At 36.6% G+C, this 122,914-nt stretch overlaps 4 protein-coding genes and 1 long non-coding RNA gene across 9 annotated transcripts; 3 read left to right on the top strand and 2 right to left on the bottom strand.

Moving 5' to 3' along the window:
- Positions 1-6,821: 6,821 nt before the first annotated feature.
- LOC149773687 (uncharacterized) lies at positions 6,822-11,632 on the bottom strand. Its single transcript, XR_016417333.1, has 3 exons — positions 11,567-11,632; positions 8,259-8,483; positions 6,822-8,023 (listed from the first exon to the last, which is right to left on the bottom strand). It is a non-coding gene; the product is annotated as an uncharacterized LOC149773687 (long non-coding RNA).
- Positions 11,633-25,421: 13,789 nt separating this feature from the next.
- LOC149773686 (death-associated inhibitor of apoptosis 2-like) lies at positions 25,422-40,048 on the top strand. The gene is made up of 5 exons (XM_089946127.1): positions 25,422-26,810; positions 27,308-27,507; positions 33,437-33,593; positions 33,990-34,259; positions 34,858-40,048. The coding sequence occupies exons 1-5, from the start codon at positions 25,448-25,450 to the stop codon at positions 35,052-35,054; spliced, it is 2,187 nt and encodes a 728-aa protein (XP_089802253.1). The 5' UTR covers positions 25,422-25,447; the 3' UTR covers positions 35,055-40,048.
- Positions 40,049-47,037: 6,989 nt separating this feature from the next.
- LOC149773684 (uncharacterized) lies at positions 47,038-99,505 on the bottom strand. 2 transcript variants are annotated; one of them, XR_016417340.1, is made up of 5 exons: positions 99,413-99,505; positions 96,519-96,588; positions 82,332-82,565; positions 52,273-53,727; positions 47,038-51,762 (listed from the first exon to the last, which is right to left on the bottom strand). XR_016417340.1 is itself a non-coding variant. In XM_089946268.1 (4 exons), the coding sequence occupies exon 4, from the start codon at positions 50,884-50,886 to the stop codon at positions 50,431-50,433; it is 456 nt and encodes a 151-aa protein (XP_089802394.1). In that variant the 5' UTR covers positions 50,887-53,727; positions 82,332-82,565; positions 96,519-96,588; positions 99,413-99,505; the 3' UTR covers positions 47,038-50,430. The 2 variants fall into 2 exon arrangements, 1 of the variants encoding a protein (XP_089802394.1); XM_089946268.1 differs by having other exon boundaries at positions 47,038-53,727.
- LOC149773685 (baculoviral IAP repeat-containing protein 7-like) lies at positions 80,429-93,601 on the top strand. 2 transcript variants are annotated; one of them, XM_089946267.1, is made up of 6 exons: positions 80,429-80,550; positions 89,663-90,800; positions 91,182-91,405; positions 91,579-91,687; positions 92,350-92,412; positions 93,153-93,601. In XM_089946267.1, exons 2-6 carry the CDS (start codon positions 89,732-89,734, stop codon positions 93,350-93,352), a joined length of 1,665 nt encoding a protein of 554 aa, XP_089802393.1. In that variant the 5' UTR covers positions 80,429-80,550; positions 89,663-89,731; the 3' UTR covers positions 93,353-93,601. The 2 variants fall into 2 exon arrangements, with proteins under 2 accessions (XP_089802393.1, XP_089802392.1); XM_089946266.1 differs by having other exon boundaries at positions 92,350-92,589.
- Positions 99,506-100,776: 1,271 nt separating the features above from the next.
- On the top strand, positions 100,777-108,834 carry LOC149773683 (uncharacterized). Of its 3 annotated transcripts, none has more exons than XR_016417321.1 (4): positions 100,777-101,212; positions 104,885-105,084; positions 107,116-107,269; positions 107,661-108,834. XR_016417321.1 is itself a non-coding variant. In XM_089946132.1 (3 exons), exons 1-3 carry the CDS (start codon positions 104,083-104,085, stop codon positions 107,207-107,209), a joined length of 792 nt encoding a protein of 263 aa, XP_089802258.1. In that variant the 5' UTR covers positions 103,824-104,082; the 3' UTR covers positions 107,210-107,521. The 3 variants fall into 3 exon arrangements, 1 of the variants encoding a protein (XP_089802258.1); XR_016417320.1 differs by lacking the exon at positions 100,777-101,212 and adding an exon at positions 103,824-104,580; XM_089946132.1 differs by lacking the exons at positions 100,777-101,212; positions 107,661-108,834 and adding an exon at positions 103,824-104,580 and having other exon boundaries at positions 107,116-107,521.
- Positions 108,835-122,914: the final 14,080 nt, after the last annotated feature.

Genomic DNA, 122,914 nt, shown 5'->3' with positions numbered 1-122,914 from the left:
TACGGTTTATATATAGGATTGAAATTTTCAAGTGATGGCTATATAATTAAAAATACTTGGTGTTTAAAGCGAGAATCCCTATGCATCATTATCCATTATGTGACCGGCCAAGTCGATTGCTGCTATTCAATACCTACGAGCAATTTCTAATACCAGAAATTATCTAGGTCTCTTAAAGAGATCAATGAGTTCACCCAGATTAACTACATGTATAACAAACAATCTCAAAAAGATAAGTTTATCTGTCTGTAAACTGTGTCGGTACATGTAAGTGACCTATTATACTCACTTTTGTTTAAGACTCATAAGGTATGATTGTTAGAGGGTACGTACATTTTGATACAATTATTACACGTAAACAAAGCGTGTAATCTGATTCTTGATTTAACTGGTAAGCAGTGGATGCTACAGAGAGCAGCGAGGGGTGGGGGTGGAGTTGCCCAGTTATTCGAACTTTAAGGATAATCCGAGCAGCTGTGTTTTGAACTTTTTAAAGTTTCTGTGGTAGATACTTTAACAACGAAATATATAGCGGTGTACGATCTTTAGTATAAAGTCCAATGTGAACCCCTTAAATCTGAACCCCGTGTATACCGGAATCTCCTCAATATAGAAAGTTTTGTTGGTTTCCTAATCTTTTCCTTCTTTAATATCATCAATATTTTTCAAAAAAATTTACATTAAAAGGCCACACAAAACTGAAACTAACTTAAAACTTGGAAATTTGTTTTAGCTTCTAAATTCCGGATACACTCTGTACTGGATAATTTACGCTTGACAAAAACCGTAGTAGGTTTATCAGCGAGAAAATATCCCAAGGGCACGCGACCTTAAAGCAGTACTTAGAAGTGCGGAAACACAGTGAAGGGCCGACTAGGATAGTTTAAAGTCTTTACACCATATAAAATAGCCAGCTTGTTAAAAGCTAACTATTAATAACTAAAACTTTTTAAGTCCTTTACGATTATCTGCAGAATATACGTGATTCATGCTATTTGTTGTACACATAATTAATAGAACGTCTCTCTTGTTTTATTAAATAAATTTTAATTTATTAACCAGGAATGTAGCCTCACTTTTCGCCGGCGGAGACCGACATAACAGTATTCTAAAATTCAGATTGTCTGAACTGGTTTTCAAAGAAGAAATATCACTACAGATTTGTATTTTTAGTTGTCATGACTCATTTGAATTCACTCACATGCCAAGACATTTGAACAACCAGCTAATTAATGGCCGTGAGATATATATATATATATATATATATATATATATATATATATATATATATATATATATATATATATATATATATATATATATATATATATCACGTTTGCTCAGCCCCAGTTCGTAAGTCGTGTATCAAAGTATTATTACAAGCCATGGTTTGATGTCTGAACATTGCCGCAGGCTAGAGTTAATTTCTTGCGCAAGGTTACCGTGACCAGAGAGAAGATCCGGCATCTTGGATCGGCACCGGCGTTAGATCGAGCGACTTCCCACCTATGTGCTACAGGTTTGTCCTACGATCAGAGGAACCCGCGAAGAACGGGGCATGTTCTAAATCCGTCCCCACGTGGACAGACAGCGAGAAGGACATTGTACGCTAAGTTTGATTGGATCGGGTCAAAACGACACCCAATCGGAACTGAGATAGAGGGTGTGATAATAATTTCGATCCGAATTATAACTTCTTACTAGCAAGCGAAACTTTAGTCTCGCCTAGGATGATTGCTGAGCAATATAGGGTTACTCCTAGGAAGCCACTCGTAATTTGGCAATACAACTTAGAGAGGAGATTCTAAGGAAAGGCTAAGCTTCGTAAAGTTCAGTAAGTTATTTGCTCGATTTTTGCAGAATATATCGGCATTGTAATTGTAATTATGTGTAGTATGTATACTTATTTACTAGGATCGCTTAGTAATGTAGTAAATTTAGAGTATGTGCACTTGGTTGTAGTGCCCCGTTTTAAGCATTTCTTAGATTTGTGTGATTACTTGTTTGATTATTGGAATTCAGCGCCATGGAAATATTCCTGGCCCGAACTAATGAGCTAATTAATAGGAGCAAACGTCACGGAGTGAAGTGTTAGTGTGTTTCCATGATGTCCTGGTTCACTAGTAGTGAATTCCGACCAAAACCGAATGAATGTCCCTGGAGTAAAATAGTACATATTAAAATCTAGTAGTATACATTGGTAGCGTGACTGCAAGGACAGCACTTACGGTATTAAACCGGTAAATTACACAAGGCCATAAATAAAAAGGGACTTGGCAGAGACCGTTTATGTCGCCATGCGGGCGAATATGGTGCAGTTATATCGGCGAAATGTGCCTGGAAAGCGTACATTGACTGGCCTAAGGTGGCGGAGTTAAAATAGTTCCCATTGTTAGGGAGTACTCATATGTTCTAAGGCGTGAACGGTTGGTGGTACGGAAACATAATGAAGCCAAAACACGCAGATGTACGGTTGATAGATAGTTGGCAGTTTGGTTTATCTGTGGTCTTGCGTTAATTAGAGGAAAATTTAGGTATAGAATGGACACGTCGGGCTTTCTGATTTACAACTGAGGTTGTATGGAAGTCTTTGGAAAGTCGGGGAAACTTATGACTTCTAGCGAGAATCGCGCCAGGGTTTGACAACCGCTCGGTCAAGTAAATACCCGTGTGCGTGTAACAGTACGTAGAATTACCTTTGTAGTGTTTAATTTACTTGCGTATTTGAGAAAATAGTTTTATGTAGAGAATTATGTAGATTGTTAGCTTGTGGTCAGAATTAGTTTTGTCATTCGCTAATAGGTTACTTCGTAGTTAACTAGTGCATTTATTCATGTGATATGTTAGATTTTACACATGCTTGAATTGCGAATTTGGAACATGGTCGAAGTGTGTACGATTAGTTAATATGGATGTATGGATATATCAGAGCATGGATATTTGAATATTTGTGTACTTTGTATGAGTTGTAATGTAAAGAAATGCGTCTGATTGCGTGATATTGTTTAGTATAATGGGATTAGGAATATATACTGATGTGACGCAATTTATTGATGTGTGTATGAGAAGTAATTGATACCGTGCTTTTATTACGACGTTGTTTTACCATACAAGAATGTATGAGTATTTTGATGTGAATGAATGCGTGACCGAAGAAATTTAATAGCCGTTATCTGAAGACAGACTGGGTGTAGAACGAGATGAGAGGGCGAAGAAAAATATTGTACCCTCCTTGTGTTTTCACAGGAACATTTTTCGGGACGGAGCTTCCAGTTCAGTTAAGTCCCGAGTCTCTCAGAGGGAGACGAAAGTGAGACTAGCAGAGCAGTCGGAGGCGACAAATCTAGTCGGTGGTGAGAGTCGAAGAGGAGGAGGAGGAAAAGGAGTCGATGAGGAGAAAGTGTAGAAGGAGAGGAATATATAGAAGTCGAAGAGGAGAATTAATTAGGAGAAAGTCGGGAGGAAGAGGAGAAGGAATTGGAGGAATAGGAGAGAAGAATCCCCAGATGAGCAGAATACAAGGACAGGCGGAAATCTATCTCACACTACAAATCAGTTAATGCAATAGGCTGTCACAGGGTCGAGCGGAAGGAGAGTACTTGGGAAATTTCATCAGTGGACTATTGAATTGTCATTAAATTGTTATTCGTTGAATTTCCCCTATTTTTGTATATTCCATCATTTAACCGTCAGCATTGCTGACTGGGGGCTCGGAGCTTTACATCTATCTATCTATCTATCTATCTATCTATATATATATATATATATATATATATATATATATATATATATATATATATATATATATATATATATATATATATATATATATATATATATATATATATATATATATAGAGAGAGAGAGAGAGAGAGAGAGAGAGCTGGCGACTACGGACAATTTTCTACCGCGGCAAACATACTACGGTATTTCTGGGGGAAAAAAAGTGATAAATTGTGGTGTGTGTGTGTGTGAGAGAGAGAGAGAGAGAGAGAGAGAGAGAGAGAGAGGTACAAATACACTTTAAACACAGCCGATAGTATTATCCCAGGGTGTTATACGAGGATGTTTAATAATATAGAGTGAACGGATATATTGGAAAATAATATTATCACACAGGTTAGAGCGTTTGTAATCTTTTCCTATTGAAATTCGAACATGTGTCCACGAGTTACGCGAACAATCGCCTTGCCTGCAAGCACAAACCTCTATACCCCCTCCATATGCACACATCCCCAAAAGGATGGAACATAGTCGCTGGTACAAGTATTTCGTGCATAGCAGGCACACCCATATGACGATCCAGCAATTAACTCTCATCTAATGCACAGTCAATCCGGATTCCTATGACATTTATCAAGCATACTAATTAATATGGATTTTTCAAATATACAACGGATGGAGCAGAACGTGTAATCTCTGGATCCAACAAGAGGATACAGGGTAGCATCGAGTTAAATTATACATTGGGGAATAATATTATCATACAGGCGAGAGAATTTGCACTTGGTTCTCTACAGAGATTCGAACCCGGGTATACGAGTTACGGCAACGATCACACAAATAGTTCGGATTTTCGTTCCGCTTTTCCTTTACGTATTTACATTTTTTAATTTTGTTGACTGTTTTCTTTCTTTGAAAAGCTCTATTAGCTCCAAGCGTCGGAAAACGTAGATTTATTCTATTGTTGATATTTATATAGTTTAAAATTATGTTCTTTTTTATATTTATAAATTTACACTTGGTTTTATCGACCTGATGATATCTTCATGAGAGTTATTCTTCTCCATTTTATTCTCTAAACTTTCATTCACTTTCTTAGGATTTCTCTGTGGTAAATATATTCCTCACATATGATTATACCATCTGACTGGCATTAAGTTTTGGAAGGTAAAAAACAACAACTGGTAAACTTAAATTGCATTGGATCACACTTTCTAGGACTAACACAATTAAAACAACAACAGCAGCAGCAACAACAAGAGCAAACCAAAGAAACAAAGATTATTAAAGATTTGCTGTTTAATTTACAAATTTATTTACAGTACAAACAAATTTTGGACCACTATTTTATCTTTAATATATATCCCCCCAGCACTTGCCAAAATAACTAAAACACATTAAATTTAATCAAGAGGTGTATCGAGAGATGCGAGGTTAAATTGAGCCTGGGAAATAAATATGGAATTTTAATCATTACTAAATATATCCTAATTATACAAGCTAGTTATAGACATAGTCAGGTACAGTTAAATTCTAAATTTACTCAAACTGAGCTATAGTGGGTGAATTCTATGTTTCTAGTGTATTTTGGCCTCGTGTAATTTCAATCTGGTACGGACGCAACGTTTAATTCTTTCTTCTGTGATGAATTAGGTGTAATTGTTTTGGATTTTTTTTTCATTTTGATTTTATTTATTTATGTGCATGCTTGAAACATATGTTCGTTTTTATTCGGCACACTTTACATATGCGTACGTTATTCTCACTGCAAACCAATTTTGCTCCTTTTCGATAAGCACTAATTATCTTTTTATGTAACAAAACCAGGGTTTGAAAAACATAAATCGTTAAGTAATGTCAACTACATACAAGAGAGTAAAGTCTGGCCTTACAGAATAAAAACGATGTGTTCTTTGAAAATGGTGACAACATTCTTAAAGTCATGAATAATAGTGGTACATAACATAGCTACTTTAAAAATAAAAGTAGGTCATTGCAGCCATAACTGATTTTGTATTGGTGCTAACGTAAGTGACAAAATGAATGAACACATAACGTTTCAAGGTCATACGTGAAATATTGTCAGGAAACTGCTACACGAAAACAGAGAAAGCTAATTCCATGAAGCATGAAAATTAATAGTCCGAGTTTGCTCTGATGTTTCCCCACCCATATATCTGGACTGTCATGTAGAGACAATTCGATAGAACTTGTTGTCGGCCACTTGGAATTTCAAATATGCGATAGGATGCAGTCCGATATATCTCCTTAATAAACTGTATATAGGAAACAAACATGAATCAAGGTTTTCTAAAACGTATTCCCCAAGCTTCGATTGAATGTTATTTAAAACGTCTTACATTTGCAAACCATTTTCAATGTTAAAGAAAAGAGTTTAGGCAAGTCCAAAGTTGCCAGTATAAGAAATTTAGGCTGCTACTCAGTCTCTAGAAGATTTATTTTTATATATTATTATACTATTACAATATAAACCAGTAGGGTAAGCCAACATCTATCTATCTATCTATCTCTCTGAAAGGACAGGCAAAATATACATGTGTTCTGTTTTGATTTCTCTGTTTACAGTGACTGGTACATATCTATTTTTGAGGTGCATAAACCTGTTTGCTTGTTTAAATTTGTCTGTGGGTATATTGACAGCAGATGGTAGTATTAAATGCGAAATTGAAGGTGGATGCATCAAGGTGGTGGTACACACATAAAATTATTTGAAACTTAGCATATAGTAGTCTACGTCAACAAATATAGTAACCTAAACCTCTATTTTGTCTAACAAGACAGACATTTAACAAGTAAGAGGCGTTATTTTCGAAATATGACACAAATGTATAATGCCAGCACTTTTAATTATCATCCTGATTGCATAATGAGTCAACCATTGTATCAACTGAATGCTTGCAAGGTTTCAAAATAATTAGGTAATTGAAATCGAGCACCATATTTACAATCCCCATACCATGAAATCTGTTTTTAATATTACAAATTGTAAATCGATATCAAAATGTATCAAAATATTACATTAAGTGAGGTCTTACTATAGTTACATGCTCACAAGATATAGTCAGATATCATCACTTTATTAAAATCTTGCATTAACATTCCTTAGTAATGTCAAAAATACAAAAGATGCTTAATATGGGAAGTTTTAACACGAACAGGACACAAGTACAAGTCATATTATTTTGTTTATGATATGTGTGATCCTTCAATATGACATAAAGTGTTAACTATGATAAAATTTAAAAATAGAAATTTTGCATACAGTACAAATAAGACAGTTTATCATTCTGACATAATGATTTCATAAGCAAAAGAATATATGAAAGTATTTATGAAATGTGTGCCTTTCCAGTGCCCTTCGTCAACTGTTTGCATGCGGGACATTTTCTTAGTGCTGGGGCACATTCAGGGCAGGCCAAACTATTGCAACACGATAGAAACACGATGTAGGCATCACTGTACTTGCAAATCATGCAAATAATCTGGTTTCTAATGTCACCCTCTAGATTAAGAAGTGTTGAAAGATTGTCTCGAAGTGGAATAGTGTTATTATGTTCATATCCACAATTATCTTCTAGTCGGCGTGAGCTATTGCCACTATGTTCCTCGGTTAGTGCCATTGATATTGCCACTCTGTTCCTCTTGCTTAGTGCCATTGATATTGCCACTCTGGTCCTCTTGGTTAGTGCCATTGATATTGCCACTCTGTTCCTCTTGGTTAGTACTATTGATATTGCCTCTCTGTTCCCCTTGCTTAGTGCCAATGATATTGCCACTCTGTTCCTCTTGGTTAGTGCCATTAATATTGCCAGTCTTTTCCTCTTGGTTAGTGCCATTGATATTGCCACTATGTTCGTCTCGGTTGGTGCCATTGATAATGCCAGGACTAGAAGAATTATCAGCTGCAACGATGGGAAAATCTGGCTTTTTCTTCGCTTTTATTTCGGCATTTTCATTCTCGATTATTATATCCATAAGATCTGTAGCTGAGAAGTTGGAATGAACTGAAACAAAACATGTACAAGGCTTTAACCTGTACGGCTTCAGATATAGACGACGACGCACTGCCCGGTATCCCTCTATCAGGGTTTCGTTGTTCTGTATCCAATATCGTTTCTGACCTTAGCATTATTCCTCTCACATTAACCTCTCTTTCATTCAATTTAAGAAAATCACAGTAGGGGTACCAAAGGGTATGCTCCTTCCAAGGGTCATCTTCCTTCTCCCAACGTCTTAACAATCCTCCGCAGAAGAAACAACATACACAGTCGCATGAATCTTTAAAAAATAAAAAATAAATCCATTATAGTATTAACAGATTATACATTTAAATTACTGTATATCAGGTAACAACTATCTGGACTGTGTCAAAACCTTTCATCACGTCAGACTGATCACATAGGGGCCAACACAAAACCAAATGATTCACCCGTTAATAAATAAATAAATAAATAAATAAATACATAAATAAATAAAAAGTTTTGTAATGAAAGTAAATCAACGCAAGACTTACCGAGGTAGTAGAATCTTGCAGCAGATAAATCGGCAGGTCTTTGTTTTAGTTGTGGAGGCCATTCTTTGAAAGATTCCAATCCTTGTAGCGTCGATACTTCATTGTATTTGAACCACCTACTTGTTGGTCCTGACAGATAAACATGCACACTTCCCGCTTTGTCCTACTCAGTTTCCTTTCGAATGTTGAAGGCTTGGATTAGGTGTCTGGTTCCGTTACTCAATTCTAAAGAAAAGTGTTGGAAATAACAATATTCATTTTATTTCCAGGTCATTACAAATTATTTGCTAAAATTCTCATAAAACAATATTTAAGTTAAACAAGTTCAGACGAGGGTCTATATGTTCTAGATGATACGGATCTAAATTACAATACTGTAAAACAAAAATAATAATGACATTGGAAAAACGACGAAATTGCTGCTACCTAGGCATTTTAACAATCAACATATTCATATACTATCAATTAACTTCTGCCATGGAGCTGTAACATTTTTGAAAATCAGAAATCGAGATACCTTTCGTATATTAAATTAATAATATTAAAAATCAACATTCAACGGTTTATTTCACTTTTCCGGAGTTAAGCTCTGTCTAAATACGTTTTTCACGTGTTCATCAGCGATAACATTTTTATTTATAATCTGTCAGAAACACTTTTATTGCGACAGTGTGAAAAATGCCCCAAACTGCTACATTTTCTCAAAACATGTATTTGGAATAGGCGATCAGTGTGTACGTTTATCCATGCCATATACTCTCGTTAAACAAAAATTTAGACGTCTAGATTTTCAGGATAACAACTGCGGAAAAACTAACAAAACATGAAATTGCAGTTCGAGATTTTGATCTCTTGCTACTACTGCAACTTCTCTAACGTTATAAGAATCAGTATATCCAACTGGTACTACATGTACGTTGCGTCGTCGACCGGGTCAGATTATTCTGCTGTATATATTTAAATGTTAAGAAACGTCTTTAGGAGATGACATAATTAGGCATTTATCCATATAATTTCGTTTAACGTCTGTCATCGAGCTAAAACAATTGTAAAATTGGCAGTTCAAACTCATCTTTTTTCCGTTGTCTAAATTACTAAGTTTCAAAACAGAATATGACGCAAAGACTCGAGCAGCTCGTGTAAAATACAAAAGTATGTTTCAGTCCGTCTTCCTTTCTCAGAGGTCTGTCTACTTTATATACATATCTCATTCATCGGTCAAGGCCATTGGTGTTTTATAAAGGAAGTACTTGTGGGTAGTATGTGTACTGCTAATCTGTCAGGTATCAAGACCAGTCTCTAGGAATTTCTTACAGTGTGAGATATATACCTGGAAAAATAGGATCAAGAAGTAATTGACTGGTAACTTCCGCTGCATTCTGTTGTAGCTTAGAATAACAGAACAGAACTTTTATGAATAAAATTAAATCTCAGGCCACACATAGGTTGCATATAAGAATACCACGACCGCTACAATTTACGCTTCCTCAGATAGCAGAAACTTTATTTTGTTTTCATTATTACAGTAACAAACTTGACAAGATTTGGATAATTTTGCGATTTTTCGTGGCAAATAAGGTTGGTAACTTTCCAAAGGATGGGTTGCGGTAATAGAACGGTTTTAGAAACAAACCCCTTTCTTTGTGAAATTTGGGACATATAAACAAATAATGGCATTCGTCCCCGATGACAGTGATTACATTTTCTTTTTTCAAACGGCGTACTGTCCCAACGACTTCAGTAGTGAAGATGCAAAATCGATTTCAAAATATTTGCCTTGAATATTGATGAATAAAATGAAACTTCTTCATGAACTGGTTGAAATTAGCACAATGAAGTCATCTTTTGTCGCAAAATCATCGCATCTTTAAATGTACTTTTAAAAGTACTTTGAAATCAAAGGAAAAATAAACGAGTTGTTTTATATTATTTTTTTCTTCTACTATTCGAATGCTAACTACAATGACATCCAAATCACAAACTAAAATAAAAAGGCACACTTTATATATATATATATATATATATATATATATATATATATATATATATATATATATATATATATATATATATATATATATATATATATATATATATATATATTTAGAGAGAGAGATATTAAAACCATAAATTTGCATGTATTTGCGACAAAACGGGAGGGATTGCTAGTGGAGGTGAGAGAGGTGGATTCTATGTACTATACATACTGTAAAGGGGACCCTTGTCCAGTTCAACTATTCTTACCAAAACACAAAAAATGTAGGTAAGGCATGCTTTATCTCGATCGATTCTTCGAACATTTGTTTTCCTAACTCTGTCACAGGCTAATATCGAAATAATGTCTGCAAAGTACATGCCGGAAGTTCAAACAATCCTGCACTTAAGCTCCTCACACAGCCAATCAGATTGGTTGATTAAAGAGCTAAAATCACTTTGCCGTCTTTTTCTTTAAAAGTTGCTGAGGAAACAAATGTATTAATTTTTTTGGGTCAAACTTGTTCAAATCTCCGTCTTTCATTACTTCTTTTTGATATAGCAAAATGATGGTTATAACCATCTAATCAGATAGCTGTGAGAAAAGATTCAGTGCGGGCTTGGTGAAGCTTACGTTATGGCATATAAGGTTACAACTGGGCCACGAAAGTTACTTTATAGCATATAAAGTTACAACTGGGCCACGAAGCTTACGTTATGGCATATAGAGTTACAACTGGGCCACGAAAGTTACGTTATAGCATATAAAGATACAACTGGGCCACGAAGCTTACGTTATGGCATAAAGTTACAACTGGGCCACGAAGGTTACGTTATGGCATACAAAGTTACAACTGGGCCACGAAACTTACATTATGGCATATATGGTTACAACTGGGCCACGAAGCTTACGTTATGGCATAAAGTTACAACTGGGCCACGAAGGTAACGTTATGGCATACAAAGTTACAACTGGGCCACGAAACTTACATTATGGCATATATGGTTACAACTGGGCCACGAAGCTTACGTTATGGCATACAAAGTTACAACTGGGCCACGAAGCTTACATTATGGCATATATGGTTACAACTGGGCCACGAAGGTTACGTTATGGCATGTAAAGTTACAACTGGGCCACGAAGCTTACGTTATGGCATATAAAGTTACAACTGGGCCACGAAGCCTACATTATGGCATATAAAGTTACAACTGGGCCACGAAGGTTCAAAACAGATGGATCTGACGTGTGCCATAATGGAAGGAATTGGAAATAGAATGTAGGGTTTTGAGTATCTACGTGTTATACGGAATGTGACGAAGACCAAACTTACCGGGATGGAAGTCCGTACCCATTTCCAGTTCAAGCATCTTTACCAAAAAATTATAATAGAATCCAGACAGTCGACAAACATATATCTATATATCGTAGCCGCTCTCTAACATCGGACTCGTATTTATTTAAATTTAATTGTTGCAAGTTCACGACGAGTTGAAAATCCATTATGGTTGCAAGGTTTACCAACAATTAAATAAGTGTATACACTGTATACTATAATTAGCAATGTTTTTTAACCGAAACGATTCGATACTCAACCTTTTCTCCGATCTGCTGACTTATTTATGTTTAAACCGTTTACAATGTGCATGCTGCGCCCTGCTCAACTTGAGATTATTTTACTGCTGTACATTGTTTACCTTTCTTTGTTGAATATCTCTTTACAACTCGGGTAAACATCCTTAGAACAGTCTTTTTATTGTTGCTTACTGATACCTATATGTACATGATAACAAATCGATAATGCACCCGGAGGTACTGCCTTGACATGCGAAGTAGAACGCTTTTGTAGTATCTACAATGACAAAGGAACTGCAGTAGCTTACACACTTGAAATGGCGTTTCTTTAAACTAAAATCTTGGTAATCAAGGGTTCTATTAACGAGCATGTTGTTCAAAGTAAATTGCGTAGTTTTAAAATAAAAATTACAAATTGCCAAGAAGATCAGTAAATTATCCTATTGAATAATATTGTTGTAAATGCATTATTCTTGTCAAATTCGATGTGAGAATCACCAATACTTTCAAAAAATATTAACCGAAGAACACTGTTAAACATTTGTCTCATTAGATATGTGGAAATATATAATTTCACTTGAACAGGTAGTTCCTGCGACACTGACAGCCACATGCATGATGGAATACATGTTTACTGATATTGTAAACATTTACGCGCAGTATACTAAACTAAGCTATTATTGCCTTATTTCTTCTTGGACCTTTTCTTCGCTGATTCATTGAAAGTGGGTAATTTTTCTTTTCTGTTGATGAAGGGATACGCCGTTTTGATTGTTTTGAAAAGTTGTAGGCACGATAATATGTATGTGTCTATAGATTGATTAAATATAACTATTTTCAATTCCTGTGATTTATAAAAAGAAATTTCAATGGTTGTTGTTTCATCTCCTCGAGACATATTAATGTCACGTATCTTCAAAAGATAAGAAAACGTCCTCTTTTAAACGGTGACAAATACAGAGTTGATCAGACTAGGTTTCCTCCATTCTTCGAAAATAGCACGAAGAGAGAACAGCAGAAATATGTTTGCAAGTGGCCTGTACTCCCATCCTGTCTTCGTGTACAAATCTTTGGTTTGCTGGGACATCTTCCACACAACATTACTGAATTGCGCGTTTATGCTCTGCATGCACATTTCACAAATTCAAATTCAGCTAGTGAAGATAAGGGCAAGTATTACAAAGACTCATATTTATACTGATTCAAGTGAGCATCATTTATACTGATTCAAGTGAGTATCATTTATACTGATTCAAGTGAGTATCGTCTAATGTTTTTTTTTTAATGATGCCAAGTAAACAATTATTTTGTCGAAAGTAACTTTCACCAAACTGTTACTCTAATCTGTCCCTATCCAATCTTCACGTGTGACATTTGGTTTACGTTATGATATACAGAACTATGTCAAAGCAAGGTGAATGAAAAGTAATGATATCATCCGGATACATAGTGTGCAATGATCATAGTGTGTGTGTGTGTGTGTGTGTGTGTGTGTGTGAGAGAGAGAGAGAGAGAGAGAGAGAGAGAGAAAGAGAGTGTTTTATACCGCCCTTTAAAACGATTACTAAAGTGAGTCAGATCACTTATGACTTTGATATCAGATCAGTGAGACTGGGTAGCTAAACGTTCGATGGTAGATACTAATCTTTTAAAAATATTTGATGAATTTTAGAGATTAATCAAACCATTTTTTTATAGTTAATAAATGTAACAGCTAAATTGACTGCTAGAAAACTGTACCTCATGGTGTTAGAGAGGTCTAAACTATTTTAATGTTATTCAGAAATATAACAAATTTTAACTTTGTTCCAAAATTTAGGCACTTGTAAGTTTTTTAAGTTGAATAATTTCAAATAATAAAAAAAAACAAAATATAAATGATCAACAAATTTGCTTTGTCTTGTGTGTCAAGGTAGTTGAAAATAATAGAATAGTTTTAGAGGAAACGTGTAGCGGTGTTGTGGGTGGTGTGGTTGATTGGCGGATTGTACCGTCTTACAAGGTGTTTGGTTCTCGTTATCTAGGAGATGATCGCCCTTGGTGTTATTGCCAGGATCGAGTAAAAATTAATATAAAGTGTGAAACTTATAGATGGAATAAATAGATCTGAGCAGATATATAGAACAGAATGACACGAACCCCCGTACATGAAAATAAAAAACAACAACAAAAAAAAACAACAACAATTTAATCAATTACATGAACAACTGTGATAATACATTACATTAGGAAGATACACATCTTTTTGGAATAAATCTTTCACCGAATTTCAGACACAAATACATTTATATAAATAGCTGATCTGTTTTAAATGATATAATTGGTTCATCATAGAATCGAGTGAACAATCGAAGTCATTGCCTTGTACAACTTCATAACCTGCTTATTTCCGGTTCACTCCAACTTCACTGTGGCTGTTCTTCTAGGTCCTTTCGCTTTCTTTCCTTCATCGACATCCCTACTGTCTCGCCTCTTTTCGGCCCTCAAACTTTGTGTGGGTAGGTGGATACGTAAGTACGTAGATACACAGATACTTGGATCAGTAGATACGTGGATGTGTCAGTGGGTACTTCATTTGTTACGTCAGTGGAGCTACTTCCCCTTGTGATTTCAAGATTTGTTCGCTTCTACCACCAGAATTGTGTTCGTTGACTTTTCAGACATCCAGTCCTTTTGAGTAATATTTTGCGAGAGAATTTCTTCTAAATTCAATCTCGAAGTCCCTTATATTTTCACTCTTGCAGGAAAATTGCAGACTGATTAGATTTTTCGATGAGGACAATTTTAAAGCAAAGAAATTTCGCTTGGGAGACAAGCCTCTTATTTAGCGTAACCAATCAGGACTAAATATATCTACCGCCTTTTATAACTAGACACCAAAATTGCGGTCAACCTGACTTCAAGATTTCAAAACCTGATTCTGGAAAAACTCAAATGTGACAGTTCCGATATAAAATCGAAGTTAACCTTTCCTTTTCTAGTCGTCTAACGGTTAAATAAACGAAGGCTTAATTAAGAATCGCTTACTCTCCCGACACAGACATTATAAATCATTGCAGTATAGCGATTTAACAAGCACCTGTCCCCATGAACCTAATTAATTGTTTTCTGGTTCCTCATACAAAACCAGTCACTTCAGGCATTACTACTGATTTGGCACATACAAGATAAACATTCACACACGGTCATAACGCAGTGTGAGCACGCGCGAGTACTGGCGCTTAACGTTCGAACTGAGTATGTAATATTGTTCGTATTTGCCCTAGAATCGTAATGATACAAAAGCTGGGAGCCCTTGTATCATTCTGTACATCCATTTATACATATACTGACAATCCATACGTATATCCATTTGCTATCAAATATTTCCCATTCACAATTTCTGTATGCATCGTATTTTTTTTTTACATTAGACCTATGCTGTCAAACACCAAGAACCTACGGGAGAATCTACATTTGAAGGTGTCCAAACATATACCGTAACCATTATCATTAATTAAGTTATTAGCATGGCTGATACCTGTTGAAACCATGTTTTGATAAAAACATTTTCCTTTCATTTATATACTAGGATAAAACTTGACAGATGTTATCAAAGCTATGCAGATACATTATTGATATAATTCTTAGAAAGTGACAAGAATACTTATCCAAAAATGGATAAAGGTTCTTTAGTATAAACTGATCAAAATATATTCCCAAAAAAGAAATGATCAACATTTTGTACTGAAAGTTTTAACAAACATTTATGTTTAAAATTCAGAGAAACTTTAAAAATATCTATACAGTTGGAACTATTTATTATCTTCAAACCTCAGTCATTGTAGCCTTTTTTATATACAATATTTCTGTTTATGTTATATTTTACTCCATTCCATAGAAAAATGACAAAGGTGCGTATTTACTTAATTAAATATATGTTCTGATGGTTTGCAAAGATAATAAATGACGAGATATTCTTTAATTGCAAGGCGTGTTATCATTGCTATCTTTCCAAATAGCGTAATAACGCACCTGTTCCTTTTAAAGTAAATTTCTACTTTCTCTAATTTTGTTGGGAAAGATAAAAATTGGACCCTTTCTTCAAATGTATTTAACCATGCAGAATATTACCGAATATATATCTTATGTTTGTGAATTTATAGGAACTCAGTAGAGGAACTATTAGGACAGAATGTTTGAGTAAAAGTATTCAGATTGAAATTTTCTCTAAATTGTATTGAATGTAATTTTTCATTAAATTATTTTGAAAGTAATTTTCCACTAAAATATATTGTGATTAATTTGATCTATTTCTCTACTACAAGTATGTACTAATTTAATAAAGATTGCACTTTATGAGCAAGTGCAAAAACCCATAAAATACATTTCTCTTGTATACAAAGGTCAGCAGTTTAGCCTTTTCCGTGTGAAAGGACGATATCCTTGTTTTGATTCGAAATGAGCGGACACATGTACTGCGTATAAATGAGAGCAAGCTTTTGCAAAATTTAATTCGTTCATCGAGAATGAGAAGGCTCTGTTTTTACTTGCAGGTAAGAATCGTTTGTGTTCGTAAACTTCTTTAAAGTATAAGGAGTTTTTAATATTTGAGATTTAAACGGTAAAGGTCATATGTTTGCAACATTTTTCTGAGTTCTTTCCATTTTATATTATACAGCAATGTAATGTTTAATTGTTTCAAAGAATTTATATTATTTGTATTTATGGTATGCATTATTGGAAAAGACGAATTCACTACCAACTTCATGTTTAGATTTAATTTAGAAATTAAAGATTCTTTAAGTAATAAAGAATAATGTTTAGTAACCTATTCCGAATTAGTATTCTATTTGAAATTTAGTTAAATACATTTCTTTAAAATGATTGTCGCGTTAATCGCAACTATTGAATTTTATACTCTTTGGCTATCATGAAGTTAATTGAAATTTAAATATCTGTATTATATTCTAAAATGCAGAAATTATACAAATGTATGAAGTTGGTAAGCTCGTAGGAAAAGTGTAATTTTACATGTATTCCTGTATTTTAAATATAAAGTCTTTATATATATATATATATATATATATATATATATATATATATATATATATATATATATATATATATATATATATATATATATATATATATATATATATATATATATATATATAATGTAGTACTATGTATATCAATCATTTAAATAAAATTTGTTCATCAAGAATCAGAAGGCTCTGTCTTTATTTACAGTCGCTCTCGTTACCTCTCGTTCAGCCTCCCTAAGATTGTCGACTTATCTACACCGTTAGAAGTGACACCTTTTCTTAAGTTATGAGAAAAACATCTCCTCATAACAAGTACCACATTTTATAATAGAACTAATAAATATTTATAACTTTTTTCGTTGTCTATCTTTATTAAATTAAATGGCCATGAGGTGGGGTGTGTGTGTGTGTTCAAACTGACACATTTTCCTAAACGTAATTCATATCTGAATCACTTTCTTGGATTTTTTTAAACATAAAAGCATATGAAATAAACATATGGGTTCTAAATTCTTTTTTGGTAGGAATTTATCACCTTAGATGAATTTTTTTCCCCACTTTGTACACTACTGCATTTTATTTTCACTTCAAATTAGAGAATTTTAATCAAGAAGTTTACAGATTGATGGAAAGATTATGTCAGTTTGGCCTGATAGAGTAAAGAAAATATTGTGCTGGCGGTTAGTCTCGGAAAAAAACTGAGACACCGACCGATGATCGTTGTTTCGGCTAGGTTTGGAATTCCCAGTCTGCTTATTTTTAGCAACGAACAAGATAAGCACTGTGTGTCGTATTGGGGAGAATTATCCTTAGACATGCTATGTTCTGAATGAAAGTTTTCATTTGATTAGTGAATCGAAAGATAAAAAAGGAACACGTCATTTTATCGATATCTGCCAGATATCAGTTGTCAAAGATCTCGATTTTAATGAGATTGGTTCTTCGTTATGTTAAACCTAGACTGGCCAACTGTCATTGAAGAACGACAAAGATTAACATTCCCTGAGATGCGACATCATCACCTGCAAACTATGTAATCATTACTAACTTTTACCGTTTGTAGAAACGAGAAATATTCTACATTTAGAAAGATAAGAGGCGGACCTATTTTCAGACCCAATACAGTCGTTCATAGTAAAATGAAAGTGTGGAGTTCCCCGCAGAATAATCACGTACACTTTATTTTCATTATACTAATCCCCAGTTCTATATATTTGTGTAAAACCCCGTGTAACCCGTAATCAGGTGTTTTCATCCTATTTTGATAATAAAGAACAAGCCCGCCACACAAATTTTGCAATTGTGCAAGCTGGTACGCACACGTATGTCACATATTACTTGGGGGTGGGGGGTAGGGGATTAAATAATGCCAATTTAAAAAAAATTGACGATATATATATATATATAATCTCTCTCTGATTTATGGAGTTCGTTTTGGTATAATTTACCACAAAACTTAGAGCTAAGATGTCAAATTATTTCTAAATTAATGCTGTCTGATGCACTTTAGACCCTCGATACACAAAACAACTGTCATAGTGTAAATCCAGACTTAGTGGATTAAGTTTGTTGCTGAGAGAGAGAGAGAGAGAGAGAGAGAGAGAGAGAGAGAGGTGGAGGAGAGATTTAACTCAAACTAGGTTAACTGACTATCAGCCCTTCTGTTTTTTAACTTTCTATTAACTAAGCACATTTATTACATACATAATGACTGACTTTTCGTGAAACTGAAACATGGTTCTAGAGACATGACCATTTCTCGCATCACATTGTTTAATTGTACATGTATTCATCATTTTATTAGCCTTTATCTGATAAATATAGTCCTCAGAGATGATTATATCATTTGATTGACAGTATGTTTGTAACATGTCATAGCTGGTAAGCGTAAAATTTATTGGACCAAACATACTAGAATCTGAAGATTAAAACAGCAACCAAAACAACAAGAAGAGTATATGATTGAAGGATTGATTGATTGATTGATCACTTTTTTGAGCCTTGCCATATAGTCCCCCGCACTTTATAAATTAGCTAAATCGATAAAATTTATTCAAGAGATTTATAGATATATGAACGATTAATTTGTTCTTCAATGCGAGGAATGCTATTGCCTGAAGAATTCACACGTCCAGACGAGTTCACTTTGAAAGAGGATATGTTAATCAAAGTACTGTAAGTACTGTAATTCCTTGGTATTTTCAAATTTCCAGGATATGGTTAATTATATTTTTGTTTGTTTGGTTAATTAAACTGTTTTTATATGTTTTTATATGTATATTATTTATGCAAATTTATACAAATAATAAATGTTTTGTTTTCTTGCAGGAAGCATTTACCTAAGTTGATATAAAACAGACCCAGCAACATATTCGAAACTATTTTGACCTCGTTTCATTGTTCCAGACACAGCCCAAAAAGACGTTAAATTCATTCAGATATCAACGAGAATAGGCCAGTGTTACTAAATAATGTGCATTTCCTTTTTATTTAAGATTTCGTGTGTGTGTGTGTGTGCGAGAGAGAGAGAGAGAGAGAGAGAGAGAGATTTTCAAGGCATATGGCTAATCACAACTAATGACGTATCTTTAAGTTTAAAACAACAGAGTCTCTATATGTACAGAACCTTAACATGACGAGATACTGAACGCATTTCATTTTAGTGTGACTTTGATTTTAATTGAAACAAGTGAGTGCAAAACACGAGTCATTTCTGCTGTAGAAACCGACTTTTAATGTAGTATATTTATTTTAGATAGTTTCAAAAATAGGCTCAAGCATATGAATGCACACAAATATTTTTCTTCTGCACCGTAGATACAAAAAGCTACAATAAGTGTGAATCTCTAGTATATACGTTACTTTTCATCTTGTAGTATATACAGAGGTTATGATAATTATTTGAAGCGCTTATTGCCTCAACAGACAGATTTTGATGGTTTCCATCTTTCCCAGCTTTGTTTTGTACTTTTGTTGTACATTTATATTAGTTCGGTTTTTATACTTGCTAAATATGATTCGAATGGTGAAACCTTTCTATTAAAATCTGTTGAATTTGTTAAAGTTTTATTTGCAGCTTGTATTTGTTTTTTAAGAAGGTAAATGGAAAGGATATTCATAAGCTGTGATTACTGGCAACGTTATAATAATGTAAACAACTGCGTAAAGTAAAACTCACAGTGATGATTCTACGTTTTTGAAAATTTAATCTGTTATTAATAATCTATTTAAAAACGTATAAGATCACCTATTGCTTTCTGTTTAAGATCATTTTTTAAATTATTCTGAAAGGCGATGGGCCACTAAATGCCTGCTGCTTTGTTCATTCATCATATCGTAATCCTTTATGGGATAAATGACACTTCTGTTCATGAATCAGGCTAGTGGGGTGTTTTAGTCTAATTTATTTTTAAAAAGCGCTGATCATCGGCATGTGCACATTCACTCTGTGTGTTCTAGAACCCTAATAAAGACAACTCTCTTCCTTTGTCTCAAAATAATCACGGCAAGCTTTTGAGAAAATAGGCATTAATTTCTTGGAATCGGATACTTTTCTAATGTTGGTGGTGGTTGTTGTTGTTGTTGTTGTTGTTGTAGGATTTAACGCCATTTTTCAGCACACGATAGGCTATACATGGCGGCCGGTATTAATGGTGGAGGAAGAACCCGGGAAAACCCCGGAAAGAACCACCAACCCACAAGAAGCTACTGGCAAGCTTTCTCACTAATGTTGGTGGTAAATAATCTAATATTGGCACTTTTATATAGGAGAGCTATGTTTAGAGTAATGAATGCATGATAATACCACGACATCAGCTATGCTATGTATTCGCAAATGCGAACTAAACATGATAGGATAACTCAACAGTTTTTGTGTACGTCAGTGAGAGAAACAATGGTACAAAGATGAAAGATCGCATCCATGTTAACTGCAATGTATGTTCCGGTTGCACCGCACGATCTGTGACGCATTTTTGTTGGCCACATACTTTCACAACTAAGCAATCTAAAAATTCTTTCCTGAACAGGACGCCATTTTTGTGCTGCAATCAGTGGGAAGTCAATGCACACTCGAAGAATCTCACCGAATATCTTAATTATGGATACGATATCTTATATTGGTCATTATACTGGATAGACTAAAGTTTCAGTATTGCGAACTGGAATAATGGTTTTCTAAAAGAAAGGAATGGTGATCATATTATCTATCATATTATTATTGTTAATTTACAGACCAGACTAAAAGTGTACTAAAAAATTGTTTCCTTCCGTTGTCTGTCTGTCTGTACATACGTTTGCAGGTGCGTACACCAATGATGCCATCTTCGCGTATAGATCTGGCAAACATAAAGAGATCTTTTCAAAACTTTAATCTGGCTGTAACTTGGGACTCAAAGGAATGGTGATATATATATATATATATATATATATATATATATATATATATAGAGAGAGAGAGAGAGAGAGAGAGAGAGAGAGAGATTACATGACATGGAAATAGTGAAACCTTTTCTAAATCAGACAATGATTTTTCAGTACTGAAAAACATATTCAATGCTCAAAACACATCCAATACATTTCCATATTAGCAAAAAATAACACAGTATTTTTTTTAAAGGGAAATATCATTAATCATTTCCTTTTGTCAAAATATTAATTTCCATTAATTCATAATTTTGCTAGCATGCAAGCTCCATTATCATAATTTTTATTTATTATACCTGTGTAATATTGTAGACGCCATAATACTAATTTATGATATTTGATGTAATAAAATGTAAAATTTAAGAACAGCATACTATGCTCTTCTGGCAGTTTAATGTATTTAAATACGTTCTTTAAAAAAGTAGAAGAAGCCACTCTTTTCAATCTCCGGTTTCAAACGTTCAACGCTCTCCCCAATCGTCCAAGTGATAAAATCTCTCTCTCTCTCTGAGAGATACGGCAAGTTAACCAATGATTGTTTGTGGAATAGGAGCTCTGTTGCTCGTTTTGCCACGCTTCAATATACTGAACACAGGACAGTTCTGCCTCCTCTTTGCATAATCTAACAGATCCATCAGTTGTCATAATGGATCATTATAGTAGGGCACACAGACCCCCCCCCAACTAAATCCCCACCCCATGCAAAATAAAAAAAGAAAGCCCCCAGAACAGGACATAATCGCCTCCTCAGTCTAAGCATAGGTCTTTCTAAGCATTTTAAACCATCAGAATTATACGTCTTTGTGTGGTTCCATTTAGCATATAAAAGACATATATTGTACCATGCAGACTGAGTCGAACAGAAGGATGGATGGAGGAAGACGAGGAGTCCGACCGGGGACCAGAGGAGGTGGGGTTCTTGGGGTCTCCTTTTCTTGCAGGGGTTGGAAGGGTATCGGTCGGTTCCTTCCCATGGCCAGCTTTTGCGGCATGTATACCATGCGGATATTAGCACAAATTAATCAGTGCGCAAACGTACACAAATTTAAGAGTCGCATTTGCCGACAAGGCGATAAGCCATGTTAATCCCAAGTGGTAATAGGATCAGATATTATATCTTAACAGACAAGGTGATTAAGACGCCTAATACTTGTTTTGATTTAAAGACTACGCTTGTTCTTTGTCACCTGACTTTCATAAGTGCTGAGGTTACTGTATTTAAACATTATTGTTATATTTTGGTAAGTACTTAAAAAGCTGTGCCATAATTGTATTGGATAAACATGAACTTTCATAATTAAATTAAAATATGAGGTATATGGATGATGTCACGCCACACTTCTTATTTTCTCCCTGTCTTGCTTCAAAATAAGCCAGTATATTGGTGACGGTTTAAAAAGTTTAAAAATTTAGACTGGGGGAGGGGATGATATCCTTTCGATTTACTGGGAGGGGATTTTGCCCTCGAGGAATTGTGTCCGAGGGGGATATTATTCTATACACCATTACATTAGTGCCCCATTATATCAACAGATGGCGTTAATTAGAGTATTCCAGCTTGCATTATATCTTAGTTGTAAGTTTCACTGTGCTACATTGTAACTTAGACAACGTTGATTACTACGTAATCAAACAGTCAGAATGGAACGAAGAGACTTTAATATAATATAATGTAGAATGTTAACGAGCATAATTTTGAAAATATGTACATATAATTTCAAGATATGAAACGGCACTATTTCAATATCAATTTTGAAAGTACATCTTACACACACAGAAAATGGAAAAACAGAAAATTCAGAAAAGAATAAACAGCATATATTAATAAACAACACATGCGCATAATTATGGCGGTAGTCATTCTAAATCAGACCGATGCTAAGTATATCGATGCAGTATCTTTTTCGCTTTTGGCTAGTAAATTAGGACGATGACATATAACGTGAAACCTGTGAAGGACTGACAATACAAAATGAGTCTATTTATAGACGTACATAGTGTATCAGTCTATATATAGGTTCATGAAATTTCTAAATTGTTATGCTCCATTTACGTGAAATTTACACACGGTATGTATATATCAACATTTAGTAATAGGAAAGACGCATATAAATAATTGAAAGTGCCGTTTATTACATCTAATTGACGAGGAGGAGGTTAAAAGGCACCATAAGAATGCTTCTATTAATATTACGAATAGCGATAGGCCTAATAAGGGGACTGAATCATGAAAAGAAAAAAAACGAAACAGAAAGTAGAGAATCATCGAATCTTAAAATAGCAAGTTTTTGTTTCATATTTTAAAATCCTTGCTAACAAAAATACTATACTCCTTTCGTATAAAAGCAAAACATCTTCAAAAGATTAACGAATCTAATATGTTGCGACTGCGAAAATACACGTTATAGAAGAGATCTTTAGGTAAGTCTAATTGCAAAGACGTGCAAGTATAAATAGATTAATATAACGTCTCAATCAATAGGCTTATTTCTGTATTATAACTTACACAGCATATATGCAAAATTTAATAACCAATAGGTCAATAAACAGTTATTTAAGCATCTATGTATGTATGTATGTATGTATGTATCTACTATCTAGCTATTTCAAGTTGCACACAAAATATGCTCGTTGCTTTGCCTTTATTTCTCTGCCTGTAGTGAACGGTATCTATTATTAAAGTCCATAGATCTGTTTACATGTTGACATTAATAGTGGATGCATTCGCAGATTATGGTCATATATAATGGGTAATTTTCGATGGATCAATGAAAGTGGTGGTACATTGAGAAGATGTTTGCTACAATTGTAGCTATGTAACATCTGCTAAAATACTCATAACTCCAGATCCTAATGAAAAGTGGAGAATTTATTGCACACACACACACACACACACACACACACACACCTGTAAAGTTATGAGTAACATTTTCAGATCACTCTGTCACAACCCAAGAATACAAAACAAACTTTCGCCATATAAAAAACATGGGATTTTCTTTTCAGTGGAATGATAGATCGAATTTTTATTTGTATCGGAGACTGAAACCTGCCCGACAATGTTTATACTATGCACACTGTGTTTACTTGCTGCCCATCAGTCCTTTACCGAAGACATCAATATCTTCTATTTGTTGCCATTCATGGACGAAGCTGCGATTAGCTGCAGTTGTAATCGACTAGACATGGCCATATATTTGCTGAATGTACCGGTTTCTCTGATTCAGGGTAATTTATTGTTGGATCTATTTGGTCAGCATCGAGTGTGTGGGACTATATTGGATATTAAGTTAGTTATATTAAAATGGTACTGTGTGAAGCCTCTCCTAGGTGTTCATGTACATGGTGTATGCCAAATGAGAACAGTATATATGGAATGTAGTTGTTCTTATTTGAGACAGAGTGAAGAGGATTGTTGCAAGGATGAGTCTTCATATCAAATACATGGGAGGTTCTGCTTTGGAAACACAAACGAATTTCAGGAGGATTTTGGGATGGAGAAAATAATGTCATCTCAAACACAGCTACAGAGTGATGGAATAGAAGACACTTTTTGTCTGACGCTTATGTTTTCGGAGCGTAACAGGGGTGCAATTGACAATTTACATTCTGAGGTGAACAGAGGATCCTATGCCCGGGGAAAGAAAATAGTTTGCTACGTATTTCATTTCTTGCAGTCAGAAGGGGTACTTCAAAAATACTGGACATATGCAATCTTTGTAATAGACGAATATGGATATTCCTATGGATTTCGTCACGTAGAATTTCGCGATATGTCTGAGTGTTCAAGTGAGGAAAATCTGAAAACGTTTTCAGTTTCAGATGAAGCAAAATGTGCGTTCCTAATTGTTTTCTCAAGAGGTAAACTTAATTCCATTTACGAGTATACAGTTTACATGGATAATATGACGGTGACACTGAAAGTTTCAAATTCCAGTAGGTATTGCGAATGGTTTATCGTTAGAAAAGAAGAGTGTATGTGGAATATATGTGAATCCGACCTGTCCATCCTACAAGGAACGTGCACTATTTTTCAAGATGAAGAAACTATATTATCATTATATATGAATCTGTTAGTGAAACAACAACTAAACTTCAGCAATAAATCTAATTATACAATTTGTTTACTTAGGAAAAATTATAGAACTCTTTCTAATTGGCCTATTTCCCAAATTTATACTTATGAAATGATCTTGCTTTGGAGATATATTTTAGAGACAGTAATCGTTGATGCAGATAACTGGCAATCTAAATTCCGATGTGATCTAATGGACACAAAGCATCGAAACAATTTCTTTGACCTGCTTCAAGACAGTAGTTGTCACATGATGCAGGAAAAATGTACAAACTCTTTACAATTGGAAATCATCATCAAAAATACGAGTTTCCTGTTCGTAATGTTGCTGATGTTTTGTAAACTCTGTATTGATCAATGTGGAGACATTACACTCCAAATCGACAAATATATAGTGAATTTGGATACTGCGAAGTTTACATTTCTTAGAATACTGGGAAATCTTTTCAGTTATTGTAAAAACAGATTTAGTAATATTGTGTTGCAAGAAAAAGGCATAGATTTTTGCGGAGATGGACTGAAAATGAGAAAAGCGAGGAAATTTCACAGAGAAGTGCATCTAAATAACAATGATCCTTCTGTTGGTCTCTCTCTTTATGAAGATAATAAAATACATCAAAATGAATTCTTCCAAGGATATGTAGATCAATGGAAGATATCGAAAACCACCGAACACGAATACACAATTAAATCCATTCCTTGGTATCTGAGACTACGACCTCCATATAGTCAGCCATTTGCCACTGTTTTACCATTGTCTCTAAAAGAATACATTAATGAAAAAGTAAACACATCAAAGGAGCATGTATCACAACTGATGAAATATGAATGGGAAAGATATAAATCTTTCCAAAACTTTCCATCTTCTTCTCCAGTCCAGCCAGTTCGTCTCGCCCAAGCTGGTTTCTACTATTCAAATGTGGCAGATGAGGTCACGTGTTTCTCGTGCGGGATAAAATGTCGCAAGTGGCGATTTGGTGACCTACCAAACGAAATGCATGCGCAGATGTCCCCTGCTTGTTCTTTCATTTCCAGACTTAGTGTCAATATCCCGATTGAAAGGACACAAAATCAGGACAACCCACTACTATGCTCAAGTGACGCATTCACACATATCGTGGAGGAAGTTGATTCGTATTGCTCGGAAATTACACGGAACAGTTCCCCTGATTATTGCACCACTGCACCAAGTGATAGTTGGGATGAATTCGATGGACACAGCGACAAGCAATCTGGTTTACCATTTGAGTCCAGCCCTGGAAATTTCGTACTGCATCTCAAAAGCAAGGATAATGAAGGCATACAAAAATTCAGTGACGAGCATAGACGTCTCTGCGGCTTTGGACACAATGCAAATACACCCAGATATCCTCAATACAGTGTTCTGCGTGACCGTGTGGAATCCTTCACAGGCTGGCCTATTTGTGCTCAACAAGAACCGAAAATACTGGCAGAAGCGGGGTTGTTTTACACAGGTAAATTTGATTGCTTCTCATTGATAAACAAAAGAAGGAATGGTAGAGTTTCAACATAAGACTCTAGAATCATATGTTTCAGTCATATAAAATTGGACCATATGGCCTGGTCTGCATTGTAGTAAATCTAGAAGCAGCTTATTCGTTTTAGATCCATAATATGAAAACCGCGGAAGGAATTTACTCGTGAAGTTCATAAAAATCCGATGGCAGTAAAAAATAACAGATCAACCGTACACTATTCTGTAAAAAAAATGTATGCTGAGAAAAGATTGAAGGGTGTAGATCTTCAATACACGCGGAATGAAAAGTAGAAGACATTTTGATATTAATACGAAAGCACTGTATAAAAGTCCTACTCACACTCCGAAGGTTAAATTATTCGTTTATAAAAACAACTCTCTCTCTCTCTCTCTCTCTCTCTCTCTCTCTCTCTCTCTCTCTCTCTATATATATATATATATATATATATATATATATATATATATATCTTCCAGGTTCAAGAGATTGTGTACGATGTTTTCAATGTGGTGGTGGCTTACGAGACTGGCAACAAAATGATGTACCTTCGGATGAGCATGCACGTTGGTACCCTGACTGTTCGTTTGTACTTCGTTGCAGAGGAATACAATTCATGGAGAAACATCTGTGCGAACAGGAGGGACTCACCGTTTCGGATGCAACACAATGTAGTCAGGTCAGCTCTTAACATATATCACACACACACACACACACACACACACACTCTCTCTCTCTCTCTCTCTCACACACACACACACACACACACAGTATTTCTTCCACTCACAAAACTGTATCATACTGCCTGGATGTGAATCACCTAATCAAATGGTTAACATACGTTTGTTACGCAAATGGTCAGATAAAAACACTTGCCTTTTCATAAATTGTAAAATCGATCTACCTTCAGAATTAGTCGCACGTTGCAGCAGCTGCCAACAGGTGAATTTAATCCAAATATGGATCGTACCTTCATACAAATTAGTAGCGTTTATTGCATTAGCCAGAATGTAATTAACGATTACATAGTTCACCTCCCACTAAGAAGCATTTATAGTCTCCCGTTCTGTGTAATTTTATATCTTTACAGTTTGAAAACAGCCGAACCCTCACAGCAAAAGAATGCGCGCCACTGGCATCATTCATATGGTCGTGTACATGTGCCGTAAATCGTTAACCAATTCACGATAATCTATGTTCTCATGAGCTATTGACCTGTAAACAGCTCATTTCAAACGAGGCACCGAAGCTTGAAATAGTGGTCACAAACACATTTTTTGCAATAAAGATGTACTTATTAAGTTGCATCCTCTAATTAAGATTCATGATTCTATCTATAGGATATAATTCTTAATTGCATGCCGAAACTGGAGTGTTTCTGTGGAAAATGCAGAATCCACAACTAAAATCAGTGTAAAATGAAATATAGGTCGCGGTGGATTGTCTGGCTGTAAGGGTGTAGTTCTAATAGACTTGCATTTCATCATCAGTTTCACACTTACAACATGAACAGTGCCTGAGAAATGAACATAAAAAAACTTAAAGTCGGTGATGGGTAACAAATGGTTATCATGTCCTATTCCTGAAGTGGAGGACTAGTGATTATCCAAATATATCCAATCGCAAAGGTTAATGAATCTAGATGGGATAGAATAACAGTCTTATGTGGTCATTGTTTGAGCGGTAAAAATTTGCGTAAGCCAGAAAACTCTGAAATGTAGGTCACAATGATCATTATGTTATGAGTATAGTACTAATCAAGTTGTATATAATCAACTACTTAATTCCCGAAGGATGACCAGTTGAAGCAAATTTGAACCGAAATCAGTGAAGCTTGAAACATGCGCCAATTTGGCTGCTTCTGTAATGATTATTATCAGCCAAATGCCCCCCCCCCCCGGTTTCACGAGTCCAGGTATAACAGTTTTTATATTGGATGTAAAAGAAAAACACACTCTGTGGTCATGAACTAACACAAATAATTTACATATGTAGCAAAATGTGAAATGTGCTCCACAGTTTGCTGTGAGTATATTGTACTATGCATACATCCATTTCGTGCGACGATTTCAGCAGTGTTCGAAACTGAACCCAATGTCGTGACTCACTTTTGTGATGAGGGTAAAGTAATCTTCATGATGAGTCCTCTCACTAAATGTTATGAATGTGAGTGTAACAGGTTGAATACAGGGTGCAAAAGGTTATGTGGTCATTAGTTAGGAGCAAAACTTTAACCTAAGAAGGTATAGTGTGAAATATAGGCCACAGTGACTTTTCTTTGCTGTAAGGATGTGGTGATGCAAATAATCCTCTAGTTTGATGATTCAAGCATGAACAGAGATTGACAAATAATTTTCAAATACAAAATTTAACCAGTCTTTGAAATTTGAAGTATGGGTCACTGTGACAACTACTTTCCTAATGTTGATATAATACTCTTCAAGACTGGGGGAAGGTGCGCTATTGGCCGAGTGGTCTAAAGTTCTCACCGTTACGGATCACTACCATCTCACCTCTGTCTGCATGGGTTCGAGTCTTGGGTTCGGCCAGTGTGGATATGTGAGAAAGCTTGCCAGTAGCTTCTACTTGGGATGATGGTTCTTTCCGAGGCTTCCCGGGTTCTTCCTCCTCCATTTATACTGGCCGCCATGTGTTAGTACAGGTATGACAACATGTATACAGTGTGCTGTTGTAGCGACTGCAACAACTATCGGGGCATCTCCCTCCTCAGCATCGTAGGAAAGGCTTTCGCCTGTGTTGCCTTGGCACGCTTGCAGATCCTAGCCTCCCGCGTCTACCCAGAGTCCCAGTGTGGATTTAGAGCCGGCAGGCCAACTGTAGACATGATCTTCTCACTACGTCAGCTGCAGGAGAAGTGTCGCGAGCAGCAGATGCCCCTCTACATTGCCTTCATAGACCTGATGAAGGCGTTTGACCTGATTAGTCGGAGTGGACTCTTCAGACTCCTGCAGAAGATTGGCTGCCCCCCACGTCTGCTTGCTGTCATTATGTCGTCCCAGGAGAACATGCACAGCACAATGTGCTTCAATGGCGCAACATCTGAAGGATTCCCAGTCATCAGCGGAGTCAAACAAGGCTGTGTCCTTGCGCCGACGCTCTTTGCCATCTTCTTCTCCATGCTTCTCCAGTACGCAGTCAAGGACTGCAGCGAGGGAGTGTACATCCATACCAGGGTTGACGGCAAGCTGTTCAACATCGCCCGTCTCCGTGCTAAGGCTAAAGTCACAGAGGTACTCATCCGTGAATTGCTCTTCGCCGACGATGCAGCCTTGACATCACACACAGAAGATGGACTTCAGCAGCTGGTATGCCGCCTCTCCCATGCTTGTAAGGAATTTGGACTGACCATCAGTTTAAAGAAAACGAACGTCATGGCGCAGGACGCAGACTCCCCTCCCTCTGTCACCATCGATGGATACAACTTGGAAGTTGTCGAGAACTTCACATACCTCGGGTCTAACATCTCCAGCTCACTCTCCATTGATTCTGAGGTGAACGGCAGGATTGCCAAGGCAGCAGCAGTGATGGCCAGACTTAACCAGAGGGTCTGCAACAACCCCAACCTCACAGACAAGACCAAACTACGTGTCTACCAAGCCTGCGTGCTCAGCTCACTTCTCTACAGCAGCGAAACATGGACCACCTATGCAAGACACGAGAGGAAACTCAACAGCTTCCACCTGAGATGTCTGCGGCGCATTCTGCACATCCAGTGGCAGGACAAAGTACCCAACACAGAGGCTCTAGAACGCGCCAACATGAACAGCATGTTCTCCATTCTCAGCGAGAGGCGCCTTCACTGGCTTGGTCATGTCAAGAGAATATACCCAGGCCGTATTCCCAACAACCTATTATATGGGGAGTTAGCAGAAGGTGCACGACCAACTGGACGACCACATCTGCGCTACAAAGATGTCTGCAAGAAGGATATGAAGACGGCAAACATCAATGTCAACGACTGGGAGAGCTGTGCAAACAACCGTCCCAGCTGGCGTCTAGCTGTCAGGCAGGGAGTTCAAAACGCAGAGGAAGAGAGAAAAATAAAACAAGCTGAAAAGAGAGCTAGAAAGAAGGATAAACAAAAGCTTACTTTCGAGCTACGCCATCGTCTCCCGTAGACGGACGGATGCCAAGATACAGTGTGCATCAATCTTAACTAAACGCAACATTTAAGCAAGAATGAACAACTAATGCACAGTTATGTGCAACACTAACCTTATTAACCTCCTCCCCATGGATATGTGTTATGAAACCGACTCCAAACCAGGGGCTTCTGCAGAATGTTTTTCGGGGAGGTGGCAAACATGTAGTGGGCAGCTATTATGTTTTACGGATGTAAGCCAAAACATGTTTAGAGGTGAAATTCAAGGTGGGTGGGGTTGGGTGGGGGAGTGCCGCCCGCCCATATGTGCGGTTGCCCATGTTGCAGACTGTTACCTAGGACCTAGAAATAAAGAATGTACATATGAATAAGCTTTTACAAGTGTGGACTACACGCTGACGCCTGTGTTAGTGCAATAGATCTCGCCTATTTTGTGGCGGTGAACTGAGAATGAAACATAGAACGTTTTCGTTTTGCTCTATTCCCTGCCATGACTAGGTTCCCAAACATAGTTTCTATTTTTAGGAACTGCAGTAAGCATGGAGTCCCGTTATTAATTCGATGTCTATTTATCGGTTTTGGAGACCGAAGTGTTATGTTTGTTTTGAACACAAATAATAGACAAATAGTTATGAAGTGATTGGAAAAAACCCCACATGCTTTTATTTTGGCTACATTGCATCCTATTGTTCTGAAATGAAGGTCACTCAGGGTTAGAACTTATTTTTTCAAAGTCAGAACATGAATTGAATGCATTAAATGTGTAAACGTATTTATTTTATTCGAATGAGCTTAATTCAATATTATCGGAAGGATTTCTATTGAATATAGGGCGTCCGTGCGTTTTGGTTGATGAAGCGATTGACCCCAACAGGACTGCATATTAGTATAACTTAATAGAATAAATAAATGTTAAGTGATGCAAAGTATCAAGGGATCTAAAAAGGATGTTTGTTGACATAGACTGTGCCTGTCTGAACTTTGGCTTGAGTTACTCGTTTTAAATAACGGTACATCAAATGTATTTTTAACCGGGTATCCGGGAAACAAGTTCAGGGACAATTCTTTGTTTTGTATTTGTACTCCTTTTTGGCAAAATGCGGCAATGTAAGAATATGACGTTATCGCAATTTGTTACCCGAGACTCTTGTTTTCTCTAAGCGTTGTATTGAAAGATGTAAACTTGAACATGCTTATAAACCCTTTTAAATATAAAAGTTACGTACGCTGTGTGCCTTTCAAGGCTTTCATAATACGTGCATTATGTAAATTAAACATATATCACAGGAAATTGATCTGCAGGTAGTGCACACGTATAACTAGCTACTTCAACGTGTTTGTGCCAGCTGTAAAAAGAATTGCTCATATAAGTCAAACTTTACTGAGACGTGTACCGCTAATTCTACAAATAAATATTCGAAAAGAATAATACAGCTTGGTATAGCCATTGCATTCTGTCAACCCGGACTTGATTTGGAATCAAGATTGAAAAAAAAGTAAACGAACAAACCCAATGTTGTTTTAAGATAATTAGCTTCAAGACATGATTACACCGTAGTGAAGGATTTGCGAGATTTTATATTTGCAGAGTACGTTATAATGAAGAAAATTGCATATTAAATAAATTCAACGAAAAGAAATAATTATATTCCCAAATTTTGGAAGCTTCATGAATTCATGTCAAGGGGAATCTGCCCACCGACTACACTTTGCTGCCTCTGTAATCTTATCTTCTAAAAAGAAACTTCATTACAGTGTTCAACGTGATCTAAACTTTGAAGACAACATGCAACGTTTACCTAGAATTATAAATTGACCACCGATAATGTTTATGACTTATGGCTTTCTATTGTACTTTCGTTTCTACACAAACATATGGACAGAAATAAAACCTGAAAAATAGTGCAATCCTCTCTGAAATTCAAATGTCAGTATAAATGGTGCTTGCTTAATTTGCTTTAAAAAATGCTGAAATGTTTCTTTACAATCGCGTTGTAATATGTGTCTAATATCAACATAAAGAGCAGGCTATGTACAGATGCAACATCAAAAGTAACAAGAACAATGAAAAGAGTTTATATGTTTGACAACAAGTGTAAGTTCGTTATCTTATGATTTCTAATTAGGTTTACATTTGTGAAGTGTAAGAGGTCTTCGTTAGCGATTACATACAAGTAATTGTTGTTTCTGACATCACCAATCTCTATAACGTGATTAATAGGGTTCTTAAAGTTCTTACATATGCGCAGTAATTTGCAAAATATATAATTGATCATTTGATTTATCTTGCTTTTTAATCAATACATTCGATTCACTAGTTCGAACAGCGTAGCAATACTCATTGGAACAAATCATAGCTCATGTTTCACATGAACATTATCATCCAACTCTTGGATTGACTAAACGTATTACTTTAAAATAATTTTTATTTGCCTTGACAATTTTGCGGATGTTATGATTCTAAATCTTAATTTTAATATATTAGGTTTTATGCCAAAATGACTATGGTGCATCATCGTCAGCATCCGCAAACACAATCAAAGAGAATGTTGTACACGCGGAGCCCGTGCGGACTGTGCTAGACATGGGGTTTCCTGTTGATATCGTGCAAACGGCTGTGAAGTCGTTGCAAGAGAGACAAAGTAAGTAATGTCTAAATAATAAACGAGACTGCACTATTACGTGAAATTGAATTGTCTCATTTCGCAAAATCACTCAAAGCATCACATAAATATATTTTCTATGCTTTTTCGGGCTGACTTCCATACTATGTCAACACATAATCTAATTTTTCATGGTCAATTTAAACGTGCCTGAGATGATAGCCTACCAATAGCTTTTTATTCAGAGTGTATGTACTTAATGAAAATGAGATGTATTTGTCAATCTTTCTGTCTCTCTGTACACATATTATGTGATTTCTTCCTAACTTTTTAATCTCGATTTTAGTATTTGTTGAGTATCTATTTCGTGAACTTATTTTGTCCATCATATAATTCGATATTCATTGGAAGGTCTTCTTCTTCGAATATTTCTAGGAAACAGAAACATCTCGGCAACCGATTTGCTGGATGTTCTCTTGCTTGAACATAGCACAGAAAATGATATTGGAAGTGCTTCCTCAAAGCCAGTACCCATGGTTATAAACTTTGTTAGAAACATCACCGAGGAATCAGAGGAAACGCCAGATCGGAAGGTGAATGAAACCATATCATATACAAAAGAGGTTCGTGAGAGCCGTAGGAAGGATGCAGCCACAGTAACAGATGGAAAAGACAGTGAAACCTCGGCAGCACGATTGTCACAAAGTATATTTTCTTTCTTGAGTTGTAAGCGAATACTTTTTTTTTAAACGCTGAAAGAAAACAGGTCAAAATAATTGCCAGCATAGAAGGAATTTACACCAGGAACTCAAATCTACCTACCATGTAAAATATGATTTAGTTATGACACGAGCGCCTTCGGGTCGTTCACTAATATGTATGGTGCTTCCTCGCTGGTTTGCGTAACGAGAATAAGGGCCTTTTACCTGAAAATATTTTTTTTAAAAATTACAAGTTTTGAAAGATGTGAGAATAACCAACTGATGATATGAGAAGGCATTGAAGGGAACTTGCGAGGGAAGTTTGAATGATGTTTATATATCCAGTCCATACTGTTAGATCTATCACCTTTCATCTACAGTCACATGTCTCAGCCGACCTGCGTCTGATTTTCAAACTGCCAGTTTGTCAGTTTCCAAATACAATACCTCACTTAGCTACCTCCCTAAAAAATACACACATTTTTAACCATTAGATGGTTGTATAGAGCGATTAAGTGCAATGTATCTACTTGCCTACCAATGTATCAATCCAGCGACCCACATACTTTTCTATCCACATATTTCCCAACCTACTTTTTCAGAAGACTACGAATCTCTCATGGAAGAGAACAGATCGCTGAAGGACCAGATGACCTGCAAGATCTGTATGGATGCCGAGGCGTGTATCGTGTTTCTCCCGTGCAGTCACATGATGACCTGTTCCCAGTGTGCCCCTGCCTTCCGGAAGTGTCCCATGTGTAGACAATTAATTAAGGGCACAGTCAGAGCACATTTGTAGAAAGTTTATACATACGGAACCTTGCGGACGATGAATAACTTCAAACGAGCATCCAACACAACGACAGGAAGTTTAACAACATTTATTGTGCGCATCGAGTCAGATAGTCCGAGTTTCCTCTTACCCTTGCCACCCCATTTTTGATATTTGGAGGTTTATGTTGGGGTGTAGGGTCAGAGTCTATTGCCTATCGAAAAATTGGAATTCGCCGACACCAGATGGAGAATCCGCTTATTAGCCGGCCCAGCAAACTTGAACGACCTTTCATTGAGATATACCTGCATGAAATCGATAAGAATCTGATTTATTTTCTCAGATATTGCGAGTATGTGGTAGGCACGTGATACCAACAATATACATCGCTGACACCAGCCAAGTACTTGATGAATCTGGTTTTCTCCATCTTGCTGCGATGCCGACAGGTATTACGTGACTTTTACTTAATATTTTCTAATTCTATGCACAACAACAATCGAAATGGTTTAGTGTTGGTATCACGTGACTATTGGATCTTGACATGTAGGTTACGAGATTTGTTTAGTCATGTGACTGGATGCGAATGGCGGGTTTCAGGTCAAATTTCGTCAATGCTTTAGTGTACATCTCGTCTGTCAGCGGATTAAAGATATAACTAATGCTATATTCGCTATTTCTGAGAAAATAAATCATATTCCTATCGATTTCATGCAGGTATATCTCGATGAAAGGTTGTTATAGTTTGCTAGGCTGGTTAGTTAGTCTAATGGCTTACTACGAAGTTGAATAATGCCAAATACAAATATAAAATGGTGTCGGCGAATTCCAACTTTTCGATAGGCAAGTGGACTCTGACCCTACACCCCAACATAAATGTCCAAATATCAAAAAAGGGGTGGCAAGGGTCAGAGGAAACTCGGTGTGGAGTCAGACAAAGGTGATGCACAGTATTTTTTTAGAGGACGCTAGAACGTCACCTTTTTATTACTTTTGTTTTTATGGTATCTGGGTGTTTTGAGTCTGTTTTTATTTCTTCAAGAGAAGACTACTTACTTGTTGGGTAGTCTTTTTAAGTTATACATAAAAAGGTATGTTGTAATGACGGATTACTGTTTGCCGTTGTACAACCTGTAAATTGAATAGAGTAGCGTACATATATAAATGGTTAATCTCCCAGGGTCTGAAATAACCGGAATACCTTCAGTTTTCTTCGTTGAATGCGAACTGTTGTACATGAGCAGCACTGCATCTAGCGGATACAAATATTTCCTTTATATCAGTCAGGTTTCTATTAAAACCCATTCGCTATTCGAGGTCAGTCCCACGGACCATATCTCGAATGTATGTTGATAGATGCTATTCAAACCGCTTCGTACGTTTAAGGAATGACCGATATATTAGGTTTCAGGTCAGTTTTACAGTCAATCCAGTCGTATAAATAGTCGAATTAGTCGGAATAGATTGGGTTTCTTTCTTGCGCAGAAATCTCCCACGACTTTTCTGTAAAGTACTTCGTCGATGTACATCCGTGGCACATTTTTGCCGACTAAGTTCCAAATGCTTCAAACCATATGGAAAGTTTTTATTTCAGAACTGAGTACACTGCCATAACCCATGTTTCCGTTTATGCAAGGAATTGGCACAAAAAATTTAGACGGCCAATTTACTAGTGCGTTTGATATATCTGCATCCTTAGATATTATTTATTCGAGAACATTAACAGTGTAAGTGAACGGTATTTCTACGTTCTGTGAGTCACATGTTTGTAACTCTTGTATACACGCAGCTGCAATACTACTGATCAGCATAATTTCATGGTTTAAGAGGACTTCGAAATCATCATATAACAGTTCTTGAAATATTTACAAATACTTTGAACATTGTAAAATAATATCCATGTCATTTCCTGATGACGGTTTTATAGCTGCAAACTTTGCCCGTAGCCGCATTTGAAGCCGTATTTAGCTGGACGCACAACCTGACACTGAATCACATACTTGCAGAGAATACTTTATATTTATAAAATGTAATCGAAATGTTAATGTTAATTACTACAGGAAATTGACAGGTCTATTTCTATTCTTGTGATGCTGGTAGTGTGCTATTGACAGTTATACTTGCTGCCTGGATATTTCATTTACAAGAATTTGGTTCCAGTAATGTAAAGAAATATTCTTTTTTAAAGAGTCTTCTTTTGCAAATAGCAGAATGGTGTACTAGTCACGTCTGATGAAGACAGAACACTTATCCGATAATACTGGTCTTGTGCACACTTGTAGTCCCGTATCTTATGAAGTAAAGAAGTTGAGGTATATACATCATAAATATATATTTAATGATGATATCGCTTCCTTTTTCCGCTTTCTGTGCATGCGTAGAGGGGAGGGCATATGCGATTGGAGGAAACATAGAAAGCAGAAGTTTTTAAAGCAGAATGCATGCCTTCAAACAATACTACAATAATTCGCGTACAACAGATTGATATTATTTGCTCTATGGACATACTTCTTTAGTGAGACACGTATTTTATTATGTCCACGCAAATACACCAGTCACTTAGAAGGTCGGCTAAAAATAATGTCAGCAGCTAAAGTTATGGGCAACACTTTAGGGCACTGTTTTATAAATTTTCATAAATTTTACTTTAAATTGTTTTGTTACAATCCGATTCAAATGTCGAAAATTCACGAAATCCCAAAATACTGAGCTGAAAAAAGGTCATGTTTGGACGCATGTATCTTTGCTTCCTTCGAAAAGAGATCATGACTACGAATAACATAGTCATATGGTGCCAACATAAAATGTGTAGTCTGGGACGCGAATAGCTGGTATACCTCAAGATGTTTTCACGTTTTTTTCTTTGGTAATATAAAACTATTTACTGCTGTTGCTCATGGGATGACATCGTTTTGAATAAACTTAATGTATCTTCTTAAGAATTAAGCAGTGTTAATCCGCAGTATTTAAAGCAATATATATTTACGCTCTAACATTTACTCTCTCATATTGCAATAATATCATGCTTGCTTTGGCAAAGGCTGGCAACAAACTCTGTGCGGTCATGCAATTTTGTGTATGAATTCATATTTGTCACGTATGTTAACAGAAATAAAATTATACTGAACTTATAATAACCCACGTTTCTTGCTAAACTGGTCATGCTAAATGTTTCGATTATGGGTTATATATTAGCAATGCAGGTAAAAGATCAAGATAATTTCCTGTTGGTTCGCTAATTTCAAAGATCATCAAATTTGTATCGAATTATAAGCATGAAAGAAGAGAACAAAATGTTTTATTTGGTTTGAATTTAATTTTCATACAATATTTCACCAGGTTCCTCTTTGCTACTTTTAAAAAAGTACAAATTCTGTTCTTGTACTCAGTATTTCTTGACCGTAAAAAAAAAACAACAACAGTATTTCGATAAGCAAGCGAAATCAGCTTGATTAAGAAGGTGGAAGTTTTGCAAGTTAATATAACACTTTAATAATGTATGAATTAATATTTATTGTAGTATCAAAGTTTGCATTATCGTTATTTAATTTAATAGTAAAATATCCTTTTTAACCATAGTATTAATCTCCAGGTACGCTCAACTGCCCACAATATTTCCCCTTATCCATAAAGCAGTGTAATACTCGGTTATACACAAGTCGTAAAATAAACATCATAAAATAGCATATGCTTAAGCCTGTGAAAACGCCAACTGATCATACATTAACATTATTATAATATTTCAGATGTGAACGTCACACAAGTCGTTAAATTTTCACCATAACAGCATCATACGGCATATGCGCCAAAAGACATGTTCAAACTTCAGATGCAACCATTGTCATGGATGGTTTCCGTTAGATTACTGTACATCGTTGGTGGACTACTTTTATATTTCTTTTACAGTTGCAATACATTTTTGAAGGATGGTTAGTTAATAAAGCTACGAATAGTATCGGAATATGTGATCTTCAGCGAGTTCAAAATGGCATGTATATGTGATTAACAAACCAATGAAAAGATGCAGAGCATGCATGATGCTTTATGGATCGTAGATTTATGATTTGTTACAGTTTTTAAAATTTATTTCTTACTAGATCATTTGTACATTATTTTATTGCAGGAGTACATTCGCATAGTACTTTTAAATTTGTTACACTTTTTCATGATTTTTGCAATATTTTGATTTTGTCTACGAAAAATGCATAACTGATGAATTTGCGTTAGGTTGTTTGGGATTATCACAATCTCCCTGGTGTTAACCAGTAAGGCAGTTTGGCAGCAGAAAGATCGCACGAGTGTGCGTTCTTGTGTGTTTCAAACACAATTTCTTCAGTGAGAAACGAAAAGAAGAAATGATTCTTAAAGTTGTCATTGTTTCTTGACTTTTTATGAATGCCCCTTAGTCATTTTTCGACGAATGTATATTTCTTGGCGGGTGATAATTTTATCTGTGCAGCCAGGATTTGTTGATGATCAGTATTTCAGTGAATGAAGGCTAAAGCTGGAATGTGCTAATGTTTATTGCGTTTAAAGATAGAGTTATCAAGAAATTAAAACGCACAGGCTGTACGGGGAACATAAATATCTTAAAATTTGTTTTTGTTTAATGTTTCGGACATAGCAAATGTACAATAATGGAAGCTTGGTGAAATTACCTTTCTACACGGATCGATGACCCTAGAGACAAAAAGAGCTGTAAGAGGGTATGTGTAAAACATACCAAAACATGTCTCGTGCTTTTACATTTTTTAGTATTATATTTTACAAATGGTCATTTTTTTTCAAGATTATATATTTTTGAGCAAATACATGTAGCTTAAATTTACCATATTTTCTTTGTGTAGTTTTTGCATGGTATTTTTAAAAAAATAGTTACCACTATAAGGCATTTATGCAACTGTACTCACTATGACTATACAGTTGTTTATTATTTACAATTAACTGATTTTAACATATCATTCGTGTGTTTTGTATTTATGCATTTAAGATATCTCTTAGAAATAAACATGTAAACAGTGTACGTATTTGATCTTGTTAATACATTATGTAGTTTGCATGTTTGATTCAGATAAAAAGTTACTGATAATTATTTGAGGTTTAAATGGAGTTAAAACTATATAAAGCTCTCGGAGTGTAAATGTTGGAACAACTATCGAAGAAGTTTCATGTAACTAATACATAAGTCTTGACAGAGATTGTGTCTGTAATTGCCATGATCAAAACACAAAAGACATTCATATTCTCGTAAATGGTAGCTTTCTTCTCCACATTTACTTTAAAAAACGTACAGGTAAATCCCTAGCTAGGTAGACGAAAATTAGCTTTCCGAACAAATCGATATTTATTGAAAAGTCTTATACATTTTCACGAAAGACTATGCACACATGTACTTTCATAAATCAGAACGTTCTTATTAAAAGTTCATCATTTACTTCACAACTTTCAAAATAAAATTCAGAGTTAGTTTGACTTTAAGCAGTTTCCGAACATGATGATATTCACTAGAAGGTTTTAAATATTTTCACTGAGGTAAAGATTCAAAAGGTTACGTTATGTCGAAGTACCTAAAACAGTTTATAAAGTTAAACAAAACTCACTACACATGATGTATGTAATTGATGATTCAAGGATGCCGTGTGACGAAAGGAATGAATCTGAGGTTGTCAGATGAGGAAGGGACGGTACCTGTTGCACAATTGCCTTAATATAAAGTCGTCACAAACCCTCACGAAACTTTAAACATAACCGGGTGTTCAATCCTCTACTACCAGTACATAACCTCTGTAAGTACATATTCCAGAAATTCCTTCTCTCAGCAACAATTGACTTAGTCCTTGCGGTCCGAGACTAAACTACAGAAGTTGGAGGAGCTTGGTTCCCAGAGACGCGATGTGCAGAACCACCTGAGCGCCATGGCATCCGTCCACCAAGCATCAACTATTTGTCAAGCAGTACCTATTGCATTATGGGTTAACTCGGGAGAGCCAGATGCTAAAGGAGCCCACCCTGACAGAAAATCTGGAGAGGAGCCTCATTAAGCGGCTGGTGTATCCTCTATCGGCAACTACTGCAACCAAGCTGAGTCCCTACGTGTCAGTACCTGCCCTTTTGTTTGGAGGTCGAGATGAGACTCAGATTCTGGTTAAGTTTAAGCCTCCATACATTTGTCCAGGCGATGACGTCTGGAACGCACCGAGCTTAGTTATCTACGAATCTACTAGCATCACCTTTGGGAAAATCATGACTCATTGCAAACACTTGTTCGAGATCCACGTAGAAAAATTGGTTCCAGTGATAGTGGCAAGGAATGTTGCTTACTTAGAACATATCCTAGATAAAATATAAACAACACGTCATGCTTTCAGGTCAACAAAGAGTATATTGCAGAAGACAGCCATTCACTGCACAAATCAGTACTGGACCTATCTATGCCAGAAATACAGACCGAATCGGACACAGCATGCATCCACGTTATATATGACTGGATCAAGAACGGCCTTAGCCCCACTAAAACGAAGTTGCACACTTGAAGGCACTGACTGCAAGGTGATCACCAACAGGGGCAACAAGACGTCTCACTTGATGGAGCACTACGTAGAGCTGTACTCCCACGATAGGTTCAGATCCCAGCTAGGGGTTGACGACTGCCAGATTTAACTGTCATGGAATAGCTATGTGAGGTGCTGACAGTGCTTGAGCTCAACGGAGAGCAACATAAACCACTCTACTATGTCTTTGTCGACTACACGAATGCATTCGACACGGTCAGTAGGGCAAGACTCTTTAAGATATCTTTAAGATACTCAGAAAAAATTGCTGCCCCTCAAAACTCTTCAGCCTGATCCGTTCATGTCATGATAACAAGCAATGCATGGTACAGTTTGACGGCTGTACGTCCGACAGCATCGCTATAAAATGTAGAGCGAAACGGCTGCGTTTAGGAATTAACACTCTTTGGTTTAGGAACTAGTAACACTGTTGCTTCTCGCCAAGATGGCAAAAAGTCATTTTCCCAACTTTTTTGACCTTGTTTAAAAGCATACTGAGAGCAGTTTCAGGTAAGTGTTTCGAAAGTTGATGGTGGATATCCTCTGGTCCAGCTGAAGCATTATGTGATAGATTAAGAGAGTCTTATAGTTCTCTGAGAGCGTAAAGTTTATTGTAATCTTTATCATTAGCAAATCTGAAATAAAGAGGAGCATTTTCTTTAAAAATTTTGACACGATCAAAATTTCTAATGAATAATTTTCTTGCAAATAGATCTTTTAAAATATATTTCGAACAAGGTCATGACCTTTTCGCCAGATTTCTTTAAGTGCTCAATACAACAGCTTTTTGTTAATTACTGTTCGTTCCCTATTTGAAACTGATTTTAAAGCACAGCGAGAGTTCAAATTATAATCGTAAGATTTCCATGTTTTCTTCTTTGTTTCCATAAGGTTACGACGAGCTTTTAGTTCGATATATACGACATTTTTCAGATTTTCATTTGATGGATGGCATTCCAAGGAGTCCTTGGCTCAATGTCTTTAAGTACAAGATTTATTTTATTTGCCTTTTAACCTAGACAACTCCATTGTATTATGGTGTCAAACATATCTTTGGAAGCGATGAGCATACATGACTTCTGAAAGTATTCCATGGCGTGGCATCTGGAAGGTCTTTAGTGTCCATACTCTCGAGATTTCCAAACCTTGGAGCTTGATAGAATTGTCGGTGACCCGACAAAAGCGCGCATGACAGTTTTTCTAGTAAAGAAACGTACACCAACGGATATGCAGAGTTGTGCATTTATTGTAAGCACTTGACAGAAGATCGTTGGTGCAGCTTTGAATGTGCCATCGTGCTGTTGAAGACGATTCAAATTCGATGCTGTTTCTAACATAAAAATTCGTCTTTCGTATTCTTCACCGGAATCCCACAGCACGAAATCTTCGTTTCTTGTTGTCTGTTGAAGTGTATTTGGAATGACGATATCGGCAACAGAATTCACCGGACCGTGATGAACTGCACGTCACTTTCGTTGTCGTTGAATTGCTCTCTGAGATGCTGTATATTCAGGAAGATGACTGGCTACTTCCGAGGAAACTCCAGCTGTGCTTTGTTCGATGACTTGTCAAGGTTTCTCCACGGTGTTTACTGCGCGTTGACGAATTTTGGCCATAACTTTATTTGCTTCATTTTGATCTGGATATGACGCATGATTATGTTCTGACACAAAAACCGCATCATCTGTTCGACTAACCTTGATACACCATGAACAATCTCGCCTTGAACATCTCCATGATGTACTTCCGTCAGCCAGAACTCTGTCTTTACGAAGTCTGTATCCATCATATAAAGGATGATCCCTTTGCTTCTGCAGTAGCGTTTTCTCCATGATAGTAAATTTGTTTTAGATTAAATAAATTTAGGCACACGTATCTATAGCATTTTCGAACAGGCCACATGCATTGTCAATTAACACGCTACAATGGTCAATTATTGCCAATCGATGGAGGGTTACGTTTATTTATAATTGACCGAAACAAGAATGAATGGAAAACGTTGAGCAGACACATTAAAGCTCAATCTTACGGTCTTCTTTTTTTCTCTTTTTTTTTACAGACCATTCGGGCCGACCCCCTCCCTATTATAACAAATACCCGAACGCTTATATTGTATTGCATTACCCCAGGCTTATGTGTATGTTGAAATGCTATATACACATTTAGTGTGTTTTTTCTTTTTATCTATTCATGGGCATTTGTATGCTATGTGATTATATGATTGTATATATTTATATATTTGTTTAATTGTATTGATTCGTTTGAATTTTTTGTTTGATTTTTTGTTGTTGATTTTTTGAATTTCAGATTACAATTTGCGATTTAGTATCTCTATTGCATATTCAGTTGTGTCGAGTTCTTCATTAAATGTCAGTTTATATTCGTCTCTAATTTTCTTTTCCTTTCACTTTCCTCCGAGGTAGATAGCGATAAATCACTTTGTGCATCATAATGTGAGGATCTCCTTATTTTCTTCTTTTTCTTTTTCTTTGTGTTCCATCTGTTTCTGAACTTGTTGTTCTGCCATTAGAGACTGTCCAATTTTCTATTCTTTAAGTTTGTTCCTTAATTCTTGTTGTTTCTGCTTTTTTTTCTTGTTCTTGTTTTTGTTGTTGTTCCTTTCGTTGTTTCTCGTTAAGTTCTTGGAGTATTGTTTGGTTGTTTGACTGATCTTGTTGGATTGTTGGTTCGTTTCTTTGTTGGTTTTGTCTGTCTTCCCTTTACTTTGTGTCGGTGATTGTTTACCCTTTCATTTTTTCAGTGGTTTAGGGACTGGTACCACCTCTTGCTGTGTGTTCTTCCGCTGTCTGTTAGTTGTAGGTACCCCTTCTATGTTTTGTGTTACTAGACATTTCCGAGGGGTATGCCCTCCTTTCCCACAGCTTTTACATTCTCTGTGATATATACATCCTTTGTATCATGTTCTTACTGGGAATCCATGAACAAAAAATACTTTCTTTATTGTCCTAAGTTTGTCTTTGTCGATTTCTAGGATTCTTACTCCGATTTTGATGGCGTATCCTGAGTAAGTGTCCATTCTTGCATTTGTCACTTTGATTGAAAGCTTTCTCTCAAATGTTCCACTGTAGCTCCGAGTGGTATCTCGAGTGGAATATCAGATATATGGAGTTCTGTTGTTCGTTTATTTATCTTTTTTAGGAAGGGTGTTTGTTTCCTACATTTAGAGTAATATCTCAGCACTATATTTTCCCGTATGTAATACAGGTGTATTCCCTTTTGGTCTTAATATGTGGGCTTCTACGGTCTTCTTTACACTGTAACTGTGTGGATCAATTAACTTAAACGGTTGAGAAGACTAGTAAGTTGGCATTGCTTAGAATTAATGTACTACGAGAAAAAGTTAGTTGATCCACACAGATAAATTGTAAAGAAGACCGTACAATTTACTTGTGCGTATTGTTTTCTCAGTTAACATTTTTGTAATGTCTTCTCAATTAACCTTTTTATTGTCTTTTCAACCGTATCTTTTTGTATACATGCGCGCTTTTGTCTTGCGTGTATTTGTTGGGTTGTTTATCATTGCGCGCAGTTGTCGACGCGCTTTTGCCGGCGAGCTTTTGTCTTGCGCACTTTTGTTACGGAGTCAATCCGAACCTGAAAATCGAACTTAACACATTTTTCAGTCGTAAAATCCAAGTGATCAATATATATAACAGATTGTACAAACGAATAGCCTGATATTCACGAATATACATGTAACAAGAACAAAATCAAGAACATCAAATTTCATCACTTGATTGCAATGTTAGAAATATAGAATTTGACAATACAACTGGTTTTAAAAAATTGTCCATAATAAATATGTAGATTTGATTCTTAGAGAGAGAGAGAGAGAGAGAGAGAGAGTCGTACGTTACTTGTTAATAAAATTTTCTTTTGGAAATGGGTTTACTTCATCATATCTTTTGACTAAAATATCAGACCTATCTGCAAAGGTCAGTTCATTTTTTTCTGCCTATACCGCCCTCCTCCTAGTAGAAAAAAAAAACAAGCTGGCTGACTCTCTCTTTTTGGAGCAGTTTCCGAATCTCCTGGACTATGGAAATTCGATAGGTGGAAACCTGGTTATTCTTGGAGATTTCAACTTTCACTTCGACTCAAATACATCAAAACTCATAGATTTGATGGTCACATTTTAGACTGGATTCTTCATCGACCTGATGATAACATTCTATAGTCCTCCCTGGTATCCCATGACCTTGCATCATATCACCTCTGCATTAAATGCCATCTTGACGTATCAGTCCCTAACCCTCCACCTTTATGTGCTACTACGAGAAACCATCGTATGATAAATAGAACCAAACTAATGCATGATATCCAAGCTAACCTAACAACTTGCTTACCTCCTACCACAGAACAACTCAATAACTGTCTGCGTTCATTGCTTGACAAACATGCCCCAGCTACCAAGTGCAGAGTATCAATTCAGAAGTGTTCTTCATGGTATAGCAGTGTTAGGGACCAGCTTCGCACTGCTAAAAGAGACCGCCGTAAAGCTGAGAGGCTCTGGCTTTCCACCAGACTCACTATTCATAAGCAAATATATGAAGTCACTAATAAGAATGTCACAAATATAGTCCATGCAGCGAAATCAGCCCACTACACTACTAAGATCAAAGTTTCAGCTACAAAGAGCTCTTCGAGATTACTAACAAGCCAATGTCAAGGAACAAATCAACACCACTTCCAACTACCTTCTCCCCAGTCGACCTTCCGGACATATTTGCAAATTTCTTCCGTGACAAATTACAGACCATTAGAGATAAGCCTGCCACCACAATTTCAATTGACTCGTCACCATACAGTTGGAATACAGAATTTGAGCGCCAACCATTAGCAGCATTTGAATCTGTCTCTATGGATTTCGTACAATCATGATGAAGAGTGCACCAAAGTCATGTGAACTTGATCCAATTCCAACATCACTGTTGCTTGAGTGTTTAGATCCAGTATTGCCCTCACTAACTGATGTTATTAATACCTCTCTCTCATCCGGGGAATTCCCATCATATTTCAAAACTGCCATTGTAAATCCTCCGCTGAAGAAACCAACACTAGACCATAACGATTTAAACAACTATCGCCCAGTTTCTAATCTCCCATTCATATAAAAAATCTTAGAAAAGATTGTTCTTTCCCAGGTTGTATCTCATCTAAATTCAAACAGTCTTTTTAGCAATGTACAATCTGCATATCGCCCTTGCCACAGTACTGAAACTACTCTTCTAAAGTAGTTAATGACATTCTCTCTGCATTGGTGTGACGTTTGCACGCATTGGGGTGGGGTTCTTCCAATATAATTTAATTAAATATGATGAAAGTTCCACCCTGGCTCGTGAGGTTAGAAAGTTAAATTAGTGACGAGGTAGATTTACAGCTCTGAGCTCCCAGTCAGCAATGCCGACGGTTAAATTATAGAGAACACGAAGATGAAATTCAATCAATAACAATTTAATAAATTCGATAAATTAAAACGATAACTTCCAATCACTCGTCTTTCCCTCGACCAAGTGACAGCCTAATTCATCCCGTGATTTACAGTGTGAGTTCGATTTTCTCCCTGTCCTTGCATCTACTCATCTCTTTCTTTCCCGCTAATTCCTTCCTTCTTTCCGTTTCTCTAACTCCTCCTTCGTCTCCGTTTCCCTATCTACTATCTCCTCCTCCATTTTCGCTCCCAGACTTCAACTTCTCCTGACTTCTCTCCTTTCTTCTCTTTTCCTCCGTCTCTCTATCTGAAACTACGGAACCAAACTGTAACTGGTCTGTGCCTCAAAGCTTCCTGTGAAAAACCACAAGGCGTTAACATATGTTTTATCGAATCTCACCTCACACTATATCGACAATTAATCATCAGATAAGCTATCACGGTTTCGTCACGCATGCGTACACATCGAAATTCCCACACACTTCTTGCAGGGTAAACAATAGCGTAATAACACGGTATCAGCGAATTGTAATACAGACATCAATACATTGCGTCACATCAGTATATACACATAAATATTTAATCTCATGGCACTACAATCTGACAACAATCAGACACATGTCTGTACATTACAAATATTCAACAATGGCAAAATCTGTAATCATATGAACACATGTGTTAGTCTACTATAAAATACCCACATAGCGAATTACAATATTAACTCTACGACGGCTAGCAAGCTATATAATTCTTTACAAATATAAACTCATTTCTTCAAAATATGCAAACATATTAACAAAACAAAGTAATTCTTCGTACTACGATTCTAGTAATAATAAGGTATACACACGACCTACAATTAAAATGCAGTCGCATTCCACAAAGACCGAACAAATATCCCACTGACCTTATATGAAGCACTCTGTACTTAGAATTTCCTGCTCTAAGATTTTCCCGCCGATAACGAATGGCTATTCGGAGTTACGCTAACCTCTCCTCTGGGTAATTTCTCTCAGCGAACTAATTCTTGCCGGAAGACGCGGAGATATCATTCTACCCAAATCAGGGTCTCTCCCCTATCTCGATTCTGATTGGGTGGCGCTGTGACCCTGTCCAATCGTCTTAGCGGCCAGTTCAACCTGTCTGTCTGTTTGCAGGGAAAAGAAGTTAAGACACTCCCACTTCTTTAGGCAACTTCTTTTGATCTTGGACAAATATTTCCACAACTAGGTGATAATTGGTTATCTGTGGCTTCGCAACTCCGAGGTCCGCTCTCCACTTCTAACTACGGCAATGTTTAACATCAAACAATGGCTTGTCAGAATTACCTTGATTATACATGTTTCAAACTGGGGATACTCTGGGTCGGGGTAAACATGACACCCCCCACGCTTGAGAATAAAATCGGGATTTTATTCCCTCAAAATTGCTTCAAATCAAAGGCATTAATACACGAAATAAAGAACAAAATTATCGCGACACTACACACTGAGTGCGGACATGAATATATATATACACAGCGATCTATACCATTTCAGCGCTCCTGCTCATGAAATCGGCGCCTACGTTCTCAGTTCCTTTCACGTACCTGATCTGCATCTGGTACTGCTGTAAGAACAGCGACCATAGCATCAATCGCCCATTCGACAATTTCGCCTGCGCGAGATACGCGAGGGGGTGGTGGTCGGTCTCCAATATGGTCTTCCGCCCGTATAAGTACCGCTCGGACCGTGATATCCCGAACACGATTCCGAGACATTCTCTCTCCGACACGGAGTAGTTCTTCTCGGCAGCTGACAACTTCCGACTGCCGTACGCGACATATAACGATTTCCGTGCGACGACGCGGGTTTTATCGGTCAGACTAAGTTCATCGCGACGCATCGAAATGGTTCATCGATAACGGGTTTACTCCCCAAGGGGACGGGTCGATGAGCCGTTTCCGGTGCCATTCTCTGACACTTGTCACAGGAGAGACAGAACCGCTTAGCGTCTCCCTGGACCCCTGGCCAGTAGAATTCTTTGACAAGACGGTCACGCGTCTTGGCAATTCCCATGTGTCCACTCATGAGACTTTCGTACGCGAGTTTTAACACTTCGCCTCGCTTCTCTTTTGGCACGACGACTTGCTTAAAGTGTTTGCGTCCTTTCCTGGCGTGACGATACAAGATCCCTTTCTTGTACTCAAACTTCACCACGCCATTCGGAGTTTCTTTCTCCGTTCCTGCTGCAGCGTGTTTGTGCAACTGTGCCAGAGTTGCGTCTTCCTGTTGCAGCTTCCTCAGCTCGGCCGGAAGCACGTTACTTACCGGTGTCGATGTAACTTCCATCGGCTTCGCTTTCGTCTGTTGACTCTTGGACCTGGTTTCCACAGCACTCACCGGCATCGGTGTGCAGGTTTCGGGATTCGGTTGTGGCAACATATAACAACATCCCAGTATGACGTCAAATGATAAACCATCCAAGCACGCATCCTCAATTTTCGCCTTCACGTACGGTGAATCGAGGTCAATGACAGCCACTGGCAATGAGTCACGCTCGCTGTTCGCGTACTGAACTTCGATTACCTCCCCTGTGTAATCTTCGGGCTTCACGTATTTCTTGTCGACAAGGACTGGAACGCTACACCAAGTGTCATACAAGATGGTGGCACCTTCTCCGTTGGCAGTAGCAGACGCGAGGTTGGCTGCGTTACAGCTTGCCTCCGGCTCGCGCTCCTTCCTAGCGACGGCATTCACCTGGGTCTGCCTGCCCTTGGGACAGTCCCTGGCAATATGCCCCGGGAGCTTGCAGTTGTAACACGTCGGCGGCCATCGCCGACCTGCAAAAATCCCGATTTCGTGGGTGAGGCCTGTCCAGGTCTATGGTTGGCATCCTTACTTGTAGATCCCCCTCCGACCCTGCCGTCGCTCTGACGGTTACGGACAGCCGGCTCTACCTCAACCACACGGCGCGACTCAGTGGGTCGGGGTTGGTTCGCAACCCCGGAACCTCCACTTTTCGAGTGTGCCTGCTCGTATCGCTCCACCATGCTAGCGATCTCTTCGAGCGTCCTGTGCTCTCTCTCTGCTAGGAAGACTGTCAACTCGAGACGGTAAGTACTCAGGACATGTTCCTTGAGTATAACCTCGTGTAGCCCGTCGTACGATCGTTCGACTTCGGCCATCTTTATCCACTTCTCAAATAACCCTCGAACACGGGTGTGGAATTGAGAGTGGGTCTCCGTTGCCTTTTTCGTCGAGTCCCGAAAAAGTTTGCGGTATGTTTCGACGGTCAGCCGATAATGGCAAAGAAGGGCCTTTTTGAGCGCATTATAGTCGTCAGCATCGTCTGCAGCTAAGCCGTGGTAGACTTCACGAGCTGCACATTGCAAAAAAGCTGAGACATTAATCGCCCAATGTTACTCAGGAATTTTATGAGCGTGAGCGAGTTTCTCAAACTGCACAAGAAAATCGTCGATAGATTCCTCCTTATCGCTGAACCGCGGCATACTTATCTGGACCATTCGGTGGTCGATGAAAGGTCGTCCGGTCCCTCTAGAACTGGTGCTGGCGTCGTCCCGATCGGTGTCCCTAGCCGCTAACTTGACCTTCTCCATTTCGAGAGTGTGAGCGAGCTCGCGTTCTTTTGTGGCCGCTGATATCCTGGCCAGCTCCAGCTCTTTCTGGGTTTCTCTGTCCGCTGCTATCTTGGCCAGCTCCAGCTCTCTGTCCGCTGCTATCTTGGCCCGTTCTTGCTCTCGGTCCGCTGATTTGTCTGCCTTCCATTCCTTGATTCTTTCTTCAATAAGTGCTGCCAGGCGATCTCCCTCGTATCCAAGATCTTCAGAACTCATGGCACGGTACTCCTTTATCATTTGCCTTTCTGTAGCTATATTGTTATACTAATAGGAAGTGATACCTTGTCTCGACCTTACTAACAATGGACAGATATTACAAGTTCCCAGCCAAATACTTACCTGTCGACAGCAACTAATTTCGTTCAGGGAAGATGTTTGCTCGATATTTGCTTCACAATTACTGCAAGTAATTAAAGATCTACCAACCATGCAATATCAAATATAACAAACACAAGATGAGAAAAATCATAAAAATTCAAAATACACAGGATGGAAAATATCTCACACTGTTCACTAATACTTCCTAACAAATATACTTTAGGTCGTAAAATAATATTTATGTCTAATTCAAATCCCGGACGAAGCGCCCACTGTGACGTCTGCACGCATTGGGATGGGGTTCTTCCAATATAATTTAATTAAATATGATGAAAGTTCCACCCTGGCTCGTGAGGTTAGAAAGTTAAATTAGTGACGAGGTAGATTTACAGCTCTGAGCCCCCAGTCAGCAATGCCGACGGTTAAATTATAGAGAACCCGAAGATGAAATTCAATCAATAACAATTTAATAAATTCGATAAATTAAAACGATAACTTCCAATCACTCGTCTTTCCCTCGACCAAGTGACAGCCTAAATCATCCTTTGATTTACAGTGTGAGTTCGATTTTCTCCCTGTCCTTGCATCTACTCATCTTTCTTTCCCGCTAATTCCTTCCTTCTTTCCGTTTCTCTAACTCCTCCTTCGTCTCCGTTTCCCTCTCTACTATCTCCTCCTCCAATTTCGCTCCCAGACTTCAACTTCTCCTGACTTCTCTCCTTTCTTCTCCTTTGCTCCGTCTCTCTATCTGAAACTACGGAACCAAACTGTAACTGGTCTGTGCCTCAAAGCTTCCTGTGAAAAACCACAAGGCGTTAACATATGTTTTATCGAATCTCACCTCACACTATATCGACAATTAATCATCAGATAAGCTATCACGGTTTAGGGTAAACAATAGCGTAATAACACGGTATCAGCGAATTGTCATACAGACATCAATACATTGCGTCACATCAGTATATACACATATATATTTAATCTCATGGTACTACAATCTGACAACAATCAGACGCATGTCTGTACATTACAAATATTCAACAATGGCAAAATCTGTAATCATATGAACACATGTGTTAGTCTACTATAAAATACCCACATAGCGAATTACAATATTAACTCTACGACGGCTAGCAAGCTATATAATTCTTTACAAATATAAACTCATTTCTTCAAAATATGCAAACATATTAACAAAACAAAGTAATTCTTCGTACTACGATTCTAGTAATAATAAGGTATACACACGACCTACAATTAAAATGCAGTCGCATTCCACAAAGACCGAACAAATATCCCACTGACCTTATATGAAGCACTCTGTACTTAGAATTTCCTGCTCTAAGATTTTCCCGCCGATAACGAATGGCTATTCGGAGTTACGCTAACCTCTCCTCTGGGTAATTTCTCTCAGCGAACTAATTCTTGCCGGAAGACACGGAGATATCATTCTACCCAAATCAGGGTCTCTCCCCTATCTCGATTCTGATTGGGTGGCGCTGTGACCCTGTCCAATCGTCTTAGCGGCCAGTTCAACCTGTCTGTCTGTTTGCAGGGAAAAGAAGTTAAAACACTCCCACTTCTTCAGGCAACTTCTTTTGATCTTGGACAAACATTTCCACACCTAGGTGATAATTAGCTATCTGTGGGTTCGCAACTCCGAGGTCCGCTCTCCACTTCTAACCACGGCAATCTTACGTAATGGATTAGTGCTAGCCTTCGGCAATGTTTAACATCAAACAATGGCTTGTCAGAATTACCTTGATTATACATGTTTCAAACTGGGGCTACTCTGGGTCGGGGTAAATATGACAATTGGATAGCGGAAATATTACAGTCCTCACCCTCAGTGATTTGTCTGCAGCATTTGACACAATAGACCATGATATATTACTTCACCGTCTGCAGCATGTAATTGGCATTCATGATACAGTCTTACTGTAGTTCAAATCCTACTTGGTCAACATGACACAAATTGTATCTGTAAATGGAATACACTCCAGCCCAGTTGATCTATGTTGTGGTGTTCCACAGGGGTCTGTTCTTGGACCTGTTCCCTTCATTCTGTACACTCAGTCGCTCTCAAGTGTCATAGAACATCATCCAGTGTCTCAACAGTTGTACGCTGATGAGACCCAAATATACAAATCTAGCCACCCAACAAGCTGATGCTACCATCCAAGGTGTAGAGAGGTGCATTTCTGATGTGAAATCATGGATGACATGTAACAACCTACAGATGAATATTGATAGAACTGAGGCCATTGGGATCACAAGACAAAGACTTTCTCATTCACATCCTTTACCTCAAACAATAAATATCAGCAACGCCAACATTAAATTCACACAATCACTACGAAACCTAGGTGTTACTCTGGACAGTACTCACACATTGCACCAACATGTCATGAACATATGCAAGGCTGTATATCTTGAGCTGAGACGCACCAGCCCAATTCACAAAGATCTTTTAACTCAATTCTGTCTAGTTCATCTCAGTATCTACTCCAGAAACTTCAAAAAGTTCAAAACACAGCTGCTCGGATCATACTTAGAGTACCACGATCAGAGCACACCTCCCCGCTGCTCTGTACCCTATACTGGCTATCCATTCGATCCAGAATCAAACACAAAATTTGTTCTCTGTGCTACGTTTCACTGTCGGACTCTAGTGCAACATACTATCTGACTTCACCCATGTGTACACACCAGCAAGATACGTATGCTCCTCTTCTGATAATCGTATACTCATTATTCCAACTGTGAAAAGAAAGTCATATGGACAGCGTTCTTTTGCATACCAGGGTCCAGCAACGTGGAATGAATTGCCCACTGAACTTAGACACAAAAACACAGTGATCACATTCAAAAGGGCTCTCAAAACTCACTTATTTCGACTGCAAGAACAAACTTAAAGACCTAATAATGTTTCCTACCTGAAATATTCTCAGCATGTTTTTTATTTTTTAATGTTTTTCTAATTTCATGGTGTTTGTTTTTGTAATAATATTATATATATATATATATATATATATATATATATATATATATATATATATATATATATATATATATATATATATATATATATATATATATATATATATATATATATATATATATATATATATATATATATATATATATCTTATAGATATTGTCTAATGTAAAGCGCTTAGAGTTTCTAAAGATTAGGCGCTACTATACAAAGTCCTCATTATTATTAGTAGTAGTAGTAACATCTATTTATTAAAAATAAAATACTTATTCCGTACACTATTAAAATTAAACACCATTTCTTTTTCTCACGACCTTTGAAATCAATTACAGTACGCAAAGAAAGAGTATAAAAGTGTGTGTGTGTGTGTGTTTGTGTGTGTGTGTGTGTGTGTGTGTGTGAGAGAGAGAGAGAGAGAGAGAGAGAGATTCTTTACTGTATGACAATAGACGGGTCAATTATCATCAGTGTAAACCATCATGGATCATACCCAATACCTTACAGCAGCTTTTTCGACCATGATCTTAACAAGTATATTATTATCAATTATTTTAATTACAAGTACATTAATACAAAATTTAAAAACTTGTATGGATTATAGGCATTACAATATTTCTTCTTGCTCTATGCACCGTTTGCAGAATTGTCTACTATAATTTCCTTATTGTATGCTGCATAGGTGTTTTCTCCCCTTCTCCAATCACCCCACCCCACCATCCTTTCCCACTCCGCTCTATAATGCAATATCTAGCTAAACTAATTATTTTTTAACGGTAAAAATGGTTTAACCGAAAGAACAAAAAGGCAATTAATTTTGTTTAAATAAAATATGCGAAAGGTATTTAGTTTTATGTCCTATTATTATCAATACAAAATAAGTTCATTTGACCAATTTTCTCTGCATACTGTATAGAATGGCTCAAGTAATGGGAAGACAACTCGCCACCAGAAATGGAATAAACCTTTATCATACCGCGAGACATTATTTGATACACGTATGTCTTGGTACATGCAAACACATATTTCATCTTACATACATACATAAATACGTAAGAACATACATTTTTGTTTGCTGCTTGCTGTTTATCTTTCCATGTCATTCATAAATAACTGAATCATTTAATAAATAATAGTCTTACCTAATCAAAGAGTCTTTTTATAACAGCTTTCGTTTGTAAGAAGATTCGAAAAAGACATTTATAAACGCAAAAACATTTCTAATAAAAACTTCATTTTTTCTATCTTTTCAAATGTGACATATTTGTTAAATCTTATAAAATTTGTGTCTATAAATATATTGCTTCATTTGTGAAATGAATAAACTGATATCATCTGCTTCTTCTGTGTTTCTTATTCCATGTAACATTTTTCTTTGTAAGATAATATTTTTTTGATATAAAGGACGACTCTATATCGAGTGCAGAAAAGCATGTATAAAAGTGCTTCCTTTAGAACAATTCCAGAAAATTTTGTCACATTTTATACAAAGAGTTAATAAATTACGTGCACTGTTTCTTATTTTATTATAAGTTTATTTCTTACCAAACATATATGCAGAACCATACACATTGTTCGTACAGCTCTGAGAAGTTTTTCTTCTTCAAGAACTTTCCCTGGAGTTTTCCAAGACTTCCCTGTGTTTTCAGGAGTATTTTGTATTACAGAAATGGAACATTCTCCATATTTCTTTGTTAACTGTGTCGTGTGTCATTTATCCACCAAATTTTATTCCATGCTATTTATTTATTAAATATGTTTTTGATAAAACACAAAAAACCAAATTCGAAATGAAGGAAATGATGTGATGCATATTACATTACTTTTTAGCATTATGTTTTCCCTCGTGTAAATTCGTGAAGTCTGACGTAATATTGAAGTTTATACCCTCTTATATATATATATATATATATATATATATATATATATATATATATATATATATATATATATATATATATATATATATATATATATATATATATATATATATATATATATATATATATATATATATATACCCACACATATATGAAGCCTTTGGTGAAAGTAAGCCGATACGCTCATGTAAGATATTTGTACTGGAAAGAAGGGGTTGGGAGTGGTAAGTGTTAAAATCAAATTGTACCACTGCTTGAAGCTATTAGGAGTTTGTGAATATTGTTACGCCATAAAATCGTTACTCCGTAATTCTGGGGAGATAATTCACGCACCCCTATCCGCAGCGACGTGGTATTGTGTTTATCTTCCATTCGCTTTGATAAAGGTAATCAACGTAGTGGGTAATAAATTTCGAACCAAATTGTTAAAATCAAAAGTCACAGATGTCATTATTGACACAGATCTTAAGATATTAATGTCTAATGCATTTAACTCACATGACGCAGTGAAAAGTTCAAGCCTGAAGTAGTCTCTAATTTTCATTAAATTCCAAAACGGATTCTTTCAGAGTATATTAATTTATGTTCCATGGGAAAGTTAGAGTACATTCTGAAGAGCAGCAGAGAGGGCGATCAGACCACTATAGGGAATGGTCACCCCTTGTTTTTAGACCAAAAAAATAGCGACCCTTCATAGAGGTCAATACCACGTCTACGATTATTGTTTGTCCCAAACAGAATTGTAGACGAGCCCTCTCTGCTGCTATGTTATTCAGAATAATCCTGGGAATCTTCATCTGAATCCTGGGAATTTGTATCAAAATCCTGAAAATTTGTTCTATGTTTCAAGTAATATTCAAGTTCTGATGGTGGTTTTTCTATTTTTGGATTTATGTTCTTTCTTTTTCTGTAATATATCATTAAACTTCTGTATCGATCTCCACCGCAATTTTTGCAAATCTGATATAATCCTCTAACGCCGTTGTTACAACCAACACAACTTCGTGGACCAGCATGAGGGGTTTTTCTTTATAAGATAATCATGTTTTTTACACTATTCTCCACGACATTTTTTATCACATTTGTTAGTGGTTCCTTGACGCAGCCACGCACAGTTGTTCATTATATTAATGATATCTGTTTAATTAAATTTATTAATTTATCCAAATATTTTATCAAGACCCACACGATATCTTGTTCTAGGATCATGTAACTTCATTGTTATAAATCCATGCGGAGTAGCTTGCGCTCGTGAAAAGAAATTTCTGAATTTAATTATATCCATGTCACCGCTGCACCAAGTTTGATGAATATTTCGCAGCGTGTGTGTGTCTACGCCATTAAACACAACTAAAATATTACCGTTATCCCTGATTACTTTTTGTATTTGTGTATATCGTTGAGTAACATAGATCACATCTGTATTTTTATGTCTGCCACGAGAAAATATTCTAGCTGGATTTGTTTGTTTATCTAGCATCACATCGTCGTATACAACTAAATTATTAATAAATCCGTCTAAAACATCAACGGACGGTGCTTCATCAATATCGGTTATAACATCATTATCTTCGTCCAGTAATCTTGCGTTTTCATTGAAATCTTTAAGTACATCATAACACCTCTGATCATCAACGGATGGTGCTACCAAATATAATTTATCCCATTTTAACCATCTCATTATCAAATTAAGTAATAATTGCGTCTTACCCGATCCAGATGGTCCCATGATAATCATTCTGATGGAATTTGGTAACGCAGGGTGGTGTTTAACTGGCTCTCGTTGCCGAGTTGCTGAGAAATCAATTATATCCATATATATTATAACATGAATCTATATTGTTTACGTTGTAGATCTAAAACTCCAACTACTGATTTAGCTACGGTTACAATAAAAAAAAAAATAGCGTATGGTGGAAAATGTACTGTGTGCGCTAGAAAGAAATTTTCGTTTTTACCTAATAAGCGCGGTGGTGATATTGCTAAAATGATGTCAAAGTTTCCAGGTGCTCAATGGGCTAAATACCCAGGAGAAAAACATCTACCAGAATATAATTATTGCGGTCCTGGTACCAGACTTGATATCAGACTTGATAATCAAGATCAACCAAAACCAGGCGAGGAACCAGTAAACGCTATTGATCGAACTTGTCACGCTCATGATGTAGCTTATAAAAGTGAAAATCCACAAGACAGGCATATTGCAGATGTGAAATTAATTCATGCATTAAATTCTATAAAAAATAAAAATGTCAAAGAAAAATTAGCTAATTGGTTAGTAAGATCCGAAGAGCGACTGATCCTATTTGGAGTGTTACCACACACAAAATATCCACCGTGACAAGATCCTCAGGTAGACCTGCAATCTACAGATTAGATTCGGCTGCTCCTCAACATGGATATACACGTGAACAACTACAAATAATTCCCGAGGATACACAACTACCACCACGATCACTTAACTAGCACCCAAGGCGCTGGCACCTCTACGTCGATTACACTGGAGACAGGTCAACATCACATTTTCTCGTGCATGACCGCGACTATTATCTTTTCTGTCTACGGTAAATTGTCTTGAATCATTACTCGAATACCTCCACAGCATTATACAATTGCAACTTGCGCAATGATTATTCTGCTGCTGTTTTAACTCAATAATAAATTCAACATCAAGATCAAAGTCGCGTTTATTTTTTTTATCAGATTGTTTGTATCCGATTAATTTTTTTCTTATTATATCATCATCGATGATGTTAAATTTATTAACGATTTCAGGAATTATAATTCTACGTAATTGAGATATTTTTCTGACCCTCGATACCGCTAAATAGACTAAATTTGACCACTCGATGCGATCGTCTACAATCCAAACTCGTGTATCAGAAACAGTTAATCCCTGAGACGAGTGGATCGTCATAGCGTATCCCAACACCCACGGAGATTTGTCAGCGTGTAATGCATCTTCGACTACACTGATATCAACGGCGACAATATCATTTAATACGAGATTCTGTTTTTCAGTCTGTCCTGGAATATCAACATTAATATTCTGTTTTCGTGTATCTAATGGTCTATAACACAACGGTACGGGTAATTCTGAATATTTTTCTTTATGCAGTTGAAATAACTGCTGTTGTAAAGCGTCTCTGATTATTTTTCTGCTTGCTACTATCAAATCGTTGGGTCTCCATAAATTTAAAAAATCGTTCATTGAGGTCTCTGAGATCACTCCACGTATTATTTCACACTGAATTTTGTTTGATTGTAATCTGATTAATTTTTTTAACTCCTTTAAATCTGCATCGAGAGCTCTATGATCATCATCTATTTCTTCGTAATAATCAACGAAATTTTTTAACCAATCATGTGGAGATGGTCCAACAAAAGGCGGCGGCTGACCATAATCGCCACACATTATTATAGCGGTATTTTTCGTCAACAACCAATCAAGAAACGTTTTTAATGTATTCAATGACACCGTGCATATCTCGTCCCAAATAATTATCTTAGGTATATATTTTTCTCCCATTCGTTCAGGAGTCCATGTATCCCCGCGCCACCGAAAGAAACTATGATACGTGCACGATTGTACTTGCCGTTGTTTCATCTCTCGTGCAAGTCTATGTGTGGGTGTCAGCATGATCATATCTGAATTTATAAAAACATTAATTGCTCGAGTCGTTTTGCCGCATCCACCAGTTCCATTGAGATATATTGTCTTATATCTAGTCATTGGATCACTTACCGGCGGCGCTTTCGATATTTCTGATATTTTATTACCATTACGATAAAATTCTCTCATCGGAACATCTGCTGATTCTGTATAATTGTGTAATATTTCCTTTTTTATTCTCCACGAACTCCATCGTTCTTCATTACTTATAAATTCCATAACAGACTCTAAATATTTACTTGAAATATAAAACGAATCTGTTGCGACTCTGACTGCGGTCTGAGGAAATCTATTAATCATCGATAATAAATTTATAGAAACATAAGCTAACATAGAAGATCTTAGATGAGTATACTGTGGGGAGACATCATTTATGTAACTAACGATCGTACCCAATTTTGTTCCGTCGGATAAATAAACACTTTCTCGATTTACAAGTATATTTCTCGCTGTTGTATCAGCAGTTATAAAATCGTATTCGGCATCATCTAGAATTAATCGTGCGTGATGTCTTTTATGATCATATGCACCACCTTGAGTAAATTTACCTATAATTTTTCTACCGAGATCTTTTGCGGTTTTAAGTTTAATCTCGAGAATTTTAGGAGCTTCTTTGATAATATCATCTTCGGAAATATCAGGACATTTTTCCTTAAATTCCTTAATAACTTCATCAAAACTGATAGAATCTGGCATGGGCAACCAAACTTCGGTCTGTGCGTGATATATAATTGCCTCACTGACAACCAACGATGTCAGTATCGCACAATCTAGCATATATCGTAATAAACTATAGGCACCCAACGTTTTTCACAAAAATGTCTGCCAAACCAAACATAACAAATCTTGTGAAGATTTTCGTTAAACTCGAATGATTCAACACAAGCAAATCCAGTCAGATCAAAATCAGGTAATGGTCCATTAATTGCCACTCGCGTCATCTCGTTTGTAGGGTGACCAAATCTTTTAAAGTACACAGAACAATCTCCGTATCCTAGAAAACTTCCCGGATAACATGCAACCATATCAACTGAAATGACATCATTGTAATTATACTTGGTATTCCACAATCCGCCGTGTCCGTATTCGATGCAACTTGCTCGTACGTCCTCGAGTAAATCAAATCGTATTGGTTTCCATGAATTTTTTTCTCTGGCAAAATGAGCCGCAACAGATGGAACGGTAAAGCAATTGGTTAGTAATTTGTCAGTATTTTCCGCGTGTTTGCACTCTAAAAACTTCTCCGCGAGATGTTTCATCTCGTCATGGAGAGATTCTGTTCGATATATTTCACCATTTGGTCTAACAAACTGATCAAATCCACCGTCCTCATTACTTTTAAATAATCATAACGATACAGGATCGTTTTTACTTATTTCGTTGATAAAATCAAACATGCCTCCCCCAGAATTATCTGTGGGGTAAAATCTAATAGTTCGATCACGTGGAAATATTGTTACTGCGCTGGTCCATGCGTGCGAGTTATGATCAATAATATTTATTGGAGCTCCTTTCGATTTATATTTTGATTCGTACAGTATTTCTCCCGTTATTGTTGATACTTTTATTGGAAATTTCAATATTTTTCCGAACTCAGCAACATCTTTTATTGTAGCACCGGTATCCTTAACTGAATCAGCCCGCGAGTTTATTATTTCACGTCTTAAATCAGTTAATCCGTTTCCACGCATCGCGTTTGTAAAGTGTTCTATTACTCGTTCGGCTACACAATTTATTTTTGAAAATTTCACGGGTGTCAGTTTATCAACGTTGGTTTTTTTATTTATCTCATAGATTCCATAAATAACTGCTGTTACAGGATACGCTCGCTCGTAATACGGTTTGTCAATACCCGTCAATAGACCCGGTCTTGAATTTTTGCTTAATATGGCAATTTTATTATTACCAAAGACAGGATCATATTTGTCACGGATAATCCAACTACCTGTTTCTGTTAATGCAATAAATTTTACTCTGAAGAAATATTTTTGATTACCCTCGTATTCAGTGATGTAGTTAATGATAGTTGCCGCTCGCTTGTCATTCATTGTGGCGTCCTTGACAGTATTGCGTATAATCTTGAACGTTGACCATACATGAGATGCATCATCTGTGTAAAATTCTTTCTTGGCGTCGTGAATTTTACTGATCAAAATTCTATTTTTCGGATCAACCAAATCTCGTACTGGTAAGTTAGGAGATAATCTGTCGAGATTAAATTTATATTTAGAAGGCCTAGTTTGGGATAATATCTCGAATTCGTTCATATAATTAAAACAAATATTTAAATAAAAAATATTATATATACAATGTCTCAATGCAGATGGCTCATGATCGGTTCAGTAAATCGATGCAACAAATCCTGCAGAAAGGAATTTTGTTGGATGCACTTACAAAATATACGGCGAGGAATTCTAGGACCAATACCATGTCTGCGATGTGGTATTGGGGTGCGAGGAAAAACAGAATTATGTGGAAAGTGCGGTGGAAAACGGTTCAGAGAACTTAAAAGATATAATGACAAAAAAAATTAATAATAGTGAAAACGCTATAAAATCCGCGGAGGATTATATATCAAGATTTCAGACAAACAATGATTTAAACAAATAATATTATTGTATAAATGGAGCAAAATAAATTTGTCCCACATCCTGTCATCAAGAATTACGAATCAGATCGTAATGGCATGATTAGAAATTGCAGGTTGAAGAGACCGGTTGGTACTGTTGATAATACTGGCTATCTTAGATTTACTGTTGGGAAGAAAATATATCTCTGTCATCGATTTACGTATGGGTGTTTCTTCGGAGTGATCAAAGATGATCTTGTTATTGATCACGTTGACGGGGATCCTCAAAATAATAGTTTATCCAACCTTCGAGTTGTCACACAAAGCGTGAACTCTGCATGTGGTAATACTGGAAGATGTAAGACAGTTTCTGGAAGGGTGATCAAGGCCACAAACACAGAAACTGGTGAAGAAATTATATTTCGTTTGATATGTTCTGCTGCGAAATACTTTGATATTCACCCGTATTCAGTACAAAAAGTAGCAGAAAATATATATAAAACTGCTTTCTCAAAACAATATAAACAGAAAATCACCTTCCAATATCAATAATTATCATCAATACATCGAATTCTATTTATTGAATATTTGGGTCTATAGTATACGAGCAAACTACTTATTTGAAAAAGGGGGATAACTCCGTTGAACATACTCATGTAATTGAGTTACTTCCCTTTGACCGTGTTCACGATCGTAAGCGGAAGTTTGCTGTAATACATCTATTTCAAATTTGCGATGTATTTTTAACCACCTAACGTCGTAATTAATACTCGTAGAAAGATATTTATGGTTTCTAACTTACAAACAGAAAAAAATAACTGCAGTTACATTGTATAATAGTAGATCCGTTGCAAAGATACATTTATCATTTTGATGATGTGGAAAAACCCAAGAAAAATCACCCAATTATGGGTTTTTCCGGGTTCCTCCACTATATATACTGGCCTTATATGTTATGTTTTTGCCTCTAAACTTGCTAGTGTACGGTGGCAGACTAGGAGTTATGGGGCCTCCTCTAAACTTGCTAGTGTGCGGTGGCAGACTAGGAGTTATTGGGTTTAATGTTGTGTTTTGCTTCTAAACTTGCTAGGCTGCGGTGGCAATCTAGGAGTTATGGGGTTTATATGTATCCTCTTGTGCCCGTTGAACTTTGCTAGTGTGCGGTGGCAAGCTACGAGTTCTGGGTTGTTCTGTCCTTAATTAAGATTATATGTTCCGTGTGTCCTCTAAACTTAGTAGAATGCGGTGGCAATCTGCGAGTTTAATGAGGATTGTCTTTACCCTCTTGGACCTCTAGACCGTTGTTTGACGGGTTAGAGGCTCTCATAGAGGGTAGTGTTCTGTGTATCCTCTGAACTTAGTAGAATGCGGTGGCAATCTGCGAGTTTAATGAGGCTGTAAATATGTAAATACTACGTGTTGTGCCGTCCTTGAAACATCCCGACGAACTCGCTAAACACTCGATAGGGAATTAAAAAAAATTATTATAAAGATTTATATATTATATAATGAACCATGAAAATATCAAAGATATTATTTCTGCTATCAAAAAACTAGAAGAAAACAGAATTAATATTTCTGATGAACTAAATCCTGAAAAAATAATATCTGATTTTGAAACATTAGAAGAACTTAAAAATGAAAATAAGTATGTTCTATCATCTCAATATAAGTTCATAAAGCGGATTCAGGCAGCTATGTTTCAGTCACTAGCTATGGTGAACGATGATCAAGTAAACGAATTTATTCCTCTTTCTGTCGCAAATGAAAAGGTCAGATCGGGATTATCCGGCGAGTACGAAACGAAAAAAACAATCAGTACCCGCATAAGATACTTAAGAAAAATTATGCCAACAAGTAACCACCAAAGCGACCCTATCTGAAATATTTTATTTCTGAAATATTATATTTTTTCTGAATTATTATTTATTTATTCTGAATTATTTTATTCCTGAAATATTATATTTTTTCTGAAATATTATATTTTATTTCTGAAATATTATATTTGTTCTGAATTATTATTTATTTATTCTGAATTATTTTATTTCTGAAATATTATTTTTTTCTGAAATATTATATTTATTCTGAAATATGATATATTTATTCTGAAATATTATATATTTATTCTGATATTGATGGGCTAGTTGGTACTCAGAATGATGCAAATCAATCAATTTTGTAATTTTGATAGGTTAGTTGGTACTCAGAATCATGTAAATCAATCAATTTTGTAATTTTGATGGGCTAGTTGATAATCAGAATCATGCAGACCAATCAAATTCATAATTTTGATGGGCTAGTTGGTACTCAGAATTATTCTGAATTATTATTTATTTATTCTGAATTATTATATGTATTCTGAATTATTATTTTTTTCTGAAATTGATGGGTTAGTTGGTACTCAGAATCATACAGACCAATCAAATTTATAACTCTGATGGGTTAGTTGGTACTCAGAATCATACAAACCAATCAAATTTATAACTCTGATGGGTTAGTTGGTACTCAGAATTATGTAAAATGATCAAATTTGTAATTTTGATGGGTTAGTTGGTACTCAGATTTATGTAAAATGATCAAGTTCTTAATTTTGATGGGTTAGTTGGTACTCAGTATTATTATTTATTTTATTTTTTCTGAATTATTATTATTTATTCTGAATTATTATTATTTATTCTGAATTATTATTATTTTCTTCTGAATTATTATTTATTTATTCTGAATTTGATGTGTTAGTTGATACTCAGAATCATGCAAACCAATCAAATTTATAACTCTGATGGGTTAGATGGTACTCAGATTTATGTAAAATGGTCAATTTCGTAATTTTGATGGGTTAGTTGGTACTCAGATTTATTCTGAATTATTATATTGTTTCTGAATTATTATATTTATTCTGAATTATTATTTATTTCTGAAATTGATGGGTTAGTTGGTACTCATATTTATATAAAATGATCAAATTTATAACTGATGGGTTAGTTGGTACTCAGATTTATGTAAAATGATCAAATTTATAACTCTGATGGGTTAGTTGATACTCAGATTTCTTCTGAATTATTTATTTTTTCTGAATTATTATTATTTATTCTGAATATTATTTATTTTTTCTGAATTATTATTTATTTATTCTGAATTTGATGGGTTAGTTGGTACTCAGATTTATTATTTCTTTTATTTATTCTGAATATTTTATTTAATTTTCTGAATTTCAGTGAATTGCCTATTAGATCGTCGGGTAAAGTTGCCTGATTCTCAAATTGATTTTAATTGAATAAAATATCAAAATCAATAAATATCGGTAAAAATTACAAAAAATCAGTAAAATTAGCTCAAATATCAGTAAAATTAGCTCAAAAATATGCAATTTTTTACTGATTTACTGGTTTTTACTGGTTTTTGTGTTTTTATTCAATTAAAATCAATTAGAGAATCAGGCAACTTTACCCGACGATCTAATAGACAAAATCACCCAAGATGGGTAAAATACCCCTCAAAAACACGAAATTTGTTGATTTTTCACTGAAATTCAGAAATAAAATAAAATATTTCTGATAAAATAAAATATTTCTGATAAAAGAAAATAAAATATTTCTGATCCACCCGTTGTTTTATTTATTCTGAAATATTATTTTATTAAGTTGATCGAGTTTAATACAGGAATGCACATAATTTAGAATCTGATCTCTGGTACAAATGATCTCGATAATATGTTTTTGACGGAGCTCATCTAACTGTTCTTGTGTTAATAAGAAATCCTCACTTCCGTATTCATCAATAACTAAATTAACGCTAAATTGTTCTGTGTTTTGTGAAAACGCTGTTCTGATGGCGTTTTCAAATACTTCTTTGTCATGTATAAAAACCCTCACGTGCTGGTACATTATATAATATTTACTTGATTAATTAAGATTTCACATACAGATTTATTACAAACTCTTCTCCACGTATGTCAATTAAGCGATTAAGGTGGTCTGTGAGCTTAAAATTTATTCGTGTTAACATATTATTGTGACACCGAAAATACACAGGATTAGTTGGTTCTTGCACGATTAAACTTCCAGGGGAAACTTGTGGTGTAAATGTATATAAAATATATCCTTGTTGAGCCTGATTTGATTTTCCGAGATCTATTTGATAGCTGCCATCGACTACGTCACAAACCAGATTGACCACGATCGTGCTGGTTATATTAACGATTCCCGGAGATACGTGCCTGCCGCCGCCGTGTGGATGATTATTATGTCTGAGAACAGTTGCTAGTGGTGCCAGTTTTCTCCATGCATCGAGTATTTTAGGAAAATATTCATCATTAACATCATTGACAGATTTTCTTAATTTATCCGGATTATAATCAGGAAACTTAAACGTTGCAATATCAGCTTCGGGTATTTTGTATTTAGTTGCGAAAAATCATCTATGATCGCCTGATGATTCAAAAACCAGGTTTATGATTCTATTATGAAAATATTCAATAGTATCAGTTATATGATTTAAAATTTCTACTCGTTTAATAATTTCTTCTCGCGTAGATGTCAAATCGGACAAATATTCATTAAAAAGAGTACGTAAATTAACCAGTTGTTCCTCGTGATCTGAATTTATGATACTAATGATATTATTGATATTTATATCGTAAAATGAATTATACAGGTTATTACCGTCATCAGCGTTGTGTAAGAGCCAATAGTACTCACCAGTTCGCTCCACACGAAATTGATCCCCTTTATCCCATACTCGTTTTTCTATGTTCCACCAGAAACTTGTATAATTCATTTTAATATTATGATGAAAACTTTTCGATGATGTAAAATCATCCCGAGATGGTTCTGGTGGTACTTCATACACTGGGGGAACATCCGGCCAACCTAGTACGGATCTTATCGTGGATTGATAAATATCAACGATATAATCAGGAGAATGTATCTCAACCGTCGAGGACAGCGTCGGTTCATGAACATTAATTGATATTTTTGCTTCTTTTCCGGTTATTGATTTTATTCTACGTTGAAATTCCTCATTGATCTCTTCAATCTCATAACTACCAGTGGGTATTCCAATACCTATCCAGTCAGGAGTACCATCTGGTTTGTTCTTGTTAGCAAATACAAGCGAATTACTTGCTGGTGTACCATTAAATGATTTTGATCTGATATTTGGCCAGCTGTAATATACTCGTAATTGCGCTAGTGCTATTTCCTTTACTGGAATTGCAGTAGGAAAGTTAATACTTAATTCAGGATTAGTTGAACTTACCGAGATCATCGTTATCTTTGGCGGAGTTGTATTAGTCACGATCTGCTGGAGTCATTATCATCATCATCATCATCATCATCATCATTGGCGACTCGGTCTCGAAAGACCATGCGAATAGCGCCCTTGGGGTGTTGTCTGTCTCTGTTGGCATCGTCTGCTGTGGCTGTGCAGGCCTATACGTGAGTGACAGTCTCTACTGCAGTTGGTGCAGACATACTGGGAAGTCTGCGTTACTGTGGTTGCTGCTGCGTTCTTCTTTCTTTTACGTTTCTCTGCCGCCAACTGACCTCTCCTCGCATCAGCGACTGATATGCCATTGTTTACCATCAGTCTCCAGGTGCCTCGGTCCTCGGCCAGCTCTTCCCAGCCATCGGGTGAAATGTTGCATGCCTTCATGTCCCTCTTGCACACATCTTTGAAACGGAGTGAGGGGCGTCCGACTATTCTCATGCCAGTGGCCAGCTGTCCATATAAGATGTCCTTTGGCAGCCTTCCATCCTCCATGCGTCGGACGTGACCCAGCCATCGAAGGCGGCGTTTAATTAGCAGGGAGTACATGCTGGGGGTACTTGCACGCTGCAGGATCTCGCTGTGTGGAACACGGTCTTGCCAGCTGATTTTCAGGATGCGTTTTAGGCACCGTATATGGAAGGAGTTGAGCCGGCGTTCTTGCCTCATGTAGGTACTCCATGTCTGACTTCCATATAGAAGGGTGCTGAGAACGCAGGCCTGGTAGACTCGGACCTTGGTGTGCTCTGTCAGCGCGTTGTTTTCACACACCATCTTCGTTAATCGAGCCATGATGGTATTTGCCTTTCCAAGCCTTCTGTCCAGCTCCATATCAATCGAGAGAGTGTTGCTGATGGTTGACCCTAGGTAGGTAAAGTTGTTGACTGCTTCCAGGGTGACACCGTTGATTTTGATTGAAGGGCAATGGTGGTATCTTGCACGCTGACATTTGTTTTTTCCAAGCTGATGGTGAGACCAAACTGCGTGCAGGCAACAGCAAAACGGTCTCCCAGTCTCTGGAGGGCTTCCTCGGTGTGGGCCATAAGAGCTGCGTCATCTGCAAAAAGCATCTCCCTGATGAGCACAGCTCTCACTTTTGTCTTTGAGCGCAGTCGTGCCAGGTTGAACAGCCTCCCGTCGGACCTGGTGTGTAGATATATGCCATCCGTGGACGTGTCGAAGGCGTAGGACAGGAGCAGGGAGAAGAAGATCCCAAAAAGTGTTGGTGCCAGCACGCAGCCCTGCTTCACACCACTGTTAATTGGGAAGGAGGTTGAGGAGGATCCATCATACAGGATTGTTCCCTTCATATCTGCATGGAAAGAGATTATCATGCTGAGAGTTTTTTTTTGGGGGGGGGGGGCAACCGATCTTACTCAGAAGTTCAAAAAGGCTCTTCCTGCTGACCAAGTCAAAGGCCTTGGTGAGGTCGATGAACATCATGTAGAGTGGTTGACCTTGCTCTCTGCTCTTCTCTTGGAGTTGTCGTAGGGAGAAGATCATGTCTGTCGTCGACCTGCCTGCTCTGAAGCCGCACTGTGATTCCGGGTACACACGGTCTGCCAGCAACTGCAGCCTGTTGAGTATGATGCGGGCGTACACTTTACCAACATTACTCAAGAGCGAGATCCCTCTGTAATTATTACAGTCACTGCGGTCGCCCTTGTTTTTGTAAAGGGTCACAATTGTGGCATCACGCATGCCTTGGGGGACTACTCCTTCCTCCCAGCAGCGGCAAAGTAGCTCGTGCAGTGGTTTAATCAATGCTGGTTTTCCACATTTGATAGCTTCGGGCGGGATGCTGTCACTACCTGGTGCTTTGTCGTTTGGAAGGCAGTCGATTGCTTTGCTGAGCTCCTCTAAGGTTGGCACTTTGTCGAGCTCTTCCATGGTGGGCAGATTCTTTATGCTGCTGAGGGCTGCATCAGTGACTGACGTTTCTCGGGAGTATAGTTCTGAGTAGTGCTCCACCCATCTGGTCATCTGTTGCCCACGGTCTGTGATCTTCTCTCCCGTCAGGGATTTCAGGGGAGCGACCCCTTTCACTGTAGGGCCTAGAGCCTTCTTGATGCCACTGTACATACCTTGGATGTGTCCGGACTCGGCACTGCGCTGGATCCCTTCACACAGTTGTTGCAGTACTCGTTCGCACACTGTCTAGCAATGCGTTGGGTGTTACTTCGGGCACTTCTGAGAGCAGCAAGCGTCCGTTCATTAGGGCATTTTTTGTAAGCTATGAAGGCTTTTCGTTTCTCCTCGATTTGTGGTTCCATCCTTGATAGGTGTGCATTGAACCAGTCCTGGCTGGGTCGTTCCTTCTTGCTAAACGTTGACATAGCTGTACTGTATATGGCATCCTTCATGGCGTTCCACTTGGCTGTAGCGTCGTACTCAGGCAGGTCCTGGAGAGCCTTGTTCAGGACAGACACATACTCCTCCACCTTGGCAGGGACTGACATCTGCGCAGTGTTTATGCGAGGACGTCCTTTTGGTTTTGAGCGGTGTAGCGTGTGTGGCTGTAGTCGCACTCTGCTGCTCACAAGGGCATGGTCGGAGTCACAGTCTGCACTGTGGTAGGTTCTGGTGGAGAGGACGCTGTTAAGGGCAGAGCGCCTGGTGATGACCAAGTCGAGTTGGTGCCAGTGATGAGATCTGGGGTGTTTCCATGACACTTTGTGTTGTGGCTTACGCTTGAAGAAGGTGTTTGTGATGCACAGGCCATGGTAGGTGCATAGCTCCAGCAGTCTCTGGCCGTTTTCGTTGGTCTTTCCAGTGCCATGATATCCGAGGCAGGTAGGCCATGACTCGTGGTCCGCACCTACTCTGGCATTAAAGTCGCCGAGGAGTAATAGTGGTTCATTTTTGGGGCATCCTTTGATCTGTTCGTCCAGCTGCCCATAGAACTGATCCTTCACGACTTCTGATGACGTGAGGGATGGGGCGTAGACACTGATGATGTTGACAGGACCTGAAGCAGTGGTGAGGCGGATGGACAAGAGACGCTCAGTGCCCCCTGTGGGAGGTTCAACCGAGGCCAGGAGATTGTTTTTGATGGCAAAGCCCACTCCGTGCTGATGGGGCTCCTCAGGTTCTCGACCCTTCCAGAAGAAGGTGTAGTTTTCCTCTCTGAGGGAGCCACTAGAGGCGAGCCTGGTTTCCTGGAGGGCAGCTATGCTGATATTTAGTCTGGTGAGTTCTCTATCGATGATGGCCGTCTTTCTGGTGTCGTCTACTTCTCTGAGGTCGTCGGAGAAGCCTGTACACATGGTGCGCACATTCCAGCTTGCAAATCGAAGAGCTGGAGTCTTCTTTATTGGTTTCTTGTTTCTTTTGTCTGGTGTGGAATTACCGTCTGCTTGTCATGCTGAACAACACACTGAGCTCCAGACACCCACTGGAGCAGGCAGACGATGGCGGGTCAACACCTTATTGACCGGAGGCTGCCCGGCTTGAGGCGGGCGATAGTTGACCAGTGGGACACGATGATCCCTCCCACCGTCAAAGCTGACCCGTGGCGCCCCTTCGCTACGCCAATCGGGTGGGACTTATAACCCATAAACTGTCAGCTTCCGTGTTGTTTCCTCACTCAGTAGCGAGACTGGAGTGTCCTCTCCAGGGCGCAAGCCTGGGCGTGGAGTATGGAGATCCTGGGCTGCCCAGACGTCAGGATCCCCCTCTCGTCCTTGCTGGTGGGGTCCAAAGGAATGCTGAGCATGACATTTGGCACCAGTTTGGATGCAGGAGCTGCCGGAAGGAGGCCGTAGTCGAACCTCAGCCGCCTTAGGGGCTCCACTCCTGATTTTCTGTCTGGGTTTACTCCCGTAGCCTTTCCTTCTCCCGAAGATATCCACAAGGCAGTGGAGCCATAATCCAATGGATGGGACTTGGTTGGTTTTGAATCAGAGTTTCCTTCTCCTAGATGAACTGCCTGACAAGGCTAACGAGATTCATCTGCCCGGGTTTGGGGTCAGAGTTTCCCTTCTCTTAGACTGGTTGCCTGCCAAGGCTAATGAGCCCAGTCTGCCCACCCAGTTATACCGCCGGGTACTCGGTCGCGCCACACAGCAGGCTCTGTTAAAACAGGGGGTACCGAATGAAGGTGCTGCTGTGGACACAATAGTGTAGGAGAGGCCATATGCAAGTAACCTCCTGCCCCGCAGAGCGAGACAGTGGTCCTGCGGCGATCACTACACCTGGGAAGGAGAGGCTATGAGAGACGCTTCACTTTCCTTTGGCAAGCGGGACGTCAGGCCCAGGCCACGCACCCCCCAATTCTGGAGTAATTCTGTCATTATTAATATTTGTATCTTTAATACCGATACCTTCATGATATATTTTAGTCATCATTGAAAACTCAAAATCAGATATAATTCCATCACTGAGACTTGCTGATAACAACGAGGATAATTTCGAGTATGTTACCGTCGTTGTGTGTAATTTTATTATGTAATCGGATAATTTTTCATTCGTGCAGGTACATATTTTTTTGTGATGATATTAAGCACACCTGCAATCATTGTTGCTGCTGAAATACAAATAGTTACAGCTACTGGTGCCATCATTGTCACCGCTGATAATATAACACCCGTTCCAGCAACAACAGCGGATACTGAATAAACGATCACGTCCACGATAACTAATCGTCGTCGATATTTCTTTACTTTTACTGTATATTGTTCGACTCGATCTTTTAATGCTGCCTGCCATTCACGCGCTTGATTGTACCTGTATTGTGCAGCATCCATATATTTTTATGCAGTAAATAATTGAGGTGTTTCAGCTACAAATTCCAAACACCACCAGTAAGATGTTGCAGTTAATTTCTTATCAGCTGCTTCCAGAATAAATATTTCTTCGGTTCCGCTATTTAATATAACAGATACAACCCCGGAAAACCTATCAGTTGAATGACGCCATGGAAACGTTGTAAATATTTCAAATTTTGCAGCACTAAACACAGACAGCCTGTACACGCCAGTGACTGTTGCGGTATAGTTGATAGTTTTATTTTGCTGCGACCATGTTGCGAATCCAGATGATACAGTATATACGATGTTTGTGATATGTCCGGGAGTTATTCCGGCTGGAATTTTAATCAGGCTGGTTTTGTTAACGATATCAGGAATCCCCCCTACGATGTTTTGCTGTGTTTGTTCTATCGTGTCAATGTTGGTCTTGATATCAGAAAGTTTCATGCCAATGACGGGAGGAGTTCCAAAGAACTCATCTACAGATTCATCGGTTTTTTGAAAGTTTCTTCGAAGTCTTGCAAAAGCGCTTACGTGAACATCATACTCGGACCGCAACGTGGATAGTTTACCATCTACGATGTCAACGTACTTTTTTGTTGCTGCGTCTTCGTCGGATGTTGGATCTCTTAAAACTACTATTTTATTTCCGTTCATGCTGAGTTCACCCGTCATTGTGTCGCCGGTGTTTTTCACGCTATTAGCAACACTTTTTGTAATTTCATCTCTGATGGTTTTAAATGATATACTTGAATCCCTGATTTTGCCGCTGTCAGTAAACACAGGAATATTATCCGTAACTGCACCGAACACTCGTCGAACTATATCATTCCATCTGATGTTGCTCTTTTTTAGTTTACCATATCGATCCTGAAAAATAACAACCTCATCTGGGTCAACTCCAGCCAGGTTCATGATACAGCGAGTTCATCTTTAGGTGCGTACTTCGACAGATCAACGTCGGATTTTGTTTTCTTGCTGGTAGAAGAAGATCTTCCGTAAATATCAACCATTATAACAAGATCTGCTGTCTAAAACGCTTTACGCGCAACGAATCGGTTACTTGTATAATCATGCACAACTTTATGTGGCGGTTTGGATGATTTTGATATAGCGTTAAGTACATTAATTACTTCACTGCCGCATATTGGCGGATCTGTCATTGTTTGTGTGGGTAGCGTTGAATACCAAACTTTGGAACCAGAGGTTCCTGCGTGAAGTGGTGCAACATACTTGATAAATTCAACGGGTGGAGCTAACCCGTACGAATCAAAATAAACAATTCCACGTGGATCAACCGCGTATGATGCCCAATGAGTACCGGGTCCTGAATTCGAGTCTAGATTAATAATACCTGTTTCGAGTTTGTTTGGTCGGTCTGGCAATTGATCTCGCATAAAAACACCTCTAAAGTTTTTTATTTTTAATTTTTTAGCAACATCAATTAAATCAACATTTGATGCTGGAAATATCTAACGTGGAAGCCTCAGACCTCTTCCCCAGCGTGATCCCGGTAATCTTAGACCGCGTCCCTTTTTTTGTATCCACTTCCTGTTGCTTTCTTTAGAGCCATTCCAGCAGCTGTTCCAACAGCACCTAGCGCGGCTGCTTTTGCTACGGCTGGAGCAGTATCAGCTATTAACGCTGGAATAGCCGCAAGAAGTGGAAATATACCACCCGTTTTAACCATGTCTTTTATAGCACTCGGAGAAAGATGAAATTGAACTCCGGTTTTTGATTCTAGGGCTTTATTGAAATGTTTAATCTGATTATTTGTCAAAGATAATTTGTTCGGACCACCACCAATCTGATCTCGTTTTAGTGATATTTTAGTTCCGCATTTGTTGGCGTTTTTTGATTGAAGCTTTTTTACCTGACCAGGAGTCAGAGTAACATTAACATGACCATACGACATTTTTATATAAATAATATTTTTCTAAATAACATGATTAAATATTTTCCACTGTTGCATCAACGACTCTCATTCGACCACTACCACCTTCAAGTTACATGGCTTTATCGCTGAGTATGACCGCGACTGCTCTATAATCAACACCACCTGTATTTAACGCTGCTTTAAGATGTATATGAACGACAGATTGTTTTGATAGATCAAGATGCTCCATGAAAAATAATAAATCGGATATAAAGTTATAAAATCATGTTGTGATATTTGCAACCCAGTATCAACATTTTGATCACGTCCCATGAATGACATTAAACGATGATATACACGTCCAATACTATTTTGATTATAATTTAGTTGTATATTCTCTGTTGGTTCTTGTTGTCCGTTTATCCGTAAAGAAATATCTGCAATACCTAGTTGGTCAAATATCATATGAGAGCGAACTTGTGAGCCTAATCGACCATGGCGCTGAAAAGCAATAAAAATATGCCGTGGTGCAGAAACACCCTGTTGTGATGCTATATGCCATGTAAACTGACCGTTAACGTCAGTTTGTATACTATCCGTGCTTGCTGTTAACCATGACAGCAAGGATTTACCACCAGTGTCCATGAAAGAAATCAACTTTTGTTCTTCTGCAATCGTTGGAGTCATTAGCGGCATCCACAGTGAAAGTTTCGATAATACTACTTTACCAGCATCACCAAGAGGTCTCCACAGATCATCGTTATCATCACTTTATTCTTACAAGAACAACCGTGTGTCTAACACCAAAAATAACCTTTCTAACATTTCTACAAAATCCAAAAATATGCGATAGTGGAATTGTACATGAAAATCTTCTATTGTCTCCTAGCAGCATTGTTCTACGCGCTGCAAATCCCAAGTTGAAATTATCATTAGAACCATGAACCACCGGCCACACAGCAGCATCAGCGGTATTAGTATCGTTTCTTGGTCGTCTTATATTATACTGATCGCTTTCAGGGTAATCAGAATTGTCTTTCACAAACATCATTGTGGGACCTGCTGATCTTGTATAATCATCAGAATATCTTGCTAGACCAATTATTGTTGTAGCAACGTCGACATCATTCTGAATTGATTCAATATTTTTTCCATCGATCATATATATGGCGCTATTAATTAATGCCATGATCCCGTTGTTGACAAAACCAATTTTCACTTCATCTGCGTAATTAGTATCATCCGTTTTTTACAATTGTACCTTCTACCTCAATAAACGCCTCAGCGGGTAAAAAGTATCTACTCGTGTCATGAACTTGTAGTTCAATTCTTCGTCCACGTTGATCTGGTGTTCGTGCTTCATAAGAATAAAACTGATAATCACGCACAGATTTATCTTTAAGCACAGGTGCTTACATGTCAAATGCTGTGTCTGATATACGCTTGAACATTTATTATAATTATTTTCGTCTAACACGAAGATTACCGGGTTTGGAAACTCTACTTCCTGATATCATGCTTGAAATATTATTCCCTGATTCACCTGCTAACGCCGCTAGTTTTTGATTTGCAGCCTGATTTATTATTCTACTGACATCTGCTGACATAATTTCAGTACTTGGTTATTTTACTGGTGGTTGTGATTTTCGTCGCAATAATCGTGCTAGTCTTTCTTTGATTGCCGAGAAAGCCCTACCAGCAACATTAACAATTGCACCTGGAGCTTTTTCACGAACAACATCAATAGCCTTCATCGATAATTGTTTTGCAACAGGCGCTACTTTTGGGGCTAACCGTCTAAACAACCCCTGAATAACATCACCAAGTCCATCTCCGTAAATTGCTCTATAGGTTGGTAATCGCGAGTTTACCACTCTGACCGATACGGATTTACGATGATTATTGTGTGCTATCATCTTATTTTATTTACTATTTATCTAACAACTATCATCAACAAGTTCATCGATAAGTTCTCGGTAAACGCCGATATCCATGATACCACCTTGAAATATTCGCCGACAAATATCAGATGCTTCATTAATTATTTCTGGTGAATTATTTCCAGCTGGTTTTCCTCCTGCGAGAACTTCTAACCGTGACACATCATTAATGATATTGTCAGGACAAACATTGTTTTTTCCCGATGTAGTCAGAAAACCACTTCCAGTAGCTCCTTCTTCTGCTGTTTTCTTAAATAGTCTTAAGGGTGATCTTTCTTCTGCTGATTTTTTAAGTAGCTCTTCAGACCTTTTAAGTTCCAGCTTCAACCTTTGCTGTGGCGAAGAAGATTGTTGTTGTTCTATTTGTTGCAGAGGTGGAGAAAGTTGATACTGGGAGAGTTCTTCTTGTTTTTGTTGTCTTATTCTCTCTCTATGAAGTATTTCTACTTCTTCACGAAGAGCGCTGTATTTCAAATCATTATTTCTAGCCTGTTTTTTGTTTGCATATATGCGATATATCCATTTAATAAATTTTTCATTATTTGTTTTTTCATAAGGGGGGTTTAAAACACCAGATTTGACAGATATATAATCTAATATTTTTTCGGGTAATTTTTTTCTTTCAGTATTTCTAATTTCTTCAACAACCCCTTCTTTGAAATTTGTAATTAATTTTATATTTTCTTTTATTGGCCAGGGTTCAGGTGTATGTTCTTTCTTTATGCCGGTGACTTCAGTACGAAGTTTTCCAATACTTTCAAGTATTTCCTCATCAACAGGTGGAGGTTGAGCCGCAGCTATATCAGCTGGAAGATCTCGTAAAATCTTCTTCGTCTGTTTAGTTCTTCTTGCTATTTTTTCAGTTTGTTCTGCTGTTTGTTTTGATACCGGAAGAAGATCTTCTTTGATGACTGTTGTAACTTTCTCCGTAGCTGCAGTGACGGGCTTAAACAGTCTTTTAGTGTCTTCTTCGTACTCAACTTGTGCTTCTTGCTGCGCTTGTAGATTTTTTCTAAATGAATCTCGCACGGGAAGAAATTTTTTAATTGCTTCTAGTCTCTCTCGTGCTAGACCGCTCCGGTGGCCTAGTGGTTAGAGCGTCCACCTCGGATGCGGGAGATCGTGGGTTCGATCCCCGGCCGAGTCATACCAGAGACTTAAAAAATGGTACTAACAGATGCCTCGCTTGGCGTTCAGCATTAAGAGGTTAGTGTTAGGACTGGTCGGCCCGGTGTCAGTATAATGTGACTGGGTGGGACATCATGCTACATGTCTGCGGCATGATGCCCCAGTGCTAAACATCACTAAAAACTGCCACATTGCAGACATCGTAGCGATATGACTGAAAAATTGTTAAAGCTACGTTAAAAATAAAAATCACATCACCTCACTCTCTCGTGCTATTCTTGCAGTATGAGAATCTGGATGTACCATTATTTTGATATAACAATTTTTTAATTAATAGCACCAGAAGGGGTGATGATAAAATTAAATTGATATCATTAATATAATGAACAACTGTGCGTGGCTGCGTCAAGGAACCACTAACAAATGTGATAAAAAATGTCGTGGAGAATATTGTAAAAAACATAATTATCTTATAAAGAAAAACCCTCATTTGGTTGTAACATAGGCGTTAGAGGATTATATCAGATTTGCAAAAATTGCCGTGGAGATCGATACGGAAGTTTAATGATATATTACAGAAAAAGAAAGAACATAAATCCAAAAATAGAAAAACCACCATCAGAACTTGAATATTACTTGAAACATAGAACAAATTTTCAGGATTTAGATACAAATTCCCAGGATTCAGATGAAGATTCCCAGGATTATTCTGAATAACATAGCAGCAGAGAGGGCTCGTCTACAATTCTGTTTGGGACAAACAATAATCGTAGACGTGGTATTGACCTCTATGAAGGGTCACTATTTTTTTTTGTCTAAAAACAAGGGGTGACCATTCCCTATAGTGGTCTGATCGCCCTCTCTGCTGCTTGAAGAGATGTAATATATTAATAATTATTGAAGCTAAAATAACGAACTCTGCTTCTTTTTCTAATCTGAGAAAATGCTTACAATTTAAAGTGCTGTATAACAATAGGAACACATTTCTGATAGTTTTCTCTCTTTCTTAAATAAATGTACTATTACATACTTTGTACAAGTTGGAGACTTTATCGAAGTTCCCATGTAAAAGTAAAAGAAACAGAATTTTTTTTAAATCGACGAAAAATACTTAGATGACAAAGAGTGTGCTTTAATCTTTTCTGGAAGTTAAATATAATGAGATACTATTTACAGTAATGCATATATATCTTGTGTCTTTTCTTTTGGTACACAACTGTATATTACAATGAGTTATTAATAGGCGTTTACAAGCTTTAATATCATTCTTAATAATGAACTTGTTTACAAGTTTGGGGTAATTTTCCAATGGATGATTAAGATAAGACAGGTAGGTTCTGTTGCGACGTGGGATTTGTTGTGAAATATGTCACGTGCGAAGTATTGTGAAAGATCTAGTAGGAAAATATTGCTACGTAGATCCGTATGGTATATATAAGGAAGAAGTGGACAGTTATTTAATTCCTGTTTCCTTTTTTCTTATTTTAAAATCAGTTTGCAGATGTATTTAATGTTGTGTTTATATGTAATTTGAGAGGACCTATTTATTTGGATTTATCACTGGAATTACAAAGTGGTCATATGATTGGACTATAGAAACATTTAAAGATTATTGTGAATTCATTCAAAGGAGTCTTGGAAATGTCATTATGATTTGTCAAGACTGCTGGTGTTTCAGCATATTCAAGGATACTGGAACATCAGAGTATTTGAGACATGGAATTCATTCAGAACAGTCTATTCTCTTGGACTTGTGATATAACATATTAGAATCATTTTGGATTTAATCCACAGTAATAAGTTCCTTTTAAATTTGCATTTTATAACTTTGAGAATTAAATTCTTTAATTTTAACAAAACTTTATTTTTTTTTTCTTCTTTATGTTACATAGTTTAAGACCATAGAGTCGTAACACTTGCCAAGAAAGGGAAAGCCAGGAAGTGCAGAATTTTATCATACGCACATATACCTACACACACGCTCGTACGCACGCACACACAGAGACACGGACAGACAGACACACAGTTTCTAGCTTTTCCATTCATGATGACCACGCACATATTCAAAATAGAAGCGATTGCGAGAATACCGTGCTTCGTTGATCTATGTTCAACGCAACCACACCATATTTATCTATCACACTGGAGAGAGAGAGAGAGAGAGAGAGAGAGAGAGAGAGAGAGAGAGAGAGAGAGAGGGGATGGATCTGATACAAGGAAGATAGCCGGGCTGAAATCATACATTCAACTGATTTTTTGGACCAAAAACTAAATTATTCCCCTTATGAACACCATACACTCATATACAGACAATTTTGATAAAACTAATTATTTCACATCTTTTTAAGGTGATCAATTTTTATTTTTATTTAGATATCTATATACCAGACAGATATTAGTTGCAGATATTATTTGTTTTTAAGACTAGAGGATATCTATGAATATAAATTGTCTTTTCTTCCAATGGTTGCAATTAGCCACTCAGTAATTAACAAGAACCAAGTCCCTGAACCTTAAACCTCTTCAAGTGAACGATCGTGCCGTAAAACTTACATTCTGCTAATCTGGCATTCAGTCATGTTGTAATAAAGCTGTGCTCTTCGCTCTGATGGTACATTTCATGTCTGCATTGCTGGTATACAATTCTATTTTTATTGGCTACAAATGTTTAATTCATTATCTTTATTTTACATTTGATAAGAACATTCAAGAAATTACGTGGTTGTTGTCCCTATTAATTTTCATACGAACACACTGTCTCGACCTGTAAATGCACTGCTTAACACGTTGGCAATTCGTATTGAATATTTTCGTTTAATTATTCGTTACATATTTTTTAGTCTTCAAACATGTAATTAATATGGATGTGCCATTCATCCATGTTGTAGTAAAGATGTGATATTTTTTTCTGATGAAAATTAGACTTGTTTTCATGTCTATATTGCAGACAAATCATACAGTAAATTTGCAGACAAGTCATAGAGTTAAATTGCAGACCAAGTCATACAGTAAAATTGCAGACCAAGTCATACAGTAAAATTTCAGTCTTGTGATTTAATTTCGTCGAACCATGTGAACAAGGAAGAGAACAAAAAAAACAAAACAAAAAAAACCCCTACCAAATCACATGTGCTACAACGACACGAGTCACGCCTTTGATATACAATATGAGTTATTTAAATGCGGAAGATTAGCGTGTATTTACATCACACGTCATGGGACAATCTATTCTCGTGGTTTTGCCTCAAGAGTTCGGCTAAAAATGGGTTGGTGAGAAAACTTACTTTGGGTCGGGGGTTCTTCCTTCACCAGATGGTACATGTAGAGTCTATCATGTGCTAAGAGAATGACGTTAAATCTACGAAAACATACGTTTGCACGTCTAAAGTAAAAACACCGAAAAATTGTCCATTGTGACCATTTAGATATATTTAACACGATGCATTAGAAAGAATTAAAACTCACACCGAATCATTCTCAGTGTCGAAGTCTTCCTTTCTGGAGAAAAGGTAATTATGAAACTTATCTCTGCCACTGTAAGCTTTGTACTAAGTCGAAGACAAATGAAATATTTTGCTTATGTGTCCGTCACCATGCTATAAGAGAATTTAACACCAATATAATATATCAAGCTTAAACATTTATTAAATAGTAAATCATCAGAATTACTTAATACATTGTCAAAATTTGTTTGTAGGAAGAAACAGAAATAATAAATTATGTTAACAAATGTTGTTTTTTTATACACAAAATTGCAACTGATAGGTAACTTTAAAAGTTTCTTAAATAGGTAAACATATTTTGTTTGAAACGTGTATTTCAATGGCTATTTTCAATGAACACGTACTGTATCATTGCTTTGGTTTGGCGAGACACGAACCCCGATTTATGCCAATAAAGGGATTGAACTTAAACTGAAAAAGTTAGTTTGATGGATAAAACAGTACGTTTAAAATGTGAATCGAAGAGATAAATACTATAATTTATACTTTATTAAATTTATAAAACCTATTCGACTCATTTGGATCATACGTACCATTTTCGGGCATTTTAAACGGATAACGTAATCCACTCTGTTTAAAAAAAATAAAAATACAATAACAAGGATTTTAAAAAAGGGTTGGGGATATTCTCAATATGGCGACCCGTTTGTCCACCTGTTGCTATATACCTTCCTTAATCACTGGTTGTAAATTCATAAAACTTTGAAGCTACTGTATGTTATAGTTGAAATGACTCACTGTCAAAGGGGGGTATGGTCATCAGTTCCCTCCTCTGGAGCTCATGTCAGGTGATCAAAGGACATATGTATCCATCTTTTAAACTAAATTGACTTTTCAAATATTTCTTTAACAAAATATCATCATTTGCAATTGAAGCAGGAAGGCATGTGATACATGTGTCAGACTTCACATGCTGCTAGCTACGTCGCCCTTGTGCTAAAGCTACGCTGTCAGATTGTCAGCTTCACATAAACCAAACTGGCTAACGTGCTATATAGAATAAACGTCGATATTAAAAATCAAATGTATTCATCTGGTCAGTCATAGCCTTACTATAAAAAATACACACTTATAATTATTTCTTAAAGCCATTTAAATACGCACAACAATGAACTTACTACTCCTGTATAAATATTAAACAGTAAACAGAACATTCTTCATAACCCATATTCGATATAATTTACCAAAAGTACAAATATAAAAAAATAAAAACCGAAATAGTACACCCATATGAGGCCTTCGAAGTGTGAATACAATTATAAATATAACTTAACTCCCCCCTATGGCTACTGTAAACTGTCTGTAAAATAGACACTAACTGACATGATCTCGGAATCACTTTATCCACATACAGCCTATGCGTCCTATAAATACTAGAAAAAAGCACATGCAATATCCACTGGTATCGTACATAACGAAATATAGGTATCTCGCTGTGATTGATCTACAACTGGCTGCATTTATTACTCATTTACTGTTAATCAGAGTGAGAAAGGAAAAAGAAATCTTCATTTCAGACGAGGATATGGCCTAATGCGTTAGAGAGCCGGTGCATGAGCTACGCAATAGGTGGAGTTACTCGCGTCAATGAACACTTGGAATGAATTATGGACCTATAACCTGTTTGATTACATTCAATTCGTTCTGTAATTTCTTTCCTGTCTGGTGTATGCAGATGTCAGTATAATTATAACTTCATGTATATACCTTGAATTTATAAACAAAAACCCAGTGGGTTAAATTCCATTTTTCTAATGAAGGAATTCATGTGCATTTATAATTCTTACCTTAGATTTTGTCCGACCCTAGTGTGTGGTCCAGGAGCGCATTTCTGTGTTTGGTATACAGAGGTACCCCTCTATATATGATGTGTGGTTCAGGAGCGCATTTCTGTGTTTGGTATACAGAGTCAAACGAAATGAATTCTAATTCAATAGGTTCCATTGCTGAAGAAGTGACATTGGGTCCATAATTGATATGCCCTGGTCCCCTTCCGATGGATGTCCGATATCTTCGACTATCTGAAACAGATCTGAGTAGGTCTCTTATCAAACATTCGACTGAATAGGTGATGAAACTAACTACCACTGAATTGCATTATGTTGTACATACACGTCGTGTATCTAAGTATCAACTACGACTGGATACAACTGAATTGCATTATGTTGTACATACATGTCGTGTATCTAAGTATCAACTACGACTGAATTGCATTATGTTGTACATACACGTCCTGTGTCTAAGTATCAACTACGACTGAACTGTATTATGTTGTACATACACGTCCAGTATCAACTACGACTGAATTGCATTATGTTGTACATACACGTCCTGTATCTAAGTATCAGCTACGACTGAATTGTATTATGTTGTACATACACGTCCTGTGTCTAAGTATCAACTACGACTGAATTGCATTATGTTGTACATACACGTCCTGTATCTAAGTATCAACTACGACTGAATTGCATTATGTTGGACATACACGTCCTGTGTCTAAGTATCAACTACGACTGAATTGCATTATGTTGTACATACACGTCCTGTATCTAAGTATCAACTACGACTGAATTGCATTATGTTGGACATAAACGTCCTGTATCTAAGTATCAACTACGACTGAATTGCATTATGTTGGACATACACGTCCTGTATCTAAGTATCAACTACGACTGGATTGCATTATGTTGGACATACACGTCCTGTGTCTAAGTATCAACTACGACTGAATTGCATTATGTTGGACATACACGTCCTGTATCTAAGTATCAACTACGACTGAATTGCATTATGTTGTACATACACGTCCTGTGTCTAAGTATCAACTACGACTGAATTGCATTATGTTATACATACACGTCCTGTGTCTAAGTATCAACTACGACTGAATTGCATTATGTTGTACATACACGTCCTGTATCTAAGTATCAACTACAACTGAACTGCATTATGTTGTACATACACGTCCTGTATCTAAGTATCAACTACGACTGAATTGCATTATGTTATACATACACGTCCTGTATCTAAGTATCAACTACGACTGAATTGCATTATGTTGTACATACACGTCCTGTGTCTAAGTATCAACTACAACTGAATTGCATTATGTTGTACATACACGTCCTGTGTCTAAGTATCAACTACGACTGAATTGCATTATGTTGTACATACACATCCTGTATCTAAGTATCAACTACGACTGAATTGCATTATGTTGTACATACACGTCCTGTGTCTAAGTATCAAACCAATAATGTGGGAAGGTTTTGACGACTTGACATTTAAACATGTGACTTTATCATTTTACGGGATTTTGTATTAATTGACCAATAACATTCAAATCACACCATCCCTTATAAAATCATGAAGACATAATTTCATCATTAAATATACGATACAACAAATTGCATAACCATTTATTTAAGAGGCCCTGGTTAAAATAAAACATATATACCATATACATTTTGAAATAGACATTTGTTTCTATTTAGTTGTAAAAATACTTGCAAATTCTAAAGTTTTTTTACTTTAATTGCTTCAGCAGAAATAATTAACGTATCCCAGTCAATTACATACATGTTGCTAACATTCCTTTTCTCATTCATGGATGTGCACAAGTGCTGACTTGAAAATTGTATACAGTTGATACAATTTTGGAATTTATTAATAACATAAATGTTTATTAGGTGTCTATCAAATTATGTCGTAGTCTTTTATATATACCAAACTTAAGACCGGATTATTTCCGAATAAAGTAACTGACTATCAACGAGAGATTTAAAGTATATTCTAAAATTCATAAAAGGTCACCAAATGATAATATTTATCATAGCTAATACAGCTGCCCCCAACCAGAGCACACTCACACGCTTACTTTAATTCGTGTTCTAATCGGAGACTTTAAACAAAACATAACTCAGTAATAATATCACAAAACCAGAAATCACAGGTCATATATGCCACCCACTTCCTTTCTGTTGAGTGAGTGGTGTAAGTATAAATTTGGCAGTATGTATGTATGTATGTATATGTACATTACTAAGCAAAAAGTTAACGTGTATCGCGCATCTAGAATTTCAACATTTTAAATACTTAAAACTCAGTCTTCGTTTAAAAAATAGGAAGAATTTTGTAATTGAAAGGATGGATATACAATAGCGGTAGTGGGTATTAATAACACCACTCAAATAAGAACAAGGATGTGAAAATTAGAAGTTAGATAATATTAAAACCTACCTGTAAAACTTTTATAGTCCAGTACAACAAACTGTTGCCTCAAAAATGATATCAAAAGTATTTGTTATCTTTACAAAATATTTTGTGAAAAAGGTATTTAATGATGTATGTTTGCACTCCGTCTCCAGTATGTCCATGTAAGATATAAAATACACGAACATTTACTTACAAGATATTCTTATTATTTGGTTTTATTTTGAAATTACTATAATGCAAACTTTCAACTGCTCTCGTATCTGTTTCTGCCCACTACAAAAACACCAGTAAGTATAATAATAATAATAATAACTACTCAGTCTCTGTCACTACTTGCTGCTGCTGTAATATGTTGTGTTTCTTCTATTTTTAGAGAAGCTAGTTCTGCTACTAGTTCTATTGTAAGTCTGCAGTAAGATGTGAGATTTAGACCAATCATTTGCGACCATTTCGTTACAATGCGAATGGTATGCAGAATCTGTTAATGTTTGCTGGAGGACAGTATACCGTGTCAAGCGATAAACAGACTAACACGGAAGACATAGTTTCAACTGAAGAGACTGGCACGGTCGTTTTCATAAGGACGGTATACCGTGTCAAGCGATAAACAGACTGACACTGTAGACATAGTTTCTACTGAAGTGACAGGCTCCATTCATACGAGGTGATATATGAATATGAAATAGACATAAGAACATGAACTAATAAGATAACTCAAATTTTAATTCTAAATAAAAACTGTTTAGAACGATAACGTACTCCTTTTGAATTTACAAATCATTACTGCTCTCTTAAAGAATCGGCTCACCTCAACACCATTCTGTGAGCTGTATGAAAAACAAACACTGTGAGCTGTATGAAAAACAAACAAAGAAGAAAAAAAAACATGGGGAAAGAAATTTGTGTAATGTATTAAAACAAAGAAGTTAACAAAGGATTAAATTTGTACTGACAACAAAGATGATGATAGACGATATACAGAGTTCTGATTCGTGAGGCTTGTCAATCAGTTAATTGTGTGTCAGTTTAAATTCAATACTTTATTATTATAAGAATTTGGATGGTTATGGAGTACATAGTGCAAATATTACAGTTATTGCGTGGCTATCAAATTGCTATGTTTATTTCCAACAAAAACACAAAACAGTAATCATTAAGACCTGGAAAAGTGAGGATGTACAAATCTTCTTAATCTTTGTAATAAATTACTCTAGAAATAATAATCCATTTGAGATGCTTCATAAAAACTTGAGCTAGTGAGTATGCTATTTTTTTTATTACTAGAAGATAACCGTTTTGATGTGCTTGTGCATGGATGGTTTATTCCAGAAGTAATTGGAATTACGTCTACATGCACGTTAGTATACAAAGGACGTACTAAAAGAAAATTATGTTCATCTTCAATATCATAGAGCATACAACATCTTTCACTTCTTTGTATCTTATTGCTTCCATATATCCCAGTATCAATTCTCAAACACTGGGAAGACACACGGAAGTTTTGTCGAGGCTGATCCACATTCATGGTTACACAAAATTTTGAAATAATCTTCGATATATGTTTATATAGAAACAGTGTCGTCCAAGTTTGCAATTTATTATTCTAGTCTGATAGAAAAGAATGCGTAACTCTTTGTTTAAAAATTGGGATGATATTGGAGCAATTTAAAAAGCGGGAAACATCCGCACTTCACCAACACTTACTCTGTTTAAGGTATCTATTAAGAGTGTAGCGTCATTAATTGATATCTCCCGTAGATTGTAATGCTATTTCCAGAGCTTCAACAAGCAAGGAAAATAGTACTGGTGATAACACTTCACCTTGTATCAAACCTACTCCATAACCTCAAATAAAATAATTTATTTCCTCATTTGAAAATGATAAGTTTTTGTCTGTGTGCCAAGTGCAAAAAAATTGGAAAAATTCAGCAGGTGCCAAATTTGCAGCAGAACTAAAAAAAATTGTTTTCTTAAAGAAATTCCCAACTTTCCTAGGATTAGAAGTTTTCGTGCTACATAACTCATTTGATACTTTCTTTTTACATTGGCAATTTGACTTCCTTAGACATTTCCTGTAAAAAAAAATGCTTTAAACATACATAATATATCAGTTTCTCTTAAAGTTTACCGACAGATTGTGTTATGACTCTAAGGATATAAACTAGGTTACAGAAAGAAGCAAAGCCAATAAGTTTTGTAAACCTTAACAAATAATTTAATTATTAAAGTTATACAATGATAACTTAAGAGGAACATAGAGTATTATGAATTGAATAACAAACTCCTGGAAAAGTTCTATTAAAGTCCAAACAAGAACGAATCTACTGGTCCGCAAACACTCCTGACATTTCAAAATGGCGTAGTCCACAACTGCTTGAAATAATTCAGAACAATCCATAAATAGAATTATAGTCCAATGAGCACTTTCAGTTTTCACTGAATAATCCAAACAATTATTTCCTCTCAAATAATTTATTAATACAGCATAAAAATACGCCTGTAGACTTGATTTTACAAGAACACAAGAAGTAAGAATGAGAAAATTATCCAACAACAGGTATTTATATTCAGGCGATAAAGGTAAAAGACGCACATCGTAAAACAACTCACATGATCTAACTCATCCAATGGGAAATAATTTATTTATTATAATAACTCACCTGAACCCACCTGAAAGAGTTCGAAAATTGGTAACATTTGTTCCTAGCTGTAAACGCGTACATAAGTATCTATAGATCTTATGGAATTTTACGTTCTTAATGTCTTCAGTAGGACCAATGCACGCACGATTTCAACATAAGATAATCACTTTAGTTTCCAGTCATGCGTAGGATTTACAGATATTATAGTTATTAGTAACATAACGATTATAACTACTCCTACATTCGCTACTAAACCATACTTTATTTAATTTCGCCCTATAATCGGTGAAGTAAAACAGTCAACATTCTCACTGTATGACGTCTTATGGTACGCTTTTCTAAGGCCATTTAAGATTATTCATAAACTCTCTCGCAGCTTTATCTGTACTATCAGGGTCACTAACAGCAATTTATAATATGATTACATAAATATTATTATTATTATTATTATTATTATTATTATTATTATACTATGCAGCTGTCAAAATGATCATGGTTCCTTTCCAAATGTTGATAAAATGCAAAAACTTGTTGCGGATCCCATTTGTAATTAATTTTAATATATTTATCCCATTTGTAACTACTTTTAAAAAATATATTTTGCATTTACGTAATGAAAAATAAATGCGCTAGATTTTAAAACAAAATCTGATGGTGATTAATCAGAACTGGTTGTAATATAAAATACATAAAAATCGGAAAGTAATGAATATATTCTATATATTCATGTATCAAATGTCATTTATGTGTGTGAATCATACCGGCTCTGCGTGCACAGGTCTGCATACCTACTAAGAACAATTTCATCTAGATAAATTAGTATATATATATATAGTTGTCAGTTGATATAACTTCAATGTTATTTTGAAAATGTCAGTTTGTTTCATTTGAAATCTTGAGGCTCTTCAGCAAACACTAGCTAAGAACATAAATGGATCCTTTTGAAAAATTGAGAAGGATGAAACTATTAATTGGCATATCTCTTAAGTTTACAAAAGAAAATATTTCTTATGAAAAATAAACCCAAACCAACATATATAAAATGGAAATAAAAATAAAAAGATGCCGCGGTCTTAGAATGATATACTTAAAATTACTAGCAAGCTTCAATGGTTATCTCTTATAAATGTTGTCACGTTTACCTGCCCGCGATTACGTAAGTCAGGAACAAAGGAATGGGTTAGCGCAATGAGTATGTCGGCCCTGCCTGTTATGGCAATTTTGTTTGTACAAGAACCCTCCGTTAGGTGTTAAGACTAGCATATAGATGTTAGAAGCTTTGTTCTAAGAACAAAGGACCCTCAACGCTATTGTAAATCTCCCCGCTTTGACAGATGGCCTGAGGCTCGTCTGTTAATGTAGACCGACTGGGGGTAGAATTGATATCCAATCAGAACTGAGGAAGGGTGGGGCCATCAATTCGAACCAGAACTTAACAGTCATTTGAACTGATAACGAATTAGTGATTTGTAAGCCGTCGTACTGGTAAAGCAGAATATACTCACTCCGAAGGAGCCACTCGTGATTTGGCGGGAAAACTCTTAGTACATTCTAAGGACAGAAAACTTCGTAAAGAAAGCTTTTGGGGACAGAGTAGTCAAGTCCCGAGTCTCAGAGCGACAGGATAGAAGTAGGCGGAGAACAAGCTTCGTTGAAGGAGAAAGAGAGAATAGAAGTAGGCGGGGAACAAGCCTCATTGAAGGAGAAAGAGAGAAAGAAAAGGAGGAGGAGAAAAGAGGACAAAAGGGGAAGAGGAAAGGAAGATTCGGAGAACGCCGGAAGGAGGAAAGCAATTGGCTTAGTAAACACAGATGAGTAGAAACCAAGTATAGGGGAAAGCCATCTCACACTAAAATCACGTGATGAAATAGGTTGTCACAGGGTCTAGAGGAAGTAGATTGGTTGAGAAATTAATATCGTTCAATTTGTATTAAATTGTTATTCTTTTGGATTTCACCTTTGTGTTCTTAATAATTTAATTGTCGGTATTGCTGACTGGGGGCTCGGAGCTTTACCTCTCTCTGTCACTAATTTCACTTCCTACAAAAACGAGCCAGGGTGGGAATTCCACAGTAATTCAAATAAATTTGGGAGTACCCCACCCCAACGCATAACAGTGAGTCACATAGAACTTCACAAATGTAATTTCTTAAGCATGGGGATTAGTAATTTCTATCATATAATAAATTTGTCCTAAAGAAAACTCTCATCAAATTAAATTGATTTCAACTAGATTAAAATGAGATCGTTTAAATTTTTAGATATGATCAACTGGCTTGAGGAATGATTCTGTAGTTGATACTCGAAACGTTGCAAAGTAAACAAACAAGATGCGGAGCTTACCAAATATGGACAGTACATTGCTAGAAGGTCGCCCAGCAACGATTAACTATTCCAGCGTACTAAGAAAAGAAGATGAAACCCACCGTATAGATCTCTTGGTAATTGTACTGTGGATCTTGATGATTATATGCGAAATGAAGAGGTCGTTTCAATCAGTTTTGACAGAATTGGAATATGCAATTTTGAATGAGCGCTTGAAAAACAGAATGTGCACAATTAGATACAAAGTTTTGCCGTCAAAATCATCTTTTGTCAAAATGAACATGCTGCAGTACATCAACGTCAGTCTTGGTGTAGGAAAATGGAATCTTTTGGCGTTAAGAAGACAAACATGTATCAAAAGCATCGTACTTGAGGAAGTGTCTCATATCGTAGAAAGCTATGACCACTTTCGGCCTCAACAAGTAAGTATACTTGCTTATCCTACTTCAATAAGAACCTATGTAGAAGATGCCATTAGGACACCAAATTCTTCGCAGGTAGATCTTATGAGACATGAGTGGGCGCGTTACCAGACATACAGCACATTTCCAAAGACATCCAAAGTTCAACCAATCATACTATCTAGGGCCGGGTTCTACTACACAGGCAATCAGGACGAAACTGTCTGCTTCTTGTGCGGGCTTAAGTATAAAAACTGGAAACCCAAAGACATACCAGCGGAGATCCATCGGCAGATGTCTCCGAACTGTGCCTTTCTGAACGGATCAGACAACAGAAACGTAGCTATTGAAAGGGATGAGAACGACTCGGAAGGACACCACGAAAACAAAAAGAGTGACTGTAGAAACAATGGTGAGAGCGTGCAGGTAAATAATGGAGCCAGTGGTTGTGCAAACGAAACCTTGCCTGCAACACACTATCACTATGCATCCGGCAATTTTGCGACTTCACCGGGAAATTGTGAAAAGAGGAGACCACCCGATATTTGCAACGATCGTGCAAAACATCCACAATATGCAATTTTGTCTAACAGATTGGCATCCTTCGCTGGATGGTCTAGTCGCACAAATCACGAGCCACGTGACCTGGCATCTGCAGGCTTTTATTATGTAGGTGAGTCCAAGTCATTTTGTAGTGGCTGATATTTTAAACTACTCGATACAAAAATGTAATAGAAACATTGCGTCTGCAAATATCGAAGTATCAAAGACAATTATCAGGCATCATTGTAATCATATATAATCACACGAATGTCATCTTGAAAAAGTAAAGACAAATAGATCGACAAACGTCAAGAGGGATGCTTGAGTTTATGTTAATAAATATTAACCATTTGATATATAAACGAGTATATCCATTGGAAATGGAACCTTACCTTTTCCCATAAAATTTCTCATGGTAAGAATAGCAGTCAAGTACAGTCATTCTTAATGCAAGTGACAAAAAAGACACGTCCGCTTTTTCAATCTCTAAATTACTTTTTCCATTTTATAGGTACGGGAGACTGTGTACGATGCTACTTCTGTGGAGGAGGGTTGAGAAGTTGGCAAAATGGAGATGACCCATATGTTGAGCATGCGCGATGGTACCCTGATTGTGACTATATACAGATTTGTCGAGGGGATGGCTTCTTACGGCAACAACACAACGATAACAACCGTTCGTCAGAAACGTGTGACGGGCAGTCAAAAAGAAATGATCAAGGTTATATACAAAAGGTATGGGACACATAGACAGGTCATATAATATAGATGATTGTTAATCCTTTGTTTGATAATACACTGTTTTACGATTGTTTCTCTTCGTTATACTGTGTGTGTGTGTAATTAATTCTAGTTGATACTATAATGTGTATCTATCTGAAAAGAGTACAAAGTTATATGTCTTTTAGGAACTTGAGCTAGACGCAATGAAGTCATCCGCAGCTCAGAGCATTATATCGATGGGATACTCTATTCATAAGGTAACACAGGCAATGGAGACATTTAGGATGCACGAAGGTACAGTTGAAACACATGAATAAAAATGCATGTTCACACACGTACACAGAGTAATGCATGCAATATCAAATTTACTGTTTCTTATCTCAAAAATATCTGAATTTTCAAGCTCGCTAATTTCGAAAAGGAACTTCTCAGCACACACGCACCTTCCAGTGAACGCAACACTGCATTATCAGATATTGTTCATTGACATATCGTAGTTTTAAAGCAATTTACGTCATGCTTTTTATTGTCTTTTTGATATAGCATATTTGTTGGTAAAAGTGCCCATGTCAAATTACTGATTTTGAGTTATTAACCAAATGAAAGCAATTAATAATAAAAATTTTACCGACAGACAGTAACATTCTGACTTTTTTCATCGGCACTTTAGGATTTATACATCTCTCTCACTGGATAGTACCGAAATGATTGATGACGTTTAACAAAATAATGTTCATCATGCAGTTTGTCCTAACCACTTGCTGTGGGTGTACACTTGTTTCACCGATTGTCTAAGGCATCGGTCACTTGATGAATTTGAAAACCCTTACTACAACGATCAAGAATAATCAAGTACAATATGAACAAACAGTACCGTGGCCTATGTTCAGCATCATTAAATTTTACAAATAAACTTTTGAAATCTTTTTCCATTTTCTCCTATTTTGTTTGGTTAGCTAGCACAGATTTCACGGCAGAACAGTTACTGGAGCTAATTCTAGACACAGAAGAGAATCAAGGTAATGGAGCTTCGATCGGCAACAGCGACCAAAACCCATCGGATAACCAGAGACCCACTAATCACTTTCAAAGGGAACTTGACGTGGCATCATTATCAGACCTTAATATCAACAGTAACAGAAATAAGCCATGTAACGCGAGATTAGATAGACAAAATTCCTCTAAAGAAATTGCAGGTAGCATTAAGCGCTTTTTCTTTTAGTAACCATAATCTTTTGGATCACTGGCCACATTTTTAGTAATGTATTAACTAGTTTGAATAGACTTTATCCGAGTTTAGCGTCATTTCGTGCTTAGAAGCTGCAACTAAGAGATTAACTGACATTTCAGCTTATAACTGATGTTTTTTTTTAATGTAAGGGCATAATAAATCGGATGCCACATTAAGACACAACATTTAGAAAAGGCAATACAGTAGGAAGTTATAAATGGCCCTTGAATTACGTTCATTTGGCATGAAATTTGGAGTACTCGTGGAATAATTGCACCGTTACAAGCTGCTAACGTATTGCTCAACTCATTTAATAAATAGCGTATGTACGGACATCATAATTTCTATCATCTTACACTTACTGATAATTGTTATAAAATTATCTCGTTCACCACCATCTCTGGACATGATGGTATCAATGAACAAAGCAAATGAAACTCATTTTTTGTGTGTTTATATTATATTTATTTGTGTATCGGTTGTCAGTGTTCATTGACGGATGTTAATGTGCTTGAGACATATTTGCAGATGACCTTGAGTCCATATTAGAAGAAAACCGTGAACTAAAGGAGCAGATGACCTGCAAGATTTGTATGGATGCAGAGGCGTGTATCGTGTTCCTCCCATGCAGTCACATGATGACCTGCCCCCAGTGCGCCCCGGCATTCCGCAAGTGCCCTATCTGCAGGGCATTAGTTCGTGGGACTGTACGAGCGTTTAAGTCATAGTCAATGCAAAAGAATGAGGATGAATTCGAGGAAATGGTGTACGACTCTAGGCCTTAAGATGAATAACAGATATAAGCCAAACTAACAATTCAAGTCCCAAAAAATACTTATTTTTTTGAAGTTACGAAGTGAAACTTTAAGAGACGGTATTCAGTTATGATTTCATATTCATAAACTTAGTAACATAAAGAAGCAAAACTGGCAAAACCAAACAGATAATTTAATTCTCAATTATAAAATGATTTTTTTTTTAAAAATAGGAACATACAGTATTATGAATTATGTCCGAAATAATTTTTAAAGATCCTCACGAGTCCAAAAGAATCGAGTATTCCAAAGGAATTCCAGGTCCTAGAATGTACTGTTGAATCAACAGTCTTCATGTATCACAATGGCATTTTCCAGAACCCTTTTAAATCAATTCATAATCAATCCAGAATAAATCTTTTAGTACAATGAACGCTTTGTAATTTTAATAAATAATCCAAAACAAATGTGTCCTCTCAAATTATATCTAAACACGATATTAAACACATCTGCAAATGTTAATAAAAGAGCATATGAAATAAGACTTAGGGATGCATCCGAAATAGGAATGAAATAATTGCTCAGTTCTCTCCTTATGTACTTCTCCATTAGTCTATATATCGCAATATAACCTCACGTTACAAACATCATTACTTATTTCCACATTTCACAATACCTACGTCGCAATACTCAACCACCTGACTTTAACTGGCCAACCATAAATAGCTCTAAAATCGTAAGCAGGTTTATTATTAGAAACCTGACACCTATGTATGGATCGTCAGCAATCTACTTGCCAAATGTGAAAGATACAAACTAGATACAAGCATGGACCGAAAGTTACAACAATAAAGATATTTAAAAATTGTGAATCAAATATAAATAGTCATAAATGCACTGTCATAAGCCTAAAATTATAGCATTTCAGAATGATCCCCGATAGTCTTGAATGTCATTATGTGTCAGAATGATGAAATCCAGAATGTCTTGGACTGAATTCTAAAACGGGTACTTAGTAACTCCAATGAATAATTAAAAAAAAAAATATTTTCCTCTCGAATCATAACAAAACTGCAAAGAAATTTCACAGAATGATCTTAAGACCGGAATGAATTATTTATTTATCAAGTCCTATTTATTCACAATATCTCTTGACTTAGATAAGGGACATTCTAGTGGAAAGTTCGAATCAAATTGTAAACAAGTCTGTTTCTGGAATATCTTAAACTCGAATGCTATGTCAACATGTTATATACACAATAGTCTTGGCTAGAAGGTAGTCATGTAAACATTCTGTTTACAAATGACCATTATGGCACAGTACAATCTACAAACATAGACAAAAATTAAGCACAAAATATAAATATATATAACAGTGGTCTGATGCTAAGGAAAGCGAACATCAACATTTAGATCACAAATTGGATCGAGCGTTAACTGGAAGTCGAAGCCCCTCCACACTGAGAAAATACTTGTAATAAATTGATACCAGCATGCCATTCGATACTTATACTTGTAATAAAATGATACCAGCATGTCATTCGATACTTATACTTGTAATAAAATGATACCAGCATGCCATTCGATACTTATACTTGTAATAAAATGATACCAGCATGTCATTCGATACTTGTACTTGTAATAAATTGATACCAGCATGCCATTCGATACTTATACTTGTAATAAAATGATACCAGCATGTCATTCGATACTTGTACTTGTAATAAATTGATACCAGCATGCCATTCGATACTTATACTTGTAATAAATTGATACCAGCATGTCATTCGATACTTGTACTTGTAATAAATTGATACCAGCATGCCATTCGATACTTGTACTTGTAATAAATTGATGCCAGCATGCCATTCGATACTTATACTTGTAATAAATTGATACCAGCATGCCATTCGATACTTATACTTGTAATAAAATGATACCAGCATGTCATTCGATACGTATACTTGTAATAAATTGATACCAGCATGTCATTCGATACTTGTACTTGTAATAAAATGTTACCAGCATGCCATTCGATACTTGTACTTGTAATAAAATGATACCAGCATGCCATTCGATACTTATACTTGTAATAAAATGATACCAGCATGTCATTCGATACTTATACTTGTAATAAAATGATACCAGCATGCCATTCGATACTTATACTTGTAATAAAATGATACCAGCATGCCATTCGATACTTGTACTTGTAATAAAATGTTACCAGCATGCCATTCGATACTTGTACTTGTAATAAATTGATATCAGCATGTCATTCGATACTTATACTTGTAATAAAATGATACCAGCATGCCATTCGATACTTATACTTGTAATAAAATGATACCAGCATGTCATTCGATACTTGTACTTGTAATAAAATGATACCAGCATGCCATTCGATACTTATACTTGTAATAAATTGATACCAGCATGTCATTCGATACTTGTACTTGTAATAAATTGATACCAGCATGCCATTCGATACTTATACTTGTAATAAAATGATACCAGCATGTCATTCGATACTTGTACTTGTAATAAAATGACACCAGCATGTCATTCGATACTTGTACTTGTAATAAATTGATACCAGCATGTCATTCGATACTTATACTTGTAATAAATTGATATCAGCATGTCATTCGATACTTGTACTTGTAATAAAATGATACCAGCATGCCATTCGATACTTGTACTTATATTAAATTTAAGCAAACTATTTGTCAGGCGTAGTCCCAAGTACTCTGCCAATTGCTGCAAGTACGCTACATACATTAGTCATGACGAATACTCATCTTTTAATTTTGAAAATCATGGTCAAAGGCATTTTCTTTGAACAAGGAAGTGTTCACCCCTTCCTGGGACTTTAACGATTAATTATTATTAGACACATTTCATAACAGGCGACGAAATAAATACGGCATTCACTATGACAGCTGATGTATGAAGCTAAAGTTATTTTCTTGAAAGTAGATAACACCATGGCATGAAATTGACGTCTGAGACAACATTACAATTAATCGAATGGGCCAATAAAGCTCTGAACTCGAACCCTCAGTGGATCGAAAGCTTTCGTGGAAGAGGAAATTACGGTGCGTAGATAGTAAAAGGAATCAAAATGAAATTTACTTACATATAAACCGTACCTTGCTGTATGTACTTAATAACGCACTTCATTCCAAGTATTATCAACCTGAAATATACTGGAACAAACTCTGAATAATGTGATTATTTCCCTTTAGAAAATATGGAGTGGTAGAGACTTCAGATGAAAAAGTAAAGGCTTCATACGCTTACTCAAAAGGAAAGGTAATAATAATAATAATAATAATAATAATAATAATAATAATAATAAAGATAATAAAGATAATAATAATGATAATAATAAAGATAATAATAATAATAATAATAAAGATAATAAAGATAATAATAATAATAATAATAATAATAATAATAATAATAATAATAATAATAATAATATTGACTATCATATAATGCGTTATACTATCGTACAAGTAGAATTACTAAATGCAGAAGCTTGCGAGATACAAAGATCTAAGAGCTATTAAATCTATCAACTGTCTTATGTATATTGTGACAGAGGGTTTCAAATAATTGTTTTAACTATTTGGTTTTTAAAAAAACTGTTAATACAAAGAACTGTTTTTTTGTCCAGTGATATTAATATCTTGCATTAATTACTATAGACAAAGAGGCAATCATAGTCTCATTGTATGAGGTTTTAATTTTTCAATATCTTTCTTTCTAGATAATTTTGGCGATTTCTACTGGTTTGATTTTGTTCTCTCTAAAGGTCCCAAATTGTACTTACTTTAAATTAACGAATATTAAGTAATTCATTACCCGATTTTATGACTGAAAATGTACTTTTGATGGATAAATAATGTTCGAATGTATGAATGTATTTATAGTTGGTCAGATGAAAGTGTGTATTTGTGTGTACGCGCCAGTGTATACATACAAACCAATGTAATGGACTTTTGTCTGATTTATAGGTATATTTACTTTAATTGTAATATTTACCTTATATACTATCTCTCAATATTAAATACGATATATATATATATATATATATATATATATATATATATATATATATATATATAATAAGCCATATATATATATCTGGCTTATTATATTTATGAATTATCTGGACATATATTACATAGTTCTGTTACTTTACTTTTTTGGCTTTCAGCACTATTGAATGCGAAGTGTGTTTTATCCACGATCCTTGGATGATAACCTGTACAAGATGTTTTGTTCGAATAAAATATACGTTTCACGCTTTTTAAATTATGATATATGCAACAAGCCAGTAGGCAGCATGCGTGTTGGATAGTATGTGTGTCACTTTCAGCATTCTAACAATGTAGCCCCATTTGAGGTCAACTAATTCTAACAATATGCCACCATTATTAATATTACCTTTATTAACCCATAGCGGCAACTCAATGTCCAATTCCCGTTAGATCCCATAAACTGAGATCAAGCTCTTCTAACAATATTACCCTTTACCCTTTTCCGTAAATTGATAGAGGATTTTAATATAGGATTTCCGGTATAACCCACGTGCCTCCGGCATGTGAACCTATGGGTTAATGGTAAATCCAGTATGACACCCAAGAACCTCATACAACTACTAATAAAGTATGTTTTATTTTTATTTTGATTGTCCCCCAATAGTTCTGACCATTTTGTGTATTCATATCCTTAATTATTCTATATAGTTCGCGGATATTTTTAGCTGCCTATATTTCCCTCTTCTCCTTGAAGTTTAAAATTAGTTGTTTGAATTTCCTGTATCTTTTTGTGCACCGTATTGCTAATAAGACGAGTCTAACTTTAAACTGCACAAACCCATATCTGCCGTCAAATAATAATCTATTGCTCTCAGGTTTTAATCGGTCGAAATGTTTATGTTCATTTTTATTTTTAGTAAGGTATGCTGCTTTATTTTATTGTTGGCGTCGTTTCCATAAATATACCATATATATTTTGTTGTTTGATTTATTATTTTGAAAAAACCCTCAGACGCGTATAAAAATTTGAAATGTCAGGATTTTGCTTTGCTCTTACGTCTAAATTTTTAAATTCATTATGTGTAGGTTATAATCAAAGGGTGCATATTCTAGTAAATTCAGAAACTTTGAAAACAAGTACAGATTAAATTTTCTTCTTAGGATCCAGTTAAACTTAAAACCAAATAATATTATGTTGTAGGGTGACAAGTTAACAAAAAGAATTCGAAATAACACTGTTTGAAATTTGTAAAAGTCAATAGTGCCATGCATAATTATCGCAAAATTTTGTTTGCATATATAATGCTGTTTTTTAACGTGCATTCTCTATGCTGCCATTTCTTTGTCTTTTAATTTTTGACAGAACTTTCCAATTTAGTTTTGAAGAACGTGTGTATATTTAGCAATAGTGACTTCAAGTTGCAATCATCTGGAAAAGCACTTAAGCAATTATGTAATGCCTTATACATATATTTTACATGTGATAATTTGCTCTGAAAACAGCGTGTAAAAAACAAAGATTCCGGAATACTCCGTACTTCCCCATACTCCTATTTGTACAACTTGTACGAAAGGTTCGATACTATAACAGGTTAATTCAAGACGCTTTCATATACTGCTACACTCTCGTATTTGTTTTCAATATACCTAGGAAGTTATCGTGTAGCTATTTATAGGTTCAGAGCAATACCTTCTAATAATATTGAGCCAGTTCTAAAAACAGATCATTTTCCGAAATGTTTCTTTCCGTGTATGGAAATTCTAAAAATAAAATAATTTCTACTGATATTTTTACGGCAGTGCACAATTACTCTACAGCTAAAATAGCACACTTTGTTTGTACAATATGATTTGCGGGGCAAAAATCCCACATATGAGATTGTATAACTTATAGGAATTTATTACACGATTTATTAGAATATGTGTTATATACCGTAAGTGTACTTATCGTTTAAAAATAAGGATGAACGAGAATAGCACAAACCTGTCTTCAGATGTTGATTTTCATAAAACCGTTTGCAGTGTAGGCCAATGATGATATCACCTTTATAATGTTGATATCCCACCGAAATTGCCAGACTGCAACAAAGTAACGAAATAATAAAAGCATTCGAAATATATCTGGATGTTTCAATTGATAAATATTTGCTCTCACCCCCACCCCATCCAAACACATTGCTTACTAAAGAATTGTAGGTATCTTGGAATGTGTAAACAGAATAAAGGTTAAACTCCGTACATTTAAGGTCTATTGGTAATTTACAATTCAATACTGGTGTGTGGGGGATGGTACTCTGTGAAGAAATGATGAATGATTACGGTAATAGTGATGACCCATTTTTTAAAATAAAAATGAAGTATCTCGCAACATTTTGCAGTGAGTGGGTCAAAGAATAACGTATGACAGAAATAATTCCATACCTTTTTGTTCACATAATTTGATGTGGAATTATATCAATATGGGATCTGTAGTTTGGGAAAATGAAATGCCACTGACACTTATGAATAATCCGTTCAGTGGCAAGGTGTAGCGGTCTTTGTATAAAACTTAACAAAATTGTAAATGCGCCGCTTTACTGCACACATTATTTGCAAATAAAATCTATTCTAGTTAGTCCAAAACATCATTGACAGTGGTTCCAAAAAAGATAAGAAGCCAGTATTGACCATAAGCAGCATTCAAATGTCATACACAAAACAACATAATTAATAATTTATCGTAAATACAAAAAAGGTCACTAAATGAAAAATAATATGCATATAAGAAATTGTGCAAAACGTTTCAAAGCCTCCCTATATCTTGCCTATTCACACACCGTTGAATCCATGTATACATGTCATATTCATGGTCACTAAGCATGTTGCTCTAAACTTAATTTAACGTTCACGATTATTGATAATCATAACATCCCAAAAATTTGAATGAAGTATCTCCTTCTATAATATACAACTGCTCATACATCTTACCGGAGCAGTTTGAATTTTTTTTTCATCTCACAAATCAAGCTAGAAGTCTGACAATAGAATATGGTATGGAATTTCCCTATGTTTTTGGTGACACGATATAGAAAGAAAGAGATAACACTAAACTCGACAACAAAAATGTAATGATGCAAAAATTGTACTCGCAAGTACATGTAGATGAAGTTATTGGACATGAGACGATGTATTTACTTTTCTCAAGGAAATTTGGTGTGTATCTATCGAAGTAGTCGTTGATTAGGGTAAGGTAAGAACCAAGGTCCTACATAGCATGTCTGGTGCGCTAATCACTGAGCGTTCGAGACAGTAATCTAAATCAAACCGATATTCAGCTTCTATACTCTATTTTGCACTGAGGGTATATTGCAGCGCTGTGAGAATTCATACCAAAGTAACAAGCAAATCAAAATACATCTTGCATGTACGGTAGAAAAAGTCGAGAGAGGCAACCCATGGGAACATAAAAGATGTGGTATCTGAAGACAGTTTTTCCTTTAATACCGGTGTTCTTATGATCTGCATGCATCAAATATACCGTAGGATGAAATAGTTATGGTAGTCTTAGAGTCTGTAGCACAGGTTAGAACGTCGTTACTGTGTCTAACGGTGTCAACGTGTAGTAAGAGTCTTAAACTCATCATGTATGATGCTATTCTTATCCTACTAAAAGGAAAGTAGAAGTGTCCGAATATATCAAGTGAAAACAAGATCTATTATCAACTTGCATAAAACCCTTTGAATTTAATGAGGCAGATATTTTCAAGTTAACAGTGAGAACTGATATGTTCAACGGTTTTCTCTGGTAAGTCTAAACAATTTCATATTTTTGGTACGTACGCATGAAATAATTATTCAGAATGATTTAGCTGGGAATTCTCTTAATCGTAAAATAATATTGTGTTAACTATCTTGTTTATGCCAGACTACTTTGATTACGTTGTTTTTTTTTTGTTGTATGTACTACTTTATGATATATTCAGTCAGTCGCATTGTGTTAGTAACAGACACGGTTTCATTTGACCTTTTGACTCTTCTCCGCATATTGGTACGGGTACCTAACTACCGTAGCTGTTCTGACAGTCTAGTTGGCATCTCGGCACAGCTGCCACATGACATATCTGACCGTAGGAAAGGGTGGTGGTTGTGGTCGTTTTTTGAGCATCATTTTTTGCATAATTTGGTTGTAATTTTTAACGGATTTTGTAACATTAAAAGTGGGACCACTTGCAAAATGTTTGAGATTCTTTGAACATAACATTAGCTAAAAGTTATTAATTTTAGTGGGGAATCAACATTATAATAAATCATGCGATGAAAGGATCAGCACAGTAAAAATATGGACCTGGTTTATATTCACATGTGACTAAAACATTTAAGCATACCCTGACTGCAATTTATCACAACATGTCAAAAGGTTAAACAGTTTATCTACATCAATCCGCTTGTAAATTTGTCTACAAACATATCATCCACCACGTGCAATTACATGAATAAAGTTGAATAATGACTTTATACCAATGCCGATTTGTTTGAAATCAATTCATTAACCCATCCATTGATCCAAAAATGAATAAATACAAGGGAAAAAGAAAACTAAGTAGCTTGTTAGTTAGACATTTTCCGTAATAAAAATGAAGCGAGACTTAAACGATTCCTGGAGATTCGGGGAACATTTAATAGCTTACGAGAAAGAAGAAAAATCAATGCGTGTGTGATTCCTTAATACAACAATTTTTTTAAAGTTGTACATTCTCTTGTATGATGTATTTGTGTGAATGTGTGTGAGTGGTATCGCTGAAGATGGTAAAATTATCTCTGAAGTTATTAAAGCAATAGTGTACAATTAATTACTCTTTAATTCTACAGTAATAGTGTACAATTAATTACTCTTTAACTCTACAGTAATAGTGTACAATTAATTACTCTTTAACTCTACAGTAATAGTGTATAATTAATTACTCTTTAACTCTACAGCAATGGTTTACAATTAATTACCATCTGACCATATGTATTCAAATATGAAAACATGTCTAACCAATGGTAACCAAATATGTATGCATGTCTAGCCACTGGTACAATGATCCTTTGATGGACTGCTTTACCTTTGAAATACATTTATCATTATGTATGATACCTGATAAAAGTCCGAATCAGAACTTCAAAATTGAAAGGTCATTTCAAACATTTTGATCGATGTTTCAATTCTTCTTTTTTTAATAAAGTGAGAAAAGAAATCGTATGTCAGCATAAAGCGTATGATGGGTTCAGTTTGTAAAACTCGAGTTAAAGTGACCATTGTGGACATAAACATTATTGTAACAGAGTACTATTGTGAAGAGCACTTTATTCCTAGTTATCAACACGGAGGATGCAAAAATATAAATATGGAATGCGGCTCTTCAGACTTGAAGCAGATTCAAGATGTTTGTTTTTCTGAAGTAGCATTAAATCCAATATTAGCAAACTTGTATTTTGACAATGAAATTAGTAGTCGGAATAGCATTGCATTGAAAAGAATAACAGCCATCTTGCAATATGAAATGCACTGCCGACTAGAAGCTATTTCGAGACAAATTAATGTACTCCAGAATGCAGGAGTAAGAGAGACTCCTTGCCTGATAGATTGGTTTTCTGAGTGTAAAAGTCACAACTTAGATTTTGAAATGATGGCCGAGAGATCAAATGCAAGACAATTTAATCTTCATGTCTTATATTTCATGAACGTAGACATAATTGAAAAATCTTGGACACTTTTATAAAATCTCTATTCAAAACAACAACTGAACTTTTGTTCTAAGTCTGAATATGTTTGGATTTTAAGAATCACGTAATTCTTTCTATCGTTTCCCTATACTACGTTTATAACTTTAAATAGTCTTGTTCTTCAATTACATTTTAGAAATTGTCGTCACCATCATTGAAGAAAATTACCAATCTATATTCCGGCGTGATGTGATGGACGCAAAGAATCAAGACTATGGTTTTAAGATACTCGAATACGTTAGTTACAACATGTTTCAAGAAACATTTAAAGACTTCTCCGACTTGGATGCCAATATCAAATATACGAGTTTCCATTTCGTATTGTTGATGGTTATCATTAATCTCTTTGTTGATACATTCGACGACGTGAAAGGCATCATGATGAATTTGATACTGAGAAGTGTACATTACGTACGATGTTGGAACACTTTTTTGAGTAATAAAAATAAATGTGATACTTTCTTTCAAGGAAAAGGCATAGAATATTGCTCGGATTTACTGAAAATGAGAAAAATGAAGAGAAATGACAGAAACATGCATAAAAACACAGATGATCCTTCATTCCAGTTTTCGTTTCATAAAAATGACAGTCTCTTGAGTCAAAATGAACACGTTGAAGGACATAAACATCGATGGGATTCACCAAAAGTGACCCAGCTCGATGATGAAATTAAATCTATCCCTTGGTACCTGAGGCTACAACCTTCATTTATTCAGCTCATTGCTGCCATTTTACCCTTGTCTCTAAGAGGGTACGTCCTTGAGAAGGTAAACACAAAGGAAGACCATAGAACATAAATCTTTCCAAAACTTTCCATCTTCATATGGCCCAAGCTGGTTTCTACTATTCAAATGTGGCCGATGAGGTCACGTGTTTCTCGTGCGGAATAAAATGCAGCGAGTGGCAATATGGCGAATTATCGAGGGCAAGGCACGCGCAAATGTATTCTGCTTGTTCTTTCATTTCTGGACAATATCACGATTGCTAGTGAGGAAAGGTCACAAATTCAGGGCAACCCGCCAATACGTTCAAGTGACCATCACACACAGCTCGAGAATGAAGTTGATTCGTCTCCTTCCGAAAGTACGCGACAGCGTTCCCCTGGTTATTCCCCCACTGTACTGGGAAACGGTTGCAGTGAATTCGGTGCTAGCAACGATTTACATTCTGGTCCAGGATTCCATTCAATCCCGGGAAATTTCCTGCTGCATCTCGGAAACAATGAAAATAGAGGCATTGAATGTATGGACGCAAATAGACTTCTCAATAGCCTTGGGTACATTACAACTGCACACAAGTATCCTCAATACATGTTTTTCGTGACCGTTCGGAATCCTTCAATGGTTTGCCTATATGTGCTGAGCAAGATCCAGAAGTACTGGCGAACGCAGGATTGTTCTAAACGGGTAAAGACAATAATTTCTCCTAAATTTCCCTATGATGTAATCAGAAAGGAGTGGCATATAAGTTGCATTGCCGGTGGAAATTGATCTAAAATTTTATATTCATGTCAAAAACATTTGGACCCCATTTGCATTCTAGCAAAATTAGGAAGTTATCTTTTGATTTCAAATGATTAATAAGGATTTTACTCTCAAAGAAATTTATAAAAATTAAATTAAAGTAAGAAAAGCATAGGTGTACGATATTTTACTCAAAATGTAACCGCAGAAATTCTTGAGTACCTTATATACATATATATTATTCTAGGTTCAAGCGATTGTGTACGATGCTTTCAATGTGGTGGTCGTTTACGAAGCTGGGAACGAAAGGGTATACCTTGGAATGAGCATGCGCGTTTGTATCCCGACTGTTCGTTTGGTCTTCATTGCAAAGGGAGAAAATTCATCCAGCAATCCCTTAACCAAAAGGAGACAACCGACGTTTCGGCTTCATCACCATGCAGTCAGGTTAGCTTTTGTCACAAATGACACACATACACACTCAGACATAATTTCGCCTACTCTCAAAACCGAATGATCATATCATCACGTAAATGATTTTATGAAAGATTTGATCTACAATTGCTATGTAACTGACCGTATGGATGTACTTGTATTTACACAACTTGTAGAGAGGATCTACCAGCATACTTACTAGTAGTATTTAATGCATTAAAATGAAACTCTAAAAGGTTTCGTTTTGCCTAAAGTCCTTGGATAACAATGTTCCTAAATAAAGTTGTTGTATGTCTATCTTCGGTTTTGATGACCGAAGTGTTAATTTGTTTTCGAATACAAATAGTATTTTGAAGAAAAAAACATGATATGGAATACAATAACGGCTGGCATCTATGGGTATACAATTCTATATTTGGTAGATTACATTTCATCAATTTGCTTTTAGCGTAAATAATTTAGAGAATTTAAATTGAAATATTTAAAGATTGGTATTATCCGTTGCTTGTTAGGGTATCCAATACTATTATTTCCATCTAACTTTAGAACTACTGTGATTCAAAAGTCTGCTACAAACTTTTAGTGATAGAAAGGGTTTTATTTGTTTTCTTCTATGGTTTTTCACAGAATGGTTTTGAAGCTTTTCCATGTCTCTAAACAATTTCCATATAACATATTTGAAATATTTTCTAAATATTTAATTTTGTTTTAAAATCTTCCATTCATATCATACTGCATCAAAAGTTCATTGTGAAAATTCGAATTTACATTATAGAGCTGCTGAAAGTTATTTATTTTTTAACAAATTATTTTTCTGATCATCTAGATCATTAATAAGTAAAGAGTCGTCCATTGATCTGATTGTGATAGAAAATGTACCGTTTTTTAATTTGAAAATTTTCTTTTGCACCATAAGGTTGTGACAGTAAGTTTTTCTTTAATTAGAGAATTTTGTAAAAACCAGTTGACTATTTTGTTGTTGTTTTCTTTTAGAATATTTTATGTTTTGGATATTTGTATTGACCCAATTATCTTCATTAATGCTATTGGTAATTACAAGAATTGTAAATTTTGCCACTTAGATTCCAAAATATTTGTTTCAGGCCATGCAGTTCCTCCATGCGGCCCTTTTTGCATCAATCTATATTAGTATTTACCTTCTCGGCCTGCTCTCAGTCTAATACATTCTGCAAAGAGATCTAATAGCCATAATGTTTTCTATATAATAGCCATATATGTTTTCTATATAATATAAGCGATGAGTAGTGCGCATATTGACCAAAATATATTCGATATGATTCGTGTTTAAGCCTTTAATATTTTAATGAAAGCTTTAATTAATATCAACATACATATCGAATATATCTGGAGAGATTGGATCACCTTGCTCAATGCCTCGTGTGAAAGGTACACAGATTGAAACATCATTGTAAAAGGTGTAAAGCTAACTTCGATTTGAAGTCAAATCTCAACTATTCTGATAATTTTTCCAAAAGACAATTTTATAAAACTTTAGTGTAATAAATTGTGTCTAACATTAACCTATTGCCTTTCCCCAATGCAATTTTCAACTGATAAAACCTGACTGCAGTTTTGTAATTGTTTGTTTCAGGTGTTTTCCAAGCGATTCGCAATAAGTGATAATTCTTACAAGTGATAATAGCTGCAAATTTTCAGATAACATTGAGATATTCCTTTGTTCAACACACACACACACACACACACACACACACACACACACACACACATATATATATATATATATATATATATATATATATATATATATATATATATACATCGAAATCCTGCTGTTACGCCGTCTAATCCGTGTTAATTTCCATCGTCTGTTTTCTTCAGAACGTTTAGATGTTCTTCAAGAATGACATGACTAAACCAAACCTAAAATCGAAGAAACCAAAGCTCTCGGTTCACCAATATTTCACGATCACGCATTACTGCTGAGTACAAGTACTACTACAGTAGAATATATCTTTGCCTTGACTATTGTGGGAATGATCATAAATCTTGTTTCATTATTAGCTTTCATGACAGAACATCCTTGGTGCATCATCGCCAGCATCCACAAACCAAATCAAAGATGTCCTACGCACAGAGCCCTTGCGGACTGTACTAGAAATGGGTTTCCCTGTTCATAAAATCCAAACAGATGTGAAGTCATAGCAAGAGGGACAAAGTAAATGATGCATAAATACGTTTGAGTCTGCATTAATTTCTAAAAATCGCATTATCTCATTCTCGTAAAATCAGCCACAGTGGTACGGAAATATACTTTTCTGTTTTTTCTCGGCTGAGTTTTCTTAATGACAACATATATTCTATATTTTGCATGGTTAAATTATATTTGTTTCAAAAGACATGTCCACTAATTGGTTCTTCTGCGTGATTCTTGCAATAAAGGAAAACGATCTGTCACTGCTCTGTCTATCTTTACAAATATAATGCAATTTATTCTGACCTTTATAATCTTGATTATGACAGAGCATGAATAATTACTACGTGTACTTCCTTTGTCCATTTTAAAATTTGGTATTTATTAAAAGGTTTTCTTCATAAAATATTTCTAGGCAGCAGATGCTTCTCGGCATCTGATTTATTAGAAGTTCTCTTGCGTGAGAATAACACAGAAAACGACCTTGGTCCATCTTTCTCAGAGCCGAATCCCGTGGTCAGACGTTTTGTTAGAAATATCAGCGAAGGTTCCAAGGAAACACCTGATCAGAAGGAAAAGGAAACCATACCTTGTGAAAATACTAAAGTTCTTGATCGTATTAAGAAGGACGCCGTCACGGCAATAGATCGAAAAGACATTGAAACCCCGGGTACACCTTTATCAGAAAGTATGTTTTTATTCTTATGTTTTTAACAAACAGTTTGATGTTTAAGACTGTAACTTGTTTAAACAACAGGTAAAATAATTATTGGCATAGAAAGTAGGTTATACAAGTAAACTATATAGGCTTACCATTATCATCGTTAGATCATGATTGTATACAAGCAATTTCAGGGTCATTCATTAGTATGTATTAGACTCTCCTGACTAGTTTGCAAGATAAAGATACTCATAATAAAGTTTAAGGATGTTTCTAAAAAAATTGATAAGCAGATTTTAAATAATTGTGATACTTTCAAATCCCCAAACATCACACATGTATAGTAAAATGGGTAATACGGTATTTTCGAAAAGATGCAATTGCAGGTCCATGGGAAGATGATCACGTCATCCTCTATTTCGCAATATATTTCGCAATTAGGCATTTCCGAAATTGCGAAATACCTAGCATTAATAGTGATCTTTAGAGAGAGAGAAGATAGTTCAGGACTCTTTTAACACTTGATGTCAAGTTGTTTTTTCTTCTTCTGTCGTGACCAGAAATGAACTTTTGAGTTTTTGAGTTATTTGTTAAGTTTCTTCAGATTATTTGGACTCTAAAGATTAATTAGTTTCTCTGGAAATATTATTCATACAGAATTCTTGAGCAAGGACATTTATTGAAAATTCTGTTTGGATTTCCAAGACCTGAGGATAATTTATTGTGTTTGTACAAGGAAGTGTAGACGTCAACACAGTACGGGATAAAGCATACGTCATCGCCTTCCATCTTGGATTCTTTGTCGGGACTCAAACTTGAAATCATTAGAACATTTCAATATTAGGACTGCAAAAACTTTATTCGTGGATTACTTTTGTATTAATTTTGGATTTGATTCTGGAAACCGTAAGTTCTCATGTTTTTTCATCTTTACAGTATTTTTCCAGGGAAAAAATTATTTGTTATATTTGTCAAAGCTTGTTGTTTTCACTCTTTCTTGTGTTACTGTTTATTCGAGCCTAAACACGTAACATTATGAATTTATTAATAATCCAAAAGGAACAAAACACATAACATACACTATAAAGACCTTTATACATATACATGAATGGCAATTGTCGTTAACTTTATAGTAGTAAAGTGGGCCACCCTAGGGACAATGGGAATTACCATTAAAACACCCCTGGGCCACTCTAGGGACAATGGAAATTTAACATGGAGAAAAACGCTGGGCCACTCTAGGGACAATGGGAATTTAACATGGGGAATAGAGTTTGGGCTTGTCTAGGGACAAGGGAATTTAACATGGAGAATAGAGTTTGGGCTTGTCTAGGGACAAGGGGAATTGAACATGGGGGAATAAAGTGTGGGTCTATCTAGGGACTAGGGGAATTTAACATATGGAAATTGAAAATGGTGGGTCTGTATAGCGTCAAGGGGAATTGAACATGGTGGGATTGTCTAGGGACAATGATGGTAGAGGGTCAAACACAACAGAGACAGAAACATACATACACTAGTACAAGCGTGAGATTTATATATAAAGCATTACCAAGATCTGAAATCTTGCTGGGGTGTTAAAAAATTTGCATAATTGTAATGATGCTATAAATAGCTATAATCAAGGAAATGCTCAACGACAAAATGGATGTGACTAAAAGTAACGCTAAAATGACGAAATTGTCCCAGAATTTAAAGGAAAATAAACATATCCCCGAAAATTAAGTTACAATGGTTTAGACTAAAATGGATAAAATTAGTAACTACTTACAATATCAACTTCTGTGACGATCGTGGATAAATACCTATGTATCTATAATCAGCTGAAATTCCTATGAAATCCCACTATCTATTTATAGCTCCAACTTGTGGGTTTTTCCTTTGGAAAATCCCACTATCTTTTTATAGTCTCAGCCTGAGTGACGTTCCTGTTTATGAATTCTAGTATATATGTATAGCTACAAAATGTGGAAATCCCCAAGTCGATATTTATAGTCTCAAAATTTCCAGCGTCAGTGACGTCACTGTACTGAACACTAGGGGAAAAATGGCAACAGTGTTGCAAGTGGCTGACCTGAATACGCGCTACTGTAGGTAGGTAGGTAGAGTGTATCTGATCGGGATAAAGTGAGTTTTTTAGGGACAAACAGAGACCAATACACACACACACAACATAAGCGCGCAGACACACTCACACACACACAGAGGGAAGAGGAAAAAACAAACCCCAAATACACTATCCACACTCGGGAGGAAAAAAAACAAAACAACCAAATATACGATCTACACAACGTACGCGAACACACACACACACACACACACACTCTATAAAATGGATAAAATTAGTAACTACTTACAATATCAACTTCTGTGACTATCGTGGATAAATACCTATGTATCTATAATCAGCTGAAATTCCTATGAAATCCCACTATCTATTTATAGCTCCAACTTGTGGGTTTTTCCTTTGGAAAATCCCACTATCTTTTTATAGCCTCAGCTTGAGTGACTTTCCTGTTTATGAATTCTAGTATATATGTATAGCTACAAAATGTGGAAATCCCCAAGTCGATATTTATAGTCTCAAAATTTCCAGCTTCAGTGACGTCACTGTACTGAACACTAGGGGATAAATGGCAACAGTGTTGCAAGTGGCTGACCTGAATACGCGCTACTGTAGGTAGGTAGGTAGAGTGTATCTGATAGGGATAAAGTGAGTTTTATAGGGACAAACAGAGACCAATACACACACACACACACACACACACACACACACACACACAGAGGGAAGAGGAAAAAACAAACCCCAAATATACTATCCACACTCGGGAGGAAGAAAAAAAAGCAACCAAATATACGATCTACACAACGTACGCGAACACACACACACACACACACACACACACACACACACACTATAAAATGGATAAAATTAGTAACTACTTACAATATCAACTTCTGTGACGATCGTGGATAAATACCTATGTATCGATAATCAGCTGAAATTCCTATGAAATCCCACTATCTATTTATAGCTTCAACTTGTGGGTTTTTCCTTTGGAAAATCCCACTATCTTTTTATAGCCTCAGCCTGAGTGACGTTCCTGTTTATGAATTCTAGTATATATGTATAGCTACAAAATGTGGAAATCCCCAAGTCGATATTTATAGTCTCAAAATTTCCAGCGTCAGTGACGTCACTGTACTGAACACTAGGGGATAAATGGCAACAGTGTTGCAAGTGGCTGACCTGAATACGCGCTACTGTAGGTAGGTAGGTAGAGTGTATCTGATAGGGATAAAGTGAGTTTTATAGGGACAAACAGAGACCAATACACACACACACACACACACACACACACACACACAACATACGCGCGCAGACACACTCACACACACACACACACACACACACACACAGGGAAGAGGAAAAAACAAACCCCAAATATACTATCCACACTCGGGAGGAAGAAAAAAAACAAAACAACCAAATATACGATCTACACAACGTACGCTAACACACACACACACACACACACACACACACACACACACGCGCGCGTGCGCACACCACAGAGGGAAGAATAATAAAACCATTATACACTATCCACACGGATTGAAGAAATGACCCTTTATATATACAATCAACAGAGAGTGTAGAAAATAACCCATTATATTCCATCAACACAGAGTGAAGAAGAAAAAGTTTTTTGAAAGCACCTAAGCCCTCACCTGCAATGACCAGCTCTGCCAAACACCTACACCCCACCCCACCCCCACTCCCAACACTACAAAACCCATTTAACCCGTTATTTTATGGCATCAGTGTGTGCTTTAGGAAACATCAAGACACAAAAATGATGGATGAATAGACTGACTATTGTTTACGAACTTGCATGCCTAAAGAGCGTGCGTGAAGGAAAACATCCTTCCATTTCAATTCTAACTAAAACATGATCCAGAGGGATAGAGAGAGGTGAAAGAGCACAATTTCATAAAGTGTGAGTAAAAACAAAACACGCCATCCTTATTATACAATGTCAAGACCAAGAGACACTTACGTTTTCTTTCTGGTCTATTCTCTTTTAGAAGTAGTATGAAATTTCACATCAGGGCCAACGCATCGGCTCACATTGTCAATTTTTCCATTTCCATGTCTTTACTGGCACAAGTTCTTCATCATCTTCAATTTCTTCTTCTTCTCCTGAATCCCTCTTCTCTGTTTCGTCTTGTTTTTTGTTTCTTCTCTTTTCTCGTAGGGCACTCTGAATTCCAGTGTCCTTTCCCCTGACAACGATATTAGGTATCTTGACCTTTGTCTCTCTTTCTTAGACGAAGCAGGTATTTTGGAGACAAATACCCATTTACCTTTGCAGATATAGCAAACTTCATTAGCACACACTTTCGTATGACTCTCATCAAATCAACGACCAAAAGAGTAAGTTTTGTTGCCACTTTCGCCTGTGAATTATGCTTTCGTATGACTTTTAGCAAATATTTGACCAGCAGGTCGATCTGTGCTGACTCTTCCATCTTCGTGATCGTTTGAGAGCGGAATGAATACTCTGACGCTAAGACACTCTCCTTATATACAGGGACCTGCTGCGTATGAAACCTAGTCAAATGTAATTTTGCAATAAGATGAAACGATTTCATTGAGGAAGTAAAAGGCAATGATGTACCGTATCGCCTTACACAAAACCTGAAGTGTTAGCTCAGATCCGTGTCAGCAATTTCGACGACGACATAACTGAGCTTTCATCAATGCTCTCCAATATGCCACAAAACCACGAGTCCTGATTCACGCCAAAAGAAATTTCGTTCGGTCCATAAAAAATAGTATCACATCTGAGAAACGCAAAAACGAACTTCCAGAAAACTGAGAACGACGGCTTACACCTACAACGTAAATGTATGAGTTCAAGTAGTGCGTAAAACTTAGTCAAGTTAAATTTTTATAGTCAAGACGAAACGATCTCTTTTCGAACAAGAAAGCAGACACCAAGCGACAATGGCAATCCGTGTCACACAACACTTTTCAAAATGTATATTATCAGAGGTTTGTTCTAGCGATCTGCACGGTTAAATTAAATGTTGATGTATTTTGCAATAAGACGGACACAATTTCCATGGGATCGCCCATGGTACGATTGTTCGTGCATTAGTTTAATTTTTAAAAATATTTTTTATATAAATCGCCTATAGGATAGACCCAGTAAAGCATGGCCATTCTCGTCACTGTCTGAATAGCTACTCAAGTCAATTCGAAGTGAACGCGGTAAGAAAATAAGTATAGCCAATGAAATGGCTTACAACGGGTGATGCATTGTTTTGTTCTAGGACTGTGTGGCATAATAATCCCTATGTTCTTGCGTTGTTACCATTACAGTGCAGACAGACTGAAATGTGAACTTACAAGCCCTCTTTGTCTGTGTTGTACCATTTCTTCTTACCACATCAAAATACTGAGCGTCACAGTATTGGTTCGCGTTTTCAAGCTGACCATTTTTTTATATCTCACTTAAACATTTTAACATAAACACTCACACTCACATCGGTAGAGTCAGAACAGATGTGTTACAGTATTGAGGGGCATGTTATCTTTTTTTTTTTAAACTAATAAATTTGGGGTTTGTATGAAGTAAAGAACCGAAAGTACAGTGAAACTCAAGGATGATGACCCAATCTGTCTGTCTATTGATGCGTGTATTTACTTAAGAAGAAATATGATCTCTAAAACACAAAGAGATTCGGCAAGCATGATTAGAATGAACATAACGATGTTTTCCTTCACGCCCGTGTAATTTAGAGCTTCAATCCTCTTTGAAGACAAACTTGGTCTCCTTTTGTAGGGCTTGAAATAATAAAAAACCTGAAAAAATCTTAAGCACTTTGCTATAGATAATTTCAACAACAGACTAAACAACATAAATACCGTTACAACACTAGAAAGCCTTAAATCTTCTATCAAAAAGAAATGCATCAAAAAATTAAAAATTAACGATAACTAACCAATGAAATCGAATTTAACAAAGGCAGTGACATGTGAAGAAATGCCTCTCACTTTGGAAAGGTAGGCGAATGTACTCTGTCATGCACCATCAACTTAAAAAAAATTATAAACAGAGAGAAACCTGAATTCAAAATTCAGTTGTTTTTTCTTCAAAATTGTTTCGTTTCTTTTTTCTTTTTTGGAACAAATCTAAGCACTAATATAGAGTGGAAAAGGGAAAATGCACATACAAGCTTTGATATTTCTGAAAAAATGAGGGGATATTCCTAACGTTCATAACCACCTATATATGCTTGGACTTGTCTGTGATTTATCCACAAAACAAGATGTACATATTTCTGGTCAAGCTGCAAGTGTGTGCGTGTTTTTGAAAATGGTAAAAATTGGATATACAATTTTCTCGTGACACTTATAAAGTGAAGAGTCTGTGCAAGTGTCAAAAGCCAAAGTCATATAAGTTTTGTATTTTGTACGGCTTGTAAAGGTTTCCACTTTAGAAAATGTGAAGTATCACAAGTTATTATCACAAACAGAAGTGGAACATAGGGGCTTGCAAGAAAGAAAATAACCCAGACAGTTGGTGTCATCAAGAGTGCTAGAGACGGTACCCGAACGTGCTTGCTTGCTTACTTGAATTAAAGTGATTTTCGCTCTAATGGAGCATATATCACTTGTTTAATAACGCACCGCGTGATTTTTAATTACTCCTGGGGAAGGAAAGAGAGCCTCATCCCCCAGGCTTTTATGTACTCACAGACTACTTTTAAATTTAGCCACTCAGGTGTAGGACTAACTAGTCCTTAACAACCTGACTGAAAGGCTTTAAACATGAGTGGGAATAGTCTCACCACACACTCATTTTTCTGTCCGAGCGTGGTAAAGGAGGGAAAAGGTGCTCAGCAAGACAGCCATGGGTGTTAAGTACTCAACAAAACGCTAGCCCGTACTTATTTCAAATCAAGTCGTGTCACCAAAAAAGACGACGTGTACGACATCAAAGGCATTGTCAAACGCAGAAACCGTAAAGTGGGCAAACGACGTGTCAAAGAAGTCAAAGTACGTTGGAAAGGATATCCGACCAGTTATCATTCTTGGATCGACGCTTCGCACGTCATCGACTATAAAAAGAAGTGACCATCATTCCCTTTCACACAGATTAAGCTACTGCGATCACTCCTTCACCCAATTCTTCTCTGCAAGATTTACAAAAACAACCCTTGTGGGTGAGGTATAGAGAACGTGTGCCTAAAACGCAAATCGTCTTTTTCTGCCAAATCTTCGTGGTGTATTGTGTCATCGGGGCAGCCATCGCCAATTTGAGTTTGCAACAAGGAGACAAACAATTGTGGACCATTGTATTGAGCAGTTACATCGGTTACCTGCTTCCTAATCCCTCCCTGAAATTCTCCTCGAACGGGAACCACGGGAACCTAGTGTCTAGTGCCAGTGCCAGCCACCACTCCAACAACAACAACCACAACAACAACAACAACCCCATTTTGGGCGGAGACACTCCTCTAACTTCCAGTATCGCCTCGGAGAGCCACAAAACTCTGGAATTATGAGCAATAACAACCAATTTTACTTAACCTTACCCAGTGACAGTTCTATGGAGGTGTTTCCCAACAACACGTTGTGCTGTTACACGGTCAAATTACCTCAGACCATCCAGTTAGATCACGAAGCCCATTGGGAAGTGGCTTTAGTGGAAATCATTCACCCAACACAAATCAAAAACATCACCGAAAAGCAAAACACTTTCGAGGTGGAAATCCTGAATGCCCAATTGGAGGAAGAAATCAACAAAATCGGGTTTTTAGGGGACACAAGACCAGCCAGCAATCCAGCCTTCATTATCTACACCTTGAAAATTCCTTCAGGTTATTATTTTAGTGGTGAACATTTGGTGGACACTATTGCGGACAGGTTCAACTTAGCCTTTGGCAAAGCACTGAACAGAGCCAAAAAAAGTGTGAAGATGAGTACCATAAAGTGGCTCATCGTCTCGTGATCAAATTTCAAGATACGGACACATTGTCCCTCAGGTTCAATGGTAGTTTGTTTGAAATTTTGGGTGGACATGCAGAAATGGTCGCAAACAATATGAGCCCCAAGATCAAAAGTAATATGGATTTTTACAGAGCTTTTGGAAACCCGGTAGAACTGAACCAAGGACTTAATTTGATCTTTGTGTATTCCGATGTGGTGGAGTACAACGTTGTGGGACACACCTCTGTGCCGTTACTGCGTGTCATTCCTTTCAAAGTGGATAGTACCACAAACAATGACCAGGAAGGTGCAAACACCTATCACGTACACCGTGAATTTGTACATCCTCACTATTTACCCGTCAGTAAGTCGTATTTAGACACTGTCAACATTGCTATAAAAGGAGATCTGGGACAAAATATTCCATTCTCCAAAGTGAAAGTTACAGTGAAACTCCATTTTCGAAAACGGTTCTCTAACGAATTGTAAGTCAAGACAGCGAAGAGGGACATTTTCACCCTATAAAATCCGGCCAGATGCGTGTGGAATTTCAGTTTGCAGAAAATCTAAGCGCAGATAATACGGTGAACGTCATCCTGTATGCTGAATTGGACAATACGATATAAACCAACAGTTTGAGAGAAGTCATTCCAGACTATTAGAAGTCATCGAAGACTTTTATCAATGTTTATATAGTAGGGATTCTTTGGACATGGAATGTGAAGATCCTGAGGAATGAGAACCACAAGACAAAGACGAAGAAGTCATCATGATGAAGTCTAGATGGGCAGAACAAGAATCACATTTAGTTTCCTGTTATGCTATAGTCTTGACAGAAAAATAATTAAGGAATTGATCAAGAAAGATTGCTATGGATGTCATAACGATCATCCCAGTGAAATTCAACACGATAAATGCCTGATGCTGAGTCAAGAAGAAAAATTGGACGAATATCTGGACGAAGCTTGGAGTCTCATCTCGGAAGAAGACGTGTTACAACAGTGGTATAAAGGCTTGCGTGAACATTATTGTGCTCCATTAACAACTCAAGAGATCCATCGCATCGAAGCTCTGTTGGATCAGAGTTGGGAGACAAGGCGAAGAAAACGGTTACTTGTCAGACATTTTCAAGCAGAAAGTCAGGATCGAATTGATGACTTAAGAAAAAAAACAAAAAATGAATACCTGAGAACTTTATTACCTTTTGAACCACAGTTCGTACACTGCTTCTTGGAATCCTGTCGTCTGTGCTAAAGATGAACTCCCTCATTGCACACCTCAAAACCATCAAGCTTATGTGATCAACACTGACGACAGTCATCTCCCAGGAACCCACTGGGTAGCCGTCTACTTTCCTCAAGAAGGATGTGTGGAATATTTTGATTCCTATGGACTGCCCCCTTTGGAAGACGATATCATTGACTTTATAAGAAGAAATGCTCAGACCACACGATTCAATAATGTGAAATAACAAGGCACATATTCCTTGGTGTGTGGACAGTACTGTGTGTATTTTCTGCATCATTGAAGCCTGGGCTATTCTTTAGGACATTTAGTGACTCATTTTGATCCTCGTCATTCTTCTAGAAACGATGTGAAAGTAGATCGATGGTTTTGTGACCAGTATGCTTATCTTTTGTCTCTAACTAGGAAACGTAGTGTCCATCAATGGCCTAATGACTTCCAACAGTGGAAATCACAATTTTATTCACAACGTTGTCAGCCCTGTTTAAAGTAGAGTGTGAATTGAAAAAAATGTTTGGTATTTGAAAAAAATGTTTGATGTTATAGTGTTGGATTATTGTTAAAAAAATGTTAGAGTTGTTTGTTAGTATGAATAAAAAAATGTTGTGTTTTGAAGAAAAAAATTGCCTTTGTGGTTTGTTTGGCTATAGGAATGTTGATTCATGCTCTTTGACTTCTCTCTTTCCCTCCCATAACACTATTTGAACGTTCCGGCTCGAAAACCGTGTAGCAATGTTTTCCTTCACGTCCGCGCTTTGAGAATAAAAACGGGGCAGTCTCCAGTCTGCCCATCCATTGTTAACTTATCTTCCTACGAAGATGTGCTCAAGATTAGCCAAGTTGAACGAAGCCTATGTGAATCTGCATAGGGTCATGACAAGTCTGATACCGAGACCTGAAGAGATAGACAATGTCATAATGCTGAAAGTCACTGAAGACCTGAAATAAGAGCTCTTCAAGGAGGAATTCAAGAAGGAGAAAGAAGAATGGATGGAGAAGCACAGACTTCATAAACAGCAGAGAGAGCAGCAACAGCAGCAGCATGAACCTGACAGAGGCTTTGTCGATTGTCGTATCGACACCAAAGAGTTCTTCTTCTCTTTTCCGAAATAGCAGACCTTATCCTGTGAGAAAGCCATCTTATCACCTAAGCGACCGCCATAGCTTCAAGTTCCAGAAAAAAATTTCAGGGCTACCCCATACTCTCGAAAAGAAATAACATTCCATTGCCTATGATATGTTAGTCAGTTAGAAGAAAAAATACAGAAGTGAGTATATCAGCATATGATTTCTTTATCTTGGTTAGAAAGTGTGACTTTAAGTCCTTCGTTTCCGTCGCTTATCAAAATTTTAAAAATAGTAATGTTCTGTAAAAAAGTGAGTGAGTGTTTGTTTTAGGTCTGTGCGTTTTTGTTTTGTTTTTTTTTTTTTGTTGGTGATAATATGGATAATGTAAGTTCGGGTACAACGAAATTAAAAGAATTAGGCCCAGAACTCGGTGTGGAGGGAAGAAATATACGCAACAGCAGCGGGAGCAAGAAATGCAGACCTAGCCAGTTAGCAATGAGGCATTCTGCGTTTGACAATGCCTTTGATGTCGTACACGTCGTCTTTTTTGGTGACACGACTTGATTTGAAATAAGTACGGGCTAGCGTTTTGTTGAGTACTTAACACCCATGGCTGTCTTGCTGAGCACCTTTTCCCTCCTTTACCACGCTCGGACAGAAAAATGAGTGTGTGGTGAGACTATTCCCACTCATGTTTAAAGCCTTTCAGTCAGGTTGTTAAGGACTAGTTAGTCCTACACCTGAGTGGCTAAATTTAAAAGTAGTCTGTGAGTACATAAAAGCCTGGGGGATGAGGCTCTCTTTCCTTCCCCAGGAGTAATTAAAAATCACGCGGTGCGTTATTAAACAAGTGATATATGCTCCATTAGAGCGAAAATCACTTTAATTCAAGTAAGCAAGCAAGCACGTTCGGGTACCGTCTCTAGCACTCTTGATGACACCAACTGTCTGGGTTATTTTCTTTCTTGCAAGCCCCTATGTTCCACTTCTGTTTGTGATAATAACTTGTGATACTTCACATTTTCTAAAGTGGAAACCTTTACAAGCCGTACAAAATACAAAACTTATATGACTTTGGCTTTTGACACTTGCACAGACTCTTCACTTTATAAGTGTCACGAGAAAATTGTATATCCAATTTTTACCATTTTCAAAAACACGCACACACTTGCAGCTTGACCAGAAATATGTACATCTTGTTTTGTGGATAAATCACAGACAAGTCCAAGCATATATAGGTGGTTATGAACGTTAGGAATATCCCCTCATTTTTTCAGAAATATCAAAGCTTGTATGTGCATTTTCCCTTTTCCACTCTATATTAGTGCTTAGATTTGTTCCAAAAAAGAAAAAAGAAACGAAACAATTTTGAAGAAAAAACAACTGAATTTTGAATTCAGGTTTCTCTCTGTTTATAATTTTTTTTAAGTTGATGGTGCATGACAGAGTACATTCGCCTACCTTTCCAAAGTGAGAGCCATTTCTTCACATGTCACTGCCTTTGTTAAATTCGGTTTCATTGGTTAGTTATCGTTAATTTTTAATTTTTTGATGCATTTCTTTTTGATAGAAGATTTAAGGCTTTCTAGTGTTGTAACGGTATTTATGTTGTTTAGTCTGTTGTTGAAATTATCTATAGCAAAGTGCTTAAGATTTTTTCAGGTTTTTTATTATTTCAAGCCCTACAAAAGGAGACCAAGTTTGTCTTCAAAGAGGATTGAAGCTCTAAATTACACGGGCGTGAAGGAAAACATCGTTATGTTCATTCTAATCATGCTTGCCGAATCTCTTTGTGTTTTAGAGATCATATTTCTTCTTAAGTAAATACACGCATCAATAGACAGACAGATTGGGTCATCATCCTTGAGTTTCACTGTACTTTCGGTTCTTTACTTCATACAAACCCCAAATTTATTAGTTTAAAAAAAAAAAGATAACATGCCCCTCAATACTGTAACACATCTGTTCTGACTCTACCGATGTGAGTGTGAGTGTTTATGTTAAAATGTTTAAGTGAGATATAAAAAAAATGGTCAGCTTGAAAACGCGAACCAATACTGTGACGCTCAGTATTTTGATGTGGTAAGAAGAAATGGTACAACACAGACAAAGAGGGCTTGTAAGTTCACATTTCAGTCTGTCTGCACTGTAATGGTAACAACGCAAGAACATAGGGATTATTATGCCACACAGTCCTAGAACAAAACAATGCATCACCCGTTGTAAGCCATTTCATTGGCTATACTTATTTTCTTACCGCGTTCACTTCGAATTGACTTGAGTAGCTATTCAGACAGTGACGAGAATGGCCATGCTTTACTGGGTCTATCCTATAGGCGATTTATATAAAAAATATTTTTAAAAATTAAACTAATGCACGAACAATCGTACCATGGGCGATCCCATGGAAATTGTGTCCGTCTTATTGCAAAATACATCAACATTTAATTTAACCGTGCAGATCGCTAGAACAAACCTCTGATAATATACATTTTGAAAAGTGTTGTGTGACACGGATTGCCATTGTCGCTTGGTGTCTGCTTTCTTGTTCGAAAAGAGATCGTTTCGTCTTGACTATAAAAATTTAACTTGACTAAGTTTTACGCACTACTTGAACTCATACATTTACGTTGTAGGTGTAAGCCGTCGTTCTCAGTTTTCTGGAAGTTCGTTTTTGCGTTTCTCAGATGTGATACTATTTTTTATGGACCGAACGAAATTTCTTTTGGCGTGAATCAGGACTCGTGGTTTTGTGGCATATTGGAGAGCATTGATGAAAGCTCAGTTATGTCGTCGTCGAAATTGCTGACACGGATCTGAGCTAACACTTCAGGTTTTGTGTAAGGCGATACGGTACATCATTGCCTTTTACTTCCTCAATGAAATCGTTTCATCTTATTGCAAAATTACATTTGACTAGGTTTCATACGCAGCAGGTCCCTGTATATAAGGAGAGTGTCTTAGCGTCAGAGTATTCATTCCGCTCTCAAACGATCACGAAGATGGAAGAGTCAGCACAGATCGACCTGCTGGTCAAATATTTGCTAAAAGTCATACGAAAGCATAATTCACAGGTGAAAGTGGCAACAAAACTTACTCTTTTGGTCGTTGATTTGATGAGAGTCATACGAAAGTGTGTGCTAATGAAGTTTGCTATATCTGCAAAGGTAAATGGGTATTTGTCTCCAAAATACCTGCTTCGTCTAAGAAAGAGAGACAAAAGTCAAGATACCTAATATCGTTGTCAGGGGAAAGGACACTGGAATTCAGAGTGCCCTACGAGAAAAGAGAAGAAACAAAAAACAAGACGAAACAGAGAAGAGGGATTCAGAAGAAGAAGAAGAAATTGAAGATGATGAAGAACTTGTGCCAGTAAAGACATGGAAATGGAAAAATTGACAATGTGAGCCGATGCGTTGGCCCTGATGTGAAATTTCATACTACCTTCTAAAAGAGAATAGACCAGAAAGAAAACGTAAGTGTCTCTTGGTCTTGACATTGTATAATAAGGATGGTGTGTTTTGTTTTTACTCACACTTTATGAAATTGTGCTCTTTCACCTCTCTCTATCCCTCTGGATCATGTTTTAGTTAGAATTGAAATGGAAGGATGTTTTCCTTCACGCACGCTCTTTAGGCATGCAAGTTCGTAAACAATAGTCAGTCTATTCATCCATCATTTTTGTGTCTTGATGTTTCCTAAAGCACACACTGATGCCATAAAATAACGGGTTAAATGGGTTTTGTAGTGTTGGGAGTGGGGGTGGGGTGGAGTGTAGGTGTTTGGCAGAGTTGGTCATTGCAGGTGAGGGCTTAGGTGCTTTCAAAAAACTTTTTCTTCTTCACTCTGTGTTGATGGAATATAATGGGTTATTTTCTACACTCTCTGTTGATTGTATATATAAAGGGTTATTTCTTCAATCCGTGTGGATAGTGTATAATGGTTTTATTCTTCTTCCCTCTGTGGTGTTTTGTTTTTTTTCTTCCTCCCGAGTGTGGATAGTATATTTGGGGTTTGTATGTGTTAGCGACCTTGTGTGGATAGTATATTTGGGGTTTGTATGCGTTCGCGTACGTTCGTGTGGATAGTTTATTTGGGGTTTGTATTATCTCCCCTCTGTGTTGATAATATATTTGGGGTTTGTGTTTTCCTCTTCCCTCTGTGTGTGTGTGTTCGCGTACGTTGTGTAGATCGTATATTTGGTTGTTTTTTTTTTCTACCTCCCGAGTGTGGATAGTATATTTGGGGTTTGTTTTTTCCTCTTCCCTCTGTGTGTGTGTGTGTGTGTGTGTGTGTGTGTGCGTGTGTGTGTGTGTGAGTGTGTCTGCGCGCTTATGTTGTGTGTGTGTGTGTGTGTATTGGTCTCTGTTTGTCCCTATAAAACTCACTTTATCCCTGTCAGATACACTCTACCTACCTACCTACAGTAGCGCGTATTCAGGTCAGCCACTTGCAACACTGTTGCCATTTATCCCCTAGTGTTCAGTACAGTGACGTCACTGACGCTGGAAATTTTGAGACTATAAATATCGACTTGGGGATTTCCACATTTTGTAGCTATACATATATACTAGAATTCATAAACAGGAACGTGACTCAAGCGGAGGCTATAAAAAGATAGTGGGATTTTCCAAAGGAAAAGCCCACAAGTTGGAGCTATAAATAGATAGTGGGATTTCATAGGAATTTCAGC

This window comes from Sinohyriopsis cumingii, unplaced genomic scaffold (genome assembly GCF_028554795.1).
Source record: "Sinohyriopsis cumingii isolate HCF-2022 unplaced genomic scaffold, ASM2855479v2 utg000622l, whole genome shotgun sequence".
Classification (NCBI taxonomy): domain Eukaryota; kingdom Metazoa; phylum Mollusca; class Bivalvia; order Unionida; family Unionidae; genus Sinohyriopsis; species Sinohyriopsis cumingii.
Note: the sequence above shows the minus strand (reverse complement) of the source record. Positions and strands in the feature narration are given on the sequence as shown.

What these genes read in the sequence shown, in the direction of transcription:
- LOC149773686 (XM_089946127.1), top strand. Translation starts at nt 25,448, where the DNA reads ATGATCTTGCTTTGGAGATATATTTTAGAGACAGTAATCGTTGATGCA. An exon ending in AGCGGGGTTGTTTTACACAG is followed by an intron (nt 26,811 to 27,307) that starts GTAAATTTGATT and finishes TATATCTTCCAG; the next exon opens with GTTCAAGAGATTGTGTACGA. An exon ending in GTCGTTGCAAGAGAGACAAA is followed by an intron (nt 33,594 to 33,989) that starts GTAAGTAATGTC and finishes GAATATTTCTAG; the next exon opens with GAAACAGAAACATCTCGGCA.
- LOC149773684 (XM_089946268.1), bottom strand. Translation starts at nt 50,886, where the DNA reads ATGATAAAGGAGTACCGTGCCATGAGTTCTGAAGATCTTGGATACGAG.
- LOC149773685 (XM_089946266.1), top strand. Translation starts at nt 89,732, where the DNA reads ATGCGGAGCTTACCAAATATGGACAGTACATTGCTAGAAGGTCGCCCA. An exon ending in GACATTTAGGATGCACGAAG is followed by an intron (nt 91,688 to 92,349) that starts GTACAGTTGAAA and finishes TTGTTTGGTTAG; the next exon opens with CTAGCACAGATTTCACGGCA. An exon ending in TTCCTCTAAAGAAATTGCAG is followed by an intron (nt 92,590 to 93,152) that starts GTAGCATTAAGC and finishes ACATATTTGCAG; the next exon opens with ATGACCTTGAGTCCATATTA.
- LOC149773683 (XM_089946132.1), top strand. Translation starts at nt 104,083, where the DNA reads ATGGCGAATTATCGAGGGCAAGGCACGCGCAAATGTATTCTGCTTGTT. An exon ending in CGCAGGATTGTTCTAAACGG is followed by an intron (nt 104,581 to 104,884) that starts GTAAAGACAATA and finishes ATATTATTCTAG; the next exon opens with GTTCAAGCGATTGTGTACGA. An exon ending in CTTCATCACCATGCAGTCAG is followed by an intron (nt 105,085 to 107,115) that starts GTTAGCTTTTGT and finishes TTTCATTATTAG; the next exon opens with CTTTCATGACAGAACATCCT.